Source organism: Pecten maximus, chromosome 16, assembly GCF_902652985.1.
Source record: "Pecten maximus chromosome 16, xPecMax1.1, whole genome shotgun sequence".
Classification (NCBI taxonomy): domain Eukaryota; kingdom Metazoa; phylum Mollusca; class Bivalvia; order Pectinida; family Pectinidae; genus Pecten; species Pecten maximus.
Window position 1 is genome coordinate 10,710,405 of NC_047030.1, and position 115,180 is coordinate 10,825,584.

General features: G+C 35.8%; 4 protein-coding genes across 4 annotated transcripts; 1 reads left to right on the forward strand and 3 right to left on the reverse strand.

Annotated features, from left to right (window-relative positions):
* Positions 1–7,432: 7,432 nt before the first annotated feature.
* Positions 7,433–18,357, reverse strand: LOC117345341. Its single transcript, XM_033908409.1, has 4 exons — positions 17,919–18,357; positions 11,612–12,028; positions 9,294–9,566; positions 7,433–7,712 (listed from the first exon to the last, which is right to left on the reverse strand). The coding sequence occupies exons 1-4, from the start codon at positions 18,114–18,116 to the stop codon at positions 7,632–7,634; spliced, it is 969 nt and encodes a 322-aa protein (XP_033764300.1). The 5' UTR covers positions 18,117–18,357; the 3' UTR covers positions 7,433–7,631.
* Positions 18,358–21,237: 2,880 nt separating this feature from the next.
* Positions 21,238–43,251, reverse strand: LOC117345104 (solute carrier family 2, facilitated glucose transporter member 1-like). The gene is made up of 11 exons (XM_033908057.1): positions 43,080–43,251; positions 40,347–40,448; positions 39,285–39,445; positions 38,579–38,703; positions 37,094–37,264; positions 36,047–36,154; positions 34,241–34,329; positions 31,273–31,371; positions 30,296–30,508; positions 29,110–29,313; positions 21,238–28,607 (listed from the first exon to the last, which is right to left on the reverse strand). Exons 1-11 carry the CDS (start codon positions 43,203–43,205, stop codon positions 28,404–28,406), a joined length of 1,602 nt encoding a protein of 533 aa, XP_033763948.1. The 5' UTR covers positions 43,206–43,251; the 3' UTR covers positions 21,238–28,403.
* A 4,722-nt stretch (positions 43,252–47,973) lies between these two features.
* LOC117344636 lies at positions 47,974–93,860 on the forward strand. Its single transcript, XM_033907462.1, has 28 exons — positions 47,974–48,076; positions 48,863–50,384; positions 53,782–54,011; positions 54,248–54,446; positions 54,883–54,983; positions 58,974–59,147; positions 60,635–60,756; positions 63,093–63,200; positions 64,328–64,432; positions 65,820–66,168; positions 67,263–67,346; positions 76,622–76,849; positions 77,797–77,968; positions 78,359–78,468; positions 79,753–79,938; positions 80,334–80,494; positions 81,466–81,567; positions 81,747–81,851; positions 82,926–83,148; positions 83,543–83,643; positions 84,086–84,237; positions 84,628–84,784; positions 86,096–86,250; positions 86,923–87,049; positions 87,356–87,458; positions 90,495–90,613; positions 90,925–91,088; positions 92,270–93,860. The coding sequence occupies exons 1-28, from the start codon at positions 47,974–47,976 to the stop codon at positions 92,451–92,453; spliced, it is 5,646 nt and encodes a 1,881-aa protein (XP_033763353.1). The 3' UTR covers positions 92,454–93,860.
* A 5,490-nt stretch (positions 93,861–99,350) lies between these two features.
* On the reverse strand, positions 99,351–114,240 carry LOC117344637. Its single transcript, XM_033907463.1, has 9 exons — positions 113,978–114,240; positions 111,837–111,968; positions 106,816–106,998; positions 105,658–105,782; positions 104,975–105,156; positions 103,873–104,026; positions 101,425–102,952; positions 100,619–100,710; positions 99,351–99,602 (listed from the first exon to the last, which is right to left on the reverse strand). Exons 1-9 carry the CDS (start codon positions 114,238–114,240, stop codon positions 99,487–99,489), a joined length of 2,775 nt encoding a protein of 924 aa, XP_033763354.1. The 3' UTR covers positions 99,351–99,486.
* Between the last annotated feature and the right edge of the window lie 940 nt (positions 114,241–115,180).

Genomic DNA, 115,180 nt, shown 5'->3' on the forward strand with positions numbered 1-115,180 from the left:
TTATTCCACAAAGATGATCATTAGCATCTTTATTGACATGTGACGAAAGCTGATATGGACCGCGAATATTTGAATAATTTAAAGATTCCCAATAAATAAAAGATAACAAATTTATGCGTTGTAAATATTTTCCTCGGTCCGTTCCAGCATCTGTCCGATTGATGCAAATGCGTTATTCTCGAGGGGCAGATGACTTCTTTGGACCTTAATGTGCATGAAACGAATCCTTTGGTGGCCATACCATCAAATTGACAGTCTTGCCGCTCTGTGATCTTCGAAGGAAACCAGTTGAGTGATTGGTTAGGTTTTATTTCCTGTCACCAATCAAATATCGAGTTTTGCCTTAAATTATGCCACGAAATAGTCCATAGGAGTAGAGCGAATGTAACCACAGGAGTTTTGAGAAAACAAATCGCTATCGGGATGAGATCCAGCTGCCTGCATATAGGGACTTTTGACAGGCAGCATCGTCTACAGTAACACTGTAACAATATCACGCGGCTCAGATCATTTCTCATATAGAATAGTCTCCATTGAAGTCCGATATTTGGACTAGATATATATACCCACCCAGTTAACTTGTAAACGGGATTATCATTCTAGCGCGGAAACTGACCACCTAATCTTTATTCAACAATAATTAGAAATACCAAACATGATAAAAGGGACACCCTTTTAGAAAACGCCTATACTGTTAAATGATTGTGCAAAACAGACACAAGATATTAATACCTTTCAATGCAATGTACTGTACGAAAGGCAAACAAGATATATAGCACCTTTTAATACAAAGGGTTGTACAAAAAAACAAACAAGATATCAGTACATTTCTATACAAAGGTTTGTACAAAACACAAACAAGATATCAGTACATTTCTATACAAAGGTTTGTACAAAAGGCAAACAAGATATAAAACACCTTTGTATACGAAGGGTTGTACAAAAGACACAAGATATCAGTACATTTCTATACAAAGGGTTGTACAAAAGACAAACAAGATACATTTTGTATTAACACCTTTCTATACAAAGCGTTGTACAAAAGGCAAACAAGATATAAAACACCTTTCTATACAAAGGGTTGTACAAAAGGCAAACAAGATATAAAACACCTTTCTATACAAAGCTTTGTACAAAAAACCAACAAGATATTAACACCTTTCTATACAAAGGTTTGTACAAAAGACACAAGATATAAAACACATTTCTATACAAAAGGTTGTACAAAAGACACAAGATATAAAACACATTTCTATACAAAAGGTTGTACAAAAGGCAAACAAGATATAAAACACCTTTCTATACAAAGGGTTGTACAAAAGACAAACAAGATATAAAACACCTTTCTATACAAAGGGTTGTACAAAAGACAAACAAGATATAAACACCTTTCTATACAAAGGATTGTACAAAAGACACAAGATATAAAACACCTTTGCATACAAAGGGCTGTACAAAAGACAAACAAGATATAAAACACCTTTCTATACAAAGGATTGTACAAAAGACACAAGATATAAAACACCTTTGTATACAAAGGGTTGTACAAAAGACAAACAAGATATAAAACACCTTTCTATACAAAGGATTGTACAAAGACACAAACATGTATACAATATGTAAGTTAGGAGAAGGACAAAACAAAAGGCGTAACTGGTGAAAGGAATATAGAAACATTCATTTCAAAAGCTACAATATATAAATCGTTAGTCAGGGGATGGACAAAGCAATAGTTAATACTGGAGAAGTATTATTTTCAACAGCAAATACAAGGTTTGGAAGAATAGTAAGGGGATGAGCCAAACAATAGGTATAACTAGAGATAGGTATAACTTACAAAGCTCTTTTTATTACACACAGATAGCAGTTGGACCAGTTGAAATGAAAGACGGTTCAAGTAATATTTTTAATGAATATTTTACGAATATCAACATATAATGGATAGATAAGAGCAAAGTGGAACTCTACTCATTACTGGTTACAATAACGACATAACCTATTCACCTCTGTGATATCACGCTACCGGCCTTCTCCTATGTAAATCTTATGTCACGAAAGTCATAATTTCGAAATAAGTTGCACCAGGATTAGACTTTGTTAGGTAAAATTTATTTTACGAAAATTGTGTCTGATGAATCTTGTAAATTAATCAATCATTGATCTATAATAGTTTGTTCTTTAGTCATTTGTTAGTGTTTAGATATAATAAATCAGCAGATATGGTGTGCTCTAATCAGACATTGGACTGGTTCTCTGTATGTAAGGGACATAACTCTTTGAACCTCTATACAATGGCCACCTCTATATAAAGGTCGCCTCTCTATAAAGGACATTTTTGCCATGTACCAGAGGTGTCCTTCATACGTAATATTTATTTCGTTTAACTTCCAATCAACAGTCATGGCCTTTTAAGGACGTGCCAGGTTTAAGAGGTGGAAGCAAGCTGGCGTACCCGGAGAAGAACTACCAACTTACGGTAAGTACCAGGCAACTGTCCCACGTGGGTTTTCAACTCGCGACCCAGAGAGGAAGGACTAGTGATAAAGTGTCGGGACACCTTAACCGCTCGGCCGCCGCCGTCCAAAGTGTCATTTATACACAGGTTTGACTGTATTTGAAGAATTTCAATTTTAGATACAGCTAAAGGGATTATTTTGCTAGCACTTCGATGTGTGTGTAGTTTTATATAAGAAGTATATATTTCGTATGAAGAATTGATTCTGACCAATGACACCTAAACTGTCATGTGATATTGTAAAATAATTACACATAAGGGACATTAGACATAACGCTGCAGCACATTAATTACACGATTTTTATTTCAGTTCAAATCAAAGTTGTAAGTAAAAAAACATGCAAGTAAAATGTCTTATAACTGAATTATGAGGAAATAAAATATGATGCCTTTCAAACTTTAGTCAGTTATATCTTACTTGGCATAGCTCTGATACATTGTATGCTGAACACACTTAGCTATTCTCAAAGGTAGACTATGAATATGTCACATTGTTCATTAAATTGATCAAAGTTCTTACATGCAAAATAAAGTAAAGATATACATGTATATTAACTTCTGAAATGTCTTTTATACAAAATAACGTTTTTAGCTCTCTGGACGAAGTCCAGGAGAGCTTACGCATTCATTCTCATGTTTTTGCCGGAAGTAGAATTATTAAAATTTTGTGGACAGAGGATATCAGAAACAGTGGGACTGTCAGAATGGATTTCAAGACAAATGATTGGGGTCGACACGAACTAGATTTGACAAGAAATTTGAGTTGTTAAATGTTTTCATTTTCGAGTAATCGTACTGGGTGTCACAGGGACATGCCGAACGTTATTCTGAGGAGTTATGAGGCAAAGTTCCTATATCAACCCACTGTAATGTGTATATAGTAATGTGCTGCAACACACGTATCCCTGTGCCGCTGCAAAAAAAAATGCTGCTATGCGTGTTACTTTATACACATTATGTCGTCTGCTACAGTGTACAGAGTGTCTCGCGAGGTATACGTATACGTCCCTGGCAAACACACTGATATGAAACATTACTATGTGAACGGATTTTGACAATATTTCGTCATGTTATGAAGAAATGTCCATACTTTCTTCTCATAATATTTATTTATTTTTCCGTTGAGTATTTATGGAGCAATACAGAATTGTCTACACTGATAATTTCCGTGTGACGCCATTCCTCTATATGACGTTACTAAAATAACGTCAAAATGGCGTTCAAAAAATTAGGTATTGTAAAAACAAATTTGATTTCTCTAGTCATATACATCGGAAAACAGTGAAATATTATGAGATGAAACAGGAAACAATTCTCTATAAGAGTACAAAATTTCATTTAAAACGATCAATACACAAAGTCAGGAAAATTCATTGAAAAAGTTGAAAATACAAAGAATATATAGCAAAATTTAAATAAAAATTGAAAGTACAAACAAGCTGGATTTCAAATCAACGTCCAGAGAGCTACGAGGCCCTTGGCCTCTTGTTTAAATGTATATCTGCACATACTTTTATCAGTGTTCATTTAACTGATCCATTGTCTTGAATGCAAAATAATCTAAATAAAAGTACTCAGGATACTTACTGGAGGAATATCTTGTACATTGATTGTGACGTTACCATCAGTCGTCTGTCGGAGGCCGGTGATACCTGACCCGTCCTCAGTGGTTCCGAGACGACAGGTGGGTTTATCGTAGTAGATATGACGACACAATATAAACTGAAGACAAAGTTCCATACAGCTGTACACAGAATGATGACCGGGCGAGATCATAAAAACATCACTCCCAGTTAATGTCCCCGCATTGTTTATGGACAGCTCTGACCAAGAACGGACTGTCCACATACAGAGACTGACCAGAGTCATGCATTTTATACAATTCGCCAACAACATCGCTCATTTGTAAAAGTTCCTTGAATGTTTAGAATGTTACGAAACAATGAGCATGTTACATGTAAAAACGTACAGTTTGCACAATGAGCATGTTACAGGTAAAAACGTACCGTTTAAACAATGAGCATGTTACATGTAAAAACGTACCGTTTAAACAATGAGCATGTTACAGGTAAAAACGTACCGTTTAAACAATGAGCATGTTACAGGTAAAAACGTACCGTTTAAACAATGAGCATGTTACAGGTAAAAACGTACCGTTTAAACAATGAGCATGTTACAGGTAAAAACGTACAGTTTGCACAATGAGCATGTTACAGGTAAAAACGTACCGTTTAAACAATGAGCATGTTACATGTAAAAACGTACAGTTTAAACAATGAGCATGTTACAGGTAAAAACGTACCGTTTAAACAATGAGCATGTTACAGGTAAAAACGTACCGTTTAAACAATGAGCATGTTACAGGTAAAAACGTACCGTTTAAACAATGAGCATGTTACAGGTAAAAACGTACAGTTTAAACAAATGACATGCAAAAAGTAGATATGGCTGTTTATAATTCCCGTCCAGTTCCTACGAAGAATTGATTTTTGCTCATTTGATTGAAATCCAGACGAAACCTTAATGACTGTAAACTTAATTAAACTGTTGACCTTGAACCACTTTTCCAGTAAACGTCATACCCATTTAAAGCCGATGCAGAACGACCTGATATTTACTAAACTATAACTTATAGAGTCCATCCGCCTTTACTCTGAATTATCACTGATCTTCTAACTCAAATAAATGTGATCATTTAACAATCTTAGATAAAATGTACCATGTGTAGTCCCACAACTCAACAATATAACGACTTTGTCAGCCTAATTCGATAGAAAACATCAAGCATCCTTATAATTCGAACTTTTCTATTTTGTAACACCATACTGTCTGATTCGAGAATATAAATGCTCAACGCATCTTACATTAGATATATACAAATGTGATATAAAACGTTGTGCTATATTGTTTTTCATAGGCTGAATGTTCCATTAAGACCACGTGACCGTGCTGGATTAGAAGCGATCTCGTTGTTGTTCAATAATACAGGAAAGTAAAGCGCCAGTAATATCAATGAAGGTAAACCATTAATCCTATCACACAAAATCCGCCATTACAGTGTAGTCAACATATTAAAACTGTTTCTCGTCATCTATTCATGAAGTCATACTTGCAATAACGGCATTTTGAATTTCATTGTCAGCATTTCAAGATTATTTTATATTCTGACGCTTACTCTAAATACGACAGAATAAAAAAGAGCATGGATTCACCATCCTTTTTATCTGGACAAAACCATTCCACTTTTCACGTTTTCATAAAATTTGATGACTACCGATTCCTCCATCACTATGCACTTGTGATATATGGAATGTTGATAATGTTTAGGGCAATGCCAAAACAAACTTGTTTCAAACTCGCTTTTCACAAAAATACTAACTTCTTGACGTCAAGACGAGTTTTGATAAAAAGGAATGAAGAAATAAAAAGGATGATGAATCCATGCTCTTTTTAATCTGTCGTATTTAGAGTAAGCGTCAGAATATAAAATAATTTTGAAATACTGAAAATGAAACCTTTCTGAAGGCAGATCGGTTATCTGCTCTTTACATGCAGTCCACAGGTAAATGTTTATTACCGTGAGTTTTATGCTGAAAACTACAGGAAGTTCCTACATTAGTTTTTAACTACTTAAGGTCCCGGTCATGTTCCATCTTATTCGGTACTCTTTTTGTCGTAGCTACTTGTATGTGTCATCGGAACATTTCGCCTACGCTATCTCTCTATAAATCGTTTTGGTAGTGGAGTCATACTTTTGTACTTTAAAGTCACATGAGACAATGGGTGTTAAAGTCACACGAGACAATGGGTGTAAAAGTCACATTAGACAATGGGTGTTGAAGCCACACGAGACAATGAGTGTAAAAGCCACACGAGACTATGGGTGTTGAAGCCACACGAGACAATGGGTGTAAAAGTCACATTAGACAATGGGTGTTGAAGCCACATGAGACAATGAGTGTTAAAGCCACACGAGACAATGGGTGTTGAAGCCACACGAGACAATGGGTGTTAAAGTCACACGAGACAATAGGTGTTAAAGTCACACGAGACAATAGGTGTTAAAGTCACACGAGACAATGAGTGTTGAAGCCACACGAGACAATAGGTGTTAAAGTCACACGAGACAAGGGGTGTTAAAGCCACACGAGACAATGGGTGTTAAAGTCACACGAGACAATGGGTGTTAAAGTCACACGAGACAATGGGTGTTAAAGCCACACGAGACAATGACTGTTAAAGCCACACGAGACAATGGTTGTTAAAGCCACACGAGACAATGGGTGTTAAAGTCACACGAGACAATGACTGTTAAAGCCACACGAGACAATGGTTGTTAAAGCCACACGAGACAAGGGGTGTTAAAGTCACACGAGACAATAGGTGTTAGAGTCACATCAGACAATGGTTGTTAGAGTCACATCAGACAATGACTGTTAAAGCCACATGAGACAATGGGTATTAAAGTCACACGAGACAATGGGTGTAAAAGTCACATTAGACAATGGGTGTTGAAGCCACACGAGACAATGACTGTTAAAGCAACACGAGACAATGGGTGTTAAAGCCACACGAGACAATGGGTGTTAAAGCCACACGAGACAATGGGTGTTAAAGCCACACGAGACAATGGGTGTTAAAGTCACACGAGACAATAGGTGTTAAAGTCATATGAGACAATGGGTGTTAAAGTCACACGAGACAATGACTGTTAAAGCCACACGAGACAATGAGTGTTAAAGCCACACGAGACAATGGGTGTTAAAGTCATATGAGACAATGGGTGTTAAAGCCACACGAGACAATGGCTGTTAGAGTCCCATTCGGTCTTGTGGGATGGTCTCTATGACGACGACTCAATGTAGTGTTTGACCAATAAATGTCGTTAGTCTTCAAAGAATACTAAAACACCTGTAATTGTTTGTTAAAAAAATGTTGTTTTTTTAACTTCCTTTTATATTCCATTTTTTGTGAAAACACCATACAATGAAAAAGAATAAGTCCAATAGATACAAAAAAAAGCTTAATCGTATAGTTTACATACAAACTTAAACATGGAACCAATGATGAGATGTAAAAGATATAACGATATGACGTCAGCAAGTCCATTGATCAGCTAGCTGTACTGGATAGTAACTCGTGTTCCCGGTCGAACTAAAACCCGTTCTGGCGGAAAGCAGACGCCTCGGTACACAACCTGTATCGGTAAACAGATTGTATAAGACAAGGCTACAGGTACCAGGGGCCTTTATAAGATATTCAATATCAATTACTGTATTTTATATCAGCTCTTCCATGAAATATGATGGCCATACGACCTATCTTAGTGCTTTATCTGACCACGAAAAATATAATGTACTTATACAGTTTACCTTGAAATGTGGCGTCAGAATATTTCGCCAAAAATCTTGGTGTGTCTTACATTTTCCACCTAACTGCTACTACATAATATTTTCATTCAGAGACATATGGCGTCTTATAAATTGGATCATGTGAATTTGCGCATGATGCGTGATGCTATTTTCTAGACAAAGAAAGATGAGTTGTGCTGTTGTACATGCAGAAACCAAAACAAAATGACACCATTTACCTGCCAATAACAAATGAACTGTCATGTGACCTGCCTGTGAGGTATGAAACTTATTCTACTTCTACCTTCTACTTCTACCTAGTAATTGACCTACTTCAGCATGTTGAAGATTTTGTCAATATTAAGGATTGTGCGTGCAAAAAGGAAGAAAGATCAATTATTTAGAGATTTGAGTTTAGATTTGAAACAGAAGATACAGTAGATACAGAAGAAGCTAAGCCAGACGGAAGTATGTTCCAATCTTCAGACGGAAGTATGTTCCAATCTTCAGACGGAAGTATGTTCCAATCTGATACAGTTCTTGGAAAGAGAAGAATTTGCGGCAGTTTTACAATGAGGGATCTGATAGGAGAGTGTGTGTCAGTCTGTTTTACAATGAGGGATCTGATAGGAGAGTGTGTGTCAGTCTGTTTTACAATGAGGGATCTGATAGGAGAGTGTGTGTCAGTCTGTTTTATAATGAGGGATCTGATAGGAGAGTGTGTGTCAGTCTGTTTTACAATGAGGGATCTGATAGGAGAGTGTGTGTCAGTCAGTTTTATAATAAGGGATCTGATAGGAGAGTATGTGTCAGTCTGTTTTACAATAAGGGATCTGATAGGAGAGTGTGTGTGAGTGTTTGGATTTACGTAATTGTGGTGTTAGATGGAGGTCGTTGTTAACAGCGTCTTTATGATGTGTGATATTATACATCATAATAAGACGGGCGTCCTTGCGTCTGCCAGCGAGACTAGACCAGTTGAGGTTGTTTATCATGTCACTAACGCTGGAGGTGTTGTGAAGGCAATTAGTGACAAATCTGGCTGCTCTTCGTTGGACCATTTCTATTTTACCTATGTCAGATTTTAGATATGGGTCCCACACAGAGCAAGCATATTCCAGTGATGGACGCACTAATGATCTGTATGCTTGCTCATTTATACTTTTGGAGCTTACCATTAAGTTTCGCCGAATGAAGCAGAATGTTTTATTTGCTTTGTTTGTTATGTGTGAGTCCCATTTGAGATCTTGTTGAATAGTGACACCCAGGTATTTAGATTTAGCAGTGTGTTCAAGGCAATGTCTTTGCCTGAAACCGTGCTGTGGCGAGTATAGGATATTGTTGGTGTCTGCGTGTGTCATGATGGAACTGACAACTATGTGTTGGAGTAACTTGCTGCATATGTAGGTTAAGATTATATATATTACCTGACCACGACGTCTACGAACGTGAATCGTCCACAAATGACCGTTAGAGTTCGACATCCCAAAAATATCGACAATTGCTTCGCAGTCGTTCTCATAATCCCAGTCCAACATGACATTGAATGGATTTTCTGCGCCTGCGCGATGCCGTCTAAATGTTAGAGCTGCTGACATCAGAGCTCTGAATACAGACATTTCCGGTTCCGGTGTGATGTTTTGTGTAAAAAGTACATCCGGGTCAAAGGTTGTTCCGTCAACTGTGACTGATACTGTTGGCTGAAGAAAGAAATGTCGTCGATATAAATCATTATGCCCCATACAGCAAAATGGTGTATTATTTACAGAGGATGTCAGAGCATGTAAGGAAGCTAAAACGTCTGCTTCATATAAAATTTGCGATTTTTCAATCGGCCCTCGGACCACCTTCGTAATTTAGGGTATAAGTTTGATCTTTTCCTTTTGTTGACCCTTTTATTTACAGTCATGTAATTTATAAAGTTGAACTGGATTACCTGTCGTAGTTTTCCTACTTTCCGCTAGACTTCGCTTCGAAAATACATTACATGATCACTGTGATGATATAAATTTTGCTTTTAACTAATCAGAAAGGCGTTTTCTATTCACCGCATTGAAACTTGCAGGTTTTTCGGTTTAGGACTGAATTAAGCGAAGGTAGGATAAGGGATTATTTTGCTGCACTTCTGCCATCTTTTTTTTCATAACCGTAATTGTCCACCAGCTGTGTAAACCTTAAATCATTATGACCAGATAGAAAACAAAATTTCGAAAAATAAAAATCAAGTATTAACCGAGACCCAGCAAACAATATCTTTTGAAGGATTGGCCAACAGCGATGGCGATTTGAGTAGCCAACCATCTAATGCTAGATTAAAATGTATGTTCTGAAACCTTTGAAGTGATAGGATAATCAAATCGACCAAATTTCTGGTGTGAAATATTGGCCTTTAAAATAACGACATACGACCGGGCCACTTATCCTGTTTTATGATAATAGTTTGACACGCATACGAAACAAACAAAAAATATTCATTCCGGGAGTGATTTTCTTCCTTTTGGAGAAAAACCAATGAATATGTAACACCTGTTTTGGATATTTAAACCTAGCATTAATACTATAGCTTATTTTCTGTTTTAATTTTGAATAATTAAAAAGCAATCAAAATAATGCAAATAAGCTCAATTTAGCTTGTATATATTTATCAGATTTTCATTTATATGCAAATAGAGAAACAAACATTAGAAAATCCCCGACTCTAGAGAATTACTTGAAGGTACTATGATTTTGTAAAAAAAAAAAAAGAAGAAAAAAAGTTAAATATGTAGATATTGATTTGCAAACAGCTCAAATTTATTAGCAATTAAAGTGACTATTTTTATTCGAAATAAATAATTCACATACAACAGGTGGTTGTCCAACATCAATGTTTGACCTGACCGTGCCGAACATTGAAGTTTTAGCACATTTTATGACCCCGATGGGTCTCTCATGTTTCGCTATCCGCTTTTGTCTCATTTTCATTTGAAAATAAAAAGTAAGTTTACGATACCTTGTCTAGTTCTTAATAGTAGACTAAAAAATATTCTTTTAATCAAAAATAATGTTGAAATATTGCTTTAGTTGGTCACATATGGATTTGTGTTGGTCTAAGAAAAAAATAAACACGAGGTGCTTTCGTAATACTGTATATCACAAGGCCACCACAATCCTGAGGACGACGAAATACCTAAATAATCCTCTTATTTGTGTGATACAATTAAAAAATGTCTGAAATTCAATTGAATTCTTCACCGATGTAATCGAAAAAAAAAACCAACACAATCAAATAATTAGTATAAAATGTATTATAAATCTAACTTTATATCCTTATTATATAATAATCGGAGTAAATAGAAAATAATCAAAACTTTAGATGTATTTTTGAGGGAATGGGATGTGGGTCGAATTTATTGAGGCGGGGTCGAATTTTGAGAGAATGGGAAGAGGGTTGAATTCATTGAGAGAATAGATTGGAAGTTAAATTTATTTGGGAAAGGGTTGAGGTTTGAATTTATCACGGAATGATGTGGAGGTCGAATTAATTGGATGATTAGTGTGAGGGTTGGAATTTATTGAAGGAATGGGAAGGGGGTCAAATTTATTGAAAAAATGGGGTATGGGAATGGGGTGGGGGTTAAATTTATTAAGGTTTATTAAGGAAATGGGTGGGGCTCGCTGGAGAGATTTGTTTACATTAAATATGAGGATGGGGAGGACGGGGAGCCTCGTAGAAAGTAGAAATGTAAATATTAATCAACATTACCCGCCGGAAGCGTCGCCTGGGAGAGTGGAATCGGTTTAATCGAAATTCTGCGTCTCTTGTCCAAGACCGGAAACGCATAGTGCCGTCATACTGAGGACTAATTTCATTATATCCACGCTTCCAACGGGCTGGACGAACTGAGTAGTCTGATTCGTCTTCATAGTCAGGCCAGTCATGATGGAAGACATTTGCTGATGTGTCCAAGCTGTCACGTTCCGTGTTGGAGTTTGTACGACGGTCACTCGAGTGGTCAAGACTTAATTGTTTAACACCAAAGTTGTCGAATTCATGGTCAGTTACATCAGGAATAATTCCCTCGTCGATATCAATCGCCTCACTGCCCATCGACAACTCCAGGATATCGTCGAAGTGACCATTGACCACAGGGCCTGATCTGGACTTAAGCCAGCTCGCTAACTGTAAAAATCAATGTCCTACTTTATTAAACCATTTAGGATTCAAAGTATCATGAATGATATATTTGTATATATCTATTCATATTTTAGAATATTTCAGAAGCAATACTATGAAAAATGACCAAAACACTAGCTATTGATAACTTACTAGTAGTGGTAGTATACTGCCTTGTAGTTTACTTCTAATCTTACAAATTGTGGAAATAATGATGCAAGATATAAGATACATATCAGAAACGAGTGTTAGGAGTTTTCTTATGATTATTATTTTTGTGAGTCTTGGCGAACAAAAACAAAAACAAAACAAAAACTTTGACACAATTATAAAAACAAACTCCGAGCCTCGGACAACCAAGAATATCACATCTCGGGTTGGAGATTTTTCTATCACTCTTTATCACACCAGAAATGTTTCTTCTTGAAAGGTTCTCAGTCAAGATGTGGAGAACGATATCAAACGGTGGGAGCCATTTTCTTGCTTCATTTTTAATTCATGACGTACATATCTTGTAACGTTATTTTGTCGATATAATGACGTCACAATCGATTTCTGACTGGCACAGCCAATGAAAAACGTCCCAGGATATATTACACTGGAGACATAACAAGATTGTAATATGTCCGGTGAATTAATTTGACTTGAGATCATTGAATCATGTATGTACAAAATGTAAATGGGTTAATTCAGGGGATAACAGGGCGATCACGTGATAAAGGAATATTTACTTTAAGTCGTGTTTAAAACAATACAAGGCTAGCTTTATAATCAGCCAAAAGTCATAATAGTGCTTAACCACAACACAATTATCACAAATGAATTCAACAGTCACATTACCTAAATAAAAGGTAATAATTAAATGCCATCACATACACTGTATACAGGACAATCTGCGCATGAGCGGAATGTATCCCATAGTACATTGCGATCGCCTCCACAACACATAATGGTGGTTGTTTTATCGTGATATGTCCACCCGTCTCCCATGCCGGATACGAACAGCCTTAATCTTAATCGATTTGATTAATTCAGTATTAGTCGAGGGTATCAATAAAACCATGTTCGAGGATCTATGATAGGTATCGAATTCTATGACGTAAGTGGTTTGTGACCATTACGTCATATACCTGTGTTGTCCTGAGCGCCTGATCACGTGATCAATGTTAACGCCGTACCATCTGGACATCAGACACATCGACCGGAAAGGCAATTAAACTTGGCCCTATACCAGGAGTTCAGCAGTCGCTTCCACATGTAGCCAAGTAATCCCACAGGGACTTGAGAATTAGTTACAGTCTACGTATATTTGGACCTTCCCTGGTGTGTATAGCACATTTTAAGACGTTTCGGGGGCTAGATATATGAACACCGGGTGTCATTTTTACTGAATTCTAATCTAGCCCCTCAAAACGTCTCTGAATGTGCTATACACACTAGGGAAGGTCCAAATACACGTAGACTGTAACACATTCTCAAGACTCTGTGGTAACCCGCAATATCGCCATCCGACCCATGTTGACTTATCACATTATATACACCCCGATCGGACATGAAAAGGTATGGGGGTCACCAGCCGGACCACGTGGGTTTATCACATTATATACACCCCGATCGGACATGAAAAGGTATGGGGGTCACCAGCCGGACCACGTGGGTTTTCCTCGTGTGTTCATGTTTCCTCCTACAGAAAGACCCCTTGTGCGCTTCAATCACGCGTGATTAAAGTTGATATAACTTGTTTCGGAATTGTTATTAAAATAAACAAAGTTTATATTTATACATACTATTCTGTCACACATTCGATCCGACCCACTGTCTTTATCAATCCATATGAAAAATACCGCGGATGTCGCCCTTTTACCAACCCAACGTATATGTCAACTGGCCCAGAGAGGCTTCTGAGAACTATAAGAGAAGGCCTCGACGACAAATAACATATAGCGCTGGTGTCACTAGATGATTTACCTGTCACAAATTTAGTCAAATATAAACAGATTAACACAATGATGAAATGGCGAAGTAACGCATTTTCCATAGGAAACAATATAAGAAACTTGAATATGCGCAATAAAAAATTGTGGGCGGCTTCCGACGAGAAAAGCAATTTACCTTCCCCCGTCATCTCAGCAATGCCTAACCTGTGTATACTTATTCAGGAGTATCCGTCTGGCATCAATTAAAGAATAAGGTCAATACATCTCTATTACAAACACATAAATGAGAGACATCCTCATAAATGTACCAACACAAATCCACGAAATCTGTCTACGCTCACAGACACTCGGAGAATTAACACTGCCGTAATTTAAGCTTCTCGACAATTTAGAACTACTTCAAAGCAGACATACATCTGTGTCGCAATTGGTATTGTGTTGTGTTTAGTCCGTTCACCTGCTTCTAGCTGGAGGGAAACATCTTCTAAACAGAGAATGCACAAGGTGTTGACTATAATACGGCATCTTTTTCGCGTTCGTACACCTCTTCTCGTGGGAAATGTTGGCTTAACGAAGGGGAAAATTAATGTTGAGGGCATTTCTTAGCACTTAGTAACATTCTTCAAGGAGTACTCTTCAGTAAGTGTGAAATGATTTAAGTGTAAATCCCGAGAGGAAATATTGAAGTCGATATGTTTTATATATTTTTGCTACACCTATTGAATTTCAGGCTCTGAATTTTTTGATGAATTTGTATCTTTAAGGTTGGGAGTTGATCGCATTTTATTAGTCATAATGTGAATAATTATTGGAGAACAGGTAAAACATTATATTGTTCTCCGGGTATAGACGGTACCGCGGGGAATCGCTTGACGGGATTGTTTATTTGTTGATTACCTAATGATACAACAAAGACCACAGAACATTAGACTTATGTTGGAATATTTCTCCCTAGAGTCCCGCAGTTTAGCATTACACGCAGATCGAAGCATTGTCGCTTTAAAAATCAATAATATTGACAAAACAAGTGAAATGACTTTTTTATGTCTCTTAAGCATGACGACTGTCTGTTTGAAATTGCTGTCATGGTTACAAACGTTAATATGAAAGTAATTTATTTCACCAATTTTTGTCGATATTGTAGATTTCAAATCAATGGCAATACATCGATCTGCATGTATATAGCATTGCCCCTTTACCTACAATACATCGTTCACCATTTCGCCAGACTATATATGTACAGGTATCATTGCCTTCAAACGTAGAATATATCGTTCACCATTTCGCCATACTTTTATACAGGTATCATTGCCTCAAAGCATACAATATATCGTTCACCATTTCGGTAGACTAGATATATGTGCCAATGTCCCTAAGCCTAGATTATAAGCTTAGGTAGGAGTTTACAGTAAAAATGCCCAATTTTGAGAAATAAGGCATATGTTTTAGATTACTTAAACAATGTTAGAGGATAACACGGCGAGAAACGTATGACAGTTGCCGTAGCCAGAGACCTTTAGCTAGCTGAAGTAGTTTTAGATATGTAAACATAGCCAGTTTACTACATATTACCTATAATTAAATATACTATATGTTTGTAATTTATACATCTGCAATTTCAATACAGTCCTGAAAGATAAGTAAACTTATTTTTTCTATGTTTTTCAGACCTGTTAATACCATGGTAACAACTTAGAAAAACTTAAAAATTGCAAAATGTCATGATATTTGAACCAAAATGACACAATTCTCTACACAATTTTTTTCCTGAAACCTGTTTGAATGTTAAATATCTCTATCCCTAAGACAGAATTAATCTTGTTTTGACACATGCTGTACATAAAGTTTCCCGCAATCTTACATGTACCTTGAATATGAGCCACAATTTTCGCTGTAGGCAAAAATATTTTTTTGTGTGTTAACACACTTTCGGAAAATCTGGAGTGTACATTTACTTTTCCATTTTTTATGCATTTCATAATACAGGAGTTACTTGCTTAACAAAAAAAACAAAAAAAAACACCCATGGCCAGACAGTCTTTCTGTGGTCTGCTACTTTATACAGAAATTTGTTGAATTTTAAGTTTACTGAAAACCCAATGAATGTCTAGAATATGATCTGACGAACAAAATGACATATCGGGTTACTGTGTATCTGTAATAGTCACCAAGTACTGCTGGTTTCCCCGGGAAGTTTATTTTGATAACTTTTCCTCTCAATCCAGTAATAAGGTGAGGTAATTTTGAAAATGAAAACTCCCCTAATTCTGTGTATCTCTTGAATAAAGCTGTGTTTTGAGTTGAATGTGGTACTTTGAGTCTCTGTGCGTGTAATCAAGCAAAAGATACTATACCAACATCAATCTTAGCCTTGTTATATGACGTCATAGTTACCATGACGCCAGACTTTCATACGGGTATCATTTCCCCCAAACCTACAATATACACAGGTATCATTCCCCCAAACTTACAATATACACAGGTATCATTTCCCCCAAACCTACAATATACACAGGTATCATTTCCCCCAAACCTACAATATACACAGGTATCATTTCCCCCAAACCTACAATATATCTTCACTATTTCGCCAGACTATATATATATATATACACGTATCATTGCCCCCAAACCTTGAATATATCGTTTACCATCAGGGACGTAGCTGGACCGTATTTGAAAACTTTCTTTATTTTTTCAACGATCAACTAATATTAATCGCGCGAGGAGAAGAGTCTTACTGTGGGAAGAAACCGGAGTACCCTGGGAAAAACCACGTGGTTGGTCAGGTGACCCCATACATCTTCACGTCCGATGGGGGGAACCCCTGCTGGCTAGGTGAAAGGCAAGTGTGTTACCACTATGCCACCCGACTACAGTTATTGATGTATAAGCACTTGTGACCAGACCATACGAGCATTCTAGGAGGTTCTTGGGGCATCTGAAATTGTTTGATATTTGAACTTCAAATAGTCCATTTTGTCGTATCTAAACTATCTAAATATCTGATAGGACAAAATTATCCTGATAAGTGAAAGCTAACGCATACACGTAAAACTTGTCAGAAAGAGTAATGACTTATCAGGTTTAAAGTGCCGTATTCAGAATAAACGTCCAATGTTAATAATATTCCTTGACTTAAATACATTTTTAATGATGGGCAAGCACGGGCTTATGGGCGTACATGGCAGCCAGCGCCTGGTCATTTCGCCAGACTTTCAAACAGGTATGATTGCCCCCAAACGTAGAATATATCGTTCACTCTTTCGCCAGACTATATATCATTGTCCTCTAAACCTAGAATATATTGTTCAACCTTTCACTAGCCTATATATCATTGTCCTTCAAACCTAGAATATATCGTTCTTTCGCCAGACTATATATCATTGCCCTCCAAACCTAGAATATATTGTTCAACCTTTCACTAGCCTATATATTAATGTCCCCAAATCTAGAATATATTGTTCACTCTTTCACCAGACTATATATCATTGTCCCCAAATCTAGAATATATTGTTTACTCTTTCACTAGCCTATATATTATTGTCCTCCAAACCTAGAATATATTGTATACTCTTTCACCAGACTATATATTATTGTCCTCCAAACCTAGAATATAACCGTTCACCCTTTCGCCAAACTACATATCATTGTCCTTCAAACCTAGAATATATCGTTAGCCAGACAGTGATGGATATCTCTAAAGTGTTTAATAATCTCTTAACATTGAATTATATATCTAATATGTTATATCTGAAATAATTTTCAAATATCTCAAAAACATTAAAAGATATATCAAAAATATTTAAAGATATTTATAAATTGTTTATAGACATCAAAATAAAATTGAAAATAACTGTAAAACCTGTATATCTTTTGCATAATCAATATTAACTTGATTTGTTTTAGAATACTGCACTAACTTTCCAGTATATATTTTCCATTCTAGATATACTTACATGTGTTGGTGATAGCGTATCAGGTAGGGTCACCATCCGTCCTAAGTCCGTCCATGGATTTGGAATATATTTTGATGGTAGGTCCCAGCGCTGTCTAACGTTCGTTTGGAGCTGATTTCTTTGTGGATTTGTAATGCCATATCCACATACAAATGTCACGAAGACAACACAAACAAACAAACGAAGACCTGCATACATTATGTTAGTGGTTTTTAGAAATAATGATCACCAAACATGTAGATACTTTTGAAATGAAGTTATTTTCTCGCTTCCATTACCTTTTATGCAAAATCAAATAAATGAGTAAACAGTATCGCCGTGATTATTCCTGCTCTATCCACGTAACGTGGGGATTTAAAATGGAAATTACAATTAATACTTTTAAAGTGTCACTCCTTCATCTGTGTAGTCTCGTCAACAAAATGGCAAACGCTCATGATCACTGAATGACGAAATATATCGAAGCTGGAACCGGTGAAGGGGTTATGTAATGTACAAGTGTCAGGGCTCGAGGGAATCTGCCGTAACAGATACGTAGGCTGGGATATCTAATTAAATTTCACCAATCCAGTAGACCTTACAATTGCCAGTTTAACAATTAGTACTCAGGGATTACGCAGGGTCGATAATAATGTTAAGTAGCGAATTACGAAATAATCATCAGGTTTTACAGTAGGGTAAGTATACATTAACGTCCATGTTGGGAGAGGGTCTTTACATGTCCATTCATGTATACAAAGGGAAAGGTTAGGTAAAACAAACTTCGTTGAATAGCGTATTATTAACTTTTTTTTGTCATTTCCATTGCTAGGTATGTTATCATTTGAAAGTTTACATCGTGAACAATACTATATTATCGTCAAAGGCCAGTGTGGGCAAAACACGTCTGTGGCCATTTTCATCAAAATTCTTCATCTTAAGGACATCGCTTACTTAAAATTTGCCATCGGAAAGTATTACAGAATTAAAGGGAGATTCTTTAACTTAGATTTTCCCATTAAGTTTGTAATGCTTCCCTATGGGAAATCTCAAGTTAAGGAATGGTGATGAACCCGTGACCAGGTACACAGGGCCCAGCCTTTATTGCCGAATACATACATAAATCTAATTAAAATTAGACTTGTAATTTCCACTCCTCTACAATACTCTACGATACACTGCAATACATATTTCAGCTGATTGTACAATTCGATTATTATAAACGTCGGCTTAAGCATAGGGACTAGCAACGATAAAAATGCAAATAACAAGAAAGATACTTAACAGTACATAACATAGCACACTGTTTCGTATTTATCTTCTTTATTCATATCCCATATAGTATCTATGTGACTTGAGCTATAAACGTAGTACACTTATGCCTGTGTTGTTAATCACATCATTGGTATGGTGTCTGATTTTGACCATCATTGGTATACTGTCTGATTTTGACCACCATTGGTATTATGTCTGATTTTGACCACCATTGGTATGATGTCTGATTTTGACCACCATTGGTATGATGTCTGATTTTGACCATCATTGGTATGATGTCTGATTTTGACAACAATTGGTATGATGTCTGATTTTGACCATGTCGCACTTTCGCTAACGTCATCGCAACATTGCAACAATACGTCATGCAAAGAGAGAGATCGAGATCGATAATCAAAGAGTGCGCCATGTCGGAAGGACGACAATGAGCCACGTGATCAAATGAACGCGCCAATACCACGACATTACGTCACAGTGCGACATAAACATCCTGTCACATTGGCGAGGTTCTTTTGTCACATTGTCACATGAACAAAACCAGCTACCATACACTGGCAATCCCCGGTTTGTTGATTTGCGGTTACATTTGATTTTGATATATAGTATTCCATAACAGCTTACGACCCCTAACATGACTGCGATGCTGTTTGTGATTGTAGATGGCGGCATCGCTCTGTTGATAAGTGTAATGCACTTACTGTATCTCAGCAACTGGCGCTCAAACTTTAACTTTGCTAAATATTGACTGAGGAATACTTAAATTGAATTATCAGCAATGGACTTCGTGAATAGTTCGAGTGTTGTCCTGTCCATATTAGCCCAGTTCTAGTGATGCACTGTCCATATATGTCCAGTTTTAGTGATGCACTGTCCATATAAGCCCGGATCTAGTGATGTACTGTCCATACAAGCCCTGTTCTAGTAATGCACTGTCCATATAAGCCCAGTTCTATAGTGATGTACTGTCCATACAAGCCCAGTTCTAGTGATGTACTGTCCATACAAGCCCAGTTCTATAGTGATGTACTGTCCATACAAGCCCAGTTCTAGTGATGTACTGTCCATATATGTCCAGTTTTAGTGATGCACTGTCCATATAAGCCCAGTTCTAGTGATGTACTGTCCATACAAGCCCTGTTCTAGTGATGTACTGTCCATATAAGCCCAGTTCTATAGTGATGTACTGTCCATACAAGCCCAGTTCTAGTGATGTACTGTCCATACAAGCCCAGTTCTAGTGATGTACTGTCCATACAAGCCCAGTTCTAGTGATGTACTGTCTATATAAGCCAAGTTCCAGTGATGCACTGTCCAATAAGCCCCACATATATAAAAGTTTCCCCGGGGAAAGAAATGGTTAGCCCCAATTTCTTCCCCGGGGAAACAATCAGCTAGCCAATCCCCCCCCCCCCCCCTAGTTGAAAGTCCCCCCCCTGGAGATGGGGTTACTTTTGACTAGATTTTTGGCTAGCCCATTCTTTCCCCCCTATCAGCTTTGGAGATGGGGAAACTTTTGGCTAGCCCATTCTAGCTTTCAGCAGGGGGGGGGGGGGGGGGGGGGGAGAATAGGCTGCTACACCGGTTCTAGTGATACACTGTCCATTAAGCCCAGTTCTAGTGATGCACTGTCCAATAAGCCCGGTTCTAGTGATGTACTGTTGTACTGTCCATATTTATGGCCAGTTTTGGTGAAGTACTGTACATTTGAATGTTAATGGACTGTCGATATACTCTATATAAATTATTTTAAATTTCACAGGGCTAATATGTCGTGGTTTTCCCAGCCGGACCTGTTTCGTGGATATTGAATTTCACACAACCACGCCTGGTTAACATTCTGCAGTAAACACTTTGATACATTTGTGTTCAGAAATAAATGTTTGCTGTTCATTTTATTTTGGCACTATAGTTTTGAATGTGAATATGGTGATATAAAATCCCTCATGAATATAACGAACTATACAGTGTGCCTATAGAGTTCTTGTGTTGGGTGATCTATATATGCATAGTACTAAATTAAAATATATAAGGCTGCTGTAATTTGAACAATTTCAATAACAAAAAATGACTTATATATGGAATTCAATGTTCATCTTTATTTAAAATTTTTATTATAAATGTTTACATCATTTTGATGTTAAAAACTCAAAAATATTCTACATTTTATTTAAGCAATAATGACACCATGGAGCAGCTTCTTACAAAGACTGCAAATCTGTTTACATCTCAATAAGAATGGAAAAATACAATGATTGTTTATACAGTTAGTTTATAATTATAATCATAACTAAGCTCAGTGATAACAAAATATGTCCGTATATCATTATAAAAACATTCAATATCCACATTTCAATGTGTACAATATACAGCAGCATTCACTTCCGCTTGGAATGTTAGCATGCCCATCAACAGAGGTTTTCTGATTTTCTTCGAGTGGTAAATTAGTTATGTTAGCAATAGAGCACTGTGTTTGGCACAAAATATGTTGGGAGGTTATCTTTATTGAAGATTCATATACATATAGCCTTTTTAGTGATTAATACTATATGAAATTGAATAAATGGGTCAGCAATGTGACTTTTGGCATGCTTGATCATCAACTTTTTACTTTAGCCAGGCTGTTTTGTTAGCCACTGTTGTAGAGAAAAGCATTTGATTTGATACTTTTGTCTTCCTTTAAAGACAAAAGTATCAAATGCTTTTCCGCCACGACAGTAGCTAGCTGTCCCATCAAATACAATTACATATGTGGATTTATAACAAAAACCAATCACTACAGTGCTTTCAAATGGTGACTCATGTGCAGAGGAAGTCTAGATGCCATGGTCGGACCAAAGAAAGCAATGGTTGAACCATAGACGACAAGACATACACATTGTGCCTTCCTGTTTTTATACCACATACACATTATACATATACGTTACCAAAGTGAGTTCCCACTCTAGCTAGACCATAGTCACTATAGCTATTGATTGACATTAAATGAAAAGGGGCATAACTCCATTTTACTGTCAACTAATAAAATCTATCAAATTGTAACAGACAGCTGTAAGCTTTGTTTACGGTGTAGCAGGCCGGGTTTTAATTGTAAACACTGTACATAGTTGTATGGTTGCCTTCTAGCTTTGGGCTAGGGGGAATTTCCCTTTAGGTCAGTGGGTAGAGCGGCGGACCAGTAAGCCAAGGGTCGCTGGTTCGATCCCGGCTGGCTGCACACTACTACTCCTTCAACTTTTACAATGACATCAAATTCGTTTTGATTAAGTTTGAAGTATAATACTATATCTATAAGTCAAAATTACTATAACTGTAAAAAGCATTGTTTGAAAATATTATCAGGCGTACCGTCGTACGTAATATTTCATGAAAACGTATCATAAATCTAAGACTTTCTCTTATAACAAAAATTCAAAGTATTCCTTACAGCTAACCACATTTTGTAAACATTACATTTGTACATTACAGGTCCTACACGAATAGATATGTTACCATGCACTCATAAGCAGAATACTGGGCAGTCTCGTCACTTTTATCTGTGTGACTCCATTTGGCTGTCTCCATTTAGCATTCTTCACAAACATCAAATGAGGTAAATAGTGTTTTAAAACCCATAAATACATATTTATAGATTTTTTTATAATATAGGCATGTGCAACTTCACATCTTAAATGGCCTGCAAGGGGGACACCAATAACTGCAATAATTGAACAATGAGTTCTGAGCATTTGGTATAAAAAAAATAAATATAAAATTCTTATATGTCAATAACATGCAAATTTTAAAAACTAAATAAATAGGCCTATACATGGAAATGAAAATTATCAATAGGAAAAATATCAATGGATAAAAAAATATACATCATTGTATACTATCAAATACACTAATAGTACTACATGTAATAGTTTTCTTATAAATATTTAAATATAAATTATCATCTGTATTTAACTACATGTATCTACTGTGTTAAAAGTACTTTTCATTTTTTTAATAAAAAATAACAGAGAGAAAAAAACAAAACAAAAAGAAACACACTTTAAATTTGTATTAGTAAGTTTCAGACAGTGAACAGTTCTGCCGTGTTCACATTTGTGTAGTCTATTTATAGTACGGTACTTGATTGATCTCCTTAAATGACATTAACTGCCATCCATAAATTCCTTGCAAACAATATTTTGAAATTCAGAAAATATGATTATGATATTGTGTATTTTAATATTTTGTCAAATAACTTCTAATCATAATGATTGTATATGAATAGACCATATGGTTATTGATGATCTAGTACAACTCTTTAAAAAGCAACATTTTCCCAATATTACATTGTAGGTCTCTTCAGAAACTTTTTTGAATTCAGAATATATTTTCTCTGAATAACAAAATGCTTGGAAGGGGTAATTTATGGAGTGTAATGCTATATATCTTTAGAAAAAGGTTTTTATATGCATTTTTGGAATATCTTGGAAAATAGGTCCCTCCATTGACAAAATGACAACCCCCTCCCCTCCACAACTCTTGGTGGGTTATTAAAATTACATTGCCACCAAAAAATTTTCACAATCTTCAATAAATTGCTAAGTTAAAGTTTGCGATGCACTAATAATATTTCAAGAAGTCGAAAGAGTGTGTATTTTTTTTAACGGACGGCTGTGTATTAATGCCCCAGCAATGATGTCACAACCATTAGATATCTAATTATTAACACACACATTGTACTGATACATGTATAAATAACATAAATATAATACCCAATGAAACAGATTCTGATATGGAATGGCTGTAGTAGCTGGAAAATGGAGGTATATGTACATGTTGGGAAAGCTGTAAAATTATGTGCCATTGGACTATACCAACAGCAAAACTACAATTCATTTTCATTGGAAGTAAACTTCAGGCTGTTCATATTAAGTGAAAAAAAAGCATAAACTAAGTGTAAATGCCATTTAAGTTGATTTGAGCATATATTATATATGTACATGTATATATTTATTAAAGGATTTCTCAATCTAAAATAAATATTAAACATTATACTTAATATAAACAATATTTTTTTTATAAATATCCCGACAGATGCAATAGCATTTACAAAAAAACTCTGAACAAGGGTCTTAATGATTCACCAAAAAGCGATGTGATCGAGCTCTTCAGACTTTTTTTCCTTTTCAAGCACAGTACTTTTAGATAATTTCTTCCAATATAATATCATAACTCTTGATTTCATTCAAAATTACATAGTTTACATACAGTTTATGTACTACAGCTGAGACGTGTCTACACTCTATACATGTTCAGTATAATCTCATTATAAACACTTGATACACTGCTCAACTATTAAAATACTAATTATTAAGGATTCCTTGTGGTGAGGTCCTCAATGTTTCAATGAACTGATAATTTGACCTCTAACCCTCAACAATGATTAATCCTGAAAGAAACAGACCACCATTGGTAATTTGACATTACAAACAGCTAATTATATAAATAGTAATGTTATCTAGCTGGTGTAAACAACTTTAATTAAAAATAAATTAAAAGTCAACAATGATTTTATCTTATAGATATATATATAATGGATGAGATAAAACATTTTACATCAATTCAAAAAACAAAAAAAATCTTAATGTGGTTTTCATACCTGGTCCCACAGGGACAGGGCATGAATTCCCAATCCACAGTCTACATTTATACCATGGGTATTCATGCCAAGTCAGTGTGTCTGGTACAGTATTTGTGCATTTCAGACCTGTGGTTTCAAAACTCAATTATTTTTCTTTTGCACTTTTCATCATTTCTGAATTAAGCTGAGTATACACATGGTAAGGTACAATTATTTTTCTTTTGCACTTTTCATCATTTCTTAATTAAGCTGATTATATACATGGTAAGGTAATGTTTTCTTTTAAATGATACTGAAAGTTATCTCCAACCGATCATAAATATAGAATAGTGTTTTATATACCAGAAGTCACGTTGTCATTAGATAGCAATACTCACTCCCAGCTATGTATTTAAAAAAGGTTACAGTTAACTATAATGTCCACAGTAATTCAAATTTTCAACGCAACAAGAACATGTTTTCAGACCCTCCATCAAGCGAGCCCAGTCACAGACATGATATCGTGCTGAGATTATTTAATACATTTGTAGGATGTTTAAAAGTTAATATGAAGGACGGACTGGAAGTGGTGGTTAAAGTCTTATCAACACATTGGAGCCATATAGTGCACAGTGGAGGAATCCACATTATCGGAGGTAGTACAACTCAAATCCACTTTGAATTTGACCGTTTCCATGGTTACCAGCGAAATATCAAAACTAAAAACTAGTCTTTATAGCAGAATGCACCTCAAAACCCCTCAATTGATGTGTGTAGAAAGTTTGGTGGAATGATTTGAAAGGGTTTCTAAGATACGCATACTCTGAAAATGCTTAAATCTGTGATTTTGACAACATGTATTTGTTTCCATGGTAATCAAAGAAATATCCAAACTCCTATATAGCAGAAGGCGCTAATTTAACTGCTTTGATTGATGTGTTCAGAAAGTTTTGAGAAGTTATCTTTAACAGTTTTGGAAATGGTCGTATGCTCTGGAAAGACTCTGCGGAAGGATAGAACCCGGAAGGACAGAACCTATTTGTATTGGATCCCTCACCAACCTTCATTGGACAGAGGATAATAGATTAGATATGATTATGGAGGCATTGCTGGCCTGTATCCATCCACTATCTGATCTTATAAAACATCTATTACACCATATTTTATGTGATAGTCAAAGATACACTTTGTGTACCTGTGTATACTCATGTAATAATTAATTATACATCATGTAATTGTATATCAACAACTATCTATAAGTCTCACTTAATATCATGTTCTGCTTTATATCATGATCCACCTAATGTAATGATTTGCATAAAGACACATATACGTCTTGTTTTAATCCCAGTTGTCCAACAAACAAAATTGTGAAAAATATTTGACAAAATGCTGACTTTTCTAGACTTGTAAATAACATAAATGAAGATATATGTCCACATCTTGTCATATATATATGTAACAGGTAAATATCATTTACAATACCTTGATATAATATGTAGGTCTAGATTATATCATATTTCACTTTGGACAAATGGCACACTTTCGACAGGAATACATTACTACAGCAGGTTATACCTGAACAGGTGTGCAATAATTAATACGTAATAGCACTATCACAGAGAAGATACAATCAACATTGGTGGTGTGTCCATAAGCTCTCCATAGTTTGGGTTCCATCCCCTTTATTTTCAATCTTTAATTTGAATATTTGACAGAAATCTACATATTAAGAATAATTATTGATAATAATAGATCTCTGTTTTTGAATTTTGCATACTTCTTAATCCTTTTACCAAAAAAAAGTTAAAATCAGTCAAGAACAAAAGTATCAAATGCTTTTCCGCTTCGACAGAAGCTACATGTAGCTCTTCCAGCAAATATGATTACCTCTGCTTTGTCCTAAGTAATACCCGTATTGCACAACCATTTTGTGAAATAGAACATTTCAAATTTTGAAGATAGTTTTGATTTTACATGATTATTTAATTTCCAATTCTTGGTTTTAAAGGCAATGTTCATTTCTACCACACCAAGGCTTTTTCTCCCCTATTTTGACTGGTAAAGGATAGGACCTAAAGTTTTAAGATTGTGATACAGAGTGTTAATGAAACTAGTATCTAATCAGGAAATTGTGTAAGTATTTTTTTTCACATGTAGATAGAGTTAAATTGATTTTGGATGAGGTGAACACATTTGAGGTAATGAATTTTGGGACTGTTTTATCCCATGAAAATCCGAACTACTTATAGCCATGTAAATAAATCTAGTTTTTCATGCAAAACCAGACACATCGATATGATGTATACACAAACACATTGCTTATAAAAGAGTTGGCACAAAACATTTATGTCAGAAAATCACCAAAAAATATTAATATTTTTTAGATATTCCAACATGTCATGACAATCTTCCTAAACCATCAGAACTTATCGGAACCTGGCAATTCAAAATTAAAGAACTATCAAACTTATACACACTGTAGAAGAGTACAACTGTACAAATTTGTCCAGAACAATATATTAAGTCAACCTTTGAAAATAACAAAGACAGCAATTAACAAGTAAATTTTGGCGACATGGAAGCATTGTTTAGGACGAGATTTGCATAGGTAGAAATCTTTTGAATCAAATGAAACTCTGAAAATTTCCACCAGATTTTTAGTCAGTCTCCAGAAATCTGTCCCTGTTCCACTTATTTATAATTCATAGTAAACAAAGAGACACACTTCAAATTTTCCTGGTGCATACAGTTATTGTAATAAATAATCAGAATAAAAATTTAGAATGTCAGGGTAACAAGAAAATGCATTTGTACCATGAATATTTGTAAAAATAGATTTCTGGGATATGCGGAAATGGAAACTATGATGACATTTATCTCAGAATACAGATGATAACATTTCTGATAACATATATTTAAGTACATTAACACATGTCATTTCTCTTAAGTATCAGTGATCAAGTTGGATAGCAAATAACTCTATCTGTCCAGATCCCAAACCACAGAAATATGATGGTAAACGTAATGCTTTCCTTACCCAATGATTACCAAATCCACATTACATCAAAAATAAAAAGTATTTCTGCGGACTTCTCTATCTATAAATGTACATCGTAATGTAATCTAAACTTAGCCTTTCTCTTTGTACCTATCTTGTTTAACAGTAAAACTAGTACTACTGACCATGTTTGATTTATTGATTTACTGAATAGAAACCATCAACAAATCAAAGTGCAGTATGCTAATCAAGTAATATGTAAAAACAATTTCTTTTCTTTGAATGTGGTCATAATGCTCATATTGAAGGCTCATCAGAAACTGGTTTAATATTACATTTATCTAAATTATATTGATTACATTGAAAAAAAATTCTAATCTGAATATGTGAACTTCATTTAATCCTTTTATCATGATTGTATATTGCACATGCTCACTATTCAAAACCAAATAAATAATTACATATTAAGTCATTTTATAAAAACTAAGGGAAGGCAGATGGAGAGAAATTCTATTAATAGTCTTATTGACATTCTCAATACCACATATCCCTCATCAATATTTTGACAGGTGTACATCATAAAACAATGGAATTTTAAACATAATATACGTCATATTACTGGTTTTCTGACTCTAAATCAAGAATAGCCGTTGTCTTCCTTCAGGCGTTGGTAGCCATCACTTTCTTGGCTCTGGATCTGTTTATCTTTGTCAGGTTTAAATGAAGATGTTATCTCATCAATAGTCTTTCCTTTGGTCTCGGGAACTTTGAAAAATGTGAATAACCAAAAAAATACCAGCATTCCCACGAAGGGTAGGAAAGAATAGCTTGTGATCTCTTTCTGCAAAACACAAAAAATATCCACCTTATCAAACGTTTAACCAACCTTGATTTATAAGAGGAGATACCTTTTGGCACTATTGTCCCAGAAGTATTGATTGCGGTACCAAAGTAACGACTACAGGTACTGTATACACTAATTGTAGGCGCACTAGCTATACATACTTGAGAGATAGGGTTATGTGTATCAATTATATACCCCTTCTTTATTCACTCCCCTATACATGTAACAGTACATAACTTAATATGAAACTGGCTAAATCCATGTTTGCCTTGACTCAGCTAAAATACACACATGAAGGCAGTATTATCAACTTTAAGAATTATCAACTTTAATTAGTACCTGAATTTCTGGGTAACAAGTTTTACAATTATCAACTTACCTGAATTTCTGGGTAACAAGTTTTACAACTATCAACTTACCTGAATTTCTGGTTAACAAGTTTTACAATTATCAACTTACCTGAATTTCTGGGTAACAAGTTTTACAACTATCAACTTACCTGAATTTCTGGGTACGAAACTCCAACAGTGAAGTTTGCCAGCCAGTTGGTCAGTACAGATAAACTGACCGCAGCTGACCTTGGTCCTTGAGCAAATAATTCAGCGACATAAAACCATGGTATGGACCCTGGGCCTGTGGCAAAGGAGACGATGTAGGCCATAACAGCAATGATACTGATGTAGGATAGCCAGGAAGCATCATTCTGTAAAATATGAAGGAGAAAAAAAAAGATAAAAATTTCTCTCACCCTGGACAGGGATATCCGCAGTTTTACTGGGGTGAGATTTTCTTTCTCACTCTAGGGAAAAGACAAGCTACACATGCTCTTTGAACGTGCTCTTGTTCTCAATAGGGTGACATCACTATGACCTAACCCGGAACGTTTGAATGCTAAATATGAATATTATTCACAAAAGAAATTAAAATAAGTGTTAATTATCAGAGTTAACCGAGTGTTTGGTGTTCTTTTTGACAAGCTAATCAGAACTAAATTTTGCATGAAATCAACATCGTAAGGTGTAAAGCATCTGCTGCAGCCTTATCCCAACTGTCATCCGCCGTCCAAGTGTTGCTGCAAGCCTCATGTTTGGGAATTTAACAATCTCCCTCCTCGGGTTGAGATCCCCCTATCTCACCCCAAAAGGGGTGAAAGATTCTATTAGTCTTTACTATCTATGTCTCGATAATTTCCAAATAGAATTGATTAAATCTGATTGGAATTTTATTTTCTATCGATAAATATAGTTCACACTTAGTCTTACAAAAAAAAGGTATTTTTACTACAACGTTGTCAACACTATGTAAGTTGTATTTATAATCATGTTTTATGTACCCTGTAGTTGTGTATGTGTATAATGTGTCTGGGTTGGTCAAAAGTGCTTCAGAGCTTATGCTCTATTTTTTCATAAATACCAACCTTTATATTCAATTTAAAATTTATCTTATCGGATTATATCTTATGTATGACCTAAATACTTAAAGTTTTGACCATATCGGACAAAAACAAAAAATCTCAGCATTTTTAATTTTCATCTCTTTAATAGAATAATATGTGAAGAGCAGAGAGAAAACAGAGAAACATACTAAAATACTAGTACTGTACAAAGAAATTTAATTAAGATTTTTCTTTTTAGTTTGACTTTCACCTGAATATTACTTATTTGACTCCTAAAAGGTCAGCTTACCTGGAATATCAACGCTACCGACAGAATAACACTGAACACCAGCATTCCTCCGAGTCCGATCAGATGCAGCGTCCTCCTTCCAACTTTGTCCATAATGTTAGCCGAGACAAACGTCATTAAGACGTTGACTGCACCTGTTCCCAGCGTGGCATACTGGGCGTTGGACTCCGAGAGTCCAGCACTCTCAAATATCAGGGTGGAATAATAAATCACCTTCGATAAAACAAATACAGAGGTCAAGACATACAATTTCAATTTTAGGTGATTTTAATTAAAGTGTTCTCTATGGAATATCCAATAAAGCAGGCCTCCAATTTCTTTTCTGCACTTTTTTCAGTTGCAGTTTCTTGTTATTTATCATAGGAACAGATCATTAACAAACATATACATCCCTTATAATCATTTCTTTCACAAAAGTTCTCCACCCTATAAACTTGATCATGTGCCTTTTGATACAATATTGCCTTTCCATCATCTATTTGTTAATTAATGTGTATCTGTGACTTTTCTAGGAATAAGTCTAAAATGTTCTAACTTTATTCAAACTCCTTAAAACTATGTATGTGTATTGTGATTTTATTGGACAGACGTCACTCTAAGTGGCTTTTTTCAATGTGCCTTCCCTTTTATATATATATAAATGGATTAACAGTATTTAGAAAGTTCATTTACAAATTGCAACATGATTACTGATGTCCAACCAAGTTTTGTAACCTGTAATTCTGAGCTATCTATGGCCAATATTTCAAATACAAAACACATTATTTCAATGGTCGTAATCATTCGATTATTATCACTAGGTAGAACATTATTATTTTCATTGAAAATCATGTGTTCGAACTGGAGGATTCATGCTCATTAGATAAATGAACTTTAATGAAATGATTGCTTATGTCAAGAAAAGTTTGTATGTACAGGTACATAACTGAATTTTGAACAAATGACCACTGGTGTTCTGAAATGGTTTTAGTACTTACAGCATTGATGCCACTGAACTGCTGAGACAGCTGCAGGACCAGACTTATAATCAGCGGGGTGAGGAGTTCTTGGTGTTTAAACAAATCTGTGAAGTGGAACTGCAACACAAGCAAATAAGGACTTAACACAACATAGCATATGTATAGTTTGTTTTTTGTTAGGTTTATCACCCCGTGAACAGCCAGGGTTATTTTGAGGAGAGGTCTCCTTGTAGTAGATGGTGGCTCCCTCACTGAACAACATACTGTAAATCACTTATATTTCGCGAGTACTTAATTTCGCGAACTCACCTAATTTGACTTATTCGCGAATACATAATTTCGCGAATTCTGATCTCATAATGACTTTAAATTCGCGAATGACGTTAACAGATCGGCGATTTTTCCATGTTGGTAGCCATTTTGTTTATGAGAGTCATGGGACAGTACATGAAAAGTCATGTGATTCATTCATGTGATATCGGTGTCTGGCCATACTGAATTGTATTTACCGTACCTGTATACATTCTAAATGGTGCCTGGAAGATGACGGGACTACAATAGGTTGTGAGTTAACGTACATTGTAATTAACGTACGTGTGTATACACTGATACCGATGAACAGTTCTCGGGACAGTCTATTGTGAATGATTTATACTCCAGATGATTATTTGCTCTGAATGTTTGAATTAAATAAATAATTTGTTTGATTTCAACTTTGTTATGGTAAATATCTTTTTGAGAATCAAGCGATGTGAAGTGCTATGTATACATGTAACCTTACATAACTTACAACAGCGTGGGTAATAACGTACGACGTATTCCAGGTGACCATCCGGGATCCTCGGGACCGTAATTTTTAAACTTAAATTAACTTCTAGACTACGTTTTACATGTGGTTAATGAAGTCGGAGTTCAACCACACTATAAGTGTACATGTTCAGTGGGTTTTTTTTGAGTGTGTGAAATTTTGGTGTTTTGTAATATAAAAACACACTCTGATATAAGTATATAATTTATCATTCTATCAGTATTTTAACGGCGATGTTTGCTCACCAACTAAAGATTACGGTAGATTCAAAATGGACGCCACTTAGTATTCTTGTCATTCTGATACAAATATTCGCGAGGGATTTGAATTCGCGTTTGATTCTCCTCGCGAATTAACGCGAAAATAAATCCCACGCGAAATATAAGTGATTTACAGTATGTGATACCTGTCACATGATATCCAGAGCAATCAGGCAAAAGTGTCATGCACAAGGACACAACCACATCTGCATAGACCGATATGTTTCTCAGCTTCCCGAGAAACAGAGATCACCATGGGCAGGGAGCGTCGAACCGTGCACCAATGATTTTCACCTCTAAACAACTGAGCTACCATAGCCATTTGTATATGTATTAGAGGCACTGAGCGTGGGTAACTAGGCTTAGTTCATTACAAGGCTACAAAAACCCGAACTTTGTGCTATGTACTATGAGAATACAAATGGCTAATGGAAGGGTCACATTTTCTGGATGGGACTCCTGATTTCGACTTTCGAATGGTCACAACTTTTTGACGGGACTCCAGAATTCAGACTATTGGGAGGGTAACAACTTCTGGATGGGGCAAGGAAATTCAGAAAGACAATGAGAAGAAGGTAAGTAAATAATTTTAGTTATTGACTGTTGGGATAAATATACTACATCAGAGATATGGCTGGGGCTACTGCATTATGGGCAGCTTATAAGGCAGTAAACCACTATTGGGAAATTGTGCTATAATGGGACTATTATAAAATATACTATAGTTTTCCAGTCTATGAGACCTATTAGTCTAGGAGGACAGTTGAAGCCATTAGCACTTGTATGTTACAGGAATTGGATCCACAATCCCTACAGCTTGCCAGTCTTCCACTCTACTGATAAAGGGAAATCACTCTCGAGGACTCTACTGATAAAGGGAAATCACTCTCGAGGACTCTACTGATAAAGGGAAATCACTCTCGAGGACTCTACTGATAAAGGGAAATCACTCTCGAGGACTGTACTGATAAAGGGAAATCACTCTCGAGCACTACAGCTTGCCAGTCTTCCACTCTACTGTTAAAGGGAAATCACTCTCGAGGACTGTACTGATAAAGGGAAATCACTCTCGAGCACTACAGCTTGCCAGTCTTCCACTCTACTGATAAAGGGAAATCACTCTCGAGGACTCTACTGATAAAGGGAAATCACTCTCGAGGACTGTACTGATAAAGGGAAATCACTCTCGAGCACTACAGCTTGCCAGTCTTCCACTCTACTGTTAAAGGGAAATCACTCTCGAGGACTGTACTGATAAAGGGAAATCACTCTCGAGGACTGTACTGATAAAGGGAAATCACTCTCGAGCACTACAGCTTGCCAGTCTTCCACTCTACTGATAAAGGGAAATCACTCTCGAGCAAAGTCTGAAGGTGATCATACACCCGTGAACACTACATACAAATAAAACCTTCCATATTTCTCCCCCCTTTTTTTAACTATGTTCTCCTCAAACACAACATCAACCCAGTATCTACCTCCCTAAATGTAACATCTTAATTTCTGTTAGGTCAAGCATGCACATGTAGTGTTCAATGGCCCTGAATGTGACAGTTTGCCTCCTCCAGGAATTGTACCTGCAACTCCCATGAATCATGCAATATGGGCTATGAAATTATCTGATGATCTAACTCAAAGTTGTTATAATAATTACCTTTGTGGCCAATTTGGATTTCCTTGCCTAATACATCAATAGTTCAATTATTACAGCAGACTGTTTGAGAGGTAATTATGATAGAATGTTTAACAATTTCCTAATTACCTTTGTGGCCCGTTTTGATTTCCTTGCCTAATACATCAAAAGTCCAATTGATAGAATGTTTAACAATTTCTTAATTACCTTTGTGGCCCGTTTTGATTTCCTTGCCTAATACATCAAAAGTCCAATTGATAGAATGTTTAACAATTTCTTAATTACCTTTGTGGCCCGTTTTGATTTTTCTATTTCTGCTTTCATCTCCTCAATCTCATCATACACATCTGTATCTTTTCTCAGCCAAACCAGAGCTAGAAAAAAATATTTGATTTGATGAATTAAATGATATTAAAATAAATAATGTTGTTTTTACACAGATAAACAAGCATCATATTCTATAAAACCATTTTGTATTTCAAAAAAGTAATTTGTCAGCAATTTGTTATTAATTCCATAATATGAAAAAGTATTCTGGAGATAAAAATAGGATAATGAGCTGCCTGCCCCCTCTCAGACAGGAAATGGCATATGCACAAGGTTACCTAGTATATGTACAATTATTGCTCTAATATTTTCAGGGTGGTCAAGTGTGACCTTTGATAGCTAGGTTTATCCTTGACTGATGAATACAATAATCTGTAAACAGGTGGTGTACAAATAATTAAATCTGCCAGGAGTTCATGAGATCATAATACTTACAAACTTCTTACTATGGACAGACAGACATCCATACCCACAGACAGACAGACGTACTCACAGACAGACACCCATACTCACAGACAGACAGACATACTTACAGACACCAGACCTTGTAGCCCCATAAAAATCAACTTAATGAAAAAATTAGTTCCCACAACAGTCTTTGGCCCTAAATGACTTAAATTGTCCTTGTCAATACAATAAAATCCAATACAATACCCACTGTCTACACGGTGTATTACTGAGAATGTTATCTTGCTCTGCCATAAAACAATACAATACCCACAGTCTATACAGTGTATTACTGAGAATGTTACCTCACTCTGCCATAAAACAATACAATACCCACAGTCTACACAGTGTATTACTGAGAATGTTACCTCGCTCTGCCATAAAACAATACAATACCCACAGTCTACACGGTGTATTACTGAGAATGTTACCTCGCTCTGCCATAAAACAATACAATACCCACAGTCTATACGGTGTATTACTGAGAATGTTACCTCGCTCTGCCATAAAACAATACAATACCCACTGTCTACACGGTGTATTACTGAGAATGTTACCTCGCTCTGCCATAAAACAATACAATACCCACAGTCTACACGGTGTATTACTGAGAATGTTACCTCGCTCTGCCATAAAACAATACAATACCCACAGTCTACACAGTGTATTACTGAGAATGTTACCTCGCTCTGCCATAAAACAATACAATACCCACAGTCTACACGGTGTATTACTGAGAATGTTACCTCGCTCTGCCATAAAACAATACAATACCCACAGTCTATACAGTGTATTACTGAGAATGTTACCTCGCTTTGCCATAAAACAATACAATACCCACAGTCTATACGGTGTATTACTGAGAATGTTACCTCGCTCTGCCATAAAACAATACAATACCCACTGTCTACACGGTGTATTACTGAGAATGTTACCTCGCTCTGCCATAAAACAATACAATACCCACAGTCTACACAGTGTATTACTGAGAATGTTACCTCGCTCTGCCATAAAACAATACAATACCGACAGTCTACACGGTGTATTACTGAGAATGTTACCTCGCTCTGCCATATATAAAACATTACAATACCCACAGTCTACACAGTGTATTACTGAGAATGTTACCACGCTCTGCCATAAAACAATACAATACCCACAGTCTATTCAGTGTATTACTGAGAATGTTACCTCGCTCTGCCATAAAACAATACAATATCCACAGTCTACACAGTGTATTACTGAGAATGTTACCTCGCTCTGCCATCAATCAATACAATACCCACTGTCTACACAGTGTATTACTGAGAATGTTACCTCGCTCTGCCATATTCTCACTGTCTTTGTTGATCATCAAGTAACTTGGGCTTTCTACACAGCATGGTAAGGTCAATAACTGGAACACCATTGGTACAAGTGTGCCGCCTAAAACATAACATGTCCAATACAAGTTCAAGAGGTCAGTTTTATACTTCAAAAATACTTTGAGATATCTCAAGAATTTAAGGTGATTGAGTAATATGATATAGAATTTTAACTATCACAACTGAATTTTTACTTTGAGTTAAGCAGAGTTTTTGAATTATCAGAGTTTGTAATAACGAAGTTTGACTGTAGTATTAGTTCTACATAATATCAGTCTAAAACACAAATGTACTGTACAACAAGAGGAAAGAGATTTTATTAAATTTGCAGCAATGATATTCAAAATGTAGCCAATATTATCAAAAATAGTTTTAACTGTTGGATATTCATTATGTATAACAGATATATGTCGACTGACAACCTAAATAAGTCAAGCATATAAACTTTGTTATCAAATTAGTACTCATCATTCGAAACAGAGGAGACTCGAGATCTACTCTTGTCTTTTGGTTTCCAACCATGATATCATATACATAATGACGTCACACTTTTAGACTTGACCTCTATACAGCTGGACATAACGTTAATATAACTTTATGCAACTAAACAAATACATTCAATAAAATTCAATCCTGCCACAATTAATATTCTTAAAAAGATATTGTGCACCAATAAAATAATAATTACTTGTTTTTTCTACAAAATAAACAGTAAAGTTTGAATAATGATTTTTCCTCATAGTCCTGCTTTATGATCAAGAGACTTCAGCATAAACCAGGAACGAGATATCTAATCACTATTGAACATCGATCAGAGCACCGATGGACAGACAGATGGACAAACACTGTTTACCGGTATATACAATAGCTATGGCACATTCATTCCTTACCGGGCTCTAACGAAAGTTGTTAAATTATGTATTATTATAATTATGATATAAGTATAACTACATACGTAAATCATGTGTAAACGAAATTGAAGCTTGTTGAACACCCTTACCTAGTAAATAGGGCCACAAGTCTGGTGTAGATAGAAGTTTTTCCAGTCCTATTATCTGTGCGACGAGTATACCCAGACAAATGGCCAGCTGGTTAAATGTGCCAGCCAGTCCACGTACGGAGATGGGGGCCGTCTCGGACAGATAAAGGGGCACAATGGCGGTAGCTATACCTGAAATATAACAACATAAATGACAAAGTGAATTAAGTGAGAAGGTGCTGTCATGAAATTGTAACTTAACCTGAAATTTTAACATCAAGGCAGATTTAATGGTATTGGTAACTGTAACATTAAAAAAATTGGGTCCTCTCTAATTCCCTCTCAACCTAGCCTGTCTTACGTTAGAGAATGACTTTCCAAAATGTTCTGGTGTTTATATTGCGTCTGTTATACTGAACAAGTGGCCCATGGGCCTTAACGGTCATCTGACTCTAAAAGACTCGATCCTGAGTATACCTACTCAGTAGCAAGTATAGTGGTATTATCATAGCCATGGCGATCATCTTGGATTTCAGGCCGACCCAAAAACAACAGCACTTGGTCAGGGCCATCTCAGGATTATTTCAGGTAAGATAAAACTGAATCCCACTGGTGGAACTTGAGAAGAAGTTTAAAACATGTGTTTTTCAGGAACACCATGACTGCACAATCATGCTACAAAATGGCTGTAATGGTTGCCATGTCAAAGATTTTTACAAGGCTGAAAAATAACAACACTTTGTTAGCTCCCCTTCCTTAACATTCCAGCCAATTTTCAGCTCAATGGCACCATTGAAACAGGAGAAGCTCAAAATGTGTTTTTCAAGATGTACAATTGTGGCCATCTTGGATTCTGGACTGACCCAAAAATTAACAGCACTTATATTTAGTTAGGACCCTTCAAGGATAATTTTAAGTAAGTTAGGCAGATGATGACGGACGAAGCATGATGGCTATAGGTCATCCTTTGGGTCAGGATGACCTAAAAATAATCACTGATTGTAAATTAGAATACAATGTACACAGCAAAATTGATGTTGAAAATTAGCATCATGTTTTGAATTTGCTATCAGTAGTGGTGTTCTGATTAATCAAGTTCGTCAATAATCAATTATTTCAGGTGTTAGCCAATTAATCATGTGAGAAATCTGTAACCAATTTTCAACATCATGATAAATGAAAGACTACTTAATTAAGTTGTCACATTTGATTGCTTGGTTGTGGTTATCGTTTATATTACATATAAAATACAAGTGTCTAGATGACTGGAACAGCATAGTAAGCACAACGAGGAAATGTAAAAAATATTTACATATCAATTTGAAAGAAAGATAACATTAAATTAATCAAATTTAATTAATCACTGATTGGACAGACAAAACTGATGATCAGGAAATTTCAATCTATCACCATCGATCACTTGCTATCAGCATTTCAGATCAGAGTTAATAAACAGTGTCCTGGAAGTGTTGATAGGGTTTATATATATATACATGTAGTACATACCAGAACATAGTCCAGCTACAAATCTGCCAGCTATGAGCATTTCATACGATTTGGCAAACTTGGAGAAAATAAGCAGGCCACTCGCTATCAAATTGAGGAGGTTATTTCTCAGAAGGCCTCCTTTCCTGGAAACATAAAACATATTAACAGTAGTTCAGAAATACAATTTAACTTAATCATTATAAATAATATCAGACTCATCATATATAATGCACATTCGACATGCAAAGATGATTTTTTTTATAGCTGTCATTATGTCAGATCTGATTATGCAGACATAGATAAGAGAGCTTGCTGTACATGTGGGTTCAAACTAAACATGTGGTTAAATAAATGGTTTAAAAATTCAGATGATTTTTGGACAATATCAAAAATAGTGAAATAAACATCGGGAAATAACTCTTTAGTAAGCCTTATATGAGGTTTCAAAGAAATCTGTCAAAAACTTAGAGAGAATACACTAAAATAAACAAAGGGCAATAACTCTTACAAAAATTGTTGAATCAAAATGCTAAGCAGGAAAACACAGGTAGCAAATTTTTCGAAGAGATAGGTTAGATATTAATAGAGGAGATGTTCAGCTGAGCAAAAGTTTATCTTTGATGGGCGTTGTCATAACTATGATAATAATACTCCTCAGTCCTGTTAACTTTTGATGGCCATCTGAAAGGTTCACACATCACTTTTTAACATTATGAGTTAATACCTGCCAAATCTGTTGGCCACATAGCCTCCTGATAGTCCCCCTATCATGCCCCCGATGGCGAAGATGGACACAGTTAATGACCAAAGGAGAGTGAGAAGGGAGGAGGACATGTATTCTCCATTTCTGTTGTAGTATGTGCTGTTGTAGAAGTCTTGGATCACCTACAACACAATCAAACTTAAGTACAGTACTGAAAATGTTGCATTTATATAGATTATATTAATCAGCTTCTCAATCAATTCGTATATATATATAGTTTATTTTCTTTCCGAGTTTCTGTTCTAATAAAAGACCGAATTTCATACATTTTTCAGGCTAAGATCAAGATTTTTTCTCTTCTGAATGGGAACCTAAATCAATCGCAACTTGCTGAATGGTGTGGCTGAATACATTTTTAATATATTGCAGTTACTAAATAGTAACTCAATGTGCATGGCCATTAAACTTGAATCACTGCCTCTGCTATGGATCAAACCTTGGACCTGTGGCCAACTAGTCTTTCAAGTTTTCTTGTGATAACATTGGAGCAATCCTGAGTTTTCCCCTGTGGGCACCAATGTGACTGAGTGCATGACCCGTAAATTCAAATCACTGCCTCTAGATCTGCCGGGGATCGAACCCTGGACCTCTGGTTAACTAGTCTTACACTCAACTGACAAAGAAGATATCTCATGCCGAGCAGTATATATATACATGTACAGTACATTCCAGTTAATCAGGTAACGCTTAATAGGGTATTTCGTTTATTGGGGTAAAAATTCAAAAACCAAAACCATTTTCTCTTGAATCATGTTTAAAAAAATTGTTTAATTGGGTTGGAAAAGTCGTATTTTTCGGTTATTCGACTACAATAATCTGACCCAAAAAATAGAAAAGCTCCAATTTAAACGAAAGTCATCATGTACATTGTATACCTTTAAGTTTTAGACATTTATCAACAAATAGGGTAATTTACATATAGCAGCTAGTATTTACCAGGGTTACAATTAGACAAGAGGTTCAGTATAAACTATTATTCTAACTTTACAGGAAAATCTGTTTTAGAACTGTAGAGTATACTACCTCAGCAGGTTCATTCAGGACGCCAGTGTTGTAACCAACGACAAACGATGATCCGAGAGTACATGAGGTTATAGCGAAGGCTAGACTGGAGGTGACGGTCCGCTGAAAATAAATAAAGAAAAAACATATTTAATCACGATTAGACTGGAGGTGATGTTCCGCTGAGAAAAAAATAAAGAGAAAACATATTTATTAAAGGCTAGACGAAGGTGACATTCTGCTGAGAATAAGTAAATAAGAAAAAACATATTTAATCAAGATTAGACTGGAGGTGAGGTTCCGCTGATAAAAAGTAAAGAAAAAAGATATTAAGTGAATTAAGGCTGGACTGGAATAACATTTAGTGAGAATACATGTAAGTAAAGAAAAAACATATTTAGTTTGAAGGCTAGACTGGAGGTAACATTCCACTGATAAAAAGTAAAGAACAATCGTATTTAGTTTTTATTGCCATTGATCTAGAGATAGTACAAAAAGAATAGTTATACTCTATTGAGCTGAGTTAATACTGTGTCATCCTTGTCTTACTAGAAGTTTATAGATGTTTAATGTAAAATTAAATTATATCAGTACATATGTATATCAGTATGACCCACATCTGGAGACACTTGACCCACACTGTTCATGATGTAAACATTTTATCTAAACATACAGGTGCTTGTCGAGCATCAACAAATCTGGCTCTAGTCAAATCTGTCTGCATAAGTAAAAGTAGAGAATATAAGGTCATCTCACCGTCAAATTACTAGCTCAGACTAGCAGGAATTTCTATTAATGGTAGAATATTTGCCTTGAGAGCGAAAGGTCGCTAGTTCAAGCTACAGAGCGGGAAGAGTATTTTTCATTACTTATTATAATACTCCTTCCCTATTACACACATATATAGATATATATTTATAGCCAGACTTGGCAGTGTTCCAGTATCTGATAAAATCATATCTATGTCTAAAAGTTAACTGCAGTCCAACTTCAAGCTGAAGGGTAAGAGAGAGAGAGAGAGAGAGAGAGCTTCACATGTTAAAAACTGTGTATAATTGTTATGTTTTATAAACCTGTACATATGAGAGCACGAATTTGAAGGAATGAGGAGAATCAATAGAGTTACATGTAATAGGTTGTGGTAGACTATTCCAGTTAGCACATGTACACTGGTATATACATGTATGTCAACTTATTCCAAAATACTATACAGAATGGACTCTAAACTACCAGCTAAAAAGGTGTAACAAGAGGCCCATGGGCCTTAACCGTCAACTAAGTTTTGATATATTTATGTCATATTGGACCCCCGGAATAATGAATGAAGGTTAAGGTCATTCATTTGAACAGTCATTATAGCCCTTTACCCATAAATGCTACAAACCCAATATCAGGTCTCTGGGCCTCTTGGTTATTAAGAAGAAGCTGTTTAAAGATTTTAGCATATTTGACCCCTGTGACCTTGAATGAAGGTCAGGGTCATTCATTTAAACAAACTTTGTAGCCGTTTCATCCCAGCATGCTACATATCTAATATTGGGTCTCTGGGCCTTTTGGTTATCAAGAAGAAGTTGTTTAAAATGTTTAGCATATTTGGCCCCTGTGACCTAGAATGAAGTTCAAGGTCATCCCTATGATCAAACTAGATCAACTGCGACTTTGTCTCAGGTGACATAAAAATCCACTACCCTGACATCCAGGGCTACAAAATTTCCAGCTTAGGCTTGTGAAAATTACAGCCATACTAGCCCATGCCATTTCATGATGATGATTAACAGAGAGTGAAAAATGTTTAATTCAAATTCTATCAATATTAAAATAATGTTATAGATAAAAGAAAAGATTAATTTTTAAATGGAAACTGATATACATGTACCTGTTTGATATACAGAGCCTTTCTGGATATGTTTTTTATCTGTAAGAGGAGTGGAAAATGCACGGCAAGATAGGGGTTAAAACCTGGGACCTCCGAACACTAGATATATATAGCTGGATGCTCTACCACTGAGCTACCTCAGGTTGCCATGAATGATCGACCCAGTCCAGCTCAACAACACTTTTCCCTTCCCTTTTAAGTCTTAGCCCCCGAAGACTAAACAAATCACAACCCAGGTTCAGGTATATCATTATCAAGTATTAATCTCACTTGAAACAAGGTTTGGTCACAGGCACCAAATGTAAGAGGAGTGGAAAAATGCATGGCCAGCTCCGAGTTCAAACCCAGGACCTCTAACACTATAGCCATGCAGATGCTCTAGCACTTAAGTTACCAGGTTGCCAATGATTAACCTGGTCCAGTTCCACTACATATTTAAGTCTTTAAGTTCCCCCCATATTTGTTGGGGAATTAAATTTTAAGTTCATTATAGTAGACCTACTAGACCAAGATTGTTTTTACACCAATGGCGATACCTGAAACTTGATGGAGCTACTTTATGGTTTATATACAACATCTGAACATATTGCGGCCCTAGCTAGCTTGTTTTGTTTGGGCTTTAGCATAGAAAAAAAATCTTCGTACAACCACGGTAATTATATAATTTTGATTCAAAACCCTAGCAAGTTTCATGTGTCGCTTGCATACATTTTATAAAAAAAATGTTGGCAAACGCACGGTCAGCTTCCGAGGCTTAATACATTGACATAAATACTCGTCTAGCCATGCTGTATAACAAGTACTACTGTACTGTAAACGATAAAGATTAAAGTAGGACAATGTACTTGTAAATATGGTAGAAGTTCATGTACAGGTACCTTCTTGTCTATTGTCACTGAGATTGCGTTAATGCCACCATCACTATCTCTCCTGAAATCGAATGTCTTCTCCAAATCACTGACATCGCTGTCGCCGTCATTATTCAGCAGCGGTTTTCGTTCCATATTCACAATGACAGCTAGTGTTGCGTTGACACTATTATCACCGCCATTTTTATTTGGCCTAATAAAGTCACATGGCTGTCACATGATCACGTGCTCAAAAGAATTACAGTTTATCGTAAAATTCAATGTTCAAAATGGCATAATTTAAGTTTTTTGTTTATTTTGCATCAACTATCATGTAAATACCCACGGACGTTTATAAAACATTGAAAAAAAATCATTATTTTGGAGCAGATTTGAGGGTGCCCTTTTAGTGCCCCTCAAAGTCAGCACTATCTGCTCCCTGCATACAGGGAAATAACTCAGAGCCCCGTTCGATTTGCACTCTTCTAAGAAGAGAAGCCTTCTAAGAAGATCGTATTCCGTTATATGTAAATCGAGTAAACCGGGAGAATAAAACAAAAAATAAGCAAGTTTTTAAGTTTTCTCAAACACGATAACACAAACATGTGCATGTATGTGTTATAAATCCTTCTCTAGTGAAACTCATCACTCGCACACTTAAAACATGGTCGCCGCCATCTTGGAAGATAAATCTTCCAGCTTTGAGACGGAAGAGTAGAAGATCTTCCAGAAGCAGAAGAGCTTCAAATCGAGTGACCGGAAGATATCTTCTAGAATCAGAAGAGTGCAAATCGAACGGGGCTCAGGCAATGTTATGACGGTCCCCGTGATTTCGTGTACGCCGCACCCGGTCCCGGACCCGATCCCCGTACCAGGAATATAGATATTAATTTTTTTCTCAACAACGACTTAATGAATAAATCTCATGTTTTTCTTGTAAATCCAGATTTATATTTCCAAAATCTGACATTTAAAATAAAATGGAAATAATACCTACAACTTTAGTAATCGTCGATTTACATTTTTCAGGGTGTGATTTTGTGTACGCCGCACTCAACCGTGAAAAATTACGGTTTTTGGCTGTTTATTCGTAAACAAGGGTTTATTTTTATGATATTTTCGATTCCATACTTCAAGTAAACCTAGTTGTTGATACAAATATAAGTTTTGATTACAAATACTACTTATTTCATTTCAAATCTTGCCTTTTTTGAGATCGCGGCGATGATCACGGGGGTTTTTGTTTACGCCCGGTCCCGTACCAAGGGCAGACTACTCCCGATCCACCGTGCTAGGACTACTGGTTTATGAGTAGCGTGTATTGTCTGTAATACCAGATATTTATACATGACTTTTAGTCTATACATTAGTAATCAATTATATCGGACGATGTTTTTGTGATGTTAGTGAAAGATTTCGCGAAAATTACAAAAGTGAAAAAGCGAGAAAAAAAAAATTAATATTGTGTATACTACGAATATTTATATATAGTTATGCACCAAGTGCAATCTGGTATCTATACAAATACAAGCATATCGACGACGATGTGGTGGGGGTGTGGCGTTGTGGGCGGGCCCATGTACGCCAGTCGCTCTACGATGGTATTAAAATAGCCCACGTTATAGTTTTTTTGTCGTGGGAGGGTGACCGAAGGGAGCCAAGAGGCTTACTATATACTTGTGTTAAAAATTTATCTTTATATATTTATAAGTTATCTTTGCAAAAAAAAAAAAAAAAAAAAAAAAAAGTAAAATCGATAGATATATGTATTTGTTCAAAAGTGAGATTATTGTCGTATGTTGATGTTCGAATAGGGGTGATATATAATGTGTCTGTTGTGTACCCCGGGTCTAAGGCCACCAGTTACACCCGACAGTCGAGGACGTCACTGCTTCCGTAAGGTACAGTACTTTGTCCTTTTGCCAGGCTTGGCTGGAGGTATAGATGGTCCGGGGCGTCCCTATAGTGTATGCGGGTTTTTATCTTATACTAATGTATGCAAATTATACAGTATGAGAAAATGTAGAAAAAAGCGGCAATAGAAGTTTTATAAAAGAAAAGCAAAAGATTTAACATAAAAAGGAGGAGAAAAATCATTTAGCTGTCTAATACTTATAAAAAGTAATTTATTGTTACGTGAGGGCTAATGTACCCAGCTTATTTAAATAATTACGTAATAGCTACGTATAAAATGTATCAGTTAAAAACATTAAAAAAATCAACTAATTCCTCTGCCACAGGAATAGTTGTCTGGTATCATTTTGATAAAACAAAATATTTAAGTTATTTTGGTTGCCAGGCGGACTGTGTCCTTTAGTGTCCTGGCCAAGAAAGTGGGATAAAAAAAAAAAATGATACGATGCTGATGAGATTAATGTAATTGAATGAAGTAGAATTGAAGAAGTTTGGTTTAAAATATTACCAGCTATTATGTGGAGATGATATAAAAAAGAGAACAAAAATTATTACTTAACTATTTCCTCTGCCACAGGAATAGTTATCTCCATATGTAGTTTTCACTTTAATCTTATAAAAAATATCCTTATACCAGTAAGTACAAGGTATAGATTGTCAGGCGGGTTTGACCCATTTAGTGTCCTGACCGGTATTTCTTTGGAGTTGTCTCCCCTGGTCCACTACAGGATTAGTGGGGGGTTGACTCGTTTCACAATATATAAATAAAAATTTATGTGCGGAGCACTTATTATGGAAAAAGTTGGGTTCTTTATAAAAAGAAAAAGGTACAAGCTGGATATCAAGGGTTGTTAGTTGTTATAAAAAGAAACCTTGATTCCTGAGTTATATCGACTATTTTCTTAAGGAAATTAGTCGATGTACAAAGTATTATTAGTAATCTATTGCCCCGAAAAAAAAAAAGTTCAAATTCTTTAGCACTATGATAACACTTTTCCGAACATGAAGGCGATGGAGTATTCATGAGTCTATACATGAATATATATTTACTTAAAATATAAACTTTTGTATTTTAGTTCATATATTTACTTAGGGAGTAATTCCCTTTTAAAACAATTTGTATTAGGTGGGCTCGCCCTACATTCTCATGACTGACCTTGTGACCCATTTCCCGTTACTTCTTTCTAACCGTACCGGGATCTGAGCCACACACATATATATGCCATTAACACACGGGTGTGTTAATATTCACTGAAATGGCTGCTGTGGGGTATAATGAGAAGTGCGCTAGTGATTGGGCAATCCCCTACCAACAGGACACACCTCCCATATATACCGTCACCTGTATACTACATATCGCTCACCCGTACCTGTATATTTGTATCGATCCACCTTCATGTTGGGCTGACTTAAATTGCTAACCGCCAGCGGTGTTACCAAGTGTAATCTAAATTCTATTTATCCTATCTATAAATGGGAAAAAGAAAAAAACCTACTGAAAGGCTTATAATGTTATCCCTATTAAAGTCTATACGGTAGAAAAAATACCTCCCTATTTATACGGGCTTTATTTAATAGTTTAAAGAAATAGTTCGTGTATACTGTCGCAGCAGTATCACGACTCCCCCCTTATTTATTCAATACAGTTATTTATCAGAAATGATAGAGTGGGGCATGAGGACATTAGCGTATGAGTGTGCCGTGCAATACGTCACACCCCTAATTGCCGTATTCCTCCTATATACACTATAAAAAATCTAGGCCTATTCTAAGACATAATAATAAAAAGAAGTTCTACTTCTGAGATAGATGCATATAAGACGAAGATGAGTGAAGATGAGTCAAGAGTTGTAATGCCATGTTATGGCATTATATAAATTCAATGTTAATTAAAATATTTAAAAAGTGACCTTATAATTTAGGACACCATTTTTTGATGAGACAGGTCCCTGTGCCCCTCGTCATTGTGTTGGGGACAGGTATTGTCTTACAAAGTATGATAAAAGGTCTAAAAGCACGTGACAAGCACCTAGATTTTGATGGTTATTTTGAAGAAAAATAAATTGTATTTATAGTATATTTGCTATACCAGTCTTAGAAATATATTTGAGTACTGCCGTAGTAGCTTTGGGATTGTCTGCAAATAAATTTGGAAATATATTAGTTAATGTGGATGGCTGTATGTCCATATCCCGGAATAGCCTCTGCCTCTGTATATAAAAACGATCACATTTTAATAAATAATGCTCAATGGTTTCTGGTACGTTGCAAGTTTCGCAATATCAATCTTTAATTGAAGTATACAAAATGATCAGTGGAATATAGACATTGATTTAATTTGCTGAACTGTGTTTAATTCACATAATTGTATATTATGTACTCATTCAATTCATTAGATTTGTGTTCAGTTGTTTGTATAACCTTAATTAATCAGTGATTGTGAGATTATCCAAACACACCTAACGCCACCAGCCGCTGTTATCTGGTAAGAAAAAGAACAATAGACTTATTATTACTAATTGTTTGTTTAGAGAGTCAGATACTGAACAGCTGATCAGTTTGGTAATCCGATAATTTTGATTAGTTATCTCATGTTGGAAAAAATCAATTAAATTCATCCAACCAATGAAATGACTACAATACCAAAATACCAATCACCTCAAGTATATATAGAAGTATTGCCCCCTCCTCTGTCACAATATTTTCATATTGAAAATACCAAGAATATACATATACGCTCACGAAAAATACGCATTATGGCAACCCTTATAGTTGGTCATTCACAGGCCAAGTATTTTCACAAGTACTTGCGTCCTAGTGATGTCATCTTTGTCATCTCCCGAAGCGGCTATCGAGTTGAAGAAATGTAGGCTGAGATTAAGGGGTTAGTACCTGAGTATGACATTTGCGTCATCCACTGTGGTGCTAACAATCTTGGCCGTGATCCAGTCCCCATCGTCCTGTAGCGGTTTCAGCACCTGTGCGAGAGGATTTGGAAGTGTCGCCGATTATGCAGATCGCGATTTCAGCCATACTACCGCGGATCGAGTCCCGATTTGAAGATGCGATACGCAAGCCACGATTTATCAACAGAATCAACTACAAGGCCAGATGTATCAACCACGCACTAAGAACCATATCCAGCATCACACCGAACCTCCACTACATACCCCATCCAACCTTCGCCCGGAACGGAGTTATACAAGAGCAACTACTCAGCAGAGATGGTCTTCATCTAAGCTTTAAGGGCACTGACAGAGTAGTGAACGACATCCTCGCCGGAGTTACAACAATCAGAACGCCGCCACCGACCACTAAGCCGTCAACAACCACTACGCCACCACCGACCACTACGCCGCCACCGACCACTACGCCGCCATCGACCACTAAGCCGCCACCGACCACTACGCCGCCACCGACCACTAAGCCGCCACCGACCACTACGCCGCCACCGACCACTAAGCCGTCAACAACCACTACGCCACCACCGACCACTACGCCGCCACCGACCACTACGCCGCCACCGACCACTAAGCCGCCACCGACCACTACGCCGCCACCGACCACTAAGCCGTCAACAACCACTACGCCACCACCGACCACTACGCCGCCACCGACCACTAAGCCGCCACCGACCACTACGCCGCCACCGACCACTACGCCGTCAACAACCACTACGCCACCACCGACCACTACGCCGCCACCGACCACTAAGCCGCCACCGACCACTACGCCGCCACCGACCACTAAGCCGTCAACAACCACTACGCCACCACCGACCACTACGCCACCACCGACCACTACGCCGCCACCGACCACTAAGCCGCCACCGACCACTACGCCGCCACCGACCACTAAGCCTTCCTACCTTTCTGTACTGATTTCCGTGCCACCGACAGCAATTCCTCCTGTAGAACCCACTTACATACCTGACGATGATCCTGCATCTTGGCCAGAATTACCATCCCGTACCACAATTCCATCACAGAGATCACAGACAGCATCCGATACTAGTCCTACTACGCCGCCACCGACCACTAAGCCTTCCTACCTTTCTGTACTGATTTCCGTGCAACCGACAGCAATTCCTCCTGTAGAACCCGATACTACTACGCCAGTACCCGATACCACTACGCCAGTACCCGATACCACTACGCCAGTACCAGATACTACCACGCCAGCACCCGATACCACTACGCCAGTACCAGATACTACCACGCCAGCACCCGATACCACTACGCCAGTACCCGATACCACTACGCCAGTACCAGATACTACCACGCCAGCACCCGATACCACTACGCCAGTACCCGATACCACTACGCCAGTACCAGATACTACCACGCCAGCACCCGATACTACTACGCCAGTACCAGATACTACCACGCCAGCACCCGATACTACTACGCCAGTACCAGATACTACCACGCCAGCACCCGATACTACTACGCAAGCACCGCCGCCTACTAAACTGAGCAGACGTCAGAGAAAAAATAGAAGAAGGAAATCTAAGACCACTACCACACAGTCAGCATCCGATACCACTACGCCAGCATCCGATGCTACCACGCCAGTACCAGATACTACCACGCCAGCATCCGATGCTACTCCTACCACACCAGAACTCGATACGACACAGACAGCATCCGATACTAGACTACAGGATTCCTTTGCAGGTATACAGATAGGTGGTGGAGGGGAGGGGGGAACGTTATCTTACCGTAGTGTTGTTTATTCTTCTGGCTTAAAGACATTTTTGGAAAGCGACGTAATATTTTCTATTCTTTCTAACCCTGATAAGGATAAAGATAAATTGTCAGATGTTACAACATTAAAACCCAAGGGAGGGGAGACGTTTTTGATAACCGACAACGGAGATGTCTGTAGAACTGATGACTGGTCATGTGATGGGTATTTTTGGGTTAATAAGGGTGGTCATGGAATTCCTAAAGCAAATCCAAAAATGTGGAAACGTACTTATTACATAAGTGAAGGGAAGGGCGATACTAAAGGTTCCAAAAACTTTCAGCGTAGAATGTATATGATGAAGAAGGGGACTGTTACTTACAGGTTTATTCAGTACATAGGTGATGAGACTATTTTTGTCCCTAGGGTCCACGGGAATGGCACAGATGGGAACGATTATAGGAGGACTTTTCCATCTGTTTTAAAGCAGGTTAAATCAGTTAGTTCTAGTGATAGCAATCCGTCATCGGTGTTTAAGAGGAATCAAACAGAGCAACAAGTTAAGGGTAGCTTACAGGGTAGGGCTAATCTTAGGTCCCCTTCTCAAGTTAGGTATCAGTTAAGGCTAGCAAGGAATGAGAAACGTCTTAGCCATGATGAGTTGTACAGTACTTTAGAACTTATGTATCACTTAGATGGTTATATTCATGATTTTGCTATAGGTCCAGATCTTAGGTGTGTTTTAGGTGTTCAGGAATTATTGAGCGAGTTAAATTTATTATTACAAGTTGAATCTGACGAGAAGTTGTACATGTCGTATGACACAACCTTTCAAGTAGGAGATTTTTATGTTTCAGCTTTAGTATTTAGACATGTTTTATTTCAAAATAATAAAACCATTCCTGTAGCTTTTTTCATTCATGATAAGAAATCTACTAGGATTCACGAATTTTTTTGGCGGTGTATCAAGTCTCTTATTCCTAATTTATCGAAGGGTAGTCATGTCATTGTTGTAGACAGGGAATTAGCCATAAAAAATGCCATAGAAGACGTTTTTCCAAATATCAAATTAGTTTTTTGTTGGAACCATGTACGTAGAGACATCAGATTTTGGCTGAACCAGCATAGGGGTAGTAGTGACATTTCTATTTATATGGAGGACGTTCTACAGCTTTTGAGATGTGATAGTGAAAGTGAGTTTTTGTTGTTGTTAGATAAGGTGTCTGAGAAATGGAGTGAACCTTTTGTAGATTATTTCAATTCTAGTGTTAAGGGAGATATAGTGAAATATGCAGGTTGGTGGGTACTATCGGAGCTTGGTATAGGAAACAAGTATACAGGTATTACAAATAATATTGTTGAAGGAACAAATAGTTTAATCAAACAATTAGTAATAATAAGTCTATTGTTCTTTTTCTTACCAGATAACAGCGGCTGGTGGCGTTAGGTGTGTTTGGATAATCTCACAATCACTGATTAATTAAGGTTATACAAACAACTGAACACAAATCTAATGAATTTAATGAGTACATAATATACAATTATGTGAATTAAACACAGTTCAGCAAATTAAATCAATGTCTATATTCCACTGATCATTTTGTATACTTCAATTAAAGATTGATATGCTTGTATTTGTATAGATACCAGATTGCACTTGGTGCATAACTATATATAAATATTCGTAGTATACACAATATTAATTTTTTTTTTCTCGCTTTTTCACTTTTGTAATTTTCGCGAAATCTTTCACTAACATCACAAAAACATCGTCCGATATAATTGATTACTAATGTATAGACTAAAAGTCATGTATAAATATCTGGTATTACAGACAATACACGCTACTCATAAACCAGTAGTCCTAGCACGGTGGATCGGGAGTAGTCTGCCCTTGGTACGGGACCGGGCGTAAACAAAAACCCCCGTGATCATCGCCGCGATCTCAAAAAAGGCAAGATTTGAAATGAAATAAGTAGTATTTGTAATCAAAACTTATATTTGTATCAACAACTAGGTTTACTTGAAGTATGGAATCGAAAATATCATAAAAATAAACCCTTGTTTACGAATAAACAGCCAAAAACCGTAATTTTTCACGGTTGAGTGCGGCGTACACAAAATCACACCCTGAAAAATGTAAATCGACGATTACTAAAGTTGTGGGTATTATTTACATTTTATTTTAAATGTCAGATTTTGGAAATATAAATCTGGATTTACAAGAAAAACATGAGATTTATTCATTAAGTCGTTGTTGAGAAAAAAATTAATATCTATATTCCTGGTACGGGGATCGGGTCCGGGACCGGGTGCGGCGTACACAAAATCACGGGGACCTGTTATGACGGGTTTCTCCTGACACTATATATAGAAATCCTCATCAACTCTGTTCATGTTTGGATTATAACATGTGGAAATGAAAGTTTGCAAAGATCTGTAGGAGTTTTTAATTCAAAAATATATCAATCAGGATCTAAAACTGTTCTTTGACTGTACATGTAAGTCGATTTAAATTGAAATGTTTATTATTACGAAAATGAAAGTAAGATTTTTGTCTAAACACATCGCAACATATGAACATCTTTACCATTCATACACAAAATAGGTAACACAATTTGACATCAGATATCCACCTACTCTGCAGTTGTGTCTACCCCGGAGTGGTCCGGGTTGTAGACCCCCTGTGACGAGGAACGTGGTATCTACCTTCCAAAACATGTACTTAAATACACCAACACAAACCCCGAATATAGAGGTGGGGACCTCCCATGCCAATACCATCTGGCAACTCCCCTTTCTAAACCCCCTTCCTCCCCTCCTATCTTTTCCTCTTACCTTTACTAATCGCTATCAAACTGTGCTTTATGTACATAGCACTGCTCCAGTAGGGTAGGCTTGTAGATGATTATACACAGTAATCAACAGTCTCCCGAAAAACAGTCTTTGTATAATAACTCGCATTATCACATAATCCAAATTTCCTATGCTTACCCAAACCCAGCACTACCCCTCTATAATCACCCTATAACTACACTCTACATAACAAACTAGTCTGATCTATACCCTACCCCTTACCCATTCGAAAACACCATGGTTAGCAATACAAAATGGTGTCTAGAATTCCTACTATCAATAACAAAACTATATCCCACTAACAAACTACACCAAATTTTTCAAACCAATCTATACTCTATCTCACGCTATCTTCTACACTTCTTGTCCTTCGGAAGGGACGTTAATCCGGGGTCCGGTGTACGGTGAGTCACGCCGTGCACGTTAAAGATCCTCTGCTGGTATTCGAACAAGAGTAGGCTAATTGCTAGCCGCCACAGAGTATAGGTTCATATAGGTCTAGATTAGGATAACGTAGGGCATTAAGGCAATTCAGTGACAGGTCAAATAATTGTTTTTTTACATAGAGATAATCGTCTGTCCCTCTCATATTAGATCATTTGGCGATGACGAAATGCGAAATTGCTCCCTATTAGTGCCCCGACCCACCCCTTTCCCCTTAGTGTCCTAGGCTCGGTTATAACCGGAACAAGGACGTTAAGCACCATCAATCAATCAATCAGTGTTATATCACAAATTTGCTGACATTATATATATTGCTGTTAATGATCTACAATGTAATTATAGCTAGATATTAAAAAAAAAAAACTAATAAGTACTAATTTCCAATAACAGTTTGTGCACCTACAATATATTGTACATTTATTATCAGCTGATCATTAATTGGTTTATCAGCAGATATTGGTCTTAGCTCCTGCATATCTGCACTGCAGCTGGTCCATTCTATTCAAATGCATAAACTTGACAGAGTACTTATTTTTCAGAGTTCAAACACAAGTGAAGCTATATACATATCAACTTATTCACACTTTAAGGGCCATATAAATAGCAAATAACAGTGATAATTATTTTACAAGCAAATCATTAATATGTTGCAATTTAACAATTTTACATTTTGGTATATTATGTGACTAGATTTGTGTCAAATTTGTGGATATTTGTTTGTTTTTTTAGAAGTTGCAATGTTATATACCTAATGTAATAAGTTATCTATATTTATAATGATTACTTGTCAGCTCAATAAAAAGACAATTATTCTTTTTTTTATATCTCGTAGCGGATTAGCCATGTCCTTAATCCGTCCCTATAAAGGGTCACGTGTGATACGGGGCCCAGACTGGGCCTACGGGAATCAGGATGGCGGGATTGGACACATTGGCACTGTGGTGGAGAGCGACCCAGAGTCACAGATGTGCAGTGTTCTGTGGGACTACGGAATGTTGATGGAAAATTGTCGGGCTGGTGACAATGGGATTGATCTACGTGTCATAGACACTGAAACATCAGGTTATTAGATCTGGGGATTTTTATCACAAGAAAAGTCATACAAATCACCAAAAAATAAAATTTCATAAACGTTTTCTAAGAGAGTGACAGTTATATTTTATTTCATGGTTTCCTTTGCCAAATATGTTTCCCTTGAATATCAAAGCAGAACTCGCTCATTTATCAGGCTTAGGTATGGTGTAATTTGAAAACACCTTTTATTAATATAATTGATAATGTTTGTATTTTTTTTCCAGATTTTGAGTACAACTTACACACTGCTTATTGTGATACCTGTGTGAAGGTGGGACCTGCAGAGATCAGAAAAAGCATCAGTGGATTCCGCTGGAAGTGTGTCGAATGTAAAGATTTTGACCTCTGTAATTTATGTTACATGCTGGGAAAACATGATGTAAACCACCGCTTCATGAGATACGACAACAAACTTGCCACTGTGTAAGTGTGGCATAATATTCCAAATCAATAATTAATTATCTTATTACATTCTTCCTGTCACTTAGTGTCTGCAAATTGAATTTGCCCGATGCATGTACAAATATAAATTTTTTGCATACAGTATATTGTCAGTAGAGTGTAGTAAACATACCTGGGACATTTTTCATTGACTGTACCAGTGAAAAATCAGTCGTGATGGACAGTGGTGCAAGGTCATCAATTTTGCCAGTTTATAATTTAAGGTATTAAATTTGTCCTTTACTAACCATTTGATAATATCTAGTTGATTTGTTCATTTATCCATCACCAAGGTTTCTTTTTCCCTTAAAGGACTTGTTATTCTGTCTGTCATATACAGATATTATCCATCAGTCAGCAATGCCTTGTGCTTCATTTTATTAATTCTTAATAATATTATGTGGTTTTTGTCTTTTAGATTTCCAGTACCTCCTAGGAAAAGGTGCAAAAAGCTGAAAGTCTACAGCTTAATGCCTGATGCTCAAGTGAAAAGGTCTCGAAGAAAAGGAATTGATTCAGGTGAATTCTGCCATACATTTGTTTATGAAAACCTGTACATGTTTGCCCTTGGTATTTATAATTGGAGTCCTTTTCAGATTAAATGATTGAATTGAAACCTTAATACTTTCTAGCTAGGTTTCAAAACACTTTGTGGATGGATTCAATGCAAACTCTGCAATGTATTCAGACTCTTAGTGATAATATTTTGTTTTAGTTTCAGTTGGCAAATTAAAAAAGAAAATTTTCATTTTAAGGTAGACCGACCCTTCTGTGACGTCACAGACATGAGTCCGGCGATCCGGCGATCCGGCGTCCGGCGATCCGGGCCCTTGATTATATTCACGAATAGTTACATCTGGTTTAATTTTCAAGTCAGCAGGGAGATAAATGTTTAGGCCTACAGCACGATGCGGTCAAGAGGTAAAGGGGTCAGTTTTGTAAAACTAAAAGACTAGGTAAGGCTTATGCTTTCAATGAAGTGAGAACATAAATTAAAGATGGTCCATTGAAAACAAGGACAGCGCCGATGTATCACATAATGTGCCAATGTGTGACGACCATATAACGTTAGTTACAGTCTCGGCGGAGACAATTTATATCAAGTCAGGAAGAGGTTAGCACATCTCCAATTTATGGCAATGTAGAACAAGAGGACACTTCATGGTGCACGGGCCGACGCATAGTGGAGTTGGGGACTTTGGCCGATGCTCTAAAAGCATGTGCACTTTGCGGCAACCAACAATTACTTCAGTATACATGTACTCCATCTGTCAGATTGTATATTGTTAGGGGAACGTAAGTTCGGCCTTGCGCACTTTACATGTGATATATTGTTATTCAGAATGCGAGGTAGTCAACCATATTCCAACCGCGGGTAGACACAGATCAGAAAAAAAGAGGAAACGCATGGGACGTAAACACTAAACTTGCAACATGCATTGATGGTATAAAAGATCTATATAAACTCTCACGAAATTTACGTTGACATTCGACAATTTTTCAAAAACCTAAAACCCGTGAAATTGATGTAGATGTTAAGTGCCTTTTTACTCATATTCTGGATATATTATAAATATTGTATTTAATTAACTGTAGGCCTATAAAACACGTTTCTTGTGATCGGTCTAGGCTGGAGATTTCACTCCATGGGGAGCTCCCTACCAGGTTCGAGCAGTTTTATAAATAGATCATAACAAAAACGGATGACGGATTGACAAGCACAAATTCGGACCCTTTAAAGAGGCATGTCCGTGAATGAATTGTAACGAGTTACATAAATGCAAAAAATACATAAACAAAAACCATCAAAAGGCCAACTCTGGTAATTTCTACATCACTACCATGTCAGCAAATTGCGGCGCCCGGGTGTAAAGCTCAAGAGCGTCTTCGTTGCCACAGGTGTAAAATACGGAAATGTTTAATTTTCCTATTTAACTATTACCAATCAATCCAATAAGACTTGACAATGTCAAAATATATAATTCCGATAAACTGTGAGATTTACAGTCATAACGATCGCGGATTTTGCTGTATATGTTGCATAATTCGTGGATTGCGGCATAATTTGGTCATACCCGCCTACAATGTGGGCGAATTAGCAAAAAATGAGAGGTGTTTTTCCTGTCAGTTATCCTTGCAAGTTATAGCCAATTTATCATTTTGTTCCGTGGTCGGGTTATTTTCCTTAAAGGACATCATTATCACATCAAAAAAGAGAAAAAATATCCCAACCGTTCTTCCGATCCCGTCTTCGGCGTTCATTTTCTATAGAAATTAGAGTTGCCCGGGTGTAAAATTCATTGATGCCCAGGTGTAAGCACCGGCGCCCGGTCAGTACGATTGAACCCGGTGAGTAAAGCCTGGGGTCGCGGTTCGATGAAGGTGGAGGCACACTACTTGCTTTTCTGTTACATCGGTTGACCACTCCAAGTGCAAGCTATATGAAAATGAGAGGATTCGTTGGGGATAAAACCTGGGTTAATGTGTGTTCGGGGCGAACATGTTTGAAAAGTGAGGAATAGTGAGGCAGGTTTTAATTGTAAATAGGGTACATAGTGATTTCAGGTGGGGGAATTTCCATTAAGTCAGTCGGTAGAGCGACGGAGCAGTAAGCAGAGGGTCGCAGGTTTAACCCCTTGTGGAGACACTAAATTCACTTTCCTGTTATATATATCATGAAAATATTGTTGTATCGTCTGCCCTTTTACGTTGTTAGTAGCAGAGACCTATATACTATAGGTATAATATAGGTCTCTGTTAGTAGCAAAGAAATATGGCAGTAGAATACTGATGCCATTATTAAGTGCACGATCATTTGGAATCCAACAATGCAAAGTAAAGACAATGAAATTCACATCAGGACAAACAATAAACAATTCTGTCTGTCACAGTGTTCGAAAGTAAAGGTGGTCCGATGGCCAGAGGCTATAGAAAACCTGGTCGGTCTTATGTAAAATTTCTTAGTGTTGGCCCCAATGGCTATGAAAAGTTTGAGTCCTGACATACATTACAATTCATGTAAACAACATTCCAATATTTTCTGACAAATGATGATATGAAATCAGAGCTTAAAATAGAGGTTTTTTTAACCCATAATAGCGTGTTATTACTGGATGATGCAAGCGTTTGCGTGACAGTAATGCTACTTTTCAACAATATGTTTACAAAATGGGTCTATGGAAAAATGACTTGGGCTATGGGATTTCAATTTTCTGTAGACATACTGTCTAAGGAATTTTCATATATACTTTCATGTATAGATGTTTAGATGTAATACATAGTTTATGTTACAATGTGTTTACATGTTTAGATTTATTTTGGCCTAGTTTGTAGCATTTTTTGTGTGTCATTCTTTTAAATTAACCCCCCCCCCCCCCTAAAAAAAAGTCTTAAATCTGAAAATGTGGTAGTATATACATGTTACGGTGAGTGATTACTGTCATAGCTGCGCTATACTAAGGCTTTGCCTTCATTCAAATTACATTATCGCATAGGTTGGAACGCTCGACACTCGACACTCGAGCAACATTGTTTAGCGCTGCAAGTGAAGCTCATATTGTGCATGTTCTGGCATTCTGTATCACCAATACGCTTCGTTTGACATGGCGTATTAGAAGCAAGCGTCTGAAGGACCGTTAGTGTAATGTTCTAATTTTCATCCGGAAAAGAGGAAAATATCCGGAAAATGTTAATTACGTTTGGGAAATCAAACAAATAAAATTCTTTTAGAAAAAAAGAAAGCACCAGTAACATAGATTACAATATAATTTATGAAAGAAAATGGTAAAGATTTAACAAAAAAATTCATCAATCTCAGATTCCAAAATAACTGCTCTAATTTGGTAATTTGAGCCATACTTGAAGCAAACGTTTTGGGGTACCAGCAAAGTAAACGGCCATAGTGTGAAAAGTAATATGGTGAGGTGTTATTTTTATTTTTTTTTCTTAAAACATACATATGAAATTTTTAATTAAGCAAAAAAAAGGGGGTAATTTTTCTGTTCATTTTTTCAGGAAAAAAATAAACGTGTATTTTTTAAAATCAATTTTTCACTAAAAATAACAGGTTTTTCGTATAAAAATAGCCATATTTTGTTAACCACCCAAAGAATCTTCTTTTTTTTTGATAATTATGAATGATATTGCTCATACTGATGATATAAATAGGATATAAACTTCTTTTTATGCTTGAGGTGAATATTATCGAGGAAAGATAAAATCTACCAAAATCCTTAAAAATATGGTTCAGCTATTAATTAATACGTATCTTTATGTGGCCCTGGTAGTAAAACGAACGTGGTGACATATGCTTTTTATGTGCTTTTTGCGATAAGAGCATAATTAACATTGAAATAAAAATAAAATTAAGGAGATCTATCAGAGGAAACCCGAAGGGTCGGTCTACCTTAAGTTTTAATGTTTGATAAGAATTGTTGAAGTCAACTGTACTTGGACTGACTTCAGTATATAATATAAGTATCTGATACCAATTTTTTTTTATGTTTGTAGATATAGGAGTCATAAAGAAAATTACCAAGAATGATTCAACTAAAAACCAGGAAACTTTGGTCGAGTGGAAGTCAGGGGAGACAACTACACATTTGTCTGGGCCTAAATGTAAATTTGACCTTGTGGCAGCCCATCATACTGTCTCCATCTACCTTGATCACCTCCCTCTGGCAGGTTTGTATGTCTAATTGGTAGTGTTCAGTGTCTGATACCAATTTGGGAAATTTTACATGCAAATTGTATATATATTTAATAAAATGAGAAAATATTATGTACAAATAATTGTTTTAAACCAGTTAAAGTTATTAGTAAAAATTCTAGCTTGACAGGTTTTTTACTTGACTGTTCCTATTTTCTTATTATTTTTTTAAATGATATTTGCCATTTTTTATGTTTAAGCTTATTACCGTAACACTGATAGCTGGAACAAGCGTGGATTAAAAAAAAAAACATAAAAAAACCTATGCATTACCAGTTAATTTTCTAGATTTTAAACACAACTAATAGGAACTCAATAGTTCATTTTAGGAACAAATAAGGCTTAAATTCATCAGGAATATGATCTTGTAGTTCTATTGGCAATAATAAACACTGGATACATTGCTCTAATGATTCATAATTATATATTTACATTCTGTGTGACAGTCTCCCATTACTCCTGTGATAAACCAGATGGTATTGATCACCGTATAAATGCAGCCCATGTCACATGACGTCACTTCCGTCAGCATCAAAAAAATGTTTGGCAATGCGTTGCGGGTGAATCAAATTTAGCAAAGATTTCGACTTAGAACAATCGCATAATTATGACGTCATTTTGGTGCTTTGTTGATCATAGTCACACCGAGGCTTTGTATTACTTATCAATTTGAATGCAAACCAAGCACTACAATGAAATCGATTTCACATGTGCCGTTCTTTCAATTGAACAAACAGGGGAATAGCTGAAGTAACGGGCGTCATTCTATTTATCTGTCACCCAGATTGCATTGATCTTGCCAATAAATACAATCTACCAAGCGTTTAATTGTTAAATAATGTCATATGAGGTCACTGGGGTTAAATATGTAATTAATCAATTAACCATTCTTTCTGAAGTCATGATGTCAGTGTTGGCCTGTGTTATGTATGATTAAAGACATATCAACCTACTACAAAATTGCATAATCTCAATGGCATACGATATGTCACAGAGCTCGGGCCGATTCATATGTTAGTATATTCAAATATGACTGTGAATGACTCATATGTAGCCATCACGGAATCATACTGTTGTAGTTTGTTTAGGTGAAAGACGATACACTTCTTTTTACAATTACAAGAGGATTTGTTTTACATAAAAAAATATATGTGGGTTCTCATTGTATTAAACAACCTCTTATAATAAACTACAGAGCTTATAGATTAATGATATTTGAAATGCAGATTGTTGTGGTGAAGAACTATAGCTTTCGAGTTAATTTGTTCTGATAGTAAACTTACAAATATGTAATCCATATTTCTACCAATCCCTATAATGTTTAAAGATACAGGTCCTATGGGCCTCTTGTCATCTTGTCATGTAGTATGATTAGATTAACTAAAACAAACAGTAGATTTTATGGTTAAATGAAATCCAGTGATCATCCAGTAATTTTTGTCCAATGTCTTACGAATTTTAGATTTTAACAAGATTCCAGATTCATGGATCAATGTAGGGGATACCATACAGATCGACTTGAATATAGATACATTTAAAAGTTTACAGAAAGAATATGGAGGATGGAATGAAAGCATGGAAAAGGTAAGCTATCACTTCTAATTAGATACATAATTATGTAATGTACTGTTGGCTCTAGATCTTACCATAAAACCATAGCACGAGCCCAATGGGTCAACACATAACCTCTGACTCAGAGTCAGGATTGGCCTTATTACAGGATTAGGAAATAGTATTTGTTGGTACACATGTGTTTTCTATTGATAGATTTCTATTGATTATACTATAGGTGAGCTTTTTAGGTCATTTGACCCAAAGGGTCAGGGTGGCCTATATCCATTGTGCTTCATTCTTCATCATCAACCATCTGTAAACTTTTCACATTTCAAACTTCATCTCAAGTTCTACCAATGGGATTCAGTTCAAACTTGTTTGAAATTATCAAGAGATGGTCCTGATCAATTGATGTTGTTTTTCAGTTCAGAAAAATATAAGATAGCAACCATTTTGAAAACCAAATTGTAAACATCTTCTCCGACTCCGTTTGTGCCTTTGAACTATTTTAAATTTAATGAGGAAATTAGCAGAAAAGGATGGAAAGTGTTATTTTTCAGCCTAATCAAAACTTTGTAACATGATTGTGCAATAATTGTTTTCCTAAGCAAACCTTACAGATATATATAAATTCCAGGATGGCTGCCATGAAAAACACATTTTTAACTTTTTCTCAAGTTACTTGTCATGGTCCAGGCCTATTGTTACTAGTCATGGGCCGGGCCTATTGTTACTAGTCATGGGCCGGGTTTATTGTTACTAGTCATGGGCCGGGCCTATTGTTACTAGTCATGGGCTTATTATGGAAAAATGTGAAAAAGATCATATAGTTGAATATATTTGACATTTGTAACCCTCAACAATGACATCAAGCAACACCTGCCGCTGTCTAAAATATTGCTTCAAAATGTTGCCTCTATCTTTTAGAGTTTTTCATAGGATGGTAATGAATTCATATGAGGTATTGAAAATCATTCACAGCTAATAATCTTGACCTTTCACTGTGTGACCTTGGACTACATGTAATAGGTGAAACAGTTACAATAAATCCCAAAAATCGTACTTCCAAATCTCATTATTTAAAAAAAAAACACCCTGATATGAATCAAACCAACATATCTGGTATTATCATCAATCAATGGCTATACTCTTTGAGCTAAAGATGCATTCTCTGTCAGCAGAAGGCCAGAGATCATATATTTTACATTACATGTATATACCATCCACACTGACTTGTGATTTGTGTTTTCTCTGATTATTGACCAATTAACAATTCTAACATTGACCTTTTACAGTTAAACCACAGGGACTTGGCACAAATTTTCCACCCACAATCCATATATTATTATTAATAATAATATTTATAATACATATTCGTACCAAGTCCCTCTGACTTGTACCATATGTAAACCTTTAAGTATACAGCTTTGAACAAATATAAACAATATACAAAGCTTGAGTATAATCTATCAGCAGGCCTGTGTTTCATCATTAATCCTAAACTGAAGGAAATTTCTTGTAACAGGAGAGGAGAAAATGTAGCGGCCAGACCGGGGTTCGAACCCGGGACCTCCGAACACTAGCCGGATGCTCTACCGATTGAGCTACCTGGTCACTGATGATCGACCCAGTCCAGTCCCGCTACACACCTCCCTCCTTTTTTTCAAGTCTTCGCTCTCGAAGACACACGAGACCCTTATACCACCACCGTGGGTATTTTAGTTGGGCGCCAATTTTGTAACAGGAGAGGAGAAAATGTAGCGGCCAGACCGGGGTTCGAACCCGGGACCTCCGAACACTAGCCGGATGCTCTACCGATTGAGCTACCTGGTCACCGATGATCGACCCAGTCCAGTCCCGCTACACCATTACTGATTTTAAGGAATTTTCCATAGGAAACCATTACTGATTTTAAGGAATTTTCCATAACTAAGACTTTTTCCTTAAATCTAATAACTTTTCCTGTGTAAAAAGTTTAGGTTATGGCATTTCCTTAAACACAAATACAAACTGACATGGGAAGGGAGCATCAAACTACCAACCTCGGACCTTCACCTGAGGTTACCAGGCCGGACTTCTAACTGACTGAGCTATCACAGCATTATTTATACTGTTAACACAGAAATTTTACACGAGGGGGGCATTTACGGTAATTACACAGAGTCCTATTGATCTCTTAAAATATTTCCCCTACTTGTATAATTTTGTTATCAGTTTATTTGGGTAATCTAAAACTACAAATGGGTGGATCGATTGTGAAAATTACCCCAACGTGTGTAGTTTACACAACAAAATCTCAAAATTAACCCCTGCAAAAATAGCCATGTTTATAGTAATTATCTCCTAATTAAACATTTCCATTACAGATCATGGGAGAGTTGGGCACTGTAAAAAGTGTGGAAACACAGAAGTTTCATGTATACTACACTGTGTCGGAACGTACATGGTTTGTGTGCAGCAATGCCTGTGCCAAGGTAATGTCACTTTCAAATTTAAAATTTTGATGAAATATTATAAATAAATAAAATTGATCAATCAAAATTAACTCAAAGACTCAGCTTAACTTCGGTATCGATTGTAAACATTCTATATGAAATATACTCAGTTATCTTGAATACTCAGAACCTTGAATACTCAGTAACCTTGAATAGTCAGTAACCTTGAATACTCAATAACCTTAAATACTCAGTCACTTGAATACTCAGTAACCTTGAATACTCAGAACCTTGAATATTCAGAACCTTGAATACTTAGTAACCTTGAAATACTCAATAACCTTGAATACTCAGAACCTTGAATACTCAGTAACCTTGAATACTCAGAACCTTGAATACTCAGTAACCTTGAATACTCAGTAACCTTGAATACTCAGAACCTTGAATATTCAAAACCTTTAATACTGAGAACCTTGAATACTCAGTAACCTTGAATACTCAGTAACCTTGAATACTCAGAACCTTGAATACTCAGAACCTTGAATACTCAGTAACCTTGAATACTCAATAACCTTGAATACTCAGTTAGCTTGAATACTCAGTTAGCTTGAATACTCAGTTAGCTTGAATACTCAGAACCTTGAATACTCAGAACCTTGAATACTCAGTAACCTTGAATACTCAATAACCTTGAATACTTAGTAACCTTAAATACTCAGTCACTTGAATACTCAGTAACCTTGAATACTCAGAACCTTGAATATTCAGAACCTTGAATATTCAGAACCTTGAATACTCAGTTACCTTGAATACTCATTAACCTTTAATACTCAGTAATCTTGAATACTCAGTAACCTTGAATACTAAGTAACCTTGAATACACAGTAACCTTGAATACTCAGTAACCTTGAATATTCAGTAACCTTGAATACTCAGTAACCTTGAATACTCAGTCACTTGAATATTCAGTAACCTTGGATACTCAGTAACCTTGAATACTCAGAACCTTGAATACTCCAAATATTCTGAAGTTCTTTGGTGACCCAACTGACTTGGAGATAAGGAGGTTCACCTGTTATTACAATTCATACACACCTGTACTTTTTTAATGACCTCATTTTGGACTAATGTAAAAGATACTGACTGAATGCTTGTTTATTTTACAGGTATCTATAGCTGAGGCAGGTGACAAGGTGAAAGTACTAGAAAACCAGGCTGTGGTAAAAGAGCGTCAGAACAGGCATGGTGGCTGGCGAGAAAATATGAAGGATGTATGTCAAGTATATTTGCTGATTCCAATCAGAACTGTAGTTAAATTATTCTGAAGTTTTGTCATCTTTTATAATGATCTGACATTAATGTTAAACGACCCTTCAGTTAAAATAATTATAGAATACATGTATATGTCAGAATAGTTTGATAGAATACATGTATATGTCAGAGTAGTTTGATAGAATACATGTATATGTCAGAATGATTTGATAGAATACATGTATATGTCAGAGTGATTTGATAGAATACATGTATATGTCAGAATAGTTTGATAGAATACATGTATATGTCAGAATAATTTGATAAGAACATGTATATGTCAGAATAATTTGATAGAATGCATGTATATGTCCAAATAATTTGAACTTACAGAACTGAAGCTGACACATCACTTTTAATAAGCTTTAGTTTTCTTATCCTACCTTTTTTAGCCAAATGGAAACCCAAGATGTTATATATATTTGTCTGCAGGTTATGGTCCAGGCACTGGAGATTATTCCCATGGTCATATAATGGAAACATTGGTTTCATTACTACATGTGTATATAATGCAATTACTGGGCATGACAAACAGAATTGTAAATGTTTTATCAAGTTTGAATCACTGTTATCCTATATGTTCACAAAATCAAAATAGTTTTTTTTTATAAACAATTTAAATTTTAACATCCAGGTTGGCAATACAGACCAATTCATCTCCAGCATCTTGTAGATGGAGAGGGGGGCGGGGGGTGTCTGTTGAGCTTCAACATGTGTACATTATCAATGGAACATTTAATTTGTTGATATGACCTTGACTTATGTACATCATAGACAGGAAAGTGTTGATATGACCTTGACCTTATGTACATGGTAGACAAGAGGATGTTGATATGACCTTGACCTTAGACATCTTAGATTGGGCAGTGTTGGTAGGACCTTAAACTTGCATAATTTAGGTATGAGAATGTGTTGATAAGACCTTGACCTTGGATGTCTTTGATTTGGCAGTGTTGATATGACGTTAAACTTGTATTATTTATCAATGGGAAGGTGGTATGGGAGGGTATCAATATGACCTTGACCTTGGGAGCATTATAGATTACATTGGGCAGCCTTTATATAACTTTTGAGCTTGTATGGTGCATGAATGGGGTTGTTTAAATGACCTTGACCTTGGGTACATTGTATAGGTTACACCATGTTAATATATTGTCATTATTTGCATCATACAGTACATTTGAGTATGTTTATATGACCTTGAACTTAGACACATTATAGATTGGATGTTTTTGAAATGACCTAGATAGCAATAGAATGTGAAGAATTTTCAAATGACTAAATATGACTTTAGGTTATCTTCGCACAATCAAGTTTATTAGAAGAATGTGCATTCTATTTTGACAGATTCTTGGTAAGACTGGTGAGGTGGAGAGAGTAGACAGCTCCGGGGATCTAACTGTAGCCTTCACCTCTGGAATTCACCTCCTGAACCCCTCCTGTTGTGTCAAGGTCATGAACCCTAGCCAGCTCCCTCCCAAAACCACAGACACAGAACTAAGAATGACAGCAGAAGTTGAAGAAAGACCATCAGACAAGCCAAAAATGAAAACAGAGACACAGACAGGGGAAATGGAAGAAAAACGAGAAAAAAATATATCTGATGATGCGAAGAAAGAGAGTGCCCTAAGAACAGTTACAGAAAAGACTAGTATCCCTGTGGATGAGCAACAAGACATAGACAGTAAAGACAGAGGTAATGATCAGGATCCTCATGACTCTGTACATATTGATTATTATCACAGACAGAGGTAATGGTCACGATCCTCATACCTCTGTACATGTTAATTATTATCACAGACAGACGTAATGGTCACAATCCTCGTAACTCTGTACATGTTAATTATTATCACAGACAGATGTAATAGTCACGATCTTCGTACCTCTGTACGTGTTAATTATTATCACAGACAGAGGTAATAGTCACGATCCTCGTACCTCTGTACGTGTTAATTATTATCCCAGACAGAGGTAATGGTCACGATCCTCGTACCTCTGTACATGTTAATTATTATCACAGACAGAGGTAATGGTCAGGATCCTCATGACTCTGTACATATTGATTATTATCACAGACAGAGATAATGGTCACGATCCTCGTACCTCTGTACCTGTTAATTATTATCACAGACAGACGTAATGGTCACGATCCTCGTAACTCTGTACCTGTTAATTATTATCACAGACAGATGTAATAGTCACGATCCTCGTAACTCTGTACATGTTAATTATTATCACAGACAGAGGTAATGGTCACGATCCTCGTACCTCTGTACGTGTTAATTATTATCACAGACAGAGGTAATTGTCACGATCCTCGTAACTCTGTACATGTTAATTATTATCACAGACAGATGTAATAGTCACGATCCTCGTACCTCTGTACATGTTAATTATTATTACAGACAAATAAAGTTATGGGTCAAGAGTCTGTACAGACATCTGTCAACACTTCGGATTCTGAAGACCAAAATTATGTGGGGATTTTTTTTCTGAACATTGTAACACTTTTTCCTTAAAATCTTTTTTTTTTTCAATTTTTGCGAACTGTAAAAATATGAATACATTTTATTCTTTATACTTCGCGATTGATCTTGAACTTGCTTGTATCATTCATCATAGATTTTTATTTTTCACATTCAAGTTTCAAATTATGAAGGGAGATAATTCTTAGAGTTTTCAATTGAGTATATGCAGCCATTGCGGGATTGCTGATTAATGTGTTAGAAATGATGTCCAAGAGAATATTTTTACATTAAAATATTGTCATTCTTCCATGATAATTTATAGAAAGTCTACAGGAGGAGGAAGATGATGATGAGGATGATGATGGTATAGACTTCCTACAATGGCTCACCCAAACAGATTATGAAGGTCAGTACATGAAACACCTTGACCTTTGACCTTCATGTGATACAGATGACTTGTTTCCATATTATTTGATTTGTGCATGTAGCTTCTAACTTCATTCAGAGTGATATTCTATAAAGTGTCTCGATTCTTCGTCAGGAGAGAGATCTACTGATTTGTTTTTTTTTTCAGTCACCTAGCTGAGACAATTGTACGTGATTGCCTTTTGTCTGGCATCATGCATAATGACAATAATGTTAACCCAAAATAAGTTACCTTGACATACATTTATTGTGAAAAGGAGCAGACATGTTAAAAATTATCATAACTTTTTGAATCACCTGCAATTCTAGAAGACCAACAGTCTTAAATATATTTATATTAGAAATATTGGGTCAGCATCTACCGTGTTTTCTCACATAAATGAGTGTCTGTCAAAGACAGGACAAAAAGTACAAACTGTTATCTGTTTATGCTCCCGAAAATTTGCATTGTACCAAGTCTGAGCCCACAACCCATGTGTACAGAGTTATTTGCCCTTTGTTAAAATTTTGTGTCCGGAGCAATTAACTGCATTTTGAATCGATGCTGATCAAACTCACAGCTTAATTATCATAGTAAGAACTTTTTTTAACAAATCTGTCATCTTTATTTGTTCTTTTTTTCTTTTTTGTTAATTCCTTTGAATGAGGAGTATCACCATTTGAGTACATACTAATAAGTATATTTATCCTGCAACTTTGCAGCCACCGCATTGTCGGAATACACCCACCGTATATATTTTTGCTGTATACAGCAGTGACGGAAAACAGCTGTATTTTGGAATCTTAGCACGTGCGTCAGTTCAACTGACCTACTTCAAAGTGAAACTACGTTTGAAAGGCGAACATATTTCTGTCATTTTTGACACCGTTTCACTTCAAAATGATTATTTTTGATGATTATTTTTATGACTGTTGCAGGATAAATAGAATACATGGTCAGTGTCTTAAAATATAAGCTGTATTTTTGGCTGGGGACAGAAAGACAAAAGTGGCTCGCCAAGGCTCGCCACTTTTGTCTTTCTTTACCCTCGCCAAAATACAGCTTATATTTTAAGACACTGACCATGTATTCTCTATGTACTGTCTATCTTATCATGTAACTAATGTCAACACCATATCAAAATGTTTTTATTATCTTACAAGAATCAGTATTTTAAAATCCAGAAATAGATATGAATAATTTAAAATGTAGATTCAACAGAGCCAAGATTAAATTGAGACATCCCTGATATGGTACGTAACTGACTATATTTTACATAGAATTTTATCGTTGGAAATAAATGATTATACTTGGAGTTAAGCAGAGTCTTTGAGGGATCACAGTCTGAGATATCGAGGTTTAATTTGGCTGTATTGCAAAAAATATCACATTCATTTTTATGATATATTCGGATGTAATTGTATGTGTTGCATACGTGCATACTTATATTACTATAGTTACAATTTAATTATTATGTACAGAGTATATGGTTATTATCAAACTTTCAGAAACCTTTATCTCCTTTTACTGCTAAATCAGTGTAGCTTACTTTCTTCATAAATTTTTGAAAAATTAAATTTCGTGGGAAGAAGAAATAAGACATACATTTTGTATGCATACCTGTGCTGGGCCTCAAAATAGTGACCTCTCACTCTTGAAGTCTTAGTCTGAGCTATGAGGTGACCTATACTTTCCACTTTGATACTTACTCTCTCCTTCACAAAGTTTTCACCCCAAGAGACATTATACCCAGGAACATAAGCTCCAAGGAATCTCTTATACTGCTTAGAAAATCCACTTGGAGTGGTCAAGTATGGCACACTAGCTGACCAGGAATGCAAATCTGTAATAGGAAGGGGTAGAGAAAAATGTCTAGAAAGGGCCAGGTTGGACATCCTCCTTTACAACTAGACTAAAGGGATTCCCGCTACTTTACAACTAGACTAAAGGGATTCCCGCTACTTTACTACTAGACTAAAGGGATTCCCACTACTTTACAACTAGACTAAAGGGATTCCCGCTACTTTACTACTAGACTATAGGGATTCCCACTACTTTACAACTAGACTAAAGGGATTCCCGCTACTTTACAATTAGACTTAAGGGATTCCCGCTACTTAACAACTAGACTTAAGGGATTTCCGCTACTTTACAACTAGACTAAAGGGATTCCCGCTACTTTACAACTAGACTAAAGGGATTCCCGCTTCTTTACAACTAGACTAAAGGGATTCCCGCTACTTTACAACTAGACTAAAGGGATTCCCGCTTCTTTACAACTAGACTAAAGGGATTCCTGCTTCTTTACAACTAGACTAAAGGGATTCCCACTACTTTACAACTAGACTAAAGGGATTCCCACTACTTTACAAGTAGACTAAAGGGATTCTCGCTACTTTACAACTAGACTAAAGGGATTCTCGCTACATTACAACTAGATTTAAAGGATTCCCACTACTTTACAACTAGACTAAAGGGATTCCCACTACTTTACAACTAGACTAAGGGATTCCCACTACTTTACAACTAGACTAAAGGGATTCCCACTACTTTACAACTAGACTAAAGGGATTCCCGCTACTTTACAACTAGACTAAAGGGATTCCCACTACTTTACAACTAGACTAAAGGGATTCCCACTACTTTACAACTAGACTAAAGGGATTCTTTCTACTTTACAACTAGACTAAAGGGATTCCCGCTACTTTACAACTAGACTAAAGGGATTCCCACTACTTTACAACTAGACTAAAGGGATTCCCGCTACTTTACAACTAGACTAAAGGGATTCCCGCTACTTTACAACTAGACTTAAGGGATTCCCGCTACTTACAACTAGACTTAAGGGATTCTCGCTACTTTACAACTAGACTAAAGGGATTCCCACTACTTTACAACTAGACTAAAGGGATTCCCACTACTTTACAACTAGACTAAAGGGATTCCCACTACTTTACAACTAGACTAAAGGGATTCCCACTACTTTACAACTAGACTAAAGGGATTCCCACTACTTTACTACTAGACTAAAGGGATTCTTTCTACTTTACAACTAGACTAAAGGGACTCCCGCTACTTTACAACTAGACTAAAGGGATTCCCGCTACTTTACAACTAGACTTAAGGGATTCCCGTTACTTTACAACTAGACTAAAGGGATTCCCGTTACTTTACAACTAGACTAAAGGGATTCCCGCTACTTTACAACTAGACTTAAGGGAATCCCGCTACTTTACAACTAGACTAAAGGGATTCCCACTACTTTACAACTAGACTTAAGGGATTCCCGTTACTTTACAACTAGACTAAAGGGATTCCCGCTACTTAACAACTAGACTAAAGGGATTCCCACTACTTTACCACTAGACTAAAGGGATTCCCGCTACTTTACAACTAGACTTAAGGGATTCCCACTACTTTACAACTAGACTAAAGGGATTCCCGTTACTTTAACAACTAGACCAAAGGGATTCCCGCTACTTAACAACTAGACTAAAGGGATTCCCACTACTTTACCACTAGACTAAAGGGATTCCCGCTACTTTACAACTAGACTTAAGGGATTCCCACTACTTTACCACTAGACCAAAGGGATTCCCACTACTTTACAACTAGACTAAAGGGATCCCCGCTACTTTACAACCAGACTAAAGGGATCCCCGCTACTTTACAACTAGACTAAAGGGATCCCCGCTACTTTACAACTAGACTAAAGGGATTCCCGCTACTTTACAACTAGACTAAAGGGATTCCCGCTACTTTACAACTAGACTAAAGGGATTCCCACTACTTTACAACTAGACTTAAGGGATTCCCACTACTTTACAGCCAGACTAAAGGGAATCCCGCTACTTTACAACTAGACTAAAGGGATTCCCGTTACTTTAACACTAGACTTAAGGGATTCCCACTACTTTACCACTAGACCAAAGGGATTCCCGCTACTTTACAACTAGACTAAAGGGATCCCCGCTACTTTACAACTAGACCAAAGGGATTCCCACTACTTTACAACTAGACCAAAGGGATTCCCACTACTTTACCACTAGACCAAAGGGATTCCCACTACTTTACAACTAGACCAAAGGGATTCCCACTACTTTACAACTAGACTAAAGGGATTCCTGCTACCCTGAGCTAAAAAAAGATGACTTATGTGTATACTCTCCACTTGACTAAGTGATATATAGAGAAGCAGTAATGTAGTATGACCGAACTCCAAGAGTTATTAATTATCCAAATTTATATGTGTACATTTGCCATTAAAATGCATGTCATTTAGCTATAGCAGAGTAAATTTGTACCGTTTTGGGTGATTTAATTTCCTTTTGCTTTGTTGACCATTGATTGAACTATCATGAATAGGGAACCTACATATGAAATCTAAGAAAGATCTAAGACAAACTTTCTAAAATGTATCAATAACAAATTTCAACTGTCAAAACTAATATCTTGGATGGCTGCCTATCGGCTATTTTGTTTTCTAAGTCAGATTCATAATTGACTGGACACACCTAGGGAACAAGAGAAATTAATTAATGTGTAAGGAATATCCCTCTAGTATTTTCAAGAAATGGCTATAAAAATCTTCAACTGTCTTAATATAGAGATGTGTATATCACATATCTCTGATAAATACAAGATGGCCTCCTGATGGCCTTTTTGTTTTCCCAATCACACTAAAAGTTGAATTTGGAAACTTGAGAGCAAGGGGAACCTACATGTGAAGTTTGAGAAATAGCTCAGGTACTCCTGTACTTTTCAGGAAATAGAAATATATAACATCTTCAACTGTCAAAATGCAAGATGGTCTCTCGTATGCCCGTTTGTTTTCCCAGACTCAAAATTGAATGGGCAAAACTAGGGACTACATTTGTAAGAGGAAGCTACAGTTGAGTGTAAGCTAATTAACCTTTACACCCTTGTGCGCTCCTAGTGCACTATGTTTAAACTACAGGTAAACTAGTAGTGCACTACGTCCAGTCAGGTGTGACCACAAATCCCCCTATACAGGTAATGGACAGTGCCACTGGACACCTGTGTTAGATATCTGAAGTTGTTACATATACAGATATGTGTAAATTGACTGCCTTATATCTGTCATCCTGACTTCACCAGGGATATTTAAATGTTGATAAAACTTTATCTAAACTTTAACTCAAAATAAACTTGGCTGCGGTTCTTATATGATATATAGCACAAGAGGAATTAAAACTCTACCAATTGGATTTGTAGTGGGGTTTTTCATCATTAATTTTTTTTTTTAGAGATTTCAGTATAGTGTAAAATTAAGGTTTATCTTCCTGATTTCAAAATTTTGATACTTTTTATTTATTTTGTTTAGATGTAATTAATATACATTTTATATTAATGATTAATCCTACCTAAGGCCTTGATGACTGTTTGTAGATTTTTTTTCTCAAGTTCACTGTATAGTATATGTACATAATATTCTAATTTATTATTTTATCAGACAAAAATATTTTTAAATTCAATTTATTGTTATTTCACTAATATCTGTTAATTCAACCATGAAATCATTTCATAGTACATTATCAAGAATCAAGAATCAGAAGTTTCATATATTCTCATTTATGTTCTGTAAGAGACATCTCTACATATCTACACAACAAGTTATGTACATGTACAAAATGTACCTGTATGTATGATTGGTACTCTCAGGACATGCCTGTTGCCATGGCCACCACTTTTATATACATTTTTCTTCACAATAAAGATATTCAGTAAATATAGTTTATATGCTGATTTTCTTTATAATTGCAAGAAGAGGTAAAATCCCCATCAGTTATACATTTTAAGGTAAAGAACAATTAATCATGTTCTTAATGCAATAGGGAAACACTTAAATGCTGATCAAAGTGTATCCCAAATTTTTGTTTTTAAAAAATGTTGCAAAAAACATGTTAGCGTGAACTGTAAAAAAAAAACTTTGGCTTTAGGTCCACATGATCCGCATGAGGTACGGACAAAAGCCCCCCCCCCCCCCCCCCCCCCCCCCCCCCCCCCCCCCCCCCCCCGGACATTAGCCCCTAGAACAAAAGCCCCTTCACACTAATCAAAAAGTGGACAAAAGCCCCTTCATAAAAAAAATATATATTTTTTTTTATATTGATCAAAAAAAAAAAAATTTCAATATATAATTTTAGCAATATAACATTAAGTTCAATCGAGTGCTACATATATGTATGAGTGACTTCAGTCACCAGTGGCTTCTGCAATGTAAACAACCGGTTCCAACAACAACTACTTGAGCTGTTACATAAACAATAAGCTGTTTCACAGGTGTTTGGTAGGTTTTTCATTGATATTGTATTCTCATGGAAAGAAATATATCATTAATGGCTTCATTGTTTCTTTGACTTTAATTATTCCTAAAATTAAACTTATTTCAACACAGAGCAACATGTTTGGTTAGGTACTTATTATATTATAATTTGAGACACTGCAAATTCATCATGGAGAACTTTCCTGAAATATTTAGCTGACAGCTTACTTAATAATATAAAGTTTGAAAAAATCAATTATGATGTTTTACCACAGACATATAATGCTACACTGACATTGAACCAAGGACCTTCATTTTCCACACAATTATTCTCCAAATTTCAGAGATAAAAACAACAATATATATATATATAGTTTCTGTTTTTCAAAAGTACAGATTTATATAAAAATATACCAGCTAAATTTATAACGAAGGTGCTTTTGTCCGGGGGGGCTAATGTCCGGAGGGCCTTTAGTCCTAGGGGCTAATGTCCGGGGGGGCTTTTGTCCTACACTCGATCCGCATGTGTATATAATATATTTGTTAGCAGGTAACTTTATAAAAGAAAATTATGAAATTACAAATACAAGTGTTATTTAATTCAAGTGTTGTATGAAGTACATATCCAGATACATGAACATGTATGTGTGTTATATAAGCTTAAAACTTACGGCCTTTCAGCTGACGAGTTTGAATGTAACTGCTAGATAGCCTTATATATACAGTACAGGTAAAAATCGAGTGTAGGACAAAAGCCCCCCCGGACATTAGCCCCCCCCGGACATTAGCCCCTAGGACAAAAGCCCCTCCGGACGAAAGCCCCCCCGGACATTAGCCCCCCCGGACAAAAGCCCCTTCATTATAAATTTAGCTGGTATACTTTATATAAATCTGTACTTTTGAAAAACAAAAACTGTATATATACTGCTGTTTTTATCTCTGAAATTTGTAATATACTGCAAATATTGATAATCAAAGAAATGCCTACAAAACATGTTGCTCTGTGTTGTAGTTTTAATTTTAGGAATGATTAAAATCAAAGAAACAATATAAAAACAATGTATACCTGTGCAAACATAGAAATTTCACTGTTGATACACATGAAGCCATTAATGATATATTTCCTTCGAGGAGAATACAACATCAATGAAAAACCTACCAAACACCTGTGTAACAGCTTATTGTTTATGTAACAGTAAAATCAATGAAAAACCTACCAAACACCTGTGTAACAGCTTATTGTTTATGTAACAGTTCAAGTAGTTGTTTACATTGCAGAAGCCACTGGTGACTGAAGTCACTTACATATATATGTAGCACTTAATATAACCACTGCTAAAACATATATGGTAATTTAAAAAAAAATGAATAAATAAAAACATAAAAAATAAAAAAAATAAATATAATTTTTTTTATGAAGGGGCTTTTGTCCACTTTTTGATTTAGTGTGAAGGGGCTAATGTCCGGGGGGGCTTTTGTCCGGGGGGGCTTTTGTCTGTACCTCGTAAAAATCACAGGTAGCCATGGGTACTGCCCATTACCTGTATGGGGGTTTTGCTGTTCATCACCTCTTAGGGTGTAGTACATTACTAGTCTACATGTACCTGTAGTTTAAATGTAGTGCACTACTGGTTTAAACATAGTGCACTTCTACTAGTGCACTAGGTGTAAAGGTTAGCTTACACTGTACATGTGAAGCTTGAGAAGTATTCCTCTTTTAGTTTTCAAGAAATAACAATGACAAGGATTGTTTATGGATGGACGGTCCACAGCCATGGGGCAATTTAAATTGCCCGCCATTAAATCTTTACTTAAAATTTGATGCTGAGTACAGATGTACATGTATGTCATAATAAAAATTTACTAAAACTTTTTAGTTAGATGACGGTACTCTATTTAGAAAAGAAGACTAGAAAACATAAAGCATGTGATGTACATTAAACTGAAATATGTTTTTCAGTTCTGACGTTTTGAAAAATACATTTCCTTGCGATGTAGTACAGTTTCCCTTTATAGTACCTCATATCAGATACAAGGACTTCTCCCTTGGGTGTGTTTTCTAGCTTTTTCCATGTGTGAATTGTTAAGTCTAAAGGTATTCCAAATGGTACGGAAACATCTAAAAACTATTTTTAGTATCAATTCATGAAAACGGGAAAACCTACTTGACGTTGAGAGATTCAGCTTCAATATTACAGGTAATTAGTTGCTTTAAATGGTAAGATTTATTTGATATTCAATAATTTGTTTAATAACATTGTTATACATTGTTTTAATTTGTTTTACTCGCTTACAATTACAATTTTGAAGAGAGGATAGGCCTAATATAAGCTGTCAATGAACTGAAAATAGTTCATGTACAGCGGCACAGGTACCGAAGTTTAGTTTCGTTTCTTTTTTAATATATTTTCGCAACATCTGTAGAACAGAAATAGATTTGGTAATTTATGATTCAATAACGTTTATATGTCATGAAGTGATTACATTACTCATTTTAACATAAGAGGCCGCTGGTCGACCGATTTATTAGGCTATCTATCTGACGCGCCTATCGCCAAGTAACGGACGTTTATGTTACTGAGCCCACTGCGACGGCGCCCATCACCAATATTACTCGTCGTGTCAACCTCTAACATTGTTGAATTACTGGGCACTTTATATACCATACGTACTGATAGGTGTAATGTATTACATTCGGAAAGCTTTATTAGCATTAAGTGGAAAGTCTTAATTAAAAGTTCAGGAAACTTTCACTAATTTTTTTAATACTTTAGCCTTTACCATGATTTTTTAAAATTTTCATTATGAAATCAATGTTGGGAATCCTTCAGGAAGAAAATTGTATAAGCTAGTTGACAGTTTTGATTTTGCAAGGCAACTTTGTATTTATGATTGAGTGTGCCTTTGATAAGCTAAATGAAAAAAATGGATTTAAATGTAATTGATTAATATTACTTATATTAACATAGTGTTACGAATACTTTATCAGATATGATGGAGCCTGGTATACGCGTTGTTAGGGGGAAAGACTGGAAGTGGGGAGAACAGGATGGAGGGGAGGGAAATGTTGGCACGGTGATTGATGTCAGTAGCCTGGATGAAGGAGGCTGTCCACTTCAATGTGCTATAATACAGTGGGACTCTGGATACCGGAACACCTACAGGGCTGGGTTTGAAGATTCCTTTGACCTTAGAATTTACGACACTGCTACAATAGGTAAGTTCATCAGTCAGATTATATTATTAGCTCACCTGTAGGACCAAGGTGAGCTTATGTATATATATAGAGTATGGTGTCTGTCATCTGTCTTTCAACACGCAATATCTTCTTCTTAACCACTGATTGGAATTTAACTTAATTTGACTGGCAACATCCTATAGCTAAGTGGTGGTGGTGATTCAAAAGTGTTCAGCTGGTGGGGCTGACCCCCATGGGGCTGAGGGGTCGGGCCAAAAATGGGACAATTAGGCTATATTGCTATAAACAAATAATTTTTATAGACTTCATTTATTTTACAACAATTTTGAAACAAGTTATACAAAATAAAAAGTTTTAAAAAATCAGTTGGCAAGGATGGAAGTTCAGTATCACACAACTTAATGATTCCCTGAATACTGTAAAATCAATAAAATAAAAAATAAAAAATATCGGCTTGTTTCATAGTATCCATAAAAAATATAGACAGACGGTTTGCTTCAAACTGCTTTAAGAAACTTAGGGTTTACCTAATTTGAACTGTTAAAAAACACATCATTTACTATAAATACTTTGCAATTCAAAAATAAAAGTCAGGAAAAATGTTAGCATATCAAAGTGTCTGTACTGTTTAAAACGGCATTTATCACAATACTGGTATGTATGTTCCGACTTGTCATAAGGATATGTCATACCATATGAAACACGTGTGTACCGGTAATAAAACTGTTGAGACATCATAAATGAATGATCTTATGATGTCACAGACATCATGTACAATTCAAAATTAACCAGTCTCATCATAAGTTTATAGGGAAACAAATTAGAGAGTTTTGTCATTTTTTTTTTTTTTTTTTAATATGATTCATGTGCATGAGAAAAATAATCTTACACTCCTGTCAATGAAATATGAAATTCATTTATTCGATTTGAGAAACTTGTTTAATACTTTAATGTTTTGTGTACAGGGATCAGGCATCCATCGCTCGTGTGCAGCGTTTGTGAGGAATCTGAAATGATGGGATTTATATGGCGGTGTGAGACCAATCCTGACATCATCCTGTGTAACACATGTTACCATGGTGACAAACATGATGTGAAGCTACACTTTGTGAGAATTAACAAGCCAGGAGATACAGGGTAATATATAACATGTTGACATGTCTACATGTACAATGTATGTATAACATGTATGATTTTGTTTTTAATGACAGGAGATGGATGGATCTTTCAAAAATTTAGGTTCCTGCTGGTTCTTCGTTTTGTATTTCATATTGAGAATTAATAAACGCAACGAGATGACAAATAGGTGTCTATCTTGGAATTTGACAATTAAAACTGTTTAAATCTATTTCTCAGAAAGGAATCATGAAATTTTCTCTTTGTAGGTACAGCTACTTGTTTATTTTTCACTGTGTCTACCTAATTAAGTGACTGATTCAATAAGATGGCTGCCAAGGTTGCCTTCTTGGATTTCGTCAAGCCTCTGTGATCCCTATATAACTCAACAGTATAACATTACACTTACAGAGTGCGTGTCAACAAGCGTGAGATGTCCAGGAAAGTTACGGCTAAAGGAGTGTTTGAGGGGGCAAGGGTGTGTCGAGGCCCTGACTGGATGTGGGAGGATCAAGATGGAAGTATGTCAACATCATTACAAATGTATTCGGATTTGTCTTCGTCCGTACAAGTGTACTTGTCTGGAAATATCTCAGTACAAATGTACTTGTCTTTAAAACTCAGTACAGGTGTACTTGTCTGTAAATCTCAGTACAGGTGTATTTGTCTGTAAATCTCAGTACAAGTGTACTTGTCCGTAAATCTCAGTACAAGTGTACTTGTCCGTAAATCTCAGTACAGGTGTACTTGTCCGTAAATCTTAGTACAGGTGTACTTGTCTGTAAATCTCAGTACAGGTGTACTTGTCTGTAAATCTCAGTACAGGTGTACTTGTCTGTAAATCTCAGTACAGGTGTACTTGTCCGTAAATCTCAGTACAAGTGTACTTGTCCGTAAATCTCAGTACAGGTGTACTTGTCCGTAAATCTTAGTACAGGTGTACTTGTCTGTAAATCTCAGTACAAGTGTACTTGTCCGTAAATCTTAGTACAAGTCTGTAGAACTCAGTACAAGTGTACTTGTCTGTAAATCTCAGTACAAGTGTAGTTGTCTGTAAATCTCACAACAGGTGTACTTGTCTTGGCTCTTCTGTGCAATGAAATTCAAAATATTTTTTGAGGTCAAATTTTGACATGTAAGGGACTAAACTTTGTGTTTCTAATTCTATCAAAGCTCGATTAGAGATAGAAGTGGATATTGGTTAAACTTCATAGCATTTAACTACAATGCTGTTCAACAATAAATGATAACCATACTATTTCTGTTGCCTACAAGAACAACGGTTACAAAGAATACCGAGATAATAACAAAACTATAATTCAAACTAAAAATCAATTAGATGAGGGCGGAATGTAAACAAAAATATAGATTTGCTTTGAGGGTCATGACAATGTACAGAATAATCAGAAAAAGACCAGGTGCTCTGGAAGAGTAAGTGTCTTCTGCTTTATCAACGACACCCACCATACAAATCTAGGTCACAGCGACACCAGACATACAAATATAGGTCACAGCGACACCTGACATACAAATATAGGTCACAGCGACACCCAGCATACAAATCTAGGTTAACTCCGGGTTTAGCCACATCCTCATAATAAGGGGAAGATGAAAACAAAACAATTAGACGTATCAACAAGCATCAATTAAGTCTGACTTCGCTTTGTTTGTCACATTGGCTGTCATCCTAAGTTATTGGTTTCATTGATTAGGCATGAAATTGAAGGGTAATTAAGCTAATTAATCTAGGTCATAATTAACATTGAGATTTCAGATCTGTATTTTACTTGTCTTTTTATTGATAGATGGGATGGGCAAGGTGATTTCTATAGTCAACTTCAGCCTGGATACTGACCGAGATGCTGTTGAAGTTACTTGGGATATAGGTCAGACTAACGTGTATCGTCATGGTTATGACGGAAGGCTGGACTTAAAATGTACCAAAACTACCCATGGTGGTACATACTACAGAGACCAGCTCCCTGACTTCAGTAAGTACCAAACTGTGATTATTGTTATCTATTACAGGTTCAATATTATTTGCAGAACATGTGTTTGGAACACACAAAAAATTTCCATGCAGGTTTTAGTTACCTGGTGTACCATTCAAGTCTGTCATCATGCCAAACAGAATTATCCATTGAATGACTACGTAAGATTTTCAAAGTTTAGTTCTTAAATTAGACACTGAATAGTGCTGGGAAATTTGTACAATGTCATGTACCAAGTGCATGTTCAGGCATTATGAAAATTAATCTGCTTGATATCTACATTTAATGTTATCATATGTTTACGGTTACTTGATGTTTAATTGTCCTAAATTATGTCGGAAGCAAACAGTGATATGAAATAGAGATTTAATCCTCATACAATCTTGTTACTATAGAGATCAACCTGGCTACTTTGCCCCCCCATACAGCAAGTGTTGGTGAGGCAAGCTCAGACCGGCTGAATGCCGGCGATTCTGTTAGGATCGGTGTGGATCCTGAGGTCCTAAAAGCCATACATGACTCGACTCAGGGAATGTGGAATGATTCCATGATAGATGTAAGTATTAGTTGTTGTCTAACACAAGTATTAAAAGTATTATAAGATCAAACAAAAAAAATGCTAAAGAAAACAATAAAAGCAAAAAAATGTTATAAAAACAATGAAAATGTTACAACTATATAATGTTTAATTTAAAAAGAAAATTAATAAAATGTTGAAGAAAACAATATTAAATGAAAACAATAGGATGTTATAAAAACAATTAAAATGTTAAAAAAAAACAATGAAATGTGGAATTTAAAAGAAAACGATAAAATATCAAAGAAAACAATAACATTTTAAAATTGTAAAATATTGAATTTAAAAAGAAAGCAATGAAATGATGAGGAAAACAATAAAATGTTGAAGAAAATAATGAAATATTAAAAGAAAACAATAGGAAGTTTTAAAAACAATTAAAATGTTAATGAAAAACAATGAAATATTGAATTTAAAAAGAAAATGATAAAATATCAAAGAAAACAATAAAATGTTAAAATATTGAATTTAAAAAGAAAGCAATGAAATGATGAAGAAAACAATAAAATGTTGAAGAAAATAAAGAAATATTGAATGAAAATAATTGGATGTTATAAACACAATAAAAACGTTTTTAAAAAACCCAATAAAATGTTGAAAAAAACAATTGAATGTAAAAGAAAACAATCAATTGTTGAAAAAAACAATTATGAAATGTTAAAGAAACTAATAAAATTTTAACATGTTTAAAAAGAAACCAATAAACGATGAAGCAATTATAGAATTTTGAATTTAAAACGAAAACAATTAAATATTGAGGAAATCATGACAATGATGATGCAATGTATTGCCCTGTTTACATTACATTCTTTCCTGTTTTAGTTTTGATGTTGTAATTTATTACCATGATAGAATTATATAATCACAGTTTATCCTGTTTCTATGATGATATTGTAGTTTATTACCATGACAACAGTACAGTTTCTCCTGTTTATTTTCTGATGTTGTAGTGTATTGGTAAGATCGGTGAAGTAGTAGTCCAGTCAGGAGAGGATGTGACCGTCAAGTTTGACATTGGCAGCTGGACATTCAAGGAGATGGCCCTGGACAAGGTCAGAGAAATCCTATAAAACTCCTGAATTAAGTTATTAGCATATAGATCGGTATGGTTATATTGACGGTGGCTAGTGTGAATTGTTTCATGTTGTTTCTCCTGATTTAAAGAGTGAAGAACATTTATCTGAACATATCATGTGCCTATTAATTAGAGGGCTTAATTATCCATCTGTAGGTGAAGCAGCTGAAGAAAGGAGAGACTGTGAGAGTGAGGGATAATGAACAGGAGGTCAAGGAGCTTCAGAACGGCCATGGCAACTGGAATAGTCAGATACAGAAGGTAGATAGGCTATATATGTTATACAGAGTCAAACCTGAACTGGTTCTAGAATTTTTCAGTAGGTTATAAGTCTGACCTTTATTATGGTTGCAGACTTTTTCAGTAGATTATAAGTCTAGCATGTACACTGACTGTGGAATTTTTCAGTAGATTATAAGTCAGACATGTACTGTGGTTGCAGACTTTTTCAGTAGATTATAAGTCTGACATGTACTGTTGTTGCAGACTTTTTCAGTAGATTATAAGTCAGACCTGTTTTGTGGTCAAAGGCTTTTTCAACAGGTTATATGTCAGACCTTTACAGTGCAATAAGCATAGACTTTTCCGTAGATGAATGATTTTAAAGTTGGTTTTTGATCATTGACTTATCCCTATTTTTTCCATAGGCTACATTAACATAAGTAACAGAAGTTTTTCTACCTTAAACTTGTTAGTGGAATAAGACTAGGTTTAGATCAAAATTCATTTTTTTGATCAAGATTTTAATAGATCTAACTATTCCTTCTTAATTAGATCGCATTCATTGATATGAGTTGTTTTTTGCCTGGAACATATTAACTATGTCCGTGTTACTTTATTGGGTTCGTACCAATGGTACCAGTACAAATCAGCTGTACTCTTAATGTGATGTACCAAACTGTACAAAATCGGTTCACGTTCATTTTCTGAGACGTGCCATTTGGATCCAAGATGGCAGAACCGTGATGCTTCGTTTGTCTTGTAAATATACTTTTTGTTAAAAACGAGATGGAAATTTCATTTGCTTATTATTTATAAGTATGAAGTGGTGTAAATTATATAGGTACATCTATGATGGAACTATTCGCGTATTGATTCTACATGTTCTGTTATGTTGTTAAAAGGAAATTGATCGATATTTATCTTTGAAGCAAACATTTTAAGAGATGGTCGCCATCTTGGGAACTCACATGAGATTCGATTACGTTCCACTATATGGTAATATACCTATTCGGCACAACTGTGACAAACCCAATAAATGAACGATAGGTTAGACACTGTTTGTGTGTGTACTCGTTGATATTGATTTAGAGTGAATATCATTTGAATTTTCAGACACTTGGAAAAAAGGGAAAAGTCTTTTCCATAGATCGTGATGGAGATGTCACTGTGGCATTTGGCCCCTTGAAGTTTCAGTTCAATCCAGCCGTCCTGGACTCAGCAGATGGAGATCCAGATGTACTAGCTTTGTCTGATGATAAACCTCCAAAGTCAAACCCTGCCACTAGTGTGAAGCCCCCATCACCATCTCCAGCAACCACAGAAAGGCCCTGTCACACCTAAAGGTCAGATTTAGTTGAAAATTAAGTTGAAAATGCTTTCATATACTGTGCTCTCCGGAATAGTTCTCGCTACACAGGTACATTTAAAATTTTCATTTTTGAAAAAAAAAAAATTGAGTTTTATTTTCTAACTTAATCTGTATGTAGCGAATTTTAACAGTACCGGTAGTTACTATCTGGAAAGTTTAGTTGTAGAGCTTTTGTAACCTTTTCAGGGTCACGAGGTCACATGTATATATGTACACTTCATTCATGTGATTTGTCTGTGTTAGATAGAATTACAAATTTTATTTCCTTAAATGTGGAATAAAATATTTTAAGATGTCCTTTCAGACATGTTGAGATGCCATATAAAACCTGGAGTAAAATTTCATCATTAATTCATTACAGAAACAAAGACCAAAGAGCAACTTCTAGCTGAGTTGGAGGAAGTTGTTAGGGACGGGTATGCTGACCGTGTCAGGAACATCCTGGAGGAAAATAATAATCTGGTGTGTATCACAAGTGTATATTAGGTGATGAATAGACAAAGACATTTACATTTTATAGTTAATCTTTGAAGTCAGTTGGGCCATGTTAAAAATTCAAGATATCCCGAGTATTTAGTGAGTTGACGGAGTACAATGTAATTGATATAATCTTTGTCAGCGGAACTGAATTTTTACTTCAAGTTATGCATGGTCTGCAAGTTATTTAAGCAATGAACAGTGGTTTTAATGTTGTTGTTGTCGATATGGCAGCAAGATGTATGGTGGGCAAATGGCATGGGAACCTGTTAGGATTTCCATGCTACATTTGTCCAGAGGGATATGGGAATGCCTCCGTTGATTATCACAGCATGTGTTTTTTGCATTTGTTTATTTTATGAATAATGATTTTGTGTTATAAAGTCAGTTTTAAATTGATTAATATTATGATGTATTTCATCACCAGAGGGATATGGGAACGCCTCCGTTGATTATCACAGCATGTGAGCTGGGCCACACTGAGGTTGTCAAGGAACTGATCAATTTTCAGTGTAAATTAGACGTCAGAAATGACAAGGATACATCTAAGAGTGATCCACTTCTGACTGCAGTCCGGAAGTAAGTTATCTGTGTTACAGCTAGGTCCTTGTAGCCTTGTGGAAAATGGATGTTTTTATAAAAACAAAAAGTTGCAATTTGCCACAACACCACAAAATGTTTGTAGCTAGCTAGCTGCAACAATCTTTGAACATCTTGCAACAAGTTCTCACAAATAAAATACTTTGCATCAAGTTTGTTGTATATTTGCCACGGTTTGCTGCAAACATTTTATTTTCGTCAGCGAGGTATTATACCCCTATAAGAATGTAAGGGGTATTTACTTTAATCTATTTTTTAACAAAGAATTTTCTTTCTGTTCATGAAGTACCTTTGATATGATGAGGTTGTGCATGATGTCACTTTGGTGTCTTTCCATTATCATTGAAAGAGTGTTTTGCTGTTGTGCAGGAAGCACCGAGATGTGGCAGATGTCCTGTTGAACGCTGGAGTAAAGAAAACTGTGACCAACAGTCACGGTCAGACAGCTATACATATTGCAGTCCAGGAGCGTGACATGCAAATGTTGACCCTTCTCCAGAAACACAAGTTAGACATTAATAAGAAGGTAGGTTTTAGTGAAGCTTGTGTTAATTAGCAGTAGACATTCTTAAAGTAATTTGATATCGAGTTAAATTGAACATAACTTTCTACACATATCAATCAAGTGGTATAATAGTGCCTTTTGCTATATAACAGTTTTCAGTTTCTGGAGTATATCTCCAAAACTGATTAGAATACCTTCATTAAATTTTAAACACACATCAATTAAGTGGATTTAGATGGCTACAGTGTGTTGTGTAGACTTTAATCACCACCATCTTGTATAATAAGTTCATATTGACTATCAATTCTAAACATCTTATTAAATAATCTTAATGAGATATTATACATGTGACTGAACTCCCTTGATGGGGATCTGTGACTAAGCTCCCTTGTTGGGGATCTGTGACTGGACTCCCTTGGTAGGGGATATGTGACTGGACTCCCTTGGTAGGGGGGGGGGGGATATGTGACTGGACTCCCTTGGTAGGGGATATGTGACTGGACTCCCTTGGTAGGGGGGGATATGTGACTGGACTCTCTTGGTAGGGGATATGTGACTAAGCTCCCTTGTAGGGAATCTGTGACTGGACTCCCTTGGTAGGGGATATGTGACTAAGCTCCCTTGTAGGGAATCTGTGACTGGACTCCCTTGGTGGCAGATCTGTGACTAGGCTACTTTGGCTGGGGATCTGTGACTAAGCTCCCTTGGTAGGGGATATGTGACTGGACTCCCTTTGTTGGGGGATATGTGACTGGACTCCCTTGGTAGGGGATATGTGACTGGACTCCCTTGGTAGGGGATATGTGACTGGACTCCCTTTGTTGGGGGATCTGTGACTGGACTCCCTTGGTAGGGGATCTGTGACTGGACTCCCTTGGTAGGGGATATGTGACTGGACTCCCTTTGTTGGGGGATATGTGACTGGACTCCCTTGGTGGGGATATGTGACTAAGCTCCCTTAGTGGGGGATATATGACTAAGATTCCTTGGTGAGGATCTGTGTCGGGCTCCCTTGGTGATGATCTGTGTCGGGCTCCCTTGGTGGGGATCTGTGTCGGGCTCCCTTGGTGAGGATCTGTGTCAGGCTCCCTTGGTGGGGATCTGTGACTTGGCTCCCATGGTTAGGGATCTGTGACTCTGTCTCTTGGTTGGGGATCTAAATGACTTTGTCCTTGTTTATGGTTAAGAATATAATTAAGAGATAGATAACAATACTTGATAGCTTTATGTATAATGTGCAAACTATGTGGTTATATATAAAGCTATAATTCTCAATTATGATGTAAAAGATCTGATTAGGGAAATAATTGTGTGAGGTTTGTACTTTTGTAGGACAACCTTGGTGACAGTGCCATCACAGATGCAATATCTACAGGTGACAAGCGCTTTATTGACATGATAGTTGATTGGCAGGGTATACAACTCAACTACTTCAACAGAATGAGCTTTTCTCCACTTCACTTTGCTGCTCGCAAGGGAGATAACTAGTAAGTCAAGGGAGGAAACTAGTAACATCAAGGGTGGGATGAGGATGAAAACTGGAAAAGTCAAGGGAGATAACTGTTAATCAAGGAAGATAACTAGTAATATCTAAGAAAACTGGTAGCTAATCAAATGAGAGAACTAACAAGTCAAGGGAGATAACTTCATTTATTTGAATAAGGGAGATTTAATTGAGATCAGTTCATGTAGTAAGATGAGGAAGAGAACTAGCAACTTAGCAATTATTCAAGGGAGATAACTAGTGGTATCAAACGGAAAGGAAGAGTTAATAAAGGTAGAATGAGCAAATCAGGGGACCAGAAATATCACATCATTGATGACAAATATTGTTGTTTTTAGTGAAAAAAGGTGTTAAAAACTTGTTCAAACAGTCCTAACAACTTAGGTATATATATACATAGACGTTTGATGATGTTTATTCATAATCAATCAAACAATTGGTGATGTTTATTAATAATCAATCAAACAATTCAGTGATAAAAGTAGAATTGTATACTTATTGATTAAAAAGCTCAATACTAATAACTGTTCCCCTGGTATTTACATACATAAATAAACACAAACATTGTCCATCTGAAGAAAATACAAGGTTACTATATTTTTATTGGACAGTCATTGATACACACATCTTAACAAACTGCAAATATATTTTTCAGTGCAATACGGAAAATTCTTCAAAAGGACCCTAGCCTTGTAAACATTCCAAAGAATGATGGCTTTACAGCGCTCCACTTGGCTGCCTGCCAAGACCATGTTGGCATAGTGAAGTATCTAGTGGGCTTGGTAAGTATTGTTTAATTATATATCAGAGATTTTATCATTACATTTTTGACATTTTTACCATCAAATGTAATTATTGAATTATTGAACACAGTGGATCTCTCAAACATCCATTGTACAGTAAGCTTCTACACCAATTCATCATTTAAACATTCTTGGCATATAATTTTGCATTATGTTTTGGACTTAAATTGGCTGAATAGTCTTGTTTCTTCAGGAACAAAATGTATATCTAGTTACTAATGAGCACTGACATGTTTAAAAGTATATGATGATAGTATTACATATAATTTTCAATTTCTGTTGTAGCCCTCTGTGGACCGTGAGGCAAAAACCAGTAAGGGTCTGACTCCACTTCATGTGGCTGCTGTCCATGAAAGTGTAAAATCAATCAACCTGTTCCTTGGGCTTGGTAAATATCATCTCTATGATGGTCTCTGATCCTGTCAGTATATAATGGTTAAAGTTATGATTGTCTCTGATCCTGTCAGTATATAATGGTTAAAGTTATGATGGTCTCTGATCCTGTCAGTATATAATGGTTAAAGTTATGATGGTCTCTGATCCTGTCAGTATATAATGGTTAACGTTATGATGGTCCTTGATCCTGTCAGTATATAATGGTTAAAGTTATGATTGTCTCTGATCCTGTCAGTATATAATGGTTAAAATTATGATTGTCTCTGATCCTGTCAGTATATAATGGTTAAAGTTATGATGGTCCTTGATCCTGTCAGTATATAACGGTTAACGTTATGATTGTCTCTGATCCTGTCAGTATATAATGGTTAAAGTTATAATGGTCCTTGATCCTGTCAGTATATAACGGTTAACGTTATGATTGTCTCTGATCCTGTCAGTATATAATGGTTAAAGTTATGATTGTCTCTGATCCTGTCAGTATATAACGGTTAAAGTTATGATTGTCTCTGATCCTGTCAGTATATAATGGTTAAAGTTATGATTGTCTCTGATCCTGTCAGTATATAATGGTTAAAGTTATGATTGTCGCTGATCCTGTCAGTATATAATGGTATAAGTTATGATTGTCTCTGATCCTGTCAGTATATAATGGTTAACGTTATGATTGTCTCTGATCCTGTCAGTATATAATGGTTAAAGTTATGATTGTCGCTGATCCTGTCAGTATATAATGGTTAAAGTTATAATGGTCCTTGATCCTGTCATTATATAATGGTTAAAGTTATAATGGTCCTTGATCCTGTCAGTATATAACGGTTAAAGTTATGATTGTCTCTGATCCTGTCAGTATGTAATGGTTAAAGTTATGATTGTCTCTGATCCTGTCAGTATATAATGGTTAAAGTTATAATGGTCCTTGATCCTGTCAGTATATAACGGTTAAAGTTATGATTGTCTCTGATCCTGTCAGTATATAATGGTTAACGTTATGATTGTCTCTGATCCTGTCAGTATATAATGGTTAAAGTTATGATTGTCTCTGATCCTGTCAGTATATAATGGTTAAAGTTATGATTGTCGCTGATCCTGTCAGTATATAATGGTTAAAGTTATGATTGTCTCTGATCCTGTCAGTATATAATGGTTAAAGTTATGATGGTCTCTGATCCTGTCAGTATATAATGGTTAAAGTTATAATGGTCCTTGATCCTGTCAGTATATAACGGTTAAAGTTATGATTGTCGCTGATCCTGTCAATATATAATGGTTAACGTTATGATTATCTCTGATCCTGTCAGTATGTAATGGTTAAAGTTATGATTGTCTCTGATCCTGTCAGTATATAATGGTTAACGTTATGATGGTCTCTGATCCTGTCAGTATATAACGGTTAACGTTATGATGGTCCTTGATCCTGTCAGTATATAATGGTTAAAGTTATGATTGTCTCTGATCCTGTCAGTATATAACGGTTAACGTTATGATGGTCTCTGATCCTGTCAGTATATAATGGTTAAAGTTATGATTGTCTCTGAACCTGTCAGTATATAACGGTTAACGTTATGATTGTCTCTGATCCTGTCAGTATATAATGGTTAAAGTTATGATTGTCTCTGATCCTGTCAGTATATAATGGTTAACGTTATGATTGTCTCTGATCCTGTCAGTATATAATGGTTAAAGTTATGATTGTCTCTGATCCTGTCAGTATATAATGGTTAACGTTATGATTGTCTCTGATCCTGTCAGTATATAATGGTTAACGTTATGATTGTCTCTGATCCTGTCAGTATATAATGGTTAACGTTATGATTGTCTCTGATCCTGTCAGTATATAATGGTTAAAGTTATGATTGTCTCTGATCCTGTCAGTATATAATGGTTAACGTTATGATTGTCTCTGATCCTGTCAGTATATAATGGTTAAAGTTATGATTGTCTCTGATCTTGTCAGTATATAATGGTTAAAGTTATGATGGTCTCTGATCCTGTCAGTATATAATGGTTAACGTTATGATGGTCCTTGATCCTGTCAGTATATAATGGTTAACGTTATGATTGTCTCTGATCCTGTCAGTATATAATGGTTAAAGTTATGATGGTCTCTGATCTTGTCAGTATATAATGGTTAAAGTTATGATGGTCTCTGATCCTGTCAGTATGTAATGGTTAAAATTATGATGGTCCTTGATCCTGTCAGTGTATAATGGTTTAAGTTATGATGGTCCTTGATCCTGTCAGTATATAATGGTTAACGTTATGATTGTCTCTGATCCCGTCAGTATATAATGGTTAACATTATGATTGTCTCTGATCCTGTCAGTATGTAATGGTTAAAATTATGATGGTCTCTGATCCTGTCAGTGTATAATGGTTAAAGTTATGATTGTCTCTGATCCTGTCAGTATGTAATGGTTAACGTTATGATGGTCCTTGATCCTGTCAGTATATAATGGTTAAAATTATGATGGTCCTTGATCCTGTCAGTATATAACGGTTAAAGTTATGATTGTCTCTGATCCTGTCAGTATATAATGGTTAACGTTATGATGGTCTCTGATCCTGTCAGTATATAATGGTTAAAGTTATGATGGTCTCTGATCCTGTCAGTATATAATGGTTAACGTTATGATGGTCCTTGATCCTGTCAGTATATAATGGTTAAAGTTATGATTGTCTCTGATCCTGTCAGTATATAACGGTTAACGTTATGATTGTCTCTGATCCTGTCAGTATATAATGGTTAAAGTTATGATTGTCTCTGATCCTGTCAGTATATAATGGTTAAAGTTATGATTGTCTCTGATCCTGTCATTATGTAATGGTTAAATTTTAGAAATATAAAGTTATTTTGCGGAGATAGAATTTTTTTAATGGATTTTGATATTGGATTGATACTTAATTGTTTTTGAATGGATCCTAATATATGAACAATGAAGCTACTGTTTTAAAACTTTGTGAATTCATAAAATCCTAGATGTTTGTATTTTACCTGTTAATACTTGTTTGTAATATTATTTTGTAGACGATGGCATTGAACCTGTTTCCACCAATCAGCCTCTTGTAGACGTGGACAGCATGGACGATATGGGAAATAACGCACTACACTTGTGTCTCAGGGGAGACAACTCTGAGAGCCAACAGGTAGCTTCATTTCTCATAAACCAGTCTAGACTAGCTGTGAGGTCAAGGCTGTTTGAGAGCATGATGTCAGTAACTCTCGGTTTAACACTTTGGCTCTGGGACAATTTATTGTCTTTAACCAGGATATGTATTTATTTGCTAGAAGTTTCTTTTAAGGGCATTGTTTTTTGAATGTCTTGAATTTTCCACAGTAAATTTAGACTTAAACAAAATGCATTAGTGAACAGCATATAATTGAATAAACTGTTACAATTTACAGTGTCACACTTTACAGTGCTTCAATGAATGTTATACTTTACATTTTACACCAGTCAATGCCTTCTGAAGAGAGTGTACAAAGGCAGAAAGAGATTGCTCTCAAACTGATCCATCGTGGTGTGAAGTACAATGCACGTAACTTGGATGAGAAGACTCCCCTCGAGGAGTGTACAAATGAACATGTGAAGGAAAAGATCCGCACAGCCCTGCAGGAAAAGTAAGTTTGACCAAGACATGGTTGACTCTTTTCAAACCTTTAAAAGATCATTTTTATGTTATTAGGTCATCTGACTTGAAGGGTCACAATAACCTATTGCCAGTATGTTTCATCTGTCATCATTCGCCATGTGCCATCCATCGTGCGTAAACTTTCACATTTCAAACTTCTCAAGTTCCGCTATTGGAATTCAGCTCAAACTTACCTGGAACGATTCTGAGATGGTCCTGACCAAGTGCTGTTATTTTTTGGGTTGGTCAGAAATCCAAGATGACTGAACTTTACAATATTTTATATAGAAAAATTGTATTTTTGAGCAGAATTTGTTTCATTTCCATTTAGAATTATTCAGACTTTAGTTTTACCATGGTGTGCACATATTGACGATGGCTGGCTCAAAGGGGAATAAGGGGCAGGGACAAAAAAAGTCAAATTGACTGAAATTTCAAAAATCTTCTCAAGACGCCGATATGGCTAGAATCAAAAACATGGATGGAAGGGTGCTTTATCAAAATTGTAAATGTCACGGCCCCCGAGTCTCATGTTTTCCCCTGGGGAGGGGGCTGAATGTTACAATATTTTAAATAGGAAGATTACATTTTTGAGTATAATTCCAATGAAAATTATTCAAAATTTGTTAGAATTATGAGGATGGGTTAAACTTTATTATTATTTATATGGGAACTTTAGAATTACATTGTAAATACATAGAAGATAGTTAGATGTTTAACACTCAGGTGACTGTTAAGGCCAAAGTTTTCATTATGTTACTCGAAAACTGCAGGGGTCGTTTGGGGGACAGATGTTACAATCCCCTGTTACATTTACTACTTAATAGTAATTAATAGTTTTTACCAAATGTTATTATAGGAATCTTTACTTCAATAACCCTTCCTTGGAAATGACCAAAAACATTTCAGAGTAGGCACTAAAATAAAGGATCAGTAGAGTTAGTGGAAACAGGTTTTTAGGTCACGTGAGAGAGAGTCTCAAGTGACCTATTCTAACCGCCGTTTGTCCATTGTCATCCCTCCTAAAACAATTTACAATTTCAACTTTCTCTCCAAAACCGCTGAACCAAATTTAATGAACTTTGACATGAAGCTTCCATGACTAAAGGTCAACCAAAATTGTGAATTAAAAATAAATGTAAAAATTGATCCTAAGTTTGATATTTACAGAGATGTGAGACACAAAAAGCAGCCTGCAGCACCACCCTCCAATCTGTGTATGTCATGTAATGAGGACCAGGCCAGTTATCAGTTGATGCCATGTCAGTGTAAAATCTGTACTGACTGTGGAGGTCGTAAGGCCAAGAAATGTCCTAACTGTTCCAGTGAAGTCCAGAACCGTACTCAGCTGTAGATATTTCCCTTACCGGGGACATGTTGACTTACATCTATTCAGACTTGGACTTATTTTTGTTAAGAACAATTGTGAAATAGGTATATTCAAAATGACGAAATTCAGTTGTTATTTTTAATCTTTTGTAAAAATAAGTGCTGTATACTTTGTTATTTTCAATGAAGTATCATTTGTGTTCGGTTAGTTCTACCACAGGTTCATCAATGTAGTAAAAAACCTCTCTTTCTGAGCATTGGTACATGCTTGGCGCTTAATAGGGAAAAAATGGCTTAAAATATGTGTCTAAAAACATTTATCACCAAAATATGGTTATAGTACCTGACCAGCTAATAGTTTAATCCTCTTGGAACTCCCCGAATGTGACTTGATCCTGATTCATGACCTCGGATGAGATGAGAAAGCTTCCTTTTTGTAACAAGAGAACTATTTTTCAAAACAACATAACACTTTCTTTAGTCAGTGGTAATACTGACAGAGTGTTGTAATCCTGTCATATTTAAAGCTTAATGTTAGAAATGTTTTTGTTTTAAAATAGATTATTACTTTTCACAAATTATGTAATGTAACACCAACTGTGTTTAACCTCCATGCTATTTTGGAGTACATCGTTTTCTGGTGTACATATTCCTACACCTGTCATGTGTGAGGCTATGTGTGAAATAAAGTGATATGGTGACACATGATGGCATGACAACATTAAAAATATGTCATGCCAAATACAGGTGTCAGCTTCTTTAAACAACAGTTTTAATTATTTTGTGTGTATATAATTATTCTTTATTATGTTCACATGATATCAAATAATAATTGTGATCCAGACCTACCTGTTGTGTAATAATAGACACATTGTTAATTATTCCGTATAAATTTTGTTATCAAATTCAGTTATAGGAAACAAATAATAAAGTTAATTTTGATGATGATATTTAGTTGACAGCAAAGGTATTCGTTGGAGATCCTGACTTATAAACATATTAAGTCTCCTGTGTAATAACTTGGTCACCTGCAAATTCTCTTCTGTAAAATCATAATTATTTATAGAAGTTTCGTTTTCATTATTTTGTGGGACTCAACAATCTGATACGTCCATGCATTTGGAAACTACATGTATTGCAATTTGATATGTATCTTGATATAAGTGGATGTTGTGCCATTATTTCCTGACATTAAGTGGATCTTTATGTTATGATTATGGTTCCTGACCAGCTAAGTGCAGCACATGGAAATGTAGTGTTTTAAATATACCATCTATTTGGACATGAGCGTCTTGTTTCAACATCATTATCAGTAATATTGAGACTTTAAGATTGTAATCTTTAAAATTTTTGAATGATTATATTGATTTATCATAGTTATGAGACATACATGTATCTAATGAATAAGTGAATATACATCTTTTATAATATTCATTTTATTTAGTGTTATTTTTGTTAGCTCACCTGGTCCGAAGGACCAGCTGTCGTCCGTCTGTCGATCGTCCGTCAACAATTGACTACTTCATAACCGCTGATCAGAATTGAACAAAATTTAAAGGGTAGCATCATTATGGGGTGGGGATTGAAAATTGTATGTATGGTGGGGCTGAGGCCCCTGGGGACTGAGAGGCGTGTCCAAAAGGGTTCAATTTTGCTTAATTGATATAAACGACTTCTCTGGAACTTCAGCAATCGATATCACTGATATTTGACTGGTAACATTGTTCTGGGGTAGGGATTAAACGTTGTACAAATGGTGGGGCTGACCACCTGAGGGCCGAGGGGCGGGGCCAAAAGGGGTCAATTTGGCTTAATTGATAAAAACGACTTCCTCTCTGGAATTTAGCAATCGATATCGCTCATATTTGCCTGGTAGCATTATTCTGGGGTAATATATATCATATCATGCCGATAATCTAGTTTTGGCTTTCAATGGAAAAATATATACATGTCAATGTACCATTTTTCAGCATTATAAGTTGAAAAAGGGCCTCTCTAGGAATTGGTCCATTGCCTAGATATAGTGCATATTGGAAAGTTGGCAGAAGAAGGTTACATAGTCTTGACAGTATTCTAACTGATGAGATCTTCCGGAAAAAAACTAACATTTTATTTGTATCCATAGATCAGCTTACTTCCAATATCATTTAGGTCCTTGCAGAAACATATATACGATCGTTTCAAAACGGCACTGACATTTCACATTATAAGCAATTAATTCCTAAATCTTTTTCAGTCAATTTATCAACTTTAAACTTAAAAGGTTACTGATTTTGAATTAAACAATAATGTTCGTTTACAGTACTTGCAGTACTTTGATTTTAGGGAACATCGCCATGACATGAGCTCACTTGTCCTTCGAATTCGGACCCGGTGACCTAAAATGACATTCACTGTCAAGATCAGTTATCAGTTGTTCAAAACGTGATTATAGCTTAATAATAACTTATTATTGAAAAATCTCAGTTCTTCTTTACTTCAAAACCTGAGTGTATGTATTCTTTACCATTAAGCAGGTAGGAAGAGACTGACGAGCGCTAAACTCTCAAATTTCAGGTTTAGCACGGGCCTTGAGAAAGTCTTGAATTTCACCTTGGGCCCTGAGAAAGTCTTGAATTTCACCTTGGGCCTTGAAAAACCTTGAAAATTGATTTACAGCCTTGATAAAGCCTTGAATATTAAGGTTTCATTAGGATAAGTGAAACCTTGGCCACTGATCATTTGGATTCAACTTTGTCTATGTCGCCTCCCATACAGACGTTAATAATTACCATGTCAAGTTGTATTTTTATCAAGTGGATAGTTATAAGTTTCCTTTTTGTTCTCTTGTTTCCTCTCAAGATGACTTAGATGACGGGTAAAATGTGCCTTGAATATTTAATTAAGACATTGAAAAAGCCTTGAAAAGGCCTTGAATTTGGTTTGACAAAATCCGTATGAACCCTGAATTTGTTCCAAGCTAGTTTTACCAGAAATGATTTTATCGGGATTTAAAAATCGTTGTTAAACTAACCTAATCACACTTTGAACAACTGGGCCCTGATGTCATAATCCCTACTTAGGTTTCTGTCAGGATCTAATGATAAAATAACTTGTGTCAAGAAGTGAGTTTTCAAAACATGTTTTATTGACATACTGGGGTATGATGCTCTCCTTTGTAATATCCTCAATTTTCAGAATCTATTATAAGTTCTGTCCCGAAATAATAATTCTACTGAATCAGAAGTTTTGTACATGCCATCTTGTAGATTTAACATTCTATGTTATTGACATGAACAAGAAGTTTTGTCGATGGTTAAGAACCATCTGTAAAATACACGGGTTCCTAAACAGCTGTAACAGGGCGCAGGATTAATTTAGTTTAAATTACTGCCTCCGCTAGGGATCGAACCCGGGACCCCTGGCTTACTAGTCTTACGCTCAACGATCGAGCTAAAGAGAAGGTCTCTCTAGCCTCTTTAGCCGAGCGGTATATTGCAGGCTAGTATTTACCAGGGTGGTCAAGTGGTTAAGGTGTCCCGACACTTTATCACTAGCCCTCCACCTCTGGGTTGCGAGTTCGAAACCTACGTGGGTCAGTTGCCAGGTACTGACCGTAGGTCGGTAGTTTTGCTTCGGGTACTCCGGCTTTCCTCCACCTCCAAAACCTGGCACGTCCTTAAATGACCCTGGCTGTTAATAGGACGTTAAACAAAAACAAACCAAACCAAACCAGGGTTACATACTTCCCCTCCAGGAAAGAACTCGTTCTCGAGTTTCCAGGGGTAACAGCGATGCTTGTGGAGCAAGGTTGAGTATTTTCCCCGAGTCCCTACATGGGCGCCAATGGTACAGGTGGTTTCAAACACGAAGATAACTCAGTCGACGGTTAACCATTTATTAAGTAAGTAAAAATACACTGCAATAGACAAATATACATATACAGTAAAAACTCCCTCACACTCAAGGGAAACAACTCTCAACCTTGACAGATATAATTTTACCACATGTACTCTTCTTACACACTATCTCGAATTACAAATTATCTTTAGAATAAAACAAGATTACACATCTTAACAATACAAAGAAGTCATTATTATTATTGCATAATGCTAATATACATAAGGAAGGAGTACATATTCTTTCCTTAACCATATCATGGATTCCATATACATTGATCTTTTACTTTTATAACTTTAAAATTGTCTAAAGAAAGCACTGAGAACAACTTAAAACAACCTAGAACAACTCATCCTACATATTATATGCAGTGGTGTCTATCTTTACCGATTCGTAATGGACTTTTCTCGCTCCTACACTTTCACTACATATTCCTGAATAGCCAAAACACAATATTTCTGAATATTGACATATAACAATTAAAATATCTGGCAAATTTGTAGATATACAGAAGTCACATAAATATAACATTACAGATTAATTACAGCATTTCCTAAAACATTTAATAATAATTTAAAATACAAATTTTATACTACTACACAGCTGTGAATCAAACCTTTCAAAAGCATGAGACTGACATGGGTGAGTACGTATATATATATATAGTCTTCCCTTCCATAACATGACATACAAATACTTTCTCGTTCCACATGCAAACCGATATTCATTTTCTATCAAAACAATAAGTAAAATTATACTCGAGGGGTTCAAGGTACATATCTAGTCCTTGGAACTCCCATACCATACTACAACACCTATACATAACCCTTACCTTGGAACTCCCATACCATACTACAACACCTATACATAACGTTAACCCTTAGGTAGTCCTTGGATTTCCCATACCATACTACAACACCTATACGTAACCCTTAGGTAGTCCTTGGAACTCCCATACCGTAGTACAACACCTATACATAACCCTTACGTAGCCCTTGGAACTCCCATACCATACTACAACACCTATACATAACCCTTACGTAGCCCTTGTAACTCCCATACGGTACTACAACACCGTTGCATACTCTGTGCCCTTAACTCATTTCAACAAATTTTATTGACATTAGTTGTTACAAGTCGATAGGATTGAATAAAACAGGCAAAACCTATATAAATACTCTCGCAAGGTGGCTAGTGGGTCTTTTAAATATATTTAGATATATACAATTTCTTTGAAATGAAAATATTCACGTATAAGAAACAGTTAAATTTAAATGGAGATAACATAAATATCTACACTTAATTCATATAAATTGTGCTAATATACCTGTATACCTAACATTTGATCATCAAAATATTTATAATATAAACTTTATACAAGAATCAGTCGTTGACTGGCATTGACAATAAGTCCACGTGCATTTATGCACAGGTCGTACCTGTCTAAACTGTTAGTGATAATAATATATATGTAATTTAAAAAGGCAAGAATTATATTATAAATTGCCAGAATAATTACTAAATAGCAAACAAATATGTACAGAATCTACACAAATATACAACAGACAGGCATACGCAACTGATGACACATATGACACATGAGAATGAAGAGATCTTTCAGGACATTTTATGCATTTTTGAAAAATGAAAGTTGGATAATGAAACAAAAATGAAAGTATAAAGTATATTGTAATAATATAATGCATTGGTTTATATTATTAAAACATATGGATATTAAAGTGTCTCGATTTACCAATGAACAATTGGACTTAATTTTGTATTTGTATGTTTATAAGTTTATCACAATCAGGACAACCTTGCAAGCGAGTGTTAATATTAGAATGACTATGCTTTGCATACATTTCTACTGATATAAATAAGGATATATTGGAAGTATTGGGGTGACAATCCATGCATTATGTTGTACATCACTATATTTTTGCGCTTATTTCTTCTATCTGACATAGATCCCCAGCCAAGTTGTTCGTATAATACATTGTGTGATGTTCCTGATCTGAGTCCTGTTATGTTTCTTCTAATTCAACAGATTCTGGCTGCTTCTAATTCAACAGATTCTAATAATTGATTTGATTGGTGCGTGCAGTTATCCAAGATTATGTCTGTATATTCTAAAATTGGTTTGACTTATAAATGCTGTGAATATTTTAATTAATGACATATGATTCTGCCCAGTTTTGCTTCACATGAATGTATATTTAAAGGCCAGTTACGACTAAAACTTTAATCCTATATTGACGTCTCTATATTTGATTGCGATTAATTTTATGAAATATCAATCAATAATTTTAGAATTTACAAGGCCATGGAAGATGTCTGTATAACAACCCAATTCTGGAAAAACATATCTCGTTTGATATGCAACATAGCCGCCACTTTACACACTCCTTATCACAACATCCATAAAATCACATCCATTGTATAGACCTACATTTGTATATCCTATTAACACCAACAAATGAAAAAAGATATAAAATAATGATAACAGCGTTCTAAAATGAACGCGTATAAAACTAACGCCGCATACGATAGAATTGAATTAAAAAAATGGAAAGAGAGGATCAAATATTTGAAAGATGGTAAAATGCTGAATGAAGTAACTTTTCATTATTTAATATAAAAAAGTTTATTCTTGTTTTAAATCGATCATAATTACTCTCTGTCGGGAATGTAACAATTTCATGTAACCGATGATTGTAATTTTGAATTACATGTGTAGCGGAACTGGACCGGGTCGATCATCCGGCCAGTGTTCGCAGGTCCCGTGTTCGAACCCCGGTCTGTCGATCATCGGCGATCAGGTAGCTCAATTGGTAGAGCATCCGGCTAGTGTTGGGAGGTCCCGGGTCCGAACCCCGGTCTGGCTGTGCATTTTCCCGCTCCTACTACACATGTATTACATTACTGATTTCATGTATTAATTTTTAAAAAGTAAGAACTACTTACACAAGAAATAATAACATGGGTGGTAATCCCAAAAAAAAAAAAAAGAAGAAGATGAATGGTAAATGATTCTAGTGAATAATTAGGTAGGCTGCAACCTTTCTAAAATTGAAATCAGATGTTTAGTTTGTTCTCAGAACATTCCTTAATATTTAGACATGATATTGAAATAGACGCAATCTTATCTCGTATCTAAATATTTTCATTTCTCTGAGTGGTTAACGTTTTGGCCTCAGTAAGCGTTCTGCTGAATGATTGATAAAGAGGTCCAGGATTTCAAACATGGTCATCACGCTAGCTCCCACAAACAGTCCCATTGATCCGCCAATATCGCCTGAAACATAACATAATCACTGATAAATACCTTCTGTTAAGGTTAATTGTGTAACATTTACGTATCGATTACTAAAAACAAGAACTGTTAGTAAATATAAATAATAGCAGCTGTATATTAGAGGCAATATTTGAGTAAATATTATGCATAATAAAAAATATCATAACTATCATTATGTCGGTATCATGCGGAATAATAAAAACAAAATCCTTCAGAGTTGATAGCATACCAAGTGATAAATATTTGATCCAATAGCATGCATACTATTAAGAACTATAAGAGTCAATAATATACATGATTCATCAAGAAATGATTAAAGGGCGATATCAAACATAATTTAACAGGAGACCAAGATGGATCTTGGTACCCGTCGTTGAATGATTTTGATTGGATCTATGTATAAGACTAGTTTCATCTCTACTTTTCTCACCTTTCCTCTTTTCCTCTTTATCATTTGAAAACAAGGGACACCTACATGGAATTTGAGAAAGATCTATGAAGACCTTCCTGAAAAGTTCCAATTGTCAAAATTCAAAAATAGCGCCCTGTCAACCTCTTTGTCTTCTGAACAGTATATCAATTAAATATGCATAACCAGATACCAAAGGAACCTACAAATGAATTTGAGTAAGATACACTTTTTTTGAGAAATGGCCAAAACAAGTTTCAACAGTCAAAATTCAAAATGGCAGCTTGTTGTCTATATTGTTTTCCAATCAAACTCAAAATTCAACATGCACGACTAAGGACCAAGAGGAATATATTGATTAGGAGAAAGACCATTCAGATACTTTTCAAGAAAAAAATGATAACGAGGATTTTTTACGGACGGGCCACAGACTACGGACGAAGGGCGATTTAAACATCCCACCATCTGCTTAAACGTGTGTTGGAATTATCAGGAGTCGATGTCATGAATAGTAAAAATATCAAGAAGCAAATCTAGGCATAATAATAAATGCTGAGTAAACATCATACATAATAATAAGAAATGTTGGAGTCGATGTCACACTTACATAATAATGAGAAAATATCGTAAGCCCTTTGTTGTCGGATCTCTTCGTAATTCATTTCTCTATAAAATATATCCAACTCTACGTAATTGTCCCTGAAATAAATACAAATAGTTTATGATACAATGGTTAGGTAAAGAGAATATTCACATGCTAATCATTATCTTACAGAGATGCCAGTTTTTTTTTTTTTTTTTTTTTTTTTTTAGTTGTTGTTTTTTTCTAAAATGATTTACATAAAACTTTTTTTTTTTTTTTTTTTTTTGCAATAAAAGAAATCGTGTAAGCCAATTATTGAATTATTAGCTGGATGGATTTTAGTGTGCTGTTCGCGACCTACGAGGAAACCCATAAAGCAGCTGTTGCATTGTGATCAATCCTGCCTGGTTTGTTTCTTCATCTCTTTAACGAGGAAGGTATACAGCCCGGAGGCTACCTGCCTGATATTGGAAGTAAAATTGTAAAGACTATTATAACGCAATCAGATAGCAGCAACAAGGTTCGAGGAAACATGATCTCGGAATGACCACAGCAATATATGCCCGCATGACTTGCTTGTTATTTGTTTCACTCCCTGATTAACTTGCATCATCCACGTTAAAACATACAATACTTACCTATGAATGTAATCTCCAAACATCCCCGATGAACGTGTATGATTAGCGTTTAAAATATACTTTATTTCTCAGTGAACTTGAACAGTGACATGATCAACTTTCCCAACACAATTCTCTCCCTGATAAACTTATATGATGCACCTTTAGAGCACATCAATGCCTTAAGGACATACCCATCAGTGATGAACTTACATGATAACATTATGGTCCACTTTGGTTGACATCACGTAGTTAGACAGATGTTCCTGCATCTGATCCATCGATCTATGGAAAAGGGTGTCCGTAAGACCCACTATAAACCGTATATCATTTGTGTCTCGATGTAAAGTATAGTTATTTTCAAGTTCATAGGAAACCTCTGTACTATTTTCCAAGAAACTGGTCATATTTCTGTATGTATAATACTCCATCATTTCCTCATCATCTAAAATCGTCTTCCAGATGGACTTTCCTATTGGGATCAAGGCAGTCCAGCCATCGTATATTGTATGGCCACGATTTCTGACCTCTTGGAAAAACATCTTTAAATTTACAGAAGCAGTATGTACCTTTTCCACTTGCGCCATTCTCGCAACATCGAGCTTTCTTATGGATGCGTCCTCGAAGTAATTGACAGCCCGATCAACTAGATCCGAAAGAACATTTAGAGTCGACTTTGACAAATTTTCAAGAGAATCCTTCAATTGCAACAAATTGTCCGTTATGCTCTGGATCGTCGCCATAAAGTGTGTTTTTGTTTTCTTAAAGTTGTCTCGTCGCCTTATAATCACTCTTAAAGGCCTCTCTAAACTTTCGTAGTAAAATACATTCTTGCTGTGATAGAATCTCAGGCAAGATATGCCGTGTTCTCTGCTGATAGAGAGCATCCTTGTGATGTTAAGACTGTTTGTTTGCATCACTTCGTTCAGTAACTCGAGGTATTTACGCAAACTACCAATGAGATTCTCGATATTATTCCTCAGGAGCCGGCTATATAACCTAGCGTAAGTATTATGGGTAAGAGAAGCTTTAAGGAGTATTTTGGGTACTATCATGGCATTGTGTGTTCTAGGCACCCTTAAAAATGTATACCCAAACAAGGGTGTCCCTGTTTGGTACGCCTCGTACAGTTCGGTATAATTGGAGAGAGCGCGCTTGACAGTTTCAATACGATTATTTATTTTAGCACCTATTATGGTATAAAGAATTGTTCTTCTGTCCAAATTACTCTCAAATACATCTGAAACTAAATCCTTTAGATACGTCTCCGTAGCAAAAATAAACTCATGGAAACCAAAACATGGAAGATTTAATGTCCTTTCTTCCATTGCGTCTCTTGCTCGCATAAAGTTTCGTCTGATGTTGTATTCCTGATATCTATCAAGGAAATCTTTCCTTTTCCAGATACTCATCATTTTTTCCGATACCTTTTCCACATTTTCTATCTGTTTTGCGATTCTCTTTCTCATGTCTTTATGTGTTAGTGTTTTCACTGATGTTAAAGAATCGTTTACGGCGAGCATGACGGCTTGGAATTTCTCCAGCTTTTCCTTCTCCATGCGGTTGGTTATCTCCCTTGCTCGCGTTAGATCATTGGCCATCTCTGAAGTGATGACCTTGTTCAGAATCTTGTCCAATGCATGACGGGAAGTGGTAGCATATGACAAAGTGGGATCAAACATAAGTGATTTACAAGACGTTGGACATGTGCACTGCTGACTTCCGGTTTGTACCAACAGCACTAAAGAAAAATGGATAGCGTTTAAAAAAAGACATGCCTTATGTATGGAACGTGAGACAGAATTGTATGATTTTGTATTACATTTTTACGTAGTATTAGTGATTGCTGTGAATAACACCTATTAATATTGATTTTTTTTTACAAAACAGTTGAAATAAATTAGCCATGTGTCGCATGTATATAATTCACATTTCCATTGGCAATGTTCTCAGTGACGTTTGACAAAATTTTGTGAATGTAAAAGTTGCAAATACATTCATATAAGGTAATGTCGTATCTTACAATATTCCTGTTTGGCTGGGAGAAAGCAAATGAAATACTCTTTCAGTGAGGATATTCTCGGCCTGTCTGAAAGGAGAAGAAAACACCTCGTTATGATCATGAATGAGATATGCATTATAAATATACATAAGATACCTCACAAATCTACATAAAAAAAACGTAATGCTGACATAGCAAACAAACGCTATTATTCCGGAGGGACAAAGAGTTCAGGGTCAACAGCAATGATCCTGTAAGACTAGCATCCCCGTGTGTGACAGGTGAGTAGATGTTCTGAATGCGTATGCGTTCGGGAGGCTGCCATATGTTCGTCTTTGTCTCCTTGTGATGTCGCGGAACTGAAAAATATTGCCAATCACACCCAACAGGACACCTCACCCGATCATATTATACGCGAACCGAGTTGTTACATTCGAAAAAATGCTGAATGTTAAGAAGAGTACTAACTATCATATAAAAAAATTCTAATAGAACAGAATTCAAAATTATTAATGAGAAAAATATTTAGAAATGATTAAATCTCAAATGCATGCAATTGGGCTAGCAGGTACAATTTTCCTGTCCTATTTGAAGGGCTATTCTGACTAAATGAATGTTAATGAACTTTTAATAGATAAGACGGAAAGAAGGTAACTTACTATCAACGCTTGGCATGTAGAAGTCACGACAACCACACTTTCCGGCAGTATATGTCATTAAACATTCCAGGTGACAGGAGTCGAATGTATAATAGTCAAAGTAAGTCAGGCCCTTCTCACTACACTGTCCATGTGGAGGAGGTAGGTTCTCAAGCTATGTATTAAAATGATATAGATATTAAGATATACTTTTCTTAAAGTTTAGCTATTTTCATTTCCGCATCATCATTTTGGAAATACCAGTGTTGGAAGTCCTGAGCTTATAAGATATATTTAGTATTAAAATTTAAAATCAATTAATGCATGTTGATATTATTTTGATGTACTTACCTAATTGTATGTGATGACGTAATGACATTTAGTATATCACAAACAATGTAGGATTTTATCGTTATGTTTGTGCTACTGCATTGGTCATTTGTCTGAACTGTCGAGTTCACTGCACTCTGGTAGACATTGTAACACTGGTCATTTGTCTGATGAAGGAGACAGTGTAGTGTAGTCATCGAAACGCTACGCTCAAATCTTAAACTGGTTGTGATATATCATTCACATTCAGACTTAAAAATCTGTAGAACATGTTTCATAATGTATGTGAAATTGTTATGTACTTTTAACATCCATTCGTATAACCTATGTTATGAAAATTTGAATATATTGTAACAAATATGCAATGTTAAAGTTGAAAGTCTATAGATATATGTAAGAAACAATTTTGATATGAATACTTATTTGTGTATGAGTGCCAAGTACGGGTCACCTATATTTGTGCATCCATGTAATTTTCGCGATAATTTAATTTCGCTATTTTTGCAGTCAATAAGTATGACGCGAAAATAAATATCCATAAATGTATACCATTCTTTACCGCAGAATGTTTACAGAGAGTGTTGCGCGGACTTCGATAATATGCTACTATTTAATAGTTCAAATTTGGAAAGCCTAGAAATATTAGCCCTATGAAATTTAACAACTATACAGTAAGTTTTGATACAAATCTACACTGCCGTTAAATCATGTCACTATATATGATTTCAACTAGAAATGATTCATTGTTTTATTAAAGATTACCTGTGTCGTAAAGGTTGTTAACCTGACTTACTGCTATCACTTGAAGTCCAATAAAAGTATGTGTGCCAGTGGGGACGGATATACCAAGTTCTCTGACCCGGGCCAAATCTTGCTGTCCGTGCGCGAGGACCTTGACGCCTGCTGCGCTACTGGGACCAGGCATGTATTCGTACTGTTCAACATTCAACAGCAAGCGGAGGCCTGCATCGGACCCTGTAACGGTGTAAGGATTAACAGCATTGTACAAAATACACACAAGATATTAGTACATTTCAAAACAAATTGCGCGTTATATACTTTGGAGCCAAACACTATCAAACTATTATACATCTGTTTTGTTCTTTTATGACTTGTTAGTGATGCTAGGGCCCAAGGTGTTGAAGCCTATGCATAAGCCTTCGATGAGAATTCAAAATAGGCCGAAAGAAATGTCAAAATCTGGTTGGGAGTTGCAATATCCCCATAAATTAATGTATTTCATAATTTTCAATATTGGATTTCAAAAGAACATCACGCACACGGGTATATTCTGAACATTTCCACTATTTAAAAGAAGATTAATAATTGGAGTGCAGGTCATGGCAAACATCGTGGACTTATATCTACCAGCAGTATCTACCACCACCTGCAGTCCAAAATAATTGCATCATACGTCCCTTGCATGTACTGGAAAATCGATCAGATGTATGGTGGTATGAAGTATTAGAAACATACCTGAAGATGAGGTTACCAGAACTGAGGAAGGGTCTGTGTTAGAGTTGAAAGTATAGCAGGGCCCATGGTCTGTAAGTACAGTTGTGAAATTTTCGGGACCACAAGGTAAATCACCCCAAGTACATCTACATTAAATGAAAAAAATAAATTACTAAAATGTTTTGATTAATCGAGCTCTGTCAGCTGTTTGCTGGTATGTAACTGAAAAATTGAATCATCGAAAAAAACCTTAATACCCAATGATATAGGCAGCAATTGTTCCTCAAGTTGATATTTGTTTCTCACTAGGCCGGTGTAGTGTTGAAAATGGACTCCCATTGAAACTTAACCCTAGACAGTTCTCAACGTTGAATATGGACCCTGGGTCAGTTTTCGAGTGTTGAATATGGACCCAGAATGTGTTGAAAAATGTCCTTAAAAAATGACGGCTTAAAAGGTCAATTCTCAACGGATGGTGTGTTGAAAATTTACCTTTGAAAATTGGCTGTTCAACACAAATTTAAGCTCCGTCGATTTACTGCATGTCACGTGAAATGCTTTGGTACTTTGATCACATATCTGCCGCCTGTAAGCGCCCACTTCTATGTAGGTATTGGAATTGCATAAGCTCCCAGTTCAATTGTCCTATAGTTATGTTTTTAATGCGGGAGTTTCGAGATAGTGAAAATGAAGTAAGATTACGTGATTTGAGTGCGATACACAATCACCGGAAGGTCGTACAATCCGGGAGAATTGTACTCAAACCACATAATTTTACTTCATTTTCACTATCTCGAAACTTCCGCATTAAACAACCAAGCCCGAATATCCTATGACCTGAGAACGTGCTTAATATGAAAATTATCCGTCGGAACAAAATATCTCGAAGCTCCCTTACTGTTTGCGGTAAACATGTTGTTTATGACCTTGGAACAATATGATTGGCCCCCAGACTTCTTATTGTATACGTCAACAATATTTGAATGACGTCAAATGAAATGGTAAATAATTTGTAATGGGGTCAGTTTTTAACAAGGTCCATACTCCACGCGTCAGAGTGAAGAATGCTCTTATGGTTCAATTTTCAACGGCATTCAGGGTCAATATTCAGCGTTGAAAATTGACAGGGTTTGAAAATTGACCCTGTCAATTTTCAACGAGGGCCCATTTTAATGTTACACCCGTGATACTTGCTTGGCAATAAAGTTGTTCTTCTTGTGTCCTGTAAGCCAAAATAAGTCATTGATGGCGAGGTTGGAGGCGTTGTACACATCTAGCTCTGATACATTGAAACTATTGAGGGATTTCTGGTACACAGCCTCGATCAGTCGATATAACTCCTGATCTGTCGCGGCCGTAGCTCTTGAAATAAACATTTCAATAATTAGTATGATTCGCAATTTAGCATCTCAAGATATAACTTCTGTTATGACTTTTTTCTTCTTCTTTGTTTGTTTGTTTGTTGTTTGTTTGTTTTTTTTTTTTTTTGCTACTGTAATCATAAAACGCTAAATCTAGATTTTTGAATGTCATTCAAGACATATATATATATAATCTGTCAATTGAATTTTGGATAACTTTGTAATATTTTAACAGAATACGCCTAAGTTGGTTCGAGATGTGATAATCAAATCAAATCAAATCAATCGGCCTTGTCATCGTGTTATCAACTAAAAACTTAAGAGAAAGAGTTTACAACGTGCTATTGCTACATCTTTAATTTATAGTTCGTCATATTTCCATTTGTACATTACTTTCCATCGTCAGATACCCGCGAGGATTACCTTCCGTCTGTCGAGGTATCCTACCTGTAGATGCGGATTTCTAACCTTCTTCCGTATTCCCTATCATTCACAATTTAGCTTATCTTCCACATATTTAATGAGGTTTATTCTAAATCGAGCGGATTTGCGAATATTGTTGGCAATGTATAAAGGTTGCTGCCATTCAACAAATGATATTAATATGTAGACTAATAAATAGTGGTTACAAACAGAAAATATTTTCAACTGTACCTTGTGTATGACTTCTGGCCAGTCTGTTGATACATTTAGTGAATTGCCAACAGGTTAAAACGTTACTATTCAATTTGACCGTCTTTATTGCAACTTTCGAATTCAGGAAACAATATTATCTATCAGTCAATGAAGACAGCCTCTTTATATTACCGTATTAAATCTATATCAAAGAAATTATAATGCTTTAAATTGGTAAACGGTATAGTATTTTGTATATAAATACAATGTTACTGTATTATACGATATTTTAATGAGAATTTCCATCCCAGCAAAGAGTCAACAGTAAACGAAGTGTTTGAATCTATATCAGAAAATGATATTACAGAATCAATAGGGTTTTTTTAAGAATTAGAAGAAGACATAAGTGAAATTGAGATTAATCAAGCTATACAGAAATCAAGCAAAAATAAAAGCTTTAATACAAATAATGTTTAAAATGAAAATGTAACATTGGGAAAGCTATTCTGAAGGCATGTCTTTTATTGCTATTAAATTTTTGTAACTTTTGTAACTTAAAATGACCTCTGACCTGAGCTTAATGTCATGTGATCTCATGACCACCAAACCTCAAGGTATGTATACAAAAAATAAAACGTATCGGTGATAGCCACCAGAGGGCCTAGATCGACACTCCTTTACACGATTTATAAATGAAAGAAGCTAAAACTCATATTTATAACTGTGGTGGAATAAATATCATATTCAATTTAGTAACATATTTTTTTTCTAATAATGATTAACGTGTACTGATGATATGGTCATTCTAGAAAAAATACCCGATGGGCTACAAAAATGTCTGACTCTCTAGAAAATTATACAGATAAGAAGGACCTAACAGTTAACATCTAAAACTAGAACTGTTATTTTTTGTAATGGGACTATAACTAGAGACAATGAATCATGGAGTTATCAAGGTGCTACAATATGTTGTTGATAAGTTTTATTAGCTGTGAGTGTTATCAAGATATAATTGGATGTTTTAAAAGACACAACAAATAATTGCTGCACAAGGAAGAAAAACACTTTTGCTAATTACCAATGTCTGTCGAAAAAAAAGGTTCATTTTGAAACTAAGATATTTGTTTTTGATACCTATGAGAAACAGTATATAAGGTTATGGTTTGGAGGTATGGGGCTTTCATAAAGTATCTGATTTTTAAAAACTGAATGTTAAATTTGGTAAAATGCTACACGTAATACGGAAAACATCCCAAATCCCATGGTATATTATGAGCTTTAAAACATACATAACTAAAGAGGAAATTATTAGATATAATTCTAATGTATTTATGAGAAAATTGTTGATATTTTTGCCTAAGGATTATGAAGAAAAACTAAGATTCTCGCAAAAAGGAAATATTTACCAGTATCTATGTACAGCGTTTTTGTTACAACAGTATCTACGTAAACCAATTAATTTAAAAAATCTGAAACAAATATTGAAAATTAGACTTTCATTACATCAACTTAAAGACGAGACAGAATAATTCATAAATATCGAACGTAATCAAAGATTATGTAGTTTATGATTGGGAAGATACTGAAGACGAGTTTTATTTCATATTGAAATGCCCGATTTTTGTTGATCTGAGAAATAAATAAAAGTTGCCATATAAAAAGACAAACTACGTTTGTTCCTTTCTTTTTACCGTCTTTGATTCTTAAAACACTGAAGAGTTCCAATATCGAAGCACGAACATAAACACTCTATAAATCGTCATAGAACACCCCCATTATCCAAAATCAATTCTTATTAAACATCTTAGAGCATAAAAGTATTTGTACGTGAACAACGAAAAGTGCTGTACATTCTTACGAAAATGTCAAACGTCGTCAAAATTATTAAAAATGTTCGTCAGTTACTGCCAATTTCTAACGCCGTTGAATAACTGAATAAATAGAAGAATGTATTGTAGCCCTTTTGCTCCAACTTATAAGTAATGAACAGGTGTATCACGTTAATATTTACGACAAAATAGTTTAATGGGATGATATGTCCAAATACCCATCAACTGTTAAAGTGCAGTCTTTCTTGTCGGTCACGTGACCACTGGAGAACACGAAGACCGACGAAAACATCAAGATAAGGACGTTGGACACCGAAAATTGAAATCCGGTTGTGAAAACATACATACTTGATGAGGAAATTATTAAATATGATTCCTATGTATTTATTTAAAACATAATGATTTTTGTCTTGTTTATAGACATTTGCATATTACGCCATTTTGTGTCAGAGGTTGTTAGAGCTGTTAAACATTTGTTAACAAAACATGGCGGTGCCTATAGGAACCACGGAACCAAATGATTTCCCATAGATGATAATGTTAACGTTTACCACTGTACTGCGTAAATGGAGTTTTCAACACTGGTCCACTAGTCATAATTTTGAAGAATGTCATCTCGAACCTGTAAATGAATGATTAAAATTTCTACCAATTTGAACTTTTTTTATATGGGGGCCACCATCTTGTATTGAATTCAGCACCAAAAAATTTACAACAAAATACACACTTAATTAACTCCCTCGGACAAAAACAGGCTAGAAAAAAAAACACTTTTTTTCTATATATTATACATCTACATGTATTGCCCAGCCCACACATAAAACTTGAGAACTTCTCTCACCTAAATATCCAATCAGTAGGCCCCGATGCATTCACCTTCCCATTAAATATTCTCCCCAAACGGGGAAAACCCACGATCTATTTTTGATTTGGTTCTGTGGTCCCTATAGTCCTCACAGCTTTCCGTTATAGAACGTCGACATTCTAAGGACATTTTTGTAACAATCGATCTTTACTTTCAGGCGGAAAATCACTAAAATATTATGTTCTGCTCTGTCCTTTTTTGTTGAAGTAGACAGCAGGGGTGAACCAGGATTTCATGTTGGGGGCGTGAGACAGAAAAGAATGGCGAGGGGGTTGAGCCCCCGGGCCTAGGCACCCAGCAGCTCTCGAAGAAATGCTGCAAAATTTTGTATACTGGTACTTTCAGGACTACAGTTCTCTACAAAGATTACCTGATCTTCTAAGGAAAATGAAATATTATGCATGGTATCACGAATCAAATTTAATACCTCATATCTGACCACCAGTTGTTCAAAAGGTGATTAGCTTAATCACTTGATTAGTGAAAATTTCATGTCTCATTTGTTGAAAAACCGGTGAGTATATCATCTTTAAACTATGCCAGTTGAAAGAGAATGAAGAATTATAGAATTTCATTAAGTTTTGTCAAGCTAGTTCGACCAGAAATTATTTTATCAAGATTTGGAAAATGTTGTTAAAATGTGATTAGCCTAATCACATTTTGAACAACTGGGTCCAGCAGTTAGCTATAAAATATTAAATGCTTCGTGTTGATCAACCCCACATGTAAAAGCTTTTAAATATTGTAATAAACAAATGTCATGTCCAGCGTTTTGTTTACTCAGGATAAATATTTGTATTCATAATAAACGTATACTCAAAATCATAAACTGCTATTTGAAAGTGACCATGCACTGCAACGCTAATGACATCCAGTAAACATGTGTAGGGGTAGGACTTTGTCATGGTAGTTTTCTTTTTAAGTTTCAAAATCCTTGCCAATATTTAAATTTTGTATCCATTTGTATCCAATAAGATTCTCCTTACTTTACATTTAATTAGTAATTTAAGTCATGTTGAAATGTCGGACCACATCTATTTTTCTTGAGCCAAAGGCTGCATGGTGTCAGTGGACACAACAGACAATTTCTGCCTAGAACCCTTGGCTAATGGATGTGACCTGGAACGAAACTCATCTAATATTCTATATACATTGTATATGCATATTGACTGTCGAAAGTTGTGGATCCAGATAACGAAATATTTTCAAAAAAAACTCTTAATACAGACATATAAAGGTAAAGATAATGACAATGTAATGACAATGCATGGCCATGATTTTAAGTTTGTATTTGTCTGATAACATAACTGGGAGGATTCGTATTGGTTGACAATAGGAATTGTTCTTGGGGCATTTTTGTTTATAGATGGGGTCGGTATATATACTTGGTAGTGATGGTTAATGTAGCTTTTCTTGTTGTAAGTTGCATATGAAGGTGTTTTGTTACGGAGGCTGACAACAGGGACTGGTGGTACTTGACCTTGAACCAGTCCCTACCTTAATGTGTGTTAGCTTGAACCTGACCTTTACCTGAATGTGTTTTGGTTACACAGAGTGACCGCAGGGAAATACAGCGACTGGTTGTAGTTGACCTTGACGTTGACATTGACCGGGTTTTCATAGTAATACATAATTCTGTCTACGATCTGGAAAGTCATCACACTAGAACACACCAGGACAAGCAGAAACCAAACCAACCTAGAAGGATTAGAAATTAAAAAAAAATACGATTTGACCTAGATCTCCATATCATTATGTAATCTAAAACAAGATACTAATCGACAATTTAATTCCTCTGAATCAAACCTTTATACATCAACTATGTGTTTATAATGCACAAAAATAAGAGGAACCTGCACTTAACGAAATTTTGTTGCAAATTCATTAAATATTAAATACATGATATGTTAAAAAGAGTAATTCTTTTCATTCATGCAAGCCTCTCGGGAAACTCTCAACTGTTTGTCGAATTTAGTTAGTTGTTTTACACTGCCAAACGTACGGTCTAATATCCCTATATGTACAAACGTGACATCCTAATGCAAGTCTGATATTGTGATATAACATTGTTGAGGAAGAATGAAAACAAAACATCAACAAAAAAGAGCAAAATCATAGTTACAACAAAAGAATATAATACCATATAGCTGGTGATTTTCATTTAAAAAGTCACTGAGTTTTCTGTATCCTTCACAGCAGACACTTATTCTGAATGTTTCACATGTATTTCGCCTATGCCATATTGAGCATTTAAACACCAGCATGGTTCAACAAGATTAAATAACTTGTCGTGCTATTAAACACAGGTAAAGCCATGATATTTTGTTACACATGTACCATTTAAGAAATCATTTTAGCATTTGTCATTTGTAGGCCAGGCCAATATGCGCCATATCTCACTCATACATTTTACATAGTTGATAGCCGTGGGATCGTATTTGTATGTTCTGTACGCACGTAGTTCATTCCAATTTACGTTCCGATCATGGACCAATACTAGATTTGCCAACTTTTTAGTATTTCCAATTTTCCCTTAAACTGGTCTTTGGGTAATTGACAAGTGTATTAACCCATTCTCCATAATTAAATAATGTACATGCGAGTCCCATGAATTACAAAACTATAGCAATGTTCTATTTGGTGATAGTTGACGTCCATCCTATGTCGTCGCTTGGAATACTTGGATGTTCCATGAAACTACATAAAGTCATGGTTCTGTGATACTGTCATTTCTTTGTAGGGGTTTATTTCCCAAAGTCCATTTACGAAATAAGTTATTGGTTCCACTAAAGTACAGTTTGGTTGATACCGAGTATAACATCCATATAACGTAAACGAACTTTGAGTAAAAGGCACAAAGGGCCCTATTAACATCTCGAGGTATTATGTTTTGAGTAAATATTAATGTCAGCATAAAGTATAGTTCGTTATCGGTGAAGTTGGGCTACGGAAGTGTACGACATTAAACAAAAGTGGCCCTCTCTTAGGTAACTTTTAGTTTGGTAAGATCGGGTTAAAAAAACCTTGCAAAGTCCTTTATTTCATGCCTGAATGGATGATGTAATTTCTTAAAATAACCCAAAAGAGTGTTGGTAATACGGATTATAAATGTATGTCTATACAGCCCCAAGAGATCAAAATCATGAACAGACTATTACACAAAACTCGTCTTTATCAGCCGGGTAACTAAAATGGACAACTTACATGTACCAGATGATAAACGAGATGTCTGTTCTCTTCCATGGACCTCTGTGGCAATATTTCGTTTGCTATAATTTTGACCTCGTTTTTATTTTATTTTGAAGGAAAGTCATATTTTTGTTCACATGTCGAGATGTTCGAGTATTTTTTACTTCAATCTGCTTTAATTAATCATACAATCTTACAATATATTTATATAATATTTATAGTTCGATATCACCTAAATACTGTATTTAAATGCATTTTTGCAAATCTATTTTACTTAAGCTACTCTTGCAATATTTCTTAAATTCTCATTTTTTAGATTTTATTTTTATCCAAAAAGGGATGGAAAAATTTCCCCTGTAACATTTTTCTACATATATATTTAGTTCACAATGAAAATCCTCCATGTTGTCAAAAATAAGCTAAATAAAATATATACACTAACATAATTAGCATGATATTTAACGATAAGATAGCATATATACCGTCTGAGGAGGAATGATTCGCTCATGGCGATGAATCGAAGACCATGAAGAGTTGTGGAGTCGAAAAACTCCGTCAGTGTCACGTTCAAAGGTGATTTTCTGTACACTGAATCTTTCCTGTTCGAACCGGAACTTTGATTCGGACACTGTACACTGTTCCGTTCCTTCGACGGATTTTGCTGTGAGTCATCCATGTCTGTAAGTCTGTAATTCTTCCGGAAGTCTGTTGTTCCATAGCTCATTACAGCACCATTTTCTACCATTACTGTCAAGCTACCTGCCCAATAACAAAGATGATAACGTATTGCGACAATCCGTATGAAATTGATAGACCATAGATGTGTAAAAAAAAAAAACCACTAGATTTTCTGAGAGTGACCGCTGGCGTGAAGGTCACCTATATTGATCAATGGTCACTTACATCTACTGAAACGTCAACATATAAACACGGGGTATCAAATCATATCATACCCCTTCATAATCTGCATCGTCCATGAGAGGAAGCTACTATTTTACTTTTTTATTTTTATAATACAACAAACTGCACTATATACAATAAATTAAAGTTTATTCATATGTATATATAAAGATATTCAATTTGTACAATATAGACGGACACTGACAAGAGAACACCGCATTTAAACTGTACGTGATACAGTGACTGACAATTAATAGCTGTGGGATCAGGTGTCGGACAGAGTATGTCCATCTGGGATTGTGATAGCTAGTGACACTTACAAATGTACGTTAAGGTCAAGGTCGCGTCAATCCAATTAACAGTTGTTGATCCAATAACAATACATATGGCATTAACATATCATATGATGGTCCGTCAACTAAATAAGGTCATAAAGCGCCACTCTGTAGAAAAGTAAGACACATATACAAGTATTAAAAACATTCGCAGAAACTGTAAAAATATGAATTCATTAATATCCTATTATAAGTATAGGTCTCAAACGAAGTAACCACAGCAAAAGACAAAGAGATGCCAAAGGAAGATAACAAAAGGTCAAGATAGATCATAGAGATATTGACCTCCACAATTGAATTATCTTTATTGGATATATATAAGACTTTCTTTTCCCTACTTTTCTCATCTTCCTCTTTTCTCCTTGATTGAAATCAATACCCATCACACTTTCAGAAAAAAACAACATCAAGATGAAATTAGAAATATAATACAAGAGAAACTTTCAGAGA

Excerpts from the sequence above, each read along its gene's own strand:
- LOC117345341 (XM_033908409.1), bottom strand. The coding sequence starts at position 18,116 with ATGTATGCAGGTCTTCGTTTGTTTGTTTGTGTTGTCTTCGTGACATTT. Across the intron at positions 12,029-17,918 it reads ATACGCTATCACCAACACAT|TTAGCGAGCTGGCTTAAGTC; the intron begins GTAAGTATATCT and ends TGATTTTTACAG. Across the intron at positions 7,713-9,293 it reads TTCGTAGACGTCGTGGTCAG|GTTGTGTACCGAGGCGTCTG; the intron begins GTAATATATATA and ends TTACCGATACAG.
- LOC117345104 (XM_033908057.1), bottom strand. The coding sequence starts at position 43,205 with ATGGAACGAAAACCGCTGCTGAATAATGACGGCGACAGCGATGTCAGT. Across the intron at positions 31,372-34,240 it reads AATCAAAACGGGCCACAAAG|TTCCACTTCACAGATTTGTT; the intron begins GTAATTAAGAAA and ends CTTGTGTTGCAG. Across the intron at positions 28,608-29,109 it reads TTTCGTACCCAGAAATTCAG|AAAGAGATCACAAGCTATTC; the intron begins GTAAGTTGATAG and ends TGTGTTTTGCAG.
- LOC117344636 (XM_033907462.1), top strand. The coding sequence starts at position 47,974 with ATGCAGATCGCGATTTCAGCCATACTACCGCGGATCGAGTCCCGATTT. Across the intron at positions 66,169-67,262 it reads CATAGACAGTAAAGACAGAG|AAAGTCTACAGGAGGAGGAA; the intron begins GTAATGATCAGG and ends GATAATTTATAG. Across the intron at positions 83,644-84,085 it reads TGGAGGAAAATAATAATCTG|AGGGATATGGGAACGCCTCC; the intron begins GTGTGTATCACA and ends TTTCATCACCAG.
- LOC117344637 (XM_033907463.1), bottom strand. The coding sequence starts at position 114,240 with ATGGTAGAAAATGGTGCTGTAATGAGCTATGGAACAACAGACTTCCGG. Across the intron at positions 106,999-111,836 it reads TGTAACCAAAACACATTCAG|AGCTACGGCCGCGACAGATC; the intron begins GTAAAGGTCAGG and ends GTTTATTTCAAG. Across the intron at positions 100,711-101,424 it reads GTGGACCATAATGTTATCAT|GGACAATTACGTAGAGTTGG; the intron begins GTAAGTTCATCA and ends TATTTATTTCAG.